Below are 124,961 nucleotides of genomic sequence, written 5' to 3' on the forward strand. Positions count from 1 at the left end.
GGGGGGTACCGGTGCAGAGTCAATGTGCGGGGGCACCGGCTAGTTGAGGTAGTTGAAGTAATATGTACATGTGGGTAGAGTTAAAGTGACTATGCATAAATAATTAACAGAGTAGCAGCAGCGTAAAAAGATGGGGTGGGGGGGCAGTGCAAATAGTCCGGGTAGCCATGATTAGCTGTTCAGGAGTCTTATGGCTTGGGGGTAGAAGCTGTTGAGAAGTCTTTTGGACCTAGACTTGGCACTTCGGTACCGCTTGCCGTGCGGTAGCAGAGAGAACAGTCTATGACTAGGGTGGCTGGAGTCTTTGACAATTTTGAGGGCCTTCCTCTGACACCGCCTGGTATAGAGGTCCTGGATGGCAAGAAGCTTGGCCCCAGTGATGTACTGGGCCGTACACACTACCCTCTGTAGTGCCTTGCGGTCGGAGGCCAAGCAGTTGCCATACCAGGCGGTGATGCAACCAGTCAGGATGCTCTCGATGGTGCAGCTGTAGAATTTTTTGAGGATCTGAGGACCCATGCCGAATCTTTTCAGTCTCCTGAGGGGGAATAGGCTTTGTCGTGCCCTCTTCACGACTGTCTTGGTGTGTTTGGACCATGATAGTTCGTTGGTGTAATGGACACCAAGGAGCTTGAAGCTCTCAACCTGTTCCACTACAGCCCCTTCGATGAGAATGGGGGCGTGCTCAGTCCTCTTTTTTTTCCTGTAGTCCACAATCATCTCCTTTGTCTTGGTCACGTTGAGGGAGAGGTTGTTATCCTGGCACCACACGGCCAGGTCTCTACCTCCCTATAGGCTGTCTCATCGTTGTCGGTGATCAGGCCTACCACTGTTGTGTCGTCAGCAAACTTAATGATGGTGTTGGAGTCGTGCCTGGCCATGCAGTCATGGGTGAACAGGGAGTACAGAAGGGGACTGTTGTCGTATGCTGAGGCAGTGAAGAAAGTTAAGGAAGATGGGTCAAGGGGTAGGGATCCTGAGGGGAGTGGCGTGAGTAGTTGATCTGTACCAGTACAGAGGGATAGGCCAATAAGTGATATATGTTTCCGTAAGATATGATTTTTACCATTTATAGCAATGGTTATCAACTGTACTGCAGGGATGGAACGTAAGCCGCAGAAAATTGAGGTTGTGGTGGCAGCTGCAGAGAGGTATTTGGGTGTGCGAGACTTGACATCAGAAGAGTTACAGGGTGTGTTAAGTGGTGGCATCCCATCTTTTCAGGTTGTTGGCCTGAGGTAGAAATAAATAGTTTTAAATAGTGGAGTAGGGTGGTGTTATTTTATTATGATAAAATTTTTTGTGAGTGTTAGATGTTTTTATTTGATTTGATTTGATTTCAAGCAAAGTATAAGTACTCCAGTCTAATAGGTGGCGGTAATGCACATTTATTGGATGCCAACCGCCGTTAATCTCATCGAAGAAGAATAGACCAGCGTTTTTGCAAGTGTCAAAGCATGCAATTCATTGTTCGTGTTGCATGAGACTTTATACATCTGTGAAAATGCCTAAATCAATCAAGAAGTCCTGCACTACCCAGACATCCATAAGTAGCTACTTCGGCGGGTTGAGCAGCAGTGTCCCTGACAGAAATGCTCAATCCGGGATTATCGGTAACAATGTTGAGCCTTTCGCAGGGCAGAAGCCAGGACGAAAGGTAAGGACACAGACAGTGCGAAGGCTTAATGGTGTAACGGTATACAAATAAAGCATTGAACTCAGACATAGCTCAATCAAAGTGCATGACAGAGTTGTGAGAAAGCAATGGCCATGGCTTTATACTTTACATATAACTTGTTGTCAGCTACTTTCTTGCCCGCTCTCTCACACACACACACACACCTATATCAGTGGTATTGTGTTGCACGCTATGAATTAAGTTATATTCTATTATATCTCCCTCTACTGAATTCTCTGTATTGTGCAGCAGAAGCATTCTCCGAATAATAATGGTGGGTCATTATGGAAACGAGCCAAACTGGCCCATAATGGACAGGAAAAGGAGGACATGAACTGTGAGGTCATATCCTGGCGTGTCGATGGTGAGCTTCCCTAGCCAAATGCCGTGTTCAAGACAACTCTGAAGGCGAAAAAGCTGAAACTTCAAATTATTTTTATTCAACATTCTGACTTGTAAAGGAACTGTTAAGTATTTTGGAAGCTTCAAATTAGAGAGTGGAGGCTTGTCCAGTCCACACTCAGAATTATAGTAGGCACCCCCCTGAAAATGTTCAACCCAAATCAGAAAATGATTTACCTTGAAGGGGAGTGTATAAATGTGTCCTTACTTTGAAAGAATTCAATTTGCCTACAATACACACCTTGGGTGTGTTTACACAGTCACTACCAGTTTTCATTTCATCTCTTATCCCTTTCTCCCATCAGAAATCAGGGTCCCCTCCTCTCGAGGGACAGGCAGCCTCTCCTCCTCCACCCTGGAGAGACTGAAGGGCTTCATCTGCCCTAGTGAGCCCCAAGGCAGAGGCCCTCCTGGGCCTGGGGATGCAGGTGGTAGGCCTGGTGATGTAGGTGATGGGTCTGCTCATGGAGGTAATGGGCCTGAGGATGTAGGAGGCAGGGAGGCTGTGGCCCACAAAGAAATGACTGGCGATAAAGAGAGACAGAAAAGCAAAAAAGAAGAGAAGGAGGAAGAGGAGCGGTGGAGTCCAGAGCCGTCAACCAAAAAACAGGTAGGAGATCGTCATCACCTTTCTTTGATTTTCTCTTGAGTTTTTGAGACTGTACGTTAAATATGCACTATGTAGAAATCGCTCCGGCATTAACTGGTTTCTGAAATGTAAAATTCTATTAGTTCGCTTAATTTCAGTTTGTGACAAAACAAGCAAGTATAGTGTAGAGAATCATTGTACCATCTTCAATGCTGTGAAATATATTCTCCATAGCCAAAAATATTGTATTTTCAGCTGTTTGAAGCTGGTGTACAAAGCCGAAAGTAAAAGATGCACAAATTAAACTTTAGAACAGGAATCATAGAAATAGTACACATAACAGATCTACCGCTTCTTACTTGCTTTATATGAGAATGACAGACCTATAACACACATTTCTATGTGAATTTAGTCGGGTCACCCAAAAAGTTACATATTGCAGCTTTAAATGGAAACGTTTTATTGTTGTGATCTTTCCCAGGCCCTCAGCCTCATTCAGTTTGCCGAAGGAGGAGGAGGAGGAGGAGGAGGAGGAGGAAGAGGAAGAAGAAGAAGAAGAAGAGGAGGAGGAGGAGGTGGGGGAGGTGTAATGAAGAGTCCTCCAGGTGTAGGGGGTGAAGTCTCTGAGACTAGTGCCCCCTGTAGGATCTCTAAGAGTGGGTACACTCCTCTGGAGCAGCAGTACTTGCAGATTAAAGAGCAACATAAAGACGCTCTATTGGCTGTGGAGTGTGGATACAAGTACAGGTTCTTTGGCGAGGACGCAGAGGTGAGAGGCGAAGAAGCTGAACATCTTCTGTCACCTGGACTATAACTTCCTGAACTGTGTTAATCAATGTGTGTATGTAGATAGCAGCGATGGAGCTAAACATCTCTGTCTTGTGTGTGTGTGTGTGTGTGTGTGTGTGTGTGTAGAAAGCGGCGAAGCAGCTGAACATCTTCTGTCACCTGGACCATAACTTCATGACATGTAGCATTCCCACACACCGCTTGTTCGTTCACGTACGACGCCTTGTCTCCCAGGGCTACAAGGTGTGGAACAGGACAGATTCAAGATTCTCCAGTTAGGCGCATCACTGTTGCAACTCATTATCGAAGTCAAAGGGCAGGCAGAGTGAAGTAATGCAATGTGTAATTCTTTAGGCGTACAACTGTTGAAATGTCACCATAGCTTTTGTTTATGTGTGATGTCAATGTCTGCAACAGATTAACAATCAAAATGCAGTTAATCTCAGACATTAATTTAGGAAGAAGAAAAATAATGATCTGTCAGTGATGACAGATGTTAGTCTGTCCGATTTTACGTTTGATTGACTGTGATTGGTTCTCTCCCCTCAGGTAGGCGTGGTGAAGCAGACAGAGACGTCGGCCATTAAGGCCTCCGGAGCCAATAAGAACACTCTGTTCACCCGCCAACTCAGCGCTCTCTACACAAAGTCTACACTGGTGGGGGAAGGTATCCTTACATATGCTGATGTTTGGGTGCTGTTTGTGTGCGTTATTCACCAGGTGATGTATGGACCGGGTATAAGAGGAGTCAACTGCTCACAGCTGCAGTAGAGTGTACTGTGTGTGATTGCTTCAGCCCTCCTATAGTGTGTTTATTAACCCTTGACACTGGGTGTCAGATGTCAACCCAGTTTATAGTCTGGTTGATGTGGAGGAGGGGGAATGTGATGTGGTGACAGATCCTCCAGAGAGCTACCTGCTCTGTTTCAGCGAGACCTGGGATAAACAGAGCAAACAACTAATCATTGGGCTGGTGGTGAGTACACGCTCAATTGTACGCACATGGGCTCATAGTGGGGTAATTCAGACCCGAGTTACGCGCACTTAAATGGAACTTAATTCCCCATTTTATGCAAGTTTCTCGCTAAGCTTATTCTTTACGCTCTAGGATCAATAAGGTCGAGCGAACCTGCTGGTTCCAAGTGGAAAAAGCGTTTACTTTATTTTTCCCGATTATAAATAACAGCATACTCCATACACTGCAATTTATAAATTGATAAGAGCTAGGTAAATGAGTAATCAGTTTGGATAAGGGGATTGTGTGTGTATATAGGCTAAATAACAATTGTTTTAGATCTATTTTACCTTATGATCACTGGATATTAATGTGAAACCAGTCATATGGCAGGAAATGGAAAAGCATTTCAACATGACAGGTATGCCCCTTTCCTGCAGTGAAGTATGAAATTCTGTGCCATTATGCAGAATTTTTATTGTATGGCCTTATTTCCATGACTGATCAAAACTTGTTTTCTCATGGCACACTCTTGTCCCTCTGCTCAGACATATGGTGAGCTATATGTTTGGAACATCGAATCGCAATAAAATCACAGTATCGAATCGCAATACATATCATATCGTGAGGTCCCTGTTAATTCCCAGCCCTAGTTTCCTTCAATTCGGAGGCTATATGTTAAATATTATTAGCTAAATATTATTAGCCACTATCGGTAGTGACTGTAAATAATAAATATTTAACTGACAATTTAGTGTTCGTTTCCCTTCCTTACATTCATATAATTCCTTTGTTTGACTTAGCCTAACTTTATTTGTTTCTTCAGTAAACGCTGTCATGTCCTTGTGATTTGTTACAGAGGGTCAAGTAATAGTGGATACTATTTAATGAAGGCCAAATACAAATTGTAGTAAAAATATATCGGGACATGTACAGTAAGCTTATTAAATCATTATGGAGCTCAAACCATTAATTTGAACTTGACCCACGGCGCAAGACTTGGTATTTGTCATCACACAGTTCCATGATCAGTGCTGGCAATTGGGGTATATTTTATCATACTATTGCATACTATTCTCCATATTATAATGATATTGTACACTACTTCCAGTGTTACATTGATGAACTGAATATGGAAGCTTTCAGAATGAATCAAACCACCTTTTTCGATTGTGCGTCAAGGCTCTATTTTTCCATTCCGTTTACCTTTCTTTCCTCTGTCTGTGTAGTTGTTCCTAAGGGTCGCTATCAATAGTGGATAATATTAGGCTAATGTTGTGCAATAATTTGGGACATGTATCCTATTTGAATCATTATGGAACTCAGACAACACTTAGCAGTTTAAACCTGGAGCCTGGTGCACGGTTCACAATGACTGGACCGTTGTCGTTACAGTTCCATGAGTAGGTTAGATTTATAGGACTATTATTCAACCCCTATTGTACACTTTTCTCACATTCCAATATTTCATGGCTTGAACCACTGTATTATTTATTCATCAATATATTTTGTACGTAAAGGCTTTCAAAACCAGTTTATTTTATTATCCTTAAATACTTTCCTAACCCTAAATTATCTACAAGGTCAGAGTATTTTGTAATCTACCAATTGGTGCTGAAATGGAGACTAATATATTTAGATCTTAACCCGTTCTCTCAATGTATTCTAGTTAGTCTGTCGACAAAATTCAAAATAAAGTTAAACCATATTTAAAGGGATGGCTTCAGATGAATGTACTGACAACCCGGTCAATGAAAACGCCATGAAAATCTGTTCGCCAGCAAGTGGGAAGATTTTCAGTGGTTTAATTAAATATATTCATTGTGCGCAAGAGAGCCACACCTGCAGAGCGCATTACGCGCCTGCATAAGATACTGTAAGTCTGAATGCCAACTACTGAGAAGTGTGTAGGAAAGGTGTGCATAGGAAATGTATACCTTTCCTAAGTCTGAATCGGGCCTATAGTGACTAGCAAAAATTGCTGTGTGTGTGTGTGTGTGTTAGGCGGTGCAGCCCAGTACAGGTGACGTACTGTTGGATAGTTTTGTGGACGACTCAACGCGTTGTGAGCTGGAGGGGCGAGTCTTAAAGGTCAACCCTGTAGAGATCCTGGTGCCCTCTGACCTCTCAGACTCCTCCCACAGACTGCTGCAGAGCATCGTCACCGCCAGGTAACCTCTCACCTCTAACCCTGACCTCTCATTCTCCTCAGACTGCTGAAGAGCACTAAAGCCTTTTAGTTTTCTACAAAAGAAAAGTTGATGCATCTCACAGAAAGACTGGGACATCAACAACAGCCTAGTTTCTAGTTGCTGTCCGGTTTGGAAAATGGGCATGAAGACATTTGACCTCTTACACAGCCTGATTCTGCCCTGACCTCTGCATATATTCAAGTATTTCCATTTTATAGCATGCAATGAGAGAGATGGCGATGGAGCTGGGATTCATACCCACAGTGGGGTGGTGCATGTGTGCTACAGGTGGTGGTGTTTCCCGCTAGACAAGCTTCGGGCACAACCTCTGCAGTTGTTCCATCTCTGACTGGGTGGCAGTGCTAGGTGCTGAACACTAGGGGGAAGTAAACGTCTGTCAGAGAGAGGGCGTGAGAGAGAGACGGTGCGCTCCCTATGATCTATGATCTACCATTTACCCCAGAGTGTGTATTGTTCAGTTCCCCTCATTGATTTAAAGTCATTGTATTGGTGTAAGTTTCCACTACATTTCTTACACCAGTCAATTCCATTTAAATCCATGAGGGCATGTGAACAAGCAAACAACATAGGGAGGACGGAAAATAATTTGACCACAGCCACGGAGTGTGTGTGAGTGTGTTGTTGTACTTTCACTAAGTGACTGTGAACACTGAGGAGAAGGTAATATCAGTCTCTCATCTCCACTAGTCCTAAAGCAGGGCTGCCCAACCCTGTTCCTGGGTTTTGCGCCAACCCTAATCTAGCACACCTGATTCTGATAATTAGCTGATTCATAAGCAAATTGGTTTACTTACAACTGGGGTGGGAGCGAGAACTTACCGGGAGGTAGCACTCCAGGGACAGGATCGGGCAGCCCTGGGGTAAAGATTTACTCCTCACTGCTGACGGTCACTGGGTGATGATGTCATTTATTAGTGAGTGGCTGGGGAGGTAGATAGGGGAGAAGGCAGGGATGTTTTCTGCGCTCGTTTAACTTTCCTTCTCCCATCCTTTTCCCTTTCTATTCACACTCTTCTGACAAACCAATTTCCCACCTGCTGTCATCTCTATTTGCTCTCTCTTTCTCGCACTCTGTCCCTTTCTTTCTCCCTTATCTTTCAATCGTTTTTATTCAAACTCCCTTTTCTTTTCTCATTTTCTTTCACAGCTTTCTCTATATCATTCCATTCTGCCATGTCTGTCTGACTCGTTCCCTCATCTCCTATTCTTTCTCTTCTGTTTAGGTTGTGTGTGTCAAAAAGCAGATGATCGCACATTCTCCTGACCTTGTGAATATCATGTGCATTGTGTGCAAGTTGTTTATGTGGTTAGCCTGATGTTGTGTATATTGTGTGTATCATCTTCTGTATGATGACAGGTGTTTTAGCATCTCCGGGTGCTGCTAACGTTAACTTTACTTGTCTCTGGGGTGGGCTAGCCAGAGAGGCCCCTTAGCAACAGTCTCCGTGTGGTTGTCGCACGGCTGTCGAGCGCCCAGTTAATGAGATCCCGGGAGGGTTCCAATGTAGGTGCTGTGTCAAGTCTTTCACTCTGCTAGAACGTAAGACCCTTAATATTTTCACCGTAACATTCACATGGCTAGGGTTGCAAAATTCCACCCGTGATTTCTGGAAAACTTTCCCCAAATTCCCAGGTTAGCGGAATTTTGCAACCATACTGACAGCACACTGCTGTCAGTGTTGGACATTAAACTGGGATATTGATCCTTTAGGTTTTATTAACCTCCTGTGTGTGTGTGTGTGTGTGTGTGTGTGCGCCTGTGCATTGATCCATCAGGTTTTATGTTTTCCTTACAAAGATACAGTACCTTCAGAAAGTATTCACACACCTTGACTTTTTCCACATTTTGTTGTGTTACAGCCTGAGTTTTTAAAATTGAGATTTTGTGTCACTGGCCTACACAATACCCCATAATGTCAATTTTTACATTAATTAAAAATGAAAAGCTGAAATGTATTGAATCAATAAGTATTCAACCCCCTTTGTAATGGCAAGCCTAAATAAGTTCAGGAGAAAATGTTTGCTTAACATGTCACAATTGTAGAATAGTGGAAATTAACTTTGTCTAAGGATGAATTAGGTTAGGGGTCTATGATCCTACTCTGATATACCATCTGACTCCATTATCATGTGAATGCTAAAGGCCCATAATCGTATCCAGTGGGTATAGCCAAGGTGCGAGCCTTGCGTCACCACTGGGGATACTATAAGATGCACGTGTTGCATTACGGTTTATTATTAAGAGGCTAAGGGACAAGGAGCTCATATTTTGTAATCAATGTCCTAGCGTTAAATGATTGAGTTAACCTTAGCTCAGAGATGCACAGTTGGAGACCAAGCATATATGCGCTGTATATTGTGAATAACATTTACCATTAGACATTTCACCAAATAATAACTCAAGGAATATTACTCAGAAATGTGAGAACTACAGTTCGTATCCATTTAAAAGTAATCCGATTTATTTCAGATCCGCAATAAGAATACAATTAGCAAATGGTATATACCAGAAATCTTCACGATAAAAATAATACAAAATATTCCAAGTCTTAACAGCATAGAAAATTCACCACTATGATATACAAACGTAAATCAGTTTACCAATGACTCCATGATCAACGTTTAAACTCAGCTTTTATTCTTCCAAGAGCACCAAATCCCAGTAACTCCCATCTAACGAACATCACTTTGCATGGCCCAAAACATTAAAACAAAAGGCATGAAAACAACAAACGCATTCTTGGATCTACTCATCACAACTCTTATCTAAATTATATTGGCGCATTCCTTTGTCGCTCGTCTTTGAACTATCTGCCGTCCGAACAGAATAACACAGTTTCTCTGTAACAATAAATCCATAGAACTTACAGTTCAATTAAACATATCAAAATTCATAGCTCTTCATGAACTCTTGAAACAATCCAAACATGACAATTTCATTCACACAGTAACACTAATTTTGTTGATTCAAGTTTCATCAGTCTTCACCCCTCTCCTGGTGAGTGACCCCAGGACTTCCGTGAAAATGTCGCCACGGCGAAGATGTGACCCTCTCCTATGAGATGTAAATATACAAACATCCGTCCGGACAATGCCATATTGAATCAACACGCCAGGCTGGCATCAGCAAGTCGCTAGACACGTCTTCATCACTGGCTTTCATCGTTCACATTTGTTCAATCTATCTTCGACTACATAATAAGTTGCGTGGACTCACTGTGTGCAATAATAGTGTTTAACATGATTTTGCAATGACTACCTCGGGTCGAGCAGTGAATTTCAAACACAGATTCACCCACAAAGACCAGTGGGGTTTTCCTATGCCTCGCAAACAGAAAACCTCCCTGGTCTTTGTGGTTGAATCTGTGTTTGAAATTCAGTGCTCGACTGAGGGACTTTACAGATAATTGGCTCGCAAAGAAGGGCACCTATTGGTAGATGGGTAAAAATAAGAAAAGCAGACATTGAATATCCCTTTGAGCATGGTGAAGTTACTAATTACGCTTCGGAGGGTTTATCAATACACCCAGTCTACCAATAGGAAACTGCTCTGGGATTTCAACATGAGGCCAATGGTGACTTTATAACAGTTACAGAGTTGAATGGCTGTGATAGGAGAAAACTCAGGATGGATAAACAACATTGTAGTTACTCCACAATACTAACGTAAATGACAGTGAAAAGAAGGAAGCCTGTACAGTATACAACTATTCCAAAACATGCATCCTGTTTGCAGTAGTACTTTAGTGCCTTATTGCAAAAAATATGGCAAAGCAATTAACTTTTTGTCCTCAATACGAAGTGTTCTGTTTGGTGCAAATCCAATACAACACATTACTGAGTAACACTCTTCATATTTTCAAGCATAGTGGTGGCTGCATCATGTTATGGGTATGCTTGTCATCGGCAAGGACTAGGACGTTTTTTAGGATGGAAAGAAAAGGAATAGCACAGGCAAAATCCTAGAGGAAAGCCTGGTTGTCTGCTTTCCAACAGACACTGGGAGATAAATTCACCTTTCAGCAGGACAATAACCTGAAACTCAAGGCCAAGTACACACTGGAGTTACTTACCAAGACGACGTTGACTGTTCCTTAGTGGCCTAGTTACAGTTTTGACTTAAATTGGCTTGAAAATCTATGGCAAGACTTGAAAATGGCTGTCAATGATAGCAATAATCAACAACGAACTTGACAGAGCTTAAAGAATACTAAAAAACTATGTGCAAATATTGTGCAATCCAGGTGTGCTCTTAGAGACTTACCCACAAAGTCTCACAGCTGTAATCACTGCAAAAGGTGATTCTAACATGTATTGACTCAGGAATGTGCATCTGCCACGTTGATCCTCAACATGGGGGCCCCTCAGGGGTGCGTGCCTAGTCCCCTCCTGTACTCCTTGTTCACCCACCACTGAGTGGCCAAGCACGACTCCAACACCACCATTAAGTTTGCTGAAGACACAACGGTGGTAGGCCTGATCACCGACAACGATTAGACAACTTATAGGGAGGAGGTCAGAGTCCTGGCAGTGTGGTGCCAGGACAACAACCTCTGCCAGGACAACAACCTCTCCCTCACCGTGAGCAAGACAAAGGAGCTGATCATGGACTACAGGAAAAGGAGGGCCGAACACGCCCCTATTCATATTGACCGGGCTGTAGTGGAGTGGGTCGAGAGTTTCAAGTTCCTTGGTGTCCACATCACCAACAAACTATCATGGTCCAAACACACCAAGACAGTCGTGAAGAGGGCATGACAACGCCTTTTCCCCCTCAGGAGACTGAAAAGATTTGGCATGGGTCCCCAGATCCTCAAAAAGTTATACAGCTGCACCATCGAGAGCATCCTGACCGGTTGCATCACCGCCTGGTATGGCAACTGCTCGGCATCCGACTGTAAGGCGCTACAGAGGGTAGTGCGTACGGCCCAGTACATCACTGGGGCCAAGCTTCCTGCCACCCAGGACCTATATACTAGGCGTTGTCCCAAAAAATTGTCAAAGACTCCAGTCACCCAAGTCATAGACTGTTCTCTCTGCTACCGCACGGCAAGCGGTACCGGAGCGCCAAGTCTAGGTCCAAAAGGCTCCTTAACAGCTTCTACCCCCAAGCCATAAGACTGCTGGACAATTAATCAAATGGTCACCCCTTTGTTTTTACACTGCTGCTACTCGCTGTTTATTATCTATACATAGTCACTTTACCCCTACCTACATGTACAAATTACCTTGACTAACCTGTACCCCCGCACATTGACTTGGTACCCCCTGTATATAGCGTCGTTATTTGTATTTTATTGTGATTATTTATTATTATAATTTTTTTCTTAACTCTATTTCTTGAACTGCATTGTTGGTTAAGTAAGCATTTCATGGTAAGGTCTACACCTTTTATATTCGGCGCATGTGACAAATAACATTTTATGTTATGTAAATTAGATTTCTGTATTTCATTTTCTATAAATATGCAAAAAATTCTAAAACATGTTTTCACTTTGTTATTATGGGGTATTGTGTGTAGATAGTTGAGAAAAAAGTCAATTTAATCAATTTTGAATTCAGGCTGTAACACAACAAATGTGGAACAAGTCAAGGGGTATGAGTACTTTTTGAAAGCACTGTAGATATTAATCAACTGCATCAAACTCCCTACAGCCCTGACCCTTCCGTATAATGGATTACAGCCATCAAATCAGTCTTAGTGTACAGCGAAGGCTGCAGCAGTAGCGAACTCCTTTGTCGGCAACTCTTTCGGCGCGCGATTGGCTGGCTCACGGAGAAACTCATGAAGGGTCTCATTTTTTTCATTAAGCCATGTTAATATTATTTCACACCTTTACCTCTTTTCAATAAAAAATTATCTCAGCTGCATGCGATTGAACAAGTCACTGGAAGCATGCGCTGCATTCATTCATATGGAGAGAGTGTTGTGTGTGTATGTATATACGACATTTGGTCGTTTTAATTCAAAAACACTCTTTGTAAAATGACTAGCTATAAAAATGTAAACATTGGGATTTTAGTGTGCGCAGGGGAACTAGTTTAAAGCCGCTTGTAGGCCTACTATATCTAGGCCTTTATGTCGTTTCTACAATGTTGACAGAATAAGTAAAACGGTTGGGTGGATTACTTAAAAAATTGAATCCGTAAACCTACTAGTAACAAAAACAAATTAACCTACGTGACAAATAAAGTTCAATGGAAGAAACAAAGATATCGAAATGAAGTCATTTCTGAATGACAGTCAACGGATTTTAAAAGTGACAAATGTTCTAGTAAGAAAGCATCAAGGTAATTTAATGTTTTCATATTTCTGTGCGTCGGATTGGATAACTAGTCCACTGTGCAATTGTGTAGGCTATTGCGCAACACCCAATGGTATATTCCTTTCCACTATTCAGAACATTTAGAATGACAACAAATGAGTCTTCCAGTGAGCGTATTAACAAAATGATCTGGTAATCATGTTATGAAATGTCATGGCAAAGAAATATTAAATTATAGTCCCAGATCTATTGTTGTTAGACCAAATGTGTGTCTCCTCACTGACGTCAATGAATGAATAGTGGGCGATCGAGTTGTGCATGTGACTTGATTGAATTTTAATTGTGTGAATAGCCTAATAATGATGATGATGGTGATGAGAGCCCAGTAACAGATTGACTGTAGTCTCCTTAATCATACGCTATTGTTACATTGTGTCTCTAAAATCGCATTGTTTTGATTTCTATAGTCATGTGACTAAATAAATAAATTGAAACGCCTTTTACCAGATTTTTTTTTTCTCACATTAACTGTTTTCTTTTCAGAACTGATAAAAACCTACAGTGGGGGAAAAAAGTATTTAGTCAGCCACCAATTGTGCAAGTTCTCCCACTTAAAAAGATGAGAGAGGCCTGTAATTTTCATCATAGGTACACATCAACTATGACAGACAAAATGAGAAAAAAAATTCCTGAAAATCACATTGTAGGATTTTTTATGAATTTATTATTAAATTATGTTGGAAAATAAGTATTTGGTCAATAACAAGTTTCTCAATACTTTGTTATATACCCTTTGTTGGCAATGACACAGGTCAAACGTTTTCTGTAAGTAGTGCACCAGTACCTCCTGCAGCAAAGCACCCCCACAGCATGATGCTGCCACCCCAGTGCTTCACTTTTGAGATGGTGTTATTCGGCTTGCAAACAACCCCCTTTTTCCTCCAAACATAACAATGGTCATTATGGCCAAACAGTTCTATTTTTGTTTAATCAGACCAGAGGACATTTCTCCAAAAAGTACAATCTTTGTCCCCTGTGCAGTTGCAAACCGTAGTCTGGCTTTTTTATGGCGGTTTTGGAGCAGTGGCTTCTTCCTTGCTGAGTGGCCTTTCAGGTTATGTCGATATAGGACTCGTTTTACTGTGGATATAGATACTTTTGTACCGGTTTCCTCCAGCATCTTCACAAGGTCCTTTGCTGTTGTTCTGGGATTGATTTGCACTTTTCGCACCAAAGTACGTTCATCTCTAGGAGACAGAACGCGTCTCCTTCCTGAGCGGTATGACGGCTGCGTGGTCCTGTGGTGTTTATACTTGCGTACTATTGTTTGTACAGATGAACGTGGTACCTTCAGGCGTTTGGAAATTGCTTTTGAGGATGATCCAGACTTGTGGAGGTCTACAATCTTTTTTCTGAGGTCTTGGCTGATTTCCTTTTGATTTTCCCATGATGTCAAGCAAAGAGGCACTGAGTTTGAAGGTAGGGCTTGAAATACATCCACAGGTACACCTCCAATTGACTCAAATGATGTCAATTAGCCTATCAGAAGCTTCAAAAGCCATGACATCATTTTCTGGAATTTTCCAAGCTGTTTAAAGTCACAGTCAACTTAGTGTATGTAAACTTCTGACCCACTGGAATTGTGATACAGTGAATTATAAGTGAAATAATCTGTCTGTAAACAATTGTTGGAAAAATTACTTGTCATGCACAAAGTATATGTACTAACCGACTTGCCAAAACTATAGTTTGTTAACAAGACATTTGTGGAGTGGTTGAAAAACGAGTTTTAATGACTGCAACCTAAGTGCATGTAAACTTCCGACTTCAACTGTACATGTAAACCACACAGCTAGAGGTGCCATCATATCTCAGAGGAAGACAGCATATGTGGAGGTCAATATCAGAAGCTGTTACAATAGTCTGTCAATGAAAACAGTGAAACGTTCTACATAAGGTTGATCAGAACGATTGGTGTGTGAAATTATTGATTATTTGGAATGGCTGAGTGTATTGCCTATTTATCATAGTGATCAGTTGTACTTCAGGTCTACCCAGGAGTGTGAGAGGGTGTTGAAGGGCCTGTCTATTGCTTGTATTTTATAACCATCTCTAGCTAGAATAGGAGTCAGCTGGAGGCATGTTGCTTTGTCTGTATTTTCAACAATTGAATCCTACAGACTAATATATGGTTCTTCGTCGCAATGGTTCAGTTCGTTGTGTCTGTTTGTGGAGTGTGTTGCTGTTAAAGTGAACCCTCCAACTCTCTCTCCCGGCAATGTGTTTGCTTTGGTTGCCTTGGAAACAGCGAGAGATGACAAAGCCACAGAGTCCTTGAAATCACAGCAGGCTGAAAGACTGAATGGAGGGATGGAGAGAGAGTTTGTGTGTGTGCTTCTTTCATAGAAATAAATACTTGTCAGACACAAGAAAAATATGGGTACTGTATGATGTTGACTGAAATTGAAGTTTCAGTAAAACACAACAGTTTATTTGAAGCATCATGTTTGTGTTATATTTCTTAAAACGGCACCTTATAGATGCTGTTATAGAGCATTATGACACTTTATAATGAAGCAATAAGGTCATTTCCATGAGCACCAACATGTCAAGTTCATAGGAGCTTGTCAAATTGGGTGTCAAATGAAAGCTAAAGGGCTCTACACCAGGGGTGTGAACTAACGTTTAAATGAAGTTCGGATCCTTAACATTAGGAAAAATTCCTTACAGAAAAACAAAGTTTTTGTTTTTGTTTTTTTCCCCCCACAGAATTGAAATCACATTGCAGTTATCACAAAACATATTATTTTCCGTGTTATAGGCTAGCTAAACGGTAGCCAATAAAGGCCTGGGGAAAGTTGTGTCATTTACGTAAAACCAGAGAGGAAGAGGCGAACTTTAGGCTACTTTGGTGAATTTGCGAGGCATACAAAACAAGACATTGAGAGATACAGATTACTAAGACATTCTTTCTGCCTGCCCCCTCCTCTCTTTCCCTCGCGCTGGCTCGCCTGCCCTTCGCTAATGATGCGAGTGGGTGTTCAGTCTTCGGTCTATTCATTGATGATAGGCGCTGCTGTACTGAAATTGCGAGACATTGCAAGCCGAGAAATTGCCAGATACAGCATTCCATTGCGAGATACAGCTTTTGATTACCGATAGATAGGCCTAGTGCACGGTTCTGACTCTGTCTGCCTGGTGGCCGACCTGCTTATAATGTGCTCCTCCCCTCTTTCTCAGTCCCTCGCTAGCTCGCTATGAAAGATGCAAGTGTTTGTGTTCTCGGAAGTATGGCAACTAATCAGTGTCTGCCATTTCAAAAATACTAAATCTTCCTTTGGCTCTTTGGGTAGACTGTGTTAGACCCTTTAAGAGTCTATATTATTGAGAAATTAAGGCATATGCAGTTGAAATCGGAAGTTTACATACACCTTAGCCAAATACATTTAAACTCAGTTTTTCACAATTCCTGACATTTAATCCTAGTAAAAATTCCCTGTCTTAGGTCAGTTAGGATCACCACTTTATTTTAAGAATGTGAAATGTCAGAATAATAGTAGAGAGAATGATTTGATTTATTTCATCACATTCCCAGTGGGTCAGGAGTTTACATACACTCATTTAGTATTTGGTAGCGTTGCATTTAAATTGTTTAACATGGTTCAAACGTTTCGGGTAGCCTTCCACAAGCTTCCCACAATAAGTTGGATGAATTTTGGCCCATTCCTCCTGACAGAGCTAGTGTAACTGAGTCAGGTTTGTAGGTCTCCTTGCTCGCACACGCTTTTTCAGTTCTGCCCACACATTTTCTATAGGATTGATGTCAGGGCTTTGTGATGGCCACTCCAATACCTTGACTTTGTTGTCCTTAAGCCATTTTGCCACAACTTTGGAAGTATGCTTGGGTCATTGTCCATTTGGAAGACCCATTTGCGACCAAGCTTTAACTTCCTGACTGATGTCTTGAGATGTTGCTTCAATATATCCACATAATTTTCCTTCCTCATGATGCCATCTATTTTGTGAAGTGCACCAGTCCCTCCTGCAGAAAAGCACCCCCACAGCATGATGCTGCCACCCCCGTGCTTCATGGTTGGGATGGTGTTCTTCGGCTTGCAAGCGTTCCCCTTTCTCCTCCAAACATAACGATGGTCATTATGGCCAAACAGTTCTATTTTTGTTTCATCAGACCAGAGGACATTTCTCCAAAAAGTATGATCTTTGTCCCCATGTGCAGTTGCAAACCGTAGTCTGGCTTTTTTATGGCGGTTTTGGAGCAGTGGCTTCTTCCTTGCTGAGCGGCCTTTCAGGTTATGTTGATATAGGACTCGTTTTACTGTGGATATAGATACTTTTGTACCTGCTTCCTCCAGCATCTTCACAAGGTCCTTTGCTGCTGTTCTGGGCTTGATTTAAACTTTTTGCACTAAAGTACGTTCATCTCTAGGAGACAGAACGCGTCTCCTTCCTGAGCGGTATGACGGCTGCGTGGTCCTGTTGTGTTTATACTTGCGTACTATTGTTTGTACAGATGAACGTGGTACCTTCAGGCGTTTGGAAATTGCTCCCAAGGATTAACCAGACTTGTGGAGGTCTACAAATTTTTTTCTGAAGTCTTGGCTGATTTCTTTTGATTTTCCCATGATATCAGTCAAGCAAAGAGGCACTGAGTTTGAAGGTAGGCCTTGAAATACATCCACAGGTACACCTCCAATTGACTCAAATTATGTCAATTAGCTTATCATAAGCTTCTAAAGCCATGACGTCATTTTCTGGAATTTTCCAAGCTGTTTAAAGGCACAGTCAAGTTAGTGTATGTAAACTTCTGACCCACTGGAATTGTGATACAGTGAATTGTAAATGAAATAATCTCTCTGTAAACAATTGTTGGAAAAATGACTTGTGTCATGCACAAAGTAGATGTCCTAACCATCTTGCCAAAACTATAGTTTGTTAACAAGAAATTTGTGGAGTGGTTGAAAGACGAGTTTTAATGACTCCAACCTAAGTGTATGTAAACTTCCGACTTCAACTGTATAGGGCTGCTATGATGACCGTATTTCCGCCACACCGGCGGTCACGGGTCATGACGGCACTCAAATTCTATGTGACCGATTAGTCACGGTAATTTGGCTTCTCCAAGCTCTGATGCTGCTGATGGTCATTAGTAGCCTACAAAACTTGCTAACGGTCTGGTTGATTACCAGTACTCTATTGTCCGTCTAATCACTCTGACATCAATGCAAATGTTTTCGAAAATCTAACCAAACACTTAATGAGAGCCCATGATCTCATGTTGCGCCACATTTCTATGGGCTATGCAATTGCTTGAGAAAAGTGTTTTGATGGCCTCTATTAAAAAGAGGAGGATCCCATCAGCTAGGTCTACTAAATTGTATTCATCAACTTTCCTAATATGAAGCACAATGCTTCACTTTAACACAGGAACATAGCCTACCTGGCTGGCATGAAAATGAACCATGGGAAAAGGAACATTTGCGCTTATAGCCTACTGCCGTGTGCGCATTGCTGCGCTTGTAATGTGAAAAATGGCCTAATAGTTTATAAATATTTTAAACTAAATCATCAGCCTCATTGCTTTTAAAATGTTTTTTGATGCGAGTGGTTGTATTAATTTGGGATCTATCTCATCCCACAACTGTCCCAGAGTTTGGAATATTTATTTATTGCACAGGAGGACAAGTTGACCAATCGAATAGGTCAACTTTTGGACTATGGGGGAGAGTAGATTGACATAGGCTAGTGCTTTTGCTGTTCGTTAGGCCTACTCATCTTGTTGGCTGACGAAAAGTAGGCTAAATGTGGACAGTTCCAACATTTTCAATATGCGCCTCGGAATTCGCAGTTGCGTCCCCGATGTGTCTGTCTTCATTCATTTGTAGCCTACTTCTTAGCTGAAATGCCTGTGCGAAGGTCCCGATCACGTGACAGGCATTGGCTACATCTGAGAGAGCCATGTGAGTGAGAGGTGCTTCGGAGCACGGCAGCCGGGAGAAGGGAATTATAATTAGCCTATTATATTCAGCCCAAGGGCACAACGGCCACTTTGGCCGCAAAAGGCATGGATTTTTTAGGGGATATTACGGCCACACAGGGGGGATGCCGCCGGGAAATTCGAGGCCTGGTGAGAATATGATCAAGTGCATGTCAAATTGTGAATGAGAGACTGATGATGTGTGTGCAGCTTGCAACTTTTTTCAAATCATCATTAGTGGCCCATCATGCAGCCTTAGAATGTATAAAAAATCTAGACATATAGCCCAACGTTTGTATCACAACTAAAGTTGCATAAATAACTCTAAATTAAGCATATAGGACCAGTTTCTTTGTTAACCACTCAACACAGAATAGCCACGTGTGCACTTCCTTTGAAATTGTTTGGAAAAAATATATATTTTCTATTTTATTAAGCTATGTTCAATTGTATTATTCATAGTATAAAATAATTTACAAATAATGCCAATGAATTCTAAGCAACTCTTGTCTGCCAAATGAACTAGTGTAGCCCACGGTCATATGGCATACCATATCAGGACTAACAGAAGGACAACTCAGAGTATGCTATTCTGTTCTTCTGAAATAGACTACATTTTCTTCATCATGTTTCTTTAGACCTGTCTAAAATAAATAATGGATTTATTGTGATGGTATAGGCTATATTAAATGGATTTATTAGATATTTTAAAATGTAGATGTTCCAAAGGTCTGCATCAGTGGTTTGTAGGCGTGTGGAAGCCAGGAGATGCTAAACGTGTTTATGCTAATTAACGGTCAATTATCCTGAGACCGGCAGTTATTTGCTTGACAATCACCGGCTGACACAATTTCATGACCGCCACAGCCCTAGGTATATACAGTGGGGAGAACAAGTATTTGATACACTGCCGATTTTGCAGGTTTTCCTACTTACAAAGCATGTAGAGGTCTGTAATTTTTATCATAGGTACACTTCAACTGTGAGAGACGGAATCTAAAACAAAAATCCAGGAAATCACATTGTATGATTTTTAAGTAATTAATTTGCATTTTATTGCATGACATGACATAATGTGGAATAAGCAGGCTTTGATTTCTTGTCAAACAGGTAGAAATGGGGTCTTAGAAAACATCTACCAAAAAAGTATTAGAAGTACATCAAAACACATTTACATTACATTTTAGTCATTTAGCAGACGCTCTTATCCAGAGCGACTTACAGTTAGTGAGTGCATACATTTTTCATAATAATGTTGAAGAGCCCTAACTAATATCAACACTTACATTGCCTTCAACAAGTATTCACACCCCTTGACTTTTCCCAAATTTTGTTGTGTTACAGACAGAATTTAAAATTGATAAAATTGAAGTAGAATTATGTTTTTTTTAGGTTTTTACAAATTAATTAAAAATGAAAAGCTGAAATGTCTTGAGTCAATAAATATTAAACCCCTTTGTTATGGCAAGCCTAAATTAGGTCAGGAGTAAAAATGTGCTTAACAAGTCACATAAGTTGCATGGACTCTGTGCGCAATAATAGTGTTTAACATGATTTATGAATGACTACCAAATGTTGGTACCCCACACAGACTGATCTGTAAGGTCAGAGCAGTCAATTTCAAACACAGATTCAACCACAAAGACCAGGGAGGTTTTCCAATGCCTCGCAAAGAAGGGCACCTATTGGTGGATGGGTAAAAATAAAAAATAATAAAAAAAATATATATATATATATATATATATCCATCCCTTTGAGCATGGTGAAGTTAGTAATTACACTTTGGATGGTGTATCAATACACCCAGTCACTACAAAGATACAGGCGTCCTTCCTAACTCAGTTGCCGGAGAGGATGGAAACAACTCAGGGATTTCACCATGAGGCCAATGGTGACTTTAAAACAGTTAGTTTAATGGCTGTGATAGGAGAAAACTGAGGATGGATCAACAACATTGTAGTTACTCCACAATACTAACATAATTGACAGAGGGAAAATAAGGAAGCCTAACATAATTCAATTATTCCAAAACATGCATCCTCTTTGCAGTATTACTTTAGTGCCTTATTGCAAAAACTGTGGCAAAGCAATTAACTTTTTGTCCTGAATACAAAGTGTTATGTTTAGGGCAAATCCAATACAACACATTACTAAGTACCACTCTCCATATTTTCAAGCATAGTGGTGGCTGCATCACTTTATAGGTATGCTTGTAATCGTTAAAGACTGAGGAGTCTTTCAGGATAAAAAAGAAACGGAATGGAGCTAAACACAGGCAAAATCCTAGAGGAAAACCTGGTTCAGTCTGCTTTCCACCAGACACTGGGAGATGAATTCACCTTTCAGCAGGACAATAACCTAAAACACAAAGCCAAATCTACACTGAAGTTTCTTACCAAGAAGACAGTGAAGGTTCCTTAGTGGCCGAGTTACAGTTTTGACTTAAATCTACTTGGAAATCTATGGCAAGTTCAGAAAATGGTTGTCTAGCAATGATCAACAACCATTTTGACAGAGCTGTAAGAATTTTGAAAATAATAATGGGCAAATGTTGCACAATCCAGGAGGGGAAAGATCTTAGTCTTACCCAGAAAGACTCACAGCTGTAATCGCTGCCAAAGGTGCTTCTACTAAGTATTGACTCGGGTGTGAATAGTAATGTAAACGAGATATTTCATTTTCAATAAATGTGCAAACATGTTTTCACTTTGTCATTATGGGGTGTTGTGTGTAGATGGGTGAGATTTTTATTAATTTAATCTATTTGGAATTCAGGCTGTAACACAAAGAAATTGTAATAAGTCAAGGGGTTTAAATGTTTTCTGAAGGCACTGTATATTTAGTTTAATATATTTTTCTGTAAGTTTAAGAAACATGGTCTTCTCTTACCAAAAACCCGCATATCTTTAAGATATATTAAAATGTGTATACCTCATGTGGAGGGAGGATAATGAAAGTTCACGGAAGTAACACATAAAGGTAGACTTATCAATTAGTTATAGTGTTTTTACTGATATTAATTTTGTTAATTTTTAAGTGATTAAAACTCAATTCTGTTACCAAATCAGTAACAGAATTTCCTAAAAATTGTTCACGGAAATTCTTCTATTGAATTGGCTACAATGAGAAATCATAGTAGTCACAAACCAGTCACACCTACTAATGTTCTCCCTTCCACTGGCATACTGTTATGTTCAGCTAATAACTGTTTTGTTTCTCTTTCTGTCATCTGGTGGTCAACCCCTCGCTCTTGCACTCTTCTCTCTCTTCTGTCTCTTTCCAATTAATGTCACTGCTCCCGGCTCCTACTGACACCTACTCATGAGGACCCTCTCTTTCCATTTACTGTAGTTTACATTTGGTCCATCCGCCCTGGCCTTGATTTCAATGTCCACAGACGTCTTTTTTTGGTTGGTCCGAGCCAGCCCTGATTTCAACGTCCACAGACGTCTGGACCGGCCTTCGTTTGGCCCAAACATACACTGAGTGTACAAAACATTAGGAACACCTTCCCAATATTGAGTTCCACTCCCTTTTGCCCTCAGAACAGCCTGAATTTGTTGGAGCATGGAAAGCGTTCCACAGGGATGCTGGCCCATGTTTACTCCATTGCTTCCCTCAGTTGTGTCAAGTTGGCTGAATGCCCTTTGGGTGGTGGACCATTCTTGATACACACGGGAAACTGTTGAGCGTGAAAAGCCCAGCAGCGTTGCAGTTCTTGACACACTGAAACCGGTGCGCCTGGCACCTACTACCATACCCCATTTAAAGGCGTTTGTCTTGCCCATTCACCCTTTGAATGGCACACATACACAATCCATGTCTCGAGGCTTAAAAATCCTTCTTTAACCTGTCTCCTCCTCATCATCTACACTGATTGAACAAGTGACATCAATAAGGGATCATAGCTTTCACCTGGATTGTGGTCCTCTGTAGCTCAATTGGTAGAGCACGGCGCTTGTAACGCCAAGGTAGTGGGTTCGATCCCCGGGACCACCCATACACAAAAATGTATGCACGCATGACTGTAAGTCGCTTTGGATAAAAGCGTCTGCTAAATGGCTTATTATTATTATTATTATTATTATTATTATTATTATTAACCTGGTCAGTCTATGCCATAGAAAGAGGTGTTCCTAATGTTTTTTTGTACACAAGTTTTGACAGCACAGTAGGGCACAGTAAAGAAAAGTAGAGCATAGTTCAGTACTGTACCGTAGAGTATAATAGAGTGGAGTAGAGTTCCGCACATTACATAGTAGAGCACACTAGCGTTGACTACACTATAATGTACTGAACTATACTGTAATGTACTGTACTGAACTATACTGTGCTGAACTCTACTGTTCTGTGCTGTGCTTTACTGTAGTCTGTACACACTAGAGTTGACTACACTATAATGTACTGAACTATACTCTACTGTGCTGTACTTGTCCAAACTTGTGAAACATAGGCGTCTGTGATTGGTTCAGATTTGGTCCGGACCAACCAAATGTGGTCTTGTTTGGTGGCAGAGCTCATTAATATAATAGCCAGTGTGTAGAATAATACCCAAATATGCCTTGTAAGATATTGCATATTTCTACCTTTGTGTACCTATTTAGGATACATCACCAGAAAGAGAATGACTTGCATATCCATAATTATGCATTTCTGTGTAGTACAGATCAGCGAGCCATGATGAAATTCTGTTACCGCAATTATTTTACCGGGTGTAAATTCACTTCAATTACTGTAGTTCAATATTTTTTTTTTACTCAAGGTGTCATGTCATAGCTGACACCCCATTCTTTCTGCAGACATCTTTTAATCTTAATTCGGAGCTAATAATTAACAGTATTTTGGGAAAATGTGTTCACACAAAAAAACTGAGGGAGATTTTACAGAAATTCTGCTACCAAACTTTGCATCTGCACAGTTCTTCCAGTAAATGTGATTTTGTACATGTGCAGTGTAAATTGTTAAATATAGTCCTTGTGAATAGAGTTGTATGGTTTGTTAAACTTTGAAATCGCTGTTATTTTTTTGGCATACATTTTAATTGAAAAATCTTAGTCTCAGCGCAATTCCATTACCGTATAATTACCCATAACTCAAGCATAATGTACGCAGATCGTCATATACGACGATCTTCAAGCAAAGTTAAATTACTTTTTTCTAAAATGTATTTCTTAGATATTTTACTTTATCTTAGATATTTGTGCCTGAGCTGTTCTGACTAACAGGTTAATTCTGAGAGGAGCTGGTGTAATAACCTCCTCTCTCTCCCTCTTCCCCCCAATCCTTCTCTCTCCTCCCTCTCTATTTGCCTCTCTCTTTCTCCAGTGTGCAGGCTGGTGATGGTGTACGTATAGAGAAGAGGGACAGTGCTCAGTTTGACTTTGCCTCCGCAATGAACACTGTCACTGAGTTCTTCTGTCACACACAGGACTCAGGTGTGTCTGAGTGTGTTTGTGTCTGTCTGTGTGTGAGAGCAAGAGATGGAGCAAATAGAGGCTTCATGTCCTGATTTACAGGTCCGTGCTTCCATCTGTCCTTTAAGTGAAAAATAATTTCAGTTGGGACAGCGTGTGGGTGGGTAAGGTGGGTGTGTGTGTATTTTGGGGACGGTGGCGGACGATCAACAAAACAAGTATTCTCGAACAAAATGAGGCACGAGGTTGTGACTCATGGCTGTGTGTGGGTGTTTGTGTGTCCATCCCCAGGTTCTAAACCTCTCTCCGGTATAGCCTCTTTGGAGAGCCCCGTGGTCTGCTGTCTGGGTCCTCTCATCCACTACCTCACAGAGTTTAACCTGCAGAGAGTACTACTGCACCACAGGTACACACACACGAACACACACACACACACACACACACACCGTCCTTGTGGTTGCCACAGACTGACTCCCTGTGACTCTTTTCATACTGTATGTGGTAATTCTCTGTGGATGTGTGACTTTAAGTTCGTTCAGGCGCCTCTCCTGTGAGTCAGACGGTATGGTCCTCAGTGCTACCACTCTCAGAAACCTGGAGGTACTCAACAACCAGGTACGTGTTAGTGAATGAGTGGGAACTGCTATGTTTTTCCTGCAATTTACTTGTGTACAACAAGGCCGTATTTCATATGTAACTTTATCTTATATAATGGTACTCAGGTCAGACCACGGGTTGGTGGCCTAAAATGTGCTATTTTGTGGCCTAAATTCTGTTTGGGCAATTGTTATTGTGAAGCATTGGAAAGGTATGAAAAATGTATGCACTCACTAACTGTAAGTCGCTCTGGATAAGAGCGTCTGCTAAATGACAAAAATGTAAATGTATGATATTACTAGGCCAAGTGCAGTACTCTTTTTCACAGACAGGTTTGTGTGTGTATGTTACAGACAGATGGAGGTGTGAAGGGCAGTCTGTTGTGGGTGTTAGACCACACCCACACCTCATTTGGTAGAAGACTGATGAGGAAGTGGGTAAGCCAGCCCCTCAAAGACACACAGTAAGTACACACTGAATCCCAAACCAGTCCCTCGCCCCTACTAACTCGCTTGGAGGGCCCTCCGTGTTGCTGACAAAACTCAGAGGGTGACTTCAAGAGTGGCGAGTGGATCAAACAATGGAAGCTGCTGAGGGGAGGACGGCTCATAATAATGGCTGGAACGGAGCAAATGGAATGGCATCAAACACCTGGAAACCAAGTGTTTGATGTATTTGATACCATTCCACTCCAGCCATTACCATAAGCCCGTCCTCCCCATTTAAGGTGCCACCAACCTCCTCTGGGATCAAATTAACCCATCAATTTCAGGACACACTTGTGACTTGAATGATGCAATTCATGTTCCACATTAAATAATAAAACGAGAATTATATTCAAATGAACAAATTTCCCCAGTCATTTTACAAGATATAAACCTCAGTTACAGTTAAACATTTAATTTGTGAGGTATTTCATTTGTTACATGTGTCAAGCCTAGAAATCTCACTGTCAACTGCATTTATTTTCAGCAAACTTAACCTGTGTAAATATTTGTATGAACATACAGTGAGGGAAAAAAGTTTTTGATCCCCTGCTGATTTTGTACGTTTGCCCACTGACAAAGAAATTATCAGTCTATAATTTTAATGGTAGGTTTATTTGAACAGTGAGAGACAGAATAACAACAAAAAAATCTAGAAAAACGCATGTCAAAAATGTTATAAATTGATTTGCATTTTAATGAGGGAAATAAGTATTTGACCCCCCTCTCAATCAGAAAGATTTCTGGCTCCCAGGTGTCTTTTATACAGGTAACGAGCTGAGATTAGGAGCACACTCTTAAAGGGAGTGCTCCTAATCTCAGTTTGTTACCTGTATAAAAGACACCTGTCCACAGAAGCAATCAATTAATCAGATTCCAAACTCTCCACCATGGCCAAGACCAAAGAGTTCTCCAAGGATGTCAGGGACAATATTGTAGACCTACACAAGGCTGGAATGGGCTACAAGACCATTGTCAAGCAGCTTGGTGAGAAGGTGACAACAGTTGGTGCGATTTATTCGCAAATGGAAGAAACACAAAATAACTGTCAATCTCCCTCGGCCTGGGGCTACATGCAAGATCTCACCTTGTGGAGTTGCAATGATCATGAGAACGGTGAGGAATCAGCCCAGAACTTCACGGGAGGATCTTGTCAATGATCTCAAGGCAGCTGGGACCATAGTCACCAATAATACAATTGGTAACACACTATGCCGTGAAGGACTGAAATCCTGCAGTGCCCCTGCTCAAGAAAGCACATATACAGGCCCGTCTGAAGTTTGCCAGTGAACATCTGAATGATTCAGAGGAGAACTGGGTGAAAGTGTTGTGGTCAGATGAGACCAAAATCGAGCTATTTGGCATCAACTCGCCGTGTTTGGAGGAGGAGGAATGCTGCCTATGACCCCAAGAACACCATCCCCACCGTCAAACATGGAGGAGGAAACATTATGCTTTGGGGGTGTTTTTCTGCTAAGGGGACAGGACAACTTCACTGCATCAAAGGTACGATGTACCGTCAAATCTTGGTGAGAACCTCCTTCCCACAGCCAGGGCATTGAAAATGGGTTGTGGATGGGTATTCCAGCATGACCATGACCCCAAAACACACGGCCAAGGCAACAAAGGTGTGGCTCAAGAAGAAGCACATTAAGGTCCTGGAGTGGCCTAGCCAGTCTCCAGACCTTAATCCCATAGAAAATCTGTGGAGGGAGCTGAAGGTTCGAGTTGTCAAACGTCAGCCTCGAAACCTTAATGACTTGGAGAAGATCTGCAAAGAGGAGTGGAACAAAATCCCTCCTGAGATGTGTGAAAACCTGGTGGCCAACTACAAGAAACGTCTGACCTCTGTGATTGCCAACAAGGGTTTTGCCACCAAGTACTAAGTCATATTTTGCAGAGGGGTCAAATACTTATTTCCCTCATTAAAATGCAAATCAATTTATAAAAATGTTGACATACGTTTCTCTGGATTTTTTTGTTGTTATTCTGTCTCTCACTGTTCAAATAAACCTACCATTTAAAATTATAGACTGATCATGTCTTTGTCAGTGGGCAAACATACAAAATCAGCAGGGGATCAAATACTTTTTTCCCTCACTGTAACAACATTCAACAACTGAGACATAAACAAGTTCCACAGACATGTGACTAACGGAAATTGATTAATGTGTCCCTGAACAAAGGGGGGGTCAAAATCAAAAGTAACAGTCAGTGTGGCCACCAGCTGCATTAAGTACTGCAGTGCATCTCCTCCTCATGGACTGCACCAGTTTTGCCAGTTCTTGCTGTGAGATGTTACCCCACTCTTCCACCAAGGCACCTGCAAGTTCCCGGACATTTCTGGGGGGAATGACCCTAGCCGTCACCCTCCGATCCAACAGGTCCCAGACGTGCTCAATGGGATTGAGATCCGGGCTCTTCGCTTGGCCATGGCAGAACACTGACATTCCTGTCTTGCAGGAAATCACGCACAGAACGAGCAGTATGGCTGGTGGCATTGTCATGCTGGAGGGTCATGTCAGGATGAGCCTGCAGGAAGGGTACCACATGAGGGAGGAGGATGTCTTCCCTGTAAAGCACAGCGTTGAGATTGCCTGCAATGACAACCAGCCCAGTCCGATGATGCTGTGACACACCGCCCCGGACCATGACGGACCCTCCACCTCCATATCGATCCCGCTCCAGAGTACAGGCCTCGGTGTACCGCTCATTCCTTCGGTGATAAATGTGAATCCTACCATTAGCCCTGGTGAGACAAAACTGTGACTTGTCAGTGAAGAGCACTTGCCAGTCCTGTCTGGTCCAGCGACGGTGGGTTTGTGCCCGTTGTTGCCGGTGATGCCTACAAGCCCCCAGTCCAGCCTCATTCAGCCTATTGCGGACAGTCTGAGCACTGATGGAGGGATTGTGCGTTCCTGGTGTAACTCGGGCAGTTGTTGTTGCCATCCTGTACCTGTCCCGCAGGTGTGATGTTCGGGTGTACTGATCCTGTGCAGGTGTTGTTACACGTGGTCTGCCACTGCGAGGACGATCAGCTGTCCGTCCTGTCTCCCTGTAGCGCTGTCTTAGGCGTCTCAGAGTACAGACATTGCAATTTATTGCCCTGGCCACATCTACAGTCCTCATGCCTCCTTGTAGCATGCCTAAGGCACATTCATGCAGATGAGCAGGGACCCTGGGCATCTTTTTTTTGTGTTTTTCAGAGTCAGTAGAAAGGCCTCTTTAGTGTCTTAAGTTTTCATAACTGTGACCTTAATTTTGTAACTGTGACCCCCCCCCCCCCCCCCCCCCCAGGTCTATATGTGAGAGACAGGGTGCTGTTTGTGAGATCCTGGAGTCTGATTCCGTCACCCTGCCCTCCGTTAGAGCCCTGCTCTTCCGACTGCCGGACCTGGAGAGAGGTGTCTGTAGCATTTACCACAAGAAGGTACACAAACATCAAACACTCACAAATCAAATACGCACACGCATGCACACACACACGCACACACAGGGTCTAGGAGCAGTGGCCTCACTCAACGATTAAACGAGTGACCACTCTAACAATGGAAATGCATGTCCTCGATGTTTGAAGGCAGGCGAGATCAGGTGGGACCATTCTAGCCAGTAAGAGGGCAGATACGCGTGTGAACAGGCACAAGTAGGTTGTTTATCTCAATGTTGCTGGAAGACTACGTGCATCTACTTAAATCAGTACATTTGTAACAGCCTAAACATTACAATTCAATGTCAATAGCATTCCAGTGTTAATACTATTGTAATTATTCTGCACTATAGCCTATTTATTGCCTTACCTCCATAACTTGCTACATTTGCACACACTGTATATATATTTTCTGTTGTATTTCTGACTTTATGTTTTTTTTTTTACCCCATATGTAACTCTGTGTTGTTTTTGTTGCACTACTTTGCTTTGTCTTGGCCAGGTCGCAGTTGTAAATGAGAACCTGTTCTCAACTGGCTTACCTGGTTAAATAAAGGTGGAAAAAAAAAAAAAAAAACAATACTTCTATTCGATCAAATAAGCCTCACGTAATTCGATACACTCTCATAGACCTCCATACAAAAAAGGGCTTATCAACTTATTTGTCACATGCGCCGAATACAACAGGTGTAGACCTTACAGTGAAATGCTTACTTACAAGCCTTTAACCAACAATGCAGTTTTAAGAAAGAATACACAAAAAAATACAATATAAAATAATACAAAATAAAAGTAACAAATAATTAAAGAGCAGCAGTAAAAATAACAATAGCGAGGCTATATACAGGGGGTACCGGTACCGAGTCAATGTGCGGGGGCACTGGTTAGTCGAGGTAATTGGGGTAATATGTACATGTAGGTAGAGTTATTAAAGTGACTATGCATAGATAATAAACAGAGTAGCAGCAGCGTAAAAGAGGGGTGGTACCGCTGGCCGTGCGGTAGCAGAGAGAACAGTCAATGACTAGGGTGGCTAGAGTCTTTGACAATTTTTAGGACCTTCCTCTGACACCGCCTGGAATAGAGGTCCTGGATGGCAGGAAGCTTGGCCCCAGTGATGTACTGGGCCGTACGCACTACCCTCTGTAGTGCCTTGCGGTCGGAGGCCGAGCAGTTGCCATACCAGGCAGTGATGCAACCAGTCAGGATGCTCTCGATGGTGCAGCTGTAGAACCTTTTGAGGATCTGAGGACCCATGCCAAATATTTTCAGTCTCTTTAGGGGGAATAGGTTTTGTCGTGCCCTCTTCACGACTGTCTTGGTGTGCTTGGACCATTTTAGTTTGTTGGTGATGTGGACACCAAGGAACTTGAAGCTCTCAACCTGCTCCACTACAGCCCCGTCGATGAGAAAGAGGGCGTGCTCGGTCCTCTTCTTTTTCCTGTAGTCCACAATCATCTCCTTTGTCTTGATCGCGTTGAGAGGTTGTTGTCCTGGCACCACACGTCCTGGTCTCTGACCTCCTCCCTATAGGTTGTCTCGTAGTTGTCAGTGATCAGGCCTACCACTGTTGTGTCATCGGCAAACTTAATGATGGTGTTGGAGTCGTACCTGGCCATGCAGTCATGAGTGAACAGGGAGTACAGGAGGGGACTGAGCACACACCCCTGAGGGGCCCCCGTGTTGAGAATCAGCGTGGCAGATGTGTTGTTACCTACCCTTACCACCTGGGGGCGGCCCGTCAGGAAGTACAGGATCCAGTTGCAGAGGGAGGTGTTTGGTCCCAGGGTCCTTAGCTTAGTGATGAACTTTGAGGGCACTTTGGTGTTGAACGCTGAGCTGTAGTCAATGAAAAGCATTCTCACATAGGTGTTCCTTTTGTCCAGGTGTGAAAGGGCAGTGCGGAGTGCAATTAAGATTGCAATCATCTGTGGATCTGTTGGGGCGATATGCAAATTGGAGTGGGTCTAGGGTTTCTGGGATAATGGGATAATGGTGTTGATGTGAGCCATGACCAGCCTTTCAAAGCACTTCATGGCTACAGACGTGAGTGCTACGGGTCGGTAGTAATTTAGGCAGGTTACCTTAGTGTTCTTGGGCACAGGGACTATGGTGGTCTGCTTGAAACATGTTGGTATTACAGACTCCGACAGGGAGAGGTTGAAAATGTCAGTGAAGACACTTTCCAGTTGGTCAGTGCATGCTCGGAGTACACGTCCTGGTAATCCGTCTGGCCCTGCGGCCTTGTGAATGTTGACATCCTTGGAGAGCTCTTTGGTCTTGGCCATTGAGGAGAGTCTGGAATCTGATTGATTGATTGCTTCTGTGGACAGGTGTCTTTTATACAGGTAACAAGCTGAGATTAGGAACACTCCCTTTAAGAGTGTGCGCCTAATCTCAGCTCGTTACCTGTATAAAAGACACCTGGGAGCCAGAAATCTTTCTGATTGAGAGGGTGTCAAATACTTATTTCCCTCATTATAATGCAAATCAATTTAGAACATTTTTTACATGCGTTTTTCTGGATTTTTTTGTTGTTATTCTGTCTCTCACTGTTCAACTAAACCTACCATTAAAATTATAGACTGATCATTTCTTTGTCAGTGGGCAAACGTACAAAATCAGCAGGGGATCAAATACTTTTTTTCCCTCACTGTACGTACTGTCACTGTGGGGACGACGTCATCGATGCACTTATTGATGAAGCCAGTGACTGATGTGGTGTACTCCTCAATGCCATTGGAAGAATCCCGGAACATATTCCAGTCTGTGCTAGCAAAACAGTCCAGTAGCTTAGCATCTGCTTCATCTGACCACTTTTTATATTGACCGAGTCAATGGTGCTTCCTGCTGTAGTTGCTGTTTGCAAGCAGGAATCATGAGGATAGAATTATGGTCATATTTTTCAAATGGAGGGCGAGGCAGAGCTTTGTACACGTCTCTGTGTGTAGAGTAAAGGTGGTCTAGAGTTTTTTTTCCCTCTGGTTGCACATTTAACATGCTGGTAGAAATTAGGTAAAACTGATTTAAATTTCCCTGCATTAAAGTCCCCGGCCACTAGGAGCGCCGCCTCTGGATGAGCGTTTTCCTGTTTGCTTATGGCCGTATACTGTTCATTGAGTGCGGTCTTAGTGCCAGCATCGGTTTGTGGTGGTAAATAGACAGCTACGAAAAATATAGCTGAAAACTCTCTTTGTAGATAGTGTGGTCTACAATTTATCATGAGATACTCTACCTCAGGCGAGCAAAACCTTGAGACTTCCTTACATATCGTGCACCAACTGTTGTTTACAAATATACATAGACCACCACCCCTTGTCTTACCAGAGGCTGCTGTTCTATCCTGCCGATACAGTGTATAACCCACCAGCTGTATGTTATTCATGTCATCGTTCAGCCACGACTCTGTGAAACATAAGATATTACAGTTTTTAATGTCCTGTTGGTAGGATATTCGTGCCTGTAAGTCGTCCATTTTATTATCAAGTGATTGTAGGTTTGCAAATAGTATCGATGGCAAAAGCAGATTAGCCACTCGTCGCCGGCTCCTTACCAGTCACCCCGATCTCCTTCCACGATATCTCCTTTTCTTTCTACTGCGAATGACGGGGATGAGGGCCCTGTTGGGTGTCTGGAGCAAATTCCTCTCGTCCGACTCAAAAAATAGTTTGTCCAGTTCAAGGTGAGTAATCGCTGTTCTGATGTCCAGAAGCTCTTTTCGGTCATAAGAGACGGTAGCAGCAACATTATGTACAAAATAAGTTAAACAATGCGAAAAAACACACAAAATAGCGCGGTTGGTTAAGAGTCCATAAAACGGCAGCTATCCCTTCCGGCGCCGTCACTAGTATCTCACGTGGACAGGTTTTTGGCAGAGCACATCCTCTCGCTTCACCTCTTCCTCTCTGCCTCACTATCATATCTCCCACCCTCCCAGTATGACATTGTCTCCTTTCTTCCTCAAGCTTCATTCAAATGTCAGGACAGAGAGTTTTCATCAGTGTGTGCTTATTTGATGTTGAACCTTGCTCTTGTCCACTGTCATTTTCTCAGCTTGCACACTTGCATCAAAATCTGCTGAAAGTTTCATCCTCACAGTGATTGGTTAGAAGTTTTCTGTAAACTATTCCCTCATCCCTACACACATTAATTGTCATATTTTGCGGTCTGTAGATGGATGAGTTGTGTAATGGTCTGCTTCTCTATTTGCATAATGGATAGAGGAAATGGAATGGTTATGGTAGCAGGCTCTCAACCATAAAAACCACGTCACACGACCCAATTCCGGAGAACCATTAAAACTGTGACACTCATTAACCCTGGATTTTTATTCATTTAGCAGACGCTCTTATCCAGAGCGACTTACAGGAGCCATTATAAAAGTCAATATTATCTATAACGCCACTTCCCTCCAATAACAGTAATACACCACTGACATACAGGTCACTGAATCAATAAAACTGTAGTATCTATAATGATAAAAGATAGGACATTTTGAAAACATACACTGCCTTCAGAAAGTATTCACACCCCTTGACTTTTTCCACATTTTGTTGTTACAGCCTGAATTTAAAATGGATTACATTTATACTTTTTGTTACTAGCCTACACACAATACCCCATAATGTCAAAGTGGAATTATATTTTTCAAATGTTTTACAAGTTAGTAAAGAATGAGAAAAGTATTCAACCTCTGTTATGGTAAGCCTAAATACGTTCAGGAACAAAAACGTGCTTAACAAGTCACATAATAAGTTGGCATGTGTGCAATAATTGTGTTTTAACATGATTTTTGAATGACTACCTCATCTCTGTACCCCACACATACAATTATCTGTAAGGTCCCTCAGTCAAGCAGTGAATTTCAAACACAGATTCAACCACAAAGACCGGAGAGGTTTTCCAATGCTTTGCAAAGAAGGGCACCTATTGGTAGATGGGTAAAAACACAAAAAGCAGACATAGAATATCCCTTTGAGCATGTTGAAGTTATTAAGTAGACTTTGGATGGTGTATCAATACACCCAGTCACTACCAAAGATACAGGCGTCCTTCCTAACTCAGTTGCCGGAGAGGAAGGAAACAGCTCAAGGATTTCACCATGAGGCCAATGGTGACTTTAAAACAGTTAAAGAGTTGAATGGCTGTGATAGGAGAAAACAACATTGTAGTTTATCCACAATACTAACCTAATTGACAGAGTGACAAGAAGGAAGCCTGTACAGAATAAAAATATTCCAAAATATGCATCTAAAGTAATACTGACTAATTGTTTTATGTAAAATTAGCAAATGTTGCAGAATCCAGGTGTGGAAAGCACTTAGAGACTTACCCAGAAAGAGTCTCAGCTGTAATTGCTGCCAAATGTGATTCTAACATGTATTAACTCAGGGGGTTGAATGCTTATCTAATCAAGATATAATTAGTGTTTTTATTTTTCATAAATGTTTTACAAATATTAGAATTTTACTTCCACATTACAGAGTATTTTGTGTAGATCGTTGACAAAAAAAATACAATTAAATCCATTTTAATCCCACTTTGTAACACAACAAAATGTGGAAAAAGTCAAGGGGTGTGAATACTTTCTAAAGGCACTGTATGTCAGATAATGGTGATTATAGATGTAGATGCTGCTGGTATTTGAGTGTTAATGAAGTAGTAGATTGGCTTTTAACGTCTGTGTGATTGAACTCCGGTTAGTGTGACCAACTCAGTGGCCTTGTGGTTAGAGTGGCCGCCCTGAGATTGGAAGTTTCGGAATTCGATCCCCGGCCAAATCATATCCCCGGTAATATCTGACATCCAAACGGGTACTATGTTGAAGTTTGAACAGATCAGATAAAACCTACCCAATTATGGTCTCCCCATCAAAGGACCGAGGCTGCCGTCTACCAAAAGCATCTCCAGTCTCCATCTGTAGAAGTAGCCAGAGTTGAGCCAGATTTCATCAGTGACACATGGAATGAAAAGGGTGTTGCTATTACTGGACATTTTGTGCTGTACTGTATTATTAGTAATCATCTCATTGTGGATGTGTTAAGTGCCAGGTCTCTCTGCATCTCATGCATCTGTGAATACATACACACAGTCACTGTTCTATTACCAATGGCAGTTAGGGATGGGTGATATCTGATATACAAACGGGTACTATGTTGAAGTTTGAACAGGTCAGACTTAACCTCCTAATTCTGTTCTCCCCATCGAAGACCATTGGTGAGCAGGCTAGAGGTGTGCTGGAGGTGAGGTCTTTGTCATAGCCCCATTGATGGGCATAGCAGTGTAGCTCAGCGCCTGGCCCCTCATCAAAGATACTGGTTGGACACACACACACACACACACACACACACACACACACACACACAAATATGTTATCAATGGTGGTTAGCATTAGCCTGGTGGAACCAACCTGATTGCTGCATTCACCTTTCTATTTCGCTTCAGATATCATCAAATGTGAAGTGAAATAGAATGGTGAACACCGTTATCAGGCTGGTTCCACCAGACTAGGTATGCCCTGGACATTATGCATCTAAGATGGCGCTTGTAACGCCAGGGTAGTGGGTTCGATCCCCGGGACCACCCATACGTAAAAATGTATGCGCACATGACTGTAAGTCGCTTTGGATAAAAGCGTCTGCTAAATGGCATATTATATTATTATTATTATTATTATAGTCAGCCACCAATTGTGCAAGTTCTCCCACTTAAAAAGACGAGAGAGGCCTGTAATTTTCATCATAGGTACCCGTCAACTATGACAGACAAATTGAGATTTTTTTTCTCCAGAAAATCACATTGTAGGATTTTTAATGAATTTACTTGCAAATTATGGTGGAAAATAAGTATTTGGTCAATAACAAAAGTTTCTCAATACTTTGTTATATACCCTTTGTTGGCAATGACACAGGTCAAACGTTTTCTGTAAGTCTTCACAAGGTTTTCACACACTGTTGCTGGTATTTTGGCCCATTCCTCCATGCAGATCTCCTCTAGAGCAGTGATGTTTTGGGGCTGTCACTGGGCAACACAGACTTTCAACTCCCTCCAAAGATTTTCTATGGGGTTGAGATCTGGAGACTGGCTAGGCCACTCCAGGACCTTGAAATGCTTCTTACGAAGCCACTCCTTCGTTGCCCGGGCGGTGTGTTTGGGATCATTGTCATGCTGAAAGACCCAGCCACGTTTCACCTTCAATGCCCTTGCTGATGGAAGGAGGTTTTCACTCAAAATCTCACGATACATGGCCCCATTCATTCTTTCCTTTACACGGATCAGTCGTCCTGGTCCCTTTGCAGAAAAACAGCCCCAAAGCATGATGTTTCCACCCCCATGCTTCACAGTAGGTATGGTGTTCTTTGGATGCAACTCAGCATTCTTTGTCCTCCAAACACGACGAGTTGAGTTTTTACCAAAAAGTTATATTTTGGCTTCATCTGACCATATGACATTCTCCCAATCCTCTTCTGGATCATCCAAATGCACTCTAGCAAACTTCAGACGGGCCTGGACATGTACTGGCTTAAGCAGGGGGACACGTCTGGCACTGCAGGATTTGAGTCCCTGGCGGCGTAGTGTGTTACTGATGGTAGGCTTTGTTACTTTGGTCCCAGCTCTCTGCAGGTCATTCACTAGGTCTCTCCGTGTGGTTCTGGGATTTTTGCTCACCGTTCTTGTGATCATTTTGACCCCACAGGGTGAGATCTTGCGTGGAGCCCCAGATCGAGGGAGATTATCAGTGGTCTTGTATGTCTTCCATTTCCTAATAATTGCTCCCACAGTTGATTTCTTCAAACCAAGCTGCTTACCTATTGCAGATTCAGTCTTCCCAGCCTGGTGCAGGTCTACAATTTTGTTTCTGGTGTCCTTTAACAGCTCTTTGGTCTTGGCCATAGTGGAGTTTGGAGTGTGACTGTTTGAGGATGTGGACAGGTGTCTTTTTTATACTGATAACAAGTTCAAACAGGTGCCATTAATACAGGTAACGAGTGGAGGACAGAGGAGCCTCTTAAAGAAGAAGTTACAGGTCTGTGAGAGTCAGAAATCTTGCTTGTTTGTAGGTGACCAAATACTTATTTTCCACCATAATTTGTAAATAAATTCATTAAAAATCCTACAATGTGACTTTCTTGACTTGCCAACATGTGGCTGCCTGTTCCATTCATTGGAATGCTCACATCGAGGGCATGTCTGCATGGTGCTGATGAGGGCCCCCTTGCTGGTCTTTTCTATTCTGTATGTTCGGCTGCAAACGGGACATCTCTCGAACAACGGCAGCAGGCAATCTTATGAGGTGGTGTTGACTGGGAGGGCCTGTGACAGGGTGATATAACAGACAGCCAAGTGGTAAATTGCATTTTGTTCTAAAGAAAAGACTAAGCTTTTTGAGAATGCACTTCACAACTGAAATGACTCTACTAGTTTTATCTACTTGGCTGGCGAATTAGCCTACTAGTTTATCAAGCAGGGTCTTTTTTAATAAAACTTTTCACATTTCACATAACACACATTACCTGTTGTTGTTGATGAAGCCATCTGTGTCATTAGGCCAGTAACTCTGGTCACTATCAGAGGCATCATGATGGCGTCTCTTTTCATAGGAGTCGAGGGAGACTCTGGCAACAACGGAGGAGGTGTCACAAGGGTACTTGTGTCTTATGACACACTTTTATTCTGAGGTCTTGCCTGGCGAGCTGTGAAAATAGCAAGTGAACAGTGAATGACATTATTTTTGGAGGTCGCTAAACCATTGCAATCACGTTGCTTGACATGTTATGATACCCACCTTTGCTCCTTCTGGTAGGTCCCGGTATCCATTCATGACCAGGGGATCAGTCTGGCACTCAACTGTGCACTTTGTCTAAAAGAAAAACAGGGTCAAAGATGGTCATCATCCCTCAATTATAAACCTAGCTAAAGAAATAACAATCTCTTTTGGAAGCTAATTCTATGCTTTACAGATGTAGACTGACTGGTTCCAGATTGGTTTAGATTTAGGCCGGTGACTCCGTAACACTATGTAAGCAACTATGGCCCTGGGTTGGTTTGAGTTTGTTGCTGATAGTTAGTATACTGTTGTAGTCAGACATGATTTAGCTAGTACCACCATAGCTGCATTCAATATTTATTTGTGCCCTAGACATGGGTTGTACCTCGGAAGCTAATGTGACTGTTTCGTCTAAATTACACTAACTTAGAGTGGCATGGAAATACGATGACATTGCTAAAGTAGGCAAATAATTAGTAGAAAACAACATTGCCATATGATGTCGTCCAATTTACTTTAGAGAGATGGCAATGTTGCTATTACGGTTACTAGCAAAGTTTATAAAAAATAACTAGCAATGCTAATGTTAGCTAGCTCAGTCTTAGCTGGCTAAAGTTATACTGCATGTAAAGTCAATCTGGCAACATCACAATCATGACAAAAGGATATCCTACTAATTATATGCCTTCATTTGAAATGTTATCGTGTTTCCAAGTCAAATCCAAGTTGTATTGAAGTAAGCTACATTCTAGCTAGCTAGTTAGGGCTGCTTGCTAGCTAATGTGTCGTCAGCCATGCTAGCGACGATAGTGATAATTATTATCAAAATATACATAACCAAATATGTTACATAACCAGCATTCCATGGTCTAGCTACCAGTATGCTCAACACCACTGGGGACCAACAAACTCCAACCGCTTATTCAGCATGATAGGGTCCTTCGGCAGGGAATGCAAACCTGTTGGCTGTGCATCCTGCTGGAAGCATGCATTGCATGGTCAATCCGTATAGGGCTTTCCAGTCTATAAGCCACTCCTCAGTAAATGGCATGTCAGCCCGCATGAAGTTAGTCAAAAGGCACCTAAAGGAAGCAATATTCTCTGGTCTGATGAAACCAAGATTGAACTCTTTGGCCTGAATGCCAAGCGTCACATCTGGAGGAAACCTGGCACCATCCCTACAGTGAAGCATGGTGGTGGCAGCATTATGCTGTACGGATGTTTTTCACTGGCAGTGATCGAGGGAAAGATGAAGGGGGCAAAGTACAGAGAGATCCTTGATGAAAACCTGCTCCAGAGCACTCAGGACATCAGACTGGGGCGACGGTTCACCTTCCAACAGGACAACGACCCTTAGCATACAGCCAAGACAACGCAGGAGTGGCTTCGGGACAAGTCTCTGAATGTCCTTGAGTGGCCCAGCCAGAGCCCGGACTTGAACCCGATCGAACATCTCTGGAGGGACCTGAAATTAGCTGTGCGGCGACGCTCCCCATCCAACCTGAAACTCCCCAAATACAGGTGTGCCAACCTTGTATCGTCATACTCAAGAAGACTCAAGGCTGTAATCAATGCCAAAGGTGCTTCAACAAAGTACTGAGTAAAGGGTCTGAATACTTATGTAAATGTGATATTTCAGATTATTATAATTTTTGCAGAAATTTCTAAATACCAGTTTTTTGCTTTGTCATTATGGGGTATTTAGTGTAGATTGAAGAGGAGAAAAAACAATTGAATCCATTTTAGAATAAGGCTGTAACATAACAAAATGTGGAAAAAGTCAAGGGGTCTGAATACTTTCCGAATGTACTGTAATTGTAATCCAAACCCAACCTTCATTTACTTGTTGTGATGCACTGAGGTTCCAATCTCCATTTTAGATGAGACTAACTTTATTACCAAAATTATCCTATTACACTTTTATAGTCAATTTTGACATTAGAGTAAATGTTTCTGACTTATATTGATGCCACATAGGCCGTTTTCAAAGGGAGGGTTACTTACTTACTTTACATATTGATGTCTGTGTCCGAAGACCTACTTTACACCTTCCGCTTCAATCAAACATCTGCTCCCGTCCGCACAGGGTTCTGCATCTGCACACCTCCTAGGAAAAGTGTTCTGCGGACATGTGTGGAGGGTAGCGGACACTCAATATTGCATCATTTCATTCGAGCCGACCTAACAGCGCGGAAGCGAAAGGTGTAAATTAGGCTTAAGAGCTGTCGTATCAGTACTAGATGAAAGTGAGGAATTTACATTTCACCCCCCCCCCCCCTCCCCCAAACACACACTCTTGTTTTAGTCCCTGATCTAATTTATACATTCTTAGTTATGTTAATGATATTACCTCACCACAGGGGAATATAGGAAAGAAGCTGAATTTAGTTTTAATATCAAATGCACACATTGCATTCTAATGACGCGTGTGTGTTCCAGTGTTCCACCCAGGAGTTCTACCTCATCAGCAGCAGTCTTTCTCGGCTGGGGGTGGAACTACAGGCTCTGCTCCTATCCATCCAATCACAGCTCAGCTCCTCTCTGCTCCGAGGGCTCCTATTGGACACACCTGAACTGCTGGCTCCTGCTCACAACTTCCTCAAAGTCCTCAACGAGAAAGCAGCCAAGTGAGTCACCACAGTGTGTTTGTGTGTGTGTGTGTGTTAGGCTTGGGCGGTATACTGTATACTGGGGTATTTGGAAATAGCCACGGGATGGTTTTTCAATACAGTTTAAACTATTTATTTGAAGTTTTTCAATACATTTTAATATTTGTAGCTACTTTTTAAGTAAATACCTGAAGTCAACTTGTGCAATATGTTAGGAAATAAAGCAGATCGCGTTGATCATTTCACCTCCCACATTATTTAACATTATTATGAAGCTTACCGTAGTTCCCCAGAACATTTGAACCAGTCATGTGTTTGTATGTAAATAGCACAACGGAAGAAAGCGGTAGCAGGTTTAAAGTCAAGTGTTTTTTTGCTTTAGTGGAGTGATCAGGGGCGTGCAACTGTAGATTTCCTTCACATAAAATACATTAGTGCAACACATTCAGCAGAAAATGACTGGCAACAGATGTGCAACGCTATTTGGCTGGCAGCCACACAAGTAAATGAGTTTAAAATTAAAAGTATTTTTTGCAAAAACGCTACATGGCCATCATATTTCTAATGTTTACCATAGAAAGAATGTAGCCAGCTGCATTTCCTAATGTATTGCTTAAAGTTAATCTTGCATTTTACCTGAGCAAAGTAGGCTACACCAAGAAAAGTACCAGAGAAAAGTAACCACACATCAGTCAAAGCCCTTACTGCTGATAGAATTGGGCGGCAGGTAGCTTAGTGGTTAAGAGCGTAGTGCCAGTAACCGAAAGGTCGCTGGTTCTAATCCCCGAGCCGACTAGGTGAAAAATCTGTCTGTGCCCTTGAGCAAGGCACTTAACCCTAATTGCTCCTGTAAGTCGCTCTGGATAAGAGCGTCTGCTAAATGACTAAAATGTAAATGTAATAGAATGTCTGTTTGATTTGATTCTCCACTCAGAGAATTCACAATCTTTATTTATACAGCACATTTCAGACATGAAATGCAACATAATGTGCTTTACAGGAAAAAACTAACAAAAACAATGAAAATATAAACGGAAATATTTACTACACAACAAACATAAGAGGATAAAAAACTAGATAAGAACAATGAAACTGAACGATTAAAAAGCACACTAAGGAAAGCAAAAGCTAAAAAGGTGTGTTTTAAAAATAGTGTGTTTTAAAAATGTCCACTGTTTTGGCCCCACTCAGGCAGGCTATTCCAGAGGCTGGGGGCATAGTAACTAAAGGCTGCCTCTCCATGCCTCTTGGTCCTAGGCTTTAGGATAGTTAAAAGGCCAGTGCCAGAGGACCTGAGGGACCTACTGGGTACATAACTTAAAAGCATGTCCTACATGAATTGGGGTGCACAATCGTGGATTGATTTAAAAACCAATGGAAGAATCTTAAAATGAATTCTAAAACTGACAAGCATCCAGTGCAGAGACCTTAAAACCGGTGTTGTGTGTGTGTGTGCTCTCCGTCTGGTATTGGTCAGTACACGTGCTGCAACATTCTGTATGTTTTGACCAATGGCTTTCTTGGGTAGACCAGACAGGAGAGCATTACAGTAGTCAAGCCTGTAATAAAAGCATGGATGATTCTCTCTGTATCAGCCTGAGAGAGAAACATCAGCACCTTGGCAATATTCCTCAGGTGGTAAAAAGCTATTCATAATGTGTGATTCGAAATTGAGTTCAGAATCTAAAATAACACTCTTACTGAATTTCCACGTGGGCAAGGATATTGGAAATGTAATCAAAGCCTATTGGATATTCATTTATTTTTAACTAGGACAAAGGAATTTATAATTGACTTTTTCCGACATAACATAGGTACAGCAAATCCCCTTATTGAATGGGACACCTTTAAATGTGCCTTTAGAGGGCATGCAATTCAGTGCTCATCTCGAAAACAAAAGCAATTTAGGTCAAAAGAGTTTATACTAACAAAGGAAATAGAAAGTCTAACAGAACAGATAGATGGCAATAAAAACTGTAACATAGAGGCTCAGAATAAATTAGAGGAAAAACAAAAATAAATAATAAACTTATTCAAGAAAGATCAAGTGTAATATATTAAACTGGATGGAATATGGGGAAAAATGCACCAAATTATTTTTTAATCTTCAACATAGGAATGCTACCAAAAATAATTTAATGAAACTGGTTACAATTGACGGAATAACCCATGATTCACCAAATTATATTTTGAAGGAGGAAACAAGGTACTTTAAGCATATGTTTTTGTTACAGTCGCCTCCATCTCCTTGAACTGAAGCTAATTGTAGAGATTGTTTTTCTATTGATAATGTCAAATTAACAGCCACACAGAAAGACTCATGTGAAGGTGAAATTACAGAGGAGGAAGTTCTGGATGCAATTAAATACTTTAAGTCTGGGAAAACTCCAGGTTTGGATGGCATACCAGTCGAAGTATACCAAACCTTTTTTGATATACTAAGAGGAATGTTATTAGCATGTTTTAACCACTCCTGTGTAAATGGTAGATTATCTGACACTCAAGCAGGTCTGATCTCATTATTACTGAAACAGGATACAAGTGGAAAATATAAAGATCCAGTCCATTTAAAAAATTGGAGGCCCCTTACACTTCAGTGTTGTGATACAAATAATTCTAGCAAAATGTATAGCACATAGAATTAAAAAGGTATTGTCGGATATTATTAATTCTAATCAGACAGGTTTTTTACATGGAAGATACATTGGAGATAATATAAGGCAAGTATTGGAAACAATAGAACATTATGGAAAATCTGAGAAACCAGGCCTGCTATTCATAGCATACTTCGAAAAGGCATTTGATAAAGTACGACTGGGGTTTATATATAAATTCCTGGAGCATTTCAATTTAGGAGAATCTGGCGTTTGCAACGCCAGGGTTGTGGGTTCGATTCCCACGGGGGGCCAGTATGATTTTTATTTTTATTATGCACTCACTAACTGTAAGTCGCTCTGTATAAGAGCGTCTGCTAAATTACTAAAATGTAATGTAGAAGGTGAACTTCCGTCCCAGTCTCAAATCTGTGGAAGCCTGAAACAGGTTTCCCACAAGAATTTAGCGGCATCTATCATTCCTTCAATTCTGACCAGTTTCCCAGTCCTTGCCGATGGAAAAACATCCCCACAGCATGATGCTGCCACCACCATGCTTCACTGTGGGGATGGTGTTCTCGGGGTGATGAGAGGTGTTGGGTTTGCGCCAGACATAGTGTTTTCCTTGATGGCCAGAAAGCTCAATTTTTGTCTCATCTGACCAGAGTACCGTCTTCCATATGTTTGGGGAGTCTCCCACATGCCTTTTGGAGAACACCACACGTGTTTGCTTATTTTTTTCTTTAAGCAATGTCTTTTTTCTGGCCACTCTTCCGTAAAGCCCAGCTCTGTGGAGTGTATGGCTTAAAGTGGTCCTATGGACAGATACTCCAATCTCCACTGTTGAGCTTTGCAGCTCCTTCATGGTTATCTTTGGTCTCTTTGTTGCCTCTCTGATTAATACCGTCCTTGCCTGGTCCGTTAGTTTTGGTGGGCGGCCCTCTCTTGGCAGGTTTGTTGTGGTGCCATATTCTTTCCATTTTTTTAAGAATGGATTTAATGGTGCTCCGTCGGATGTTTAAAGTTTCTGATATTTTTTTATAACCCAACCCTGATCTGTACTTCTCCACAACTTTGTCCCTGACCTGTTTGGAGAGCTCCTTGGTCTTCATGGTGCCGCTTGCTTGGTGGTGCCCCTTGCTTAGTGGTGTTGCAGACTCTGAGGCTTTTCAGAACAGGTGTGTACAGTGGGGGAAAAAAGTATTTAGTCAGCCACCAATTGTGCAAGTTCTCCCACTTAAAAATATGAGAGAGGCCTGTAATTTTCATCATAGGTACACGTCAACTATGACAAATTGAGAAAAATAAATCCAGAAAATCACATTGTTGGATTTTTTATGAATTTATTTGCAAATTATGTTGGAAAATAAGTATTTGGTCACCTACAAACAAGCAAGATTTCTGGCTCTCACAGACCTGTAACTTCTTCTTTAAGAGGCTCCTCTGTCCTCCACTCGTTACCTGTATTAATGGCACCTATTTGAACTTGTTATCAGTATAAAAGACACCTGTCCACAACCTCAAACAGTCACACTCCAAACTCCACTATGGCCAAGACCAAAGAGCTGTTAAAGGACACCAGAAACAAAATTGTAGACCTGCACCAGGCTGGGAAGACTGAATCTGCAATAGGTAAGCAGCTTGGTTTGAAGAAATCAACTGTGGGAGCAATTATTAGGAAATGGAAGACATACAATACCGCTGATAATCTCCCTCGATCTGGGGCTCCACTCAAGATCTCACCCCATGGGGTCAGAATGATCACAAGAACGGTGAGCAAAAATCCCAGAACTACACGGGGGGACCTAGTGAATGACCTGCAGAGACCTGGGACCAAAGTAACAAAGCCTACCATCAGTAACACACTACGCCGCCAGGGACTCAAATCCTGCAGTGCAAGACGTGTCCCCCTGCTTAAGCCAGTACATGTCCAGGCCCGTCTGAAGTTTGCTAGAGTGCATTTGGATGATCCAGAAGAGGATTGGGAGAATGTCATATGGTCAGATGAAACCAAAATATAACTTTTTGGTAAAAACTCAACTCGTCGTGTTTGGAGGACAAAGAATGCTGAGTTGCATCCAAAGAACACCATACCTACTGTGAAGCATGGGGGTGGAAACATCATGCTTTGGGGCTGTTTTTCTGCAAAGGGACCAGGACGACTGATCCATGTAAAGGAAAGAATGAATGGGGCCATGTATCGTGAGATTTTGAGTGAAAACCTCTCCATCAGCAAGGGCATTGAAGATGAAACGTGGCTGGGTCTTTCAGCATGACAATGATCCCAAACACACCGCCCGGGCTACGAAGGAGTGGCTTCGTAAGAAGCATTTCAAGGTCCTGGAGTGGCCTAGCCAGTCTCCAGATCTCAACCCCATAGAAAATCTTTGGAGGGAGTTGAAAGTCTGTGTTGCCCAGTGACAGCCCCAAAACATCACTGCTCTATAGGAGATCTGCATGGAGGAATGGGCCAAAATACCAGCAACAGTGTGTGAAAACCTTGTGAAGACTTACAGAAAACGTTTGACCTGTGTCATTGCCAACAAAGGGTATATAACAAAGTATTGAGAAACTTTTGTTATTGACCAAATACTTATTTTCCACCATAATTTGCAAATAAATTCATAAAAAATCCTACAATGTGATTTTCTGGATTTTTTTCCCCTCATTTTGTCTGTCATAGTTGGCGTGTACCTATGATGAAAATTACAGGCCTCTCTCATCTTAAGTGGGAGAACTTGCACAATTGGTGGCTGACTAAATACTTTTTTCCCCCACTGTATATATACTGAAATCATGTGACAGATCTTGTGACACTTAGATTGCACACAGTTGTACTTAATTTAACTAGTTATGTGACTTCTGAAGGTGATTGGTTGCACCAAGTCTTATTTAGTGGCTCCACTTTTCCATACATTTTTTTTTCCAGATTTTTTTTAAACAATTTTTTAAAATTATTTCACGTCACCAATTTGGACTATTTTGTGTATGTCCATTACATGATATCCAAATAAAAATAAATTTTAATTAGGTTTTAATGCAACAAAATAGGAAAAACGCCAAGGGGGGTGAATATTTTTGCAAGGCACTGTAACAATGGGTCTTCCAATCCTGTGGTGGTCGTCATAAGAGCCAGTTTCATCATAGCGCTTGATGGTTTTGCGACTGCACTTGAAGAAACTTTCAAAGTTCTTGAAATGTTCCGTATTGACTGACCTTCATGTCTTAAAGTAATGATGGACAGTCGTTTCTCTTTGCTTATTTAAAATAAAATAAAATAATTTGTCACATGTGCCGAATACAACAGTTTATAGTGAAATGCGTACTTACAAGCCCTTAACCAACAATGCAGTTTTAAGAAATAATTTATAAAAATCCAACAACAAAAACGCTATGTCTGGCGCAAACCCAACACCTCTCATCACCCCGAGAACACCATCCCTACAGTGAAGCATGGTGGTGGCAGCATCATGCTGTGGGGATGTTTTTCATCGGCAGGGACTGGGAAACTGGTCAGAATTAAAGGAATGATGGATGGTGCTAAATACAGGGAAATTCTTTAGGGAAACCTGTTTCAGTCTTCCAGAGATTTGAGACTGGGACGGAGGTTCACCTTCCAGCAGGACAATGACCCTAAGCATACTGCTAAAGCAACCCTCGAGTGGTTTAAGGGGGAACATTTAAATGTCTTGGAATGGCCTAGTCAAAGCCCAGACCTCAATCCAATAATAATTATGGAATAATTATGCACGCTCAAGTTTTCTGTTTTTTTTGTGTTATTTCTTGTTTGTTTTACAAGAAAAAATATTTTGCATCTTCAAAGTGGTAGGCATGTTGTGTAAATCAAATGATACAAACCCCCCCAAAATCCATTTTAATTCAGGTTGTAAGGCAACAAAATAGGAAAAATGCCAAGGGGGGTGAATACTTTCACAAGCCACTGTATATGGGGTCAAACACCTTCCTATGTTCCGTGTCTCTGTGTGTGTGTCTGTCTGTTTTTTTTATTTTATTTTTATTTAACCAAACATGAACACATCAATCAACAACAATTACACTATACATATCTATACACACATCAATTGCACAATACATGAAAAGCAAACACGAAACACGAAAAGTAAAACATAATAATATGAAACAAACACATTCTTCAGTAAAAAGGCCCTCTATCATCCGCCTGAATTCCCCTAGAGGCACCAATTCCACCAACTTTTGGAAATCATTCCACGTGAGTGTGCAAAAATAACTAAGAACAAATGTACCTAACTCGGTGGAGATTGACGGGATCTCTAGGGTTAGCCATCCCTGAGTCCGTGTCTGGTAACTTTTACATCTGAAGGTTAACAATGAGGTAAGGTATGGCGGAAGTTTATGCAAGAGGGCTTTATAGACAAAAAGTGCACAATGCGTCGATCTACGAGACTTCAAAGAGGGCCAACCTACTTTCTGATACAAAATGCAATTGATGTGTACTGAACATATCACCCGCAATAAAGCACAATGCGCTATAATAAACTATGTCCAATGGCTTCAATACAGTGGCAGCTGCATTCATATAGACGATATTGCCATAGTCAATAACCGGAATGAATGTTGACTGATTATTAGTGTTTTGCTATTTAACAAAAGACAGGACCTGTTCCTATAGAAGAGGCCTATTTTAATTCTTAATTTAACTAATTCATCAACCTTCTTTTTGGAAGATAACTTTTCATCAATCCAGATGCCCAGATATTAATAAGTGGGGACACTATCAATGAGGGCACCATTCAAAGTACTTATGCATAAATCATCAGATACATTTTTACGTAAATTGGAAAATAACATATACTTGGTTTTACCTGCATTAAGTACCAATTTCAGTTCAACAAAGACTTTCTGCAGTGAAATAAAGGCAGCTTAAAGCTCTGGCAGAGCTTGGTCAGCTGTGGGGGCAATGGCATACACCACAGTGTCATCTGCATACAGGTAAGAGTAAAAAATGTGTGTGTGTTTAGGTCAGGGGATAAGCGGGAGCTGTTCTGTGACCTATCGGGCTTCCCAGTGCTCCAGGGGAGGAGAGCGGAGATCCAATCGGTTCTGACTGAGATTCAAGACCACCGGAGAGAGGTCCGATACACACTCAGGACCCCCACACTGGACTACGTCAGCGTCAGTGGACAAGAGGTAACAGAGAGAGGGAGTGTGTTGTGTGTGACAGAAGCTGCAGGTGGACAGGGGAGTGTAGGTCTGTGTTTGTGTTAGGCGGAGACTGATATCATTTTAGCCCTATTCGCACTACGAGATATGTAGGAGAGTCTGAGGAGCGGGGGGGGCGAAAGATAATTCTACTTTTCAATTCACATTACAGCCTTGCCTGTCGTTGTGGCTGGCAACGTGACATACTTGTTCCGCAGCTCAAATTGAGAATTATACAATTAAAAACTAAGAACTATGTTTTAAGCGAGAAACAGGCATTGGTCTGAATCCGAAAAAGAAAGGAAATACACGTTAGCACCACAATGCCTACTCCACCCATGCTCAACCAAGGTTTTCCGGCACACAACTTTGACCTACTACAGTAGCTACAGTGGGGAAAAAAAGTATTTAGTCAGCCACCAATTGTGCAAGTTCTCCCACTTAAAAAGATGAGGCCTGTAATTTTCATCATAGGTACACGTCAACTATGAAAGACAAATTGAGATTTTATTTCTCCAGAAAATCACATTGTAGGATTTTTTTATGAATTTATTTGCAAATTATGGTGGAAAATAAGTATTTGGTCAATAACAAAAGTTTCTCAATACTTTGGTATATACCCTTTATTGGCAATGACACAGGTCAAACCTTTTCTGTAAGTCTTCACAAGGTTTTCACACACTGTTGCTGGTATTTTGGCCCATTCCTCCATGCAGATCTCCTCTAGAGCAGTGACGTTTTGGGGCTGTCGCTGGGCAACACGGACTTTCAACTCCCTCCAAAGATTTTCTATGGGGTTGAGATCTGGAGACTGGCTAGGCCACTCCAGGACCTTGAAATGCTTCTTACGAAGCCACTCCTTCGTTGCCCGGGCGGTGTGTTTGGGATCATTGTCATGCTGAAAGACCCAGCCACATTTCATCTTCAGCGCCCTTGCTGATGCAAGGAGGTTTTCACTCAAAATCTCACGATACATGGCCCCATTCATTCTTTCCTTTACATGGATCAGTCGTCTTGGTCCCTTTGCAGAAAAACAGCCCCAAAGCATGATGTTTCCACCCCCATGCTTCACAGTAGGTATGGTGTTCTTTGGATGCAACTCAGCATTCTTTGTCCTCCAAACACGACGAGTTGAGTTTTTACCAAAAAGTTCTATTTTGGTTTCATCTGACCATATGACATTCTCCCAATCCTCTTCTGGATCATCCAAATGCACTCTAGCAAACTTCAGTGGTCCTCTGTAGCTCAGCTGGTAGAGCACGGCGCTTGTAACGCCAAGGTAGTGGGTTCGATCCCCGGGACCACCCATACACAAAAAAATTAAAAAATGTATGCACGCATGACTGTAAGTCGCTTTGGATAAAAGCGTCTGCTAAATGGCATATTATTATTATTATTATTCAGACGGGCCTGGACATGTACTGGCTTAAGCAGGGGGACACGTCTGCCACTGCAGGATTTGAGTCCCTGGCGGCATAGTGTGTTACTGATGGTAGGCTTTGTTACTTTGGTCCCAGGTCTCTGCAGGTCATTCACTAGGTCCCCCCGTGTGGTTCTGGGATTTTTGCTCACCGTTCTTGTGATCATTTTGACCCCACGGGGTGAGATCTTGCGTGGAGCCCCAGATCGAGGGAGATTATCAGTGGTCTTGTATGTCTTCCATTTCCTAATAATTGCTCCCACAGTTGATTTCTTCAAACCAAGCTGCTTACCTATTGCAGATTCAGTCTTCCCAGCCTGGTGCAGGTCTACAATTTTGTTTCTGGTGTCCTTTGACAGCTCTTTGGTCTTGGCCATAGTGGAGTTTGGAGTGTGACTGTTTGAGGTTGTGGACAGGTGTCTTTTATACTGATAAGAAGTTCAAACAGGTGCCATTAATACAGGTAACGAGTGGAGGGCAGAGGAGCCTCTTAAAGAAGAAGTTACAGGTGTGTGAGAGCCAGAAATCTTGCTTGTTTGTAGGTGACCAAATACTTATTTTCCACCATAATTTGCAAATATATTCATTAAAAATCCTACAATGTGATTTTCTGGATTTTCTTTCTCAATTTGTCTGTCATAGTTGACGTGTACCTATGATGAAAATTACAGGCCTCTCTCATCTTTTTAAGTGGGAGAACTTGCACAATTGGTGGCTGACTAAATACTTTTTTCCCCCACTGTATGTTGGTCTGTTGTAGACAAATGTTGCTTTAACAGCATATCTTCATCAAGTAGCGTTAGCCTATCAAAAATGAACGAGTAACCCTCTCATACGAATATAAAAGTACAGTAGGCCTACATTACAACAAACCAGGCTTGTCTGTGCTTCAGTCTGATCAACTGTAGCCTACTGATAACAACCACAACTGCAGGTAGCCTAGAGAAGCCCATCCGCTCTGATCCCATCTGGGACAGGGGAAACGTAACATAATGTTTTTATGTGTTTATAGCCAAAAATAGGCCACTTTTATTTGTGTTCTGAGAAAATGTGAATGTGATCAAATTTGGTTTATATTCACACTTTGGATGGCCAGGCTACCTAGGCCTTTTGAATCCAAAATTATTGACTGGAATTAATCAATCACCACAATAGTGATGACCTACTGGATGAGAATTGTTTTAATTACAGCTGCAAAGGCCTACACAATTACTACTGTGTCATGCGCTACAGCTAGGTTCAGAGTTGGTTAGGTTAGTATACTACGAGATCAGGGAAAAACTCTGGGCCCCAGGAAAACAATTTCCCCACCACCACTCTGGGACCTGAAATCACACAATGTTACAAATTAAAAAACATATCCAATTTGTATGATCTACATTTTACATGTTTGTGGTGGTGGGGATGGCCTTCCATAGTTTTACGAGGCTCAGTGCAGCCGTCGGCTACTGCGACAATTTCAGAATGTAACAGGCACTTACTGCAATTTTAGGTAATAAATCAATAAAACAAGTCTCAAATATTAAGAAAATGTCTATACATTTCAACTGTTTTAAAAAACATTGCACTGCTATTACCATTTATTCTGTACGATTGTTGACTCAACAAGACAGTTCTGTTTACACTGCCCTGCTTCAAGTGGGGCAACTGTCGGGCGAGTGTCGAGACGTAGCAAGGACGCAAGTTTGCATTTGATTAATATATGTAGCCTATGGTATTTTTACGGAAAGTGTACAAAGAGGTCCTTTGTGTCACAGTGGTGATCAAATTTAGGCATGTGTGTTTGTGAGACAACCCGCGGGTGGATAGGGGAGTGTTTGTGTTAGGCGGACACTGATGGCCTCATTTTGTGTAGGTGGCTAGATCACAGTGGGGATCTGACTTAGGTGTGTATGTGTGTGTCTGACTTATTAACTGCTTAAATGTAACTAAATGTAATCCACAAAAGTAATTATTAAGCATGAGAGTGCCATAAACCAGGGCTTCCCAAACTCGGTCCTGGGGCCCCCCCTGGATGCATGTTTAGTTTTTTGCCCTAGCACTACACAGCTGATTCAAATAATCAAAGCTTGATGATGAGTTGTTTATTTGAATCAGCTGTGTAGTGCTAGGGCAAAAATCAAAACATGCACCCAGGTTGGGCCCCAGGACCGAGTTTGGGAAGCCCTGTCATAAACAATAACTAGTAATGCTGCATACTCCAAGAAAGTTTATAATCTCACCTTACTGATAAAAATAGTTATAAATTGCTGAGGGGCGTAGTCACTTTTGAAGACACAAGCTCAAGTACACAGTACAAATATGATACAAATATGAAAATAGGGTTCAGCCAGGATTTGATGGACAGTCGGCGGAGCTAATGAAATGGTAGAAGGGACATTCCAGCTTCAAATGGTGTCAGATTTCATATCCTGTGTTACACAGGCAGAAGAGACATACTCCTGTCCGTGAGAATCAGGGCTACCTCTCAATGCATGCCATTTCAATCTATGGTGTCCACATATCGATTTATAAGCGACAATGTCTGTCGTAACTGGTACCAGAACCACAGACTTTACATCTTTAAGGCTTGTTTGTGTGTTTGAATCAAAGTGACATCGTCTCTGTCTGCGGGAAGTTATTTATCTCCCCTCCTGTTCTACCTCCTAACCTCTCTCCATCCCTCACTCTCGCCCCCTAAATCTCTCTCTCTTCCTGCTTCCCTCTTCGCCTCCCCCATCCCAGTTCTTGATAGAGGTGAAGAACTCTATGGCATCTGTGGTTCCGTCCGACTGGGTTAAGATCAGCAGGTGAGAACAGAGAGAGAGAGGACAGAGACGGGAGTGTTACACATTTTGTCACATTTTATTTATCTGTTCTAATCAGTGTTGTTTCTTCCTGTCATGTCTCCCTCTCCCCTCAGCCTCATTTATCTAACCACCGTCTTGTAGGATAGAGGGCCTGGCAGGAAATTGTGGTATTTGTTGAGCCGGTAAATGAAATCAAAGGCCATGATCTATGACTGAGGATGAATCGCTCTCTCTCCCCCTCCCTCCTTCCCCTACTCTCTTCCTCCAAGTACTAAGGCAGTGAGTAGGTACCAGTCTCCGTACCTGATAGAGAGATGTAGGAGTCTGTCCCAGCTCAGAGAACAGCTGCTCATCGACAGCCAGAAAGAATGGACCAACTTCCTACAGTATGTATCCCTTAATCATCACCTACAGTAAATCTATTTAATGTTGTTTACATCCATCCAAAGTGGGGAGGGGGTTGATGTGTAAAACAGCAGAAATTCTAATGGGAGGTTTAAGACGTAGTTTAAAGGAGCTTTTTATTTTATTTAACCTTTATTTAACTAGGCAAGTCAGTTAAGAACAAATTCTTATTTACAATGATGGCCTACACCGTCCAAACCCGGACGACGCTGTACCAATTGTGCGCCGCCCTATGGGACTCCCAATCACGGCCGGTTGTGATACAGCCTGGAATCGAACCAGGGGGTCTGTAGTGACGCCTCATGCACTGCGATGCAGTGCCTTAGACCGGTGCGCCACTCGGGAGCTACATGTAACATTTCCACCGGCAACTAACACCAAATGTCAATTACATATCAGTAGTAGCAAAGTGCTAGAAATCCACGAGAGTAAAACATCCTTTTTAGAACACCGCGCAACGCTGCTAATTAGCATGTTTACTGCTAAGTAGTATTTGAGTAATTTTAGTACTAATTAGCATTTTTACTTGGACTACAAGCCGGTCCGGCTGATAAGATAAGAAGCAGTAATAAGCCATTTTAGGTGTTTTTAAACGGTGTCCTTAAAAAATACAAAAACATGAAGAAATCCAATTTATGGCTAGAAAAGTACGTTTAAGACATCCTTCCCTCCAACACGCCACATCAGGTCTCCTGGCACCTCAACTCCTATGAGGGACAACTCCCCAAATCCCAGTCAAAGCTCTTCTCTGTCCTGGCACCCCAATGGAGGAATAAGCTCCGTCCTGAAATTCAGACAGCAGAGTCCCTGCCCACCTTGTAAAAATGTATCTTCAAAATCTCTCCAAAGAGCCCCTTGGTTTAACCCCCTAGCACCCCCTTGCACTAACACTTGCACTTTACTTTCTTACTATCACTGATTGTGCTAATAGCTATACTTGGAGGAAAGTTGTACTTGCAATGACTATGATATGCGCTTGTCTTACCTACCTTAATGTAACAGTATTTATTCCGTCACTCTCCTCGCCCCAGCCTGGGATTGAACACGGGACCCTCTGCACACATCAACAACAGTCACCCTCGAAGCATTGTTACCTATCGCTTGACAAAAGCTGCGGCCCTTGCAGAGCAAAGGAAACAACTACTTCAAGGTCTCAAAGCGAGTGACTAGGGCTGTTATGGTGACCGTATTACCGCCACACCGGCAGTCATGAGTCATGACCGCAGTAAAATTCCACGTGACCGTTGAGTCACGGTAATCTCCTCTTATGCACTCTGGACATGCTTTGGTAGTACCCAACTTGCTAACGACCATCAGGTTCTAACGGCCTGGTACTCAGGGCTCTATTGTCCCTCTAACCACTCTGACATCAATGCAAATGCAATCGAAAATCACATCAAACACTTATCATCAAAACAGTATCATGCTTTTAAAACTCACCTCAATGTGCTGATCAGTTTGAAGAACGTTCAACAGCAGGTTGAAACTGAGTGTAAAAAATGGTTGTTGTGGATGTTGTTTCAAAGCCTAAAATAATTAAATGGGCAGCGCTTTCTAAGGCGATAATTAATTCAAAACACATATACGTATATTAGAGCTTATGCATACGCTTATGAGCCTAAGCCACCCCCCAACTAACACCACCAAATGTCAATTACATATCAGTAGTATCAAAGTGCTAGAAATCCACGAGAGTAAAACATACTTTTTAGAAGACCGCGCAACACTGCTCATTTGCATTTTTACTGGGACTACAAGCCGGTCCGGCTGATAAGATAAGAAGCAGTAATAAGCCATTTTAGGTGTTTTTAAACAGTGTCCTTAAAAAAACATGAAATCCAATTTATGGCTAGAAAATTACGTTGAAGACATCCTTCCCTCCAACACGCCACTATGCATAGGCTTATGAGCATAAGCCCCCTCCCCCCAAAAAAGTATGATTGTGCCGTTATATAATACATAGCCTACCGCATATTACCCATTACAGAAAAAACAAAACTGATTTAAGATGTCTTTGGTACATAATAGGTCTAGCCTATTCTCCAAAATTATACAAATTCGAGTAATCACCTTTGATTGTGGATTTTTATGCATACTGGATGGACTGGTTACCTTATGCTCCAAAATGTATATCCAGCAATCTGGGAGAGAACGTATAGCCCTAGGCGATGCTATTGGTTCATTGATTGTGCAGGGCAGCATACAGAGTTAGCCTACGATTATAGTGAATTTATATTTGATTTTGAATTTTTTTATTTTCATAATTAATTAGGTGACACATTACCTTTTAGCTATACAGAATATCTCACCACAGTGCATTTATATATCCTCATTTCTCTCCTTTATTCCTTTCTAGAGCGCTCAGAGTGGCTGTCAACAGTTTAGTGAAATATGTTTCGTTGCGAAAACATGTTACTATGGATGTTCCCGAACAGATTTCACTTGGTTTCCCAAATTAAGCAGTGGGTAGCAGCAGAAACAGGGTTGGAGAGCCTATTTCATACAGAGTTTGAGCGGAATCACTTGTCGCACAGCGAGAGCATGCTCCTCAAACAGTGGTTGATGCGTGGAGCGAATTAAATGTTCTTATATTTATTTCTCAGCTACTCATATTAAGCTCATGCTCTGTTGTAAAATCGAAGAAGCCTACTCTGCATCATTGACAATCCCTCAGAAGATCCCGCAGGTATAGAAGCCGGATGTGGAGGTCCTGGGCTGGCGTGGTTACACATGGTGCCACACCTGTCAGGTGGATGGCAAATATGAAACACTCACTGACAGGGATGTGAACAAATTTGAGTGAAATAAGTTTTTTGTACATATGGAACATTTCTGGGATCTTTTATTTCAGCTCATGAAACATGGGACCCACACTTTACATTTTGCGTTTATCTTTTTGTTCAGTATAAATCTAAATCAATTTTACATATTGGTAAAGACAAGATTAAATTGAGTATAGTCTGATGGGTGAAAATAGGATCACTTGATGAGAGAACAGATGTGCAGCCTGAGGCAAGGAACAGAGCGCAAGCATTTTTGCAACTTTCTCAAATCATCAATAGTCGCATCATGCAGCCCATATATGTTTTGATTTCTTAGACATTTTAAGGTTTGTATCATTCACAACTAAAGTTGCCAAATAAATATAAATCAAGCATCTAGGACCTGTTTCAAATGATCACTTTTACGCTCATATGCGCACTCGCTCCGGAATGGGAAAAATATAAGTTAAATTATATTCTTACTATAAAATAATATTGAATAAAATAATGGCACTGGACTTCTAAGCATATCTTGTCAGCTAAATGAACAAGCCTACAGCCTATGACCTGGAGCAGAGCCAGATAACATACAGTAGGCCAACTCATATTCTGTTCTTCTGAAATACATTTTCTTCATATCATGTTTCTTTAGACTTGACTAAAATAAATAATGTATTTATTGTGATGGTGTATATTAAATAGATGTATTACTTTTTATAATGTACAGTTGAAGTCGGAAGTTTACATACACCTTAACCAAATACTTTTAAACTCAGTTTTTCACAATTCCTGACATTTAATCCTAGTACAAATTCCCTGTATTAGGTCAGTTAGGATCACCATTTTATTTTAAGAATGTGAAATGTCAGAATTATAGTAGATAGAATGATTTATTTCAGCTTTTATTTATTTCATCACATTCCCAGTGGGTCAGAAGTTTACATACACTCAATTAGTATTTGGTAGCATTGCCTTTAAATTGTTTAACTTGGGTCAAACGTTTTGGTAGCCTTCCACAAGCTTCCCACAATAAGTTGGGTGAATTTTGGCCAATTCCTCCTGACAGAGATGGTGTAACTGAGTCAGGTTTGTAGGCCTCCTTGCTCGCACACACTTTTTCTGTTCTGCCCACAAATGTTCTATATAGTTGAGGTCAGGGCTTTGTGATGGCCACTCCAATATCTTGACTTTGTTGTCCTTAAGCCATTTTGCCACAACTTTGGAAGTATGCTTGGGATCATTGTCCATTTGGAAGACCCATTTGCGACCAAGCTTTATCTTCCTGACTGATGTCTTGAGATGTTGCTTCAATATATCCACATACTTTTACTTCCTCATGATGCCATCGATTTTGTGAAGTGCACCAGTCCCTCCTGCAGCAAAGTACCCCCACAGCATGATGCTGCCACCCCTGTGCTTCATGGTTGGGATGGTGTTCTTCGGTTTGCAAAATTGTCCCTTTTCCTCCAAACATAACAATGGTCATTATGGCCAAACAGTTCTATTTTTGTTTCATCAGACCAGAGGACATTTCTTCAAAAAGTACATCCCCATGTGCAGTTGCAAACTGTAGTCTGGCTTTTTTATGGCGGTTTTGGAGCAGTGGCTGCTTCCTTGCTGAGCGGCATTTCAGGTTATGTCGATGTACGACTCGTTTTACTGTGGCTATACAGTGAGGGAAAAAAAGTATTTGATCCCCTGCTGATTTTGTACGTTTGCCCACTGACAAAGAAATGATCAGTCTAATTTTAATGGTAGTTTTATTTGAACAGTGAGAGACAGAATAACAACAAAAAAATCCACAAAAACTAAATAAATATATAAAAATAAATTGATTTGCATTTTAATGAGGGAAATAAGTATTTGACCCCCTCTCAATCAGAAAGATTTCTGGCTCCCAGGTGTCTTTTATACAGGTAATGAGCTGAGATTAGGAGCACACTCTTAAAGGGAGTGCTCCTAATCTCAGTTTGTTACCTGTATAAAAGACACCTGTCCACAGAAGCAATCAATCAATCAGATTCCAAACTCTCCACCATGGCCAAGACCAAAGAGCTCTCCAGGGATGTCAGGGACAAGATTGTAGACCTACACAAGGCTGGAATGGACTACAAGACCATCGCCAAGTAGCTTGGTGAGAAGGTGACAACAGTTGGTGCGATTATTCGCAAATGGAAGAAACACAAAAGAACTGTCAATCTCCCTCGGCCTGGGGCTCCATGCAAGATCTCACCTTGTGGAGTTGCAATGATCATGAGAACGGTGAGGAATCAGCCAAGAACTACACAGGAGGATCTTGTCAATGATCTCAAGGCAGCTGGGACCATTGTCACCAAGAAAACAATTGGTAACACACTACGCCATGAAGGACTGAAATCCTGCAGCGCCCGGAAGGTCCCCCTGCTCAAGAAAGCACATATACAGGCCCGTCTGAAGTTTGCCAATGAACATCTGAATGATTCAGAGGAGAACTGGGTGAATGTGTTGTGGTCAGATGAGACCAAAATCGAGCTCTTTGGCATCAACTCAACTCGCCGGTTTTGGAGGAGGAGGAATGCTGCCTATGACCCCAAGAACACCATCCACACCGTCAAACATGGAGGTTTAAACATTATGCTTTGGGGGTGTTTTTCTGCTAAGGGGACAGGACAACTTCACCGCATCAAAGCGACGATGGGCCATGTACCATCAAATCTTGGGTGAGAACCTCCTTCCCTCAGCCAGGGCATTGAAAATGGGTTGTGGATGGGTATTCCATTATTACAATGATCCAAAACACACGGCCAAGGCAACAAAGGAGTGGCTCAAGAAGAAGCACATTAAGGTCCTGGAGTGGCCTACCCAGTCTCCAGACCTTAATCCCATAGAAAATGTGTGGAGGGAGCTGAAGGTTCGAGTTGTCAAACGTCAGCCTCAAAACCTTAATGACTTGGGGAAGATCTGCAAAGAGGACTGGGACAAAATCCCTCCTGAGATGCGTGCAAACCTGGTGGCCAACTACAAGAAACGTCTGACCTCTGTGATTGCCAACAAGGGTTTTGCCACCAAGTACTAAGTCATGTTTTGCAGAGGGGTCAAATACTTATTTCCCTCATTAAAATGCAAATCAATTCATAAAAATGTTGACATGCGTTTTTCTGGATTTTTGTTGTTGTTATTCTGTCTCTCACTGTTCAAATAAACCTACCTTTAAAATTATAGACTGATCATTTCTTTGTCAGTGGGCAAACGTACAAAATCATCAGGGGATCAAATACTTTTTTCCCTCACTGTAGATACTTTTGTACCTGTTTCCTCCAGCATCTTCACAAGGTCCTTTGCTGTTGTTCTGGGATTGATTTGCACTTTTCGCACCAAAGTACGTTCATCTCTAGGAGACAGAACGCGTCTCCTTCCTGAGCGGTATGACGGCTGCGTGGTCCCATGGTGTTTATACTTGCGTACCATTGTTTGTACAGATGAATGTGGTACCTTCAGGCATTTGGAAATTGCTCCCAAGGATGAACCAGACTTGTGGAGGTCTACAATAATTTTTCTGAGGTCTTGGCTGAATTCTTTTGATTTTCCCATGATGTCAAGCAAAGAGGCACTGAGTTTGAAGGTAGGCCTTGAAATACATCCACAGGTACACCTCCAATTGACTCAAATTATGTCAATTAGCCTATCGGGTGCTTCTAAAGCCATGACATCATTTTCTGGATTTTTCCAAGCTGTTTCAATTTACTGTATGTAAATTCTGACCCACTGTAATTGTGATACAGTGAATTATAAGTGAAATAATCTGTCTGTAAACAATTGTTGGAGAAATTACTTGTATCATGCACAAAGTAGATATCCTAACCGACTTGCCAAAACTATAGTTTGTTAAAAAGACATTTGTGGAGAGGTTGAAAAATGAGTTTTAATGACTCCAACCTAAGTGTATGTAAAATTCCGACTTCAACTGTATATAGTTGTTCCAAAGGCACGCATAAGGGGCTTGTATTCCGCTTGTATGCGTGGAGACCTGGAGATGCTAAACATGTTTGTGTTAATTAACGGTCAATTACCGTGAGAACGGCAGTCTTTTGCATGACAATAACGGCTGGCAAAATTTCATGAACAACACAGCCCTTGAGTGACATCACCGATTGAAATGCTACTAGCACGCACCGCTAATTAGCTAGCCATTTCGCACTGGTTACTCTCACCACCCTTTGACCGCCTCCTTCTCCGAGGCAACCAGTGATCCCGGTCAACAGCATCAATGTAACAGTATTGCTTCCGTCCCTCTCTTCGCCCCAAGCATCGTTACTTATAGCTCCACAAAAGCCGCGACCCTTGCAGAGCAAGGGAAACAACTACTTCATGGTCTCATGCGAGTGAAGTCACCGATTGAAACGTTACTAGCGCGCACCGCTAACTAGCTAGCAATTTCACACTGATTACATTAAGACAACTGCATATCACTTGCTGCTAACTTTTGGTGGTTTTGCATGTTCCCCTTCTACACTCAAACTCTCTCCTTCTCTCTCCCGCTCTCAGTCAGTTTGGGGAGTACTACCACACTATGAAGAAGGCTGTTGGTAACTTAGCAACCATGGACTGCCTGTTCTCATTGGCTGACGTGGCTAAGCAGAGGAACTACTGCAGGTAGTCACTCTGATGACCTTTACCTTAGGTGTGTGTGTGTGTGTGTGTGTTAGTTACAGTCTTAAACAGCCTGTGAGGAGGATTGGACTGGGCCCAGAAGGCTTAGCTCTACCGCCAACTACACCCCTACACCTCCCTCTCTCTATCCCTCTATCCATCTCTGTGTCCCTCTCTCACCAACTACACCCCCTACTTCTCACCTCAGATTATATAACTGTGTGTGTGTGTTCTCTCCCAGGCCGGTGTTGTGTGAGGGAGACCGTCAGATCGTGATCAGGGACGGCAGACACCCTGTGATAGACCTGCTGATGGGAGAGCACACACAATACGTCCCCAACAACACAGATCTACAGGTACACACACAAACACACACACAGGCTGTTGTAGGTCCTTCTCTCTGTGAAATGCAAAAGGCGCCAATAGGAATCCGAGCCAAGCTCTCATACTGCCCACCTACTCACTGTACAGATCAGCAATGCAATATCGACCTCTCCCTCTCTTTCACTCTCTCTCTCTCCATATGTCGTTCTCTCCTTCCTTCTCTCTCTCTCAAATTGTATTAGTCACATGCTTCTTAAAGAACAGGTGAAATGCTTACACTGGAAGTGAAATGCTTACTTATGGGTCCTTTTCCTGCCAGGTCTCTGACCTTCTACCTATAGCCTGCCTCATCGTCGTCTGTGATCAGTCCTTCCACCGTTGCATCGTCAGCAAACTTGATGATGGTTTTGGAGTTGTGCGCAGCCACGCAGTCGTGGGTGAACAGGGAGTGCAGGAGGGGACTACGCATACACCGCTGAGGGGTGCCCGTGTTGTTGGTCAGCGTGGCGGATGTGTTGTTGCCTACCCCCACCGCTTAGGGGAGGCTCGCCAGGAAGTCCAGGATCCAGTTGCAGAGGGAGGTGTTCAGTCCCAGGGTTCTGAGCTTGGTGATGAGCTTGGAGGGGACTGTGGTGTTGAATGCTGAGCTGTAGTCTGTGAACAGCATTCTTACATAGGTATTCCTTTTGTCAAGGTGGGTGAGGGCAGTGTGGAGAACAATAGAGATTGCGTCATCTGTGGATCTGTTGGGGCGGTATGCGGATTGGAGTGGGTCCAGGGTGTCTGGGATGACGGTGTTGATGTCAGCCATGACCAGCCTTTCAAAGCTTTTCATTGCCATACTGTACATGTGAGTGCTACGCGGCAATAGTCATTTAGGCAGGTTACCTTGGCGGATGTTGCCTGTAATCCATGGCTTCTGGTTGGGGTATGTACAGTCACTGTGGGGACGACGTCACCGATGCACTTTTTAATGAAGCCAATGACTGATGTGGGTGAATTCCGGAACATATTCCAGTCTGTGCCAGCGAAACAGTCCTATTCTAAAATGGATTAAATAGATTTTTTACACACACTACCCCATAATGACAAAGGAAATGTCACATTTACATAAGTATTCAGAACCTTTACTCAGTACTTTGTTGAAGCACCTTTGGCAGCGATTACAGCCTTGAGTCTTCTTGGGGACGACGCGAAAAGCTTGACACACCTGTATTTGGGGAGTTTCTCCCATTCTTCTCTGCTGATCCTCTCAAGCTCTGTCAGGTTGGATGGGGAGTGTCGCTGCACAGCTATTTTCAGGTCCATCCAGAAATGTGCGATCGGGTTCAAGTCCGGGCTCTGGCTGGGCCACTCAAGGACATTCAGAGACTTGTCCCGAAGCCACTCCTGCATTGTCTTGGCTGTGTGCTTAGGGTTGTTGTCCTGTTGGAAGGTGAACCTTCGCCCCAGTCTGAGGTCCTGAGCTACTTTAATATACATAAGTGAATTTGTCCCAAAAGTGCAGTAATTCCTAAACTGTTCCACCCGATATGGATTGAAATACCCTCAAATGAAAGCTGACAGTCTGCACTTTAACCTCATAGGCATTGTATAATTTAATATCTAAAGTGCTGAAGTACAGAGCCAAAACAAAAACAAAATATTTCACTGTCCCAATACTTTTGGAACTCACTATAGGTGTATGTATGCTGTTGTTCAAATGCCCAGATCGCTTTATATATATTCTCAAGCAAACTACTGGTAGTTCAAATACTTGCCATCATATTTCTGTCATGCTGCTTTGTTGACAACTTCAACCACCTCGTGCCCCTGGTATTCAGTCAATCAGCGGCTGCCACTGATGGAGTTGTTGTAGACATTGGATAGGGATTGCAGCAAAATAGCCTCAATTAGCCTACTTTAGCTAGCTTCTTTACAACGATTTAATGCAGTCAAGATAGGCACTACCAGATGGTATGATAGATAACCTATGGCAGCAACAAGTTTGTCTAACTAGCTTGAGTCGGTTTGGCTACTTTCTCGCTCTCTCCCTCCGTGCCACACAGACTGTCAAAGCGCAACGCACTGGCTCTCTCGCAAGTTACGTGAGCAAGTCTCCATTTAACAAACAAAAAAAACTATCCGGATATCCGAATTTTTATTTTATTATTTGAATGCTGAAATGATTTAAATTGCCCATCCCTAGACTGTATGTAATTTAGTTGTTAAGTGCATTTAACCAAATATCACGATTCACAAGCATTTTGAATCTATTCAGTTTTGCAAAAATAAGTATCATTATTGTCACAATATTTTTCCCTCCGCCTTCAAAATAATATCAGAGATCGAGAGCGAGAGAGAGGGTGGTGCTGTAAAATGACAAACCGTTTTGTCGAAAGAAAATGAAAATAAAGTGTTAGAGTTGTTTTCTCAGCTGCTATGTGTCGGAAGTGGTGGCTTTCAGCTTAGGGGTGTCAAACTAATTTTGCCCGATGTGCCCCCAAATAAATAAATGAACACCACTTAGCTATTTACACTTTGTACCCCCCTCTCTGTTTTTGCAGGGTGACGGAAGGAGGACTATGATAATAACAGGCCCTAACATGGGGGGTAAGAGCTCCTACATCCGCCAGGTGGCGCTAGTCAGCATCATGGCCCAGGTGGGATCATATGTACCAGCTACAGAGGCAAGACTGGGCATCCTGGATGGCATATACACCAGGTACACACACACATACATACACACACACTTACTGATTGACACATTGTCAGCCCCTTGTTGCCCATTATCAACTCATTATCAACTTAGTTCTGGTGGCCTTTTTAGCTCCTCAGTAGTTTCCAGGTAATGTGAGGGAGACCAGAGACTACTCTCCCTCTCACACACGTACGCACACTCACACACACACACGTACGCAAGTTTCTGTTCAACGCTTATGTGAGCATAGAGAGACTAAAGGAGGTGGAAAGACTGTTTCTCCTTTTCTGTCTGTTGTTGGGCAAAAGCAGAAAGAATAGTGGCCATGACAACACTAGAGGCACAGCAGATTTTAGATTTTTCTCCATCGCGCTCTCTTTTTCTTTGTCTTTCTTTCTCTAGTGAAATTAGACTTACAACAAAATTGAGTAGTGCATGGCCACCGCTGCCCCTACCGGAAAGGTACATATTAAAATCGTGTTGGATATAATTAATATTAATTAATTAATTAATATTAATATGCCATTTAGCAGACGCTTTTATCCAAAGCGACTTACAGTCATGCGTGCATACATTTTTTTTTGTGTATGGGTGGTCCCGGGGATCGAACCCACTACCTTGGCGTTTCAAGCGCCGTGCTCTACCAGCAGAGCTACAGAGGACCACAATATACATACAAATGACACAATAACACACCTCTATGGCTAATATTGGCCACATAAATGATTACTTTTGTTTTTATATTGTTAACTTGAGTGTGTGGCAGCCAAACAACATCAGCGTTAGAAGAAGACATTCCCAAATTCATACCATACGCAATGAACATAATAAGCTACGCAAAATGACAATCTTGCGTACTTGCGTCAAGTTACAAATTGCGGGGTGCACACATCTACATGTTTTTGTTACGCCTAGAGTATAAATTAGGCTTTATGTGGTCTCTCTGTTTACATGTAATTTGAGTGCACAACATCAACACATTTAGCCGTGTGTACAGCCCCGATGACTGCCCACTGTTTTGTGTGTGTTTTTGCATGGCGTACAGGCGTGTGTGTGTGGTCGTAAAGATGTGACGTTATTTTTAGTGTGACAGCCACATTAATCTCCCATAATCCTTTTGTGTTCCTCTGCAAGCCCGAATATGTGTTGGTGTCTACCACAGGTAATTTGTGTTTATCCCGACTTTTTGTTTCAATGTTGTATTTCACACAGAAAGTGTATTTTCCTCTTGCTGACTACATGTTAGTGTGGTATCTAGGCCAGTAAATAGGCCAGTATAACGGTGTGATCACTACGGTATAGGGAAATACCCCTAATCACCTGCAGATGTTTATTGTGCGTTTTGAGTGTTTAAGCATGTTTCTGTGTGTTAACACACAGAGGGGGCAGTGCCAGTCAGCATACCACGGTAAACGACAGGGTGTGTGTGTGTCTGTGTGTGTGTGTGTTTGTTGGTGTGGGTGGACGTTTGGGCGTGTGTGTATCTGGGGTGTTTGTAGGTTTGGCTGGGCATGTGTCGATTCCTGTGTGTGTGTGTGTGTGTGTGTGTGAGAGATGACTGAAAGCGAAAAGGTTGATTCCTACATCCTCCTCTGCCAGTCTCATCCCTCTCTTTATCTCACACTTGATCTATCACTTCCTCCATTCGCAAGGCCAGTGATATGTGTGTGTTTGTCTGTGAGTTTGGGGCTAAAGTTGAACTAGTTCAAGTTTTTATTAGTAGCGTGTACGGGATACACATGTATACATCGTCCAACGAAATGCTTACTGGCAGGTTCCTTCTCAACAATCCAAACAACAATAATAAAAGATAAGAATACGAACATGAAGTAAATGGAAGTAGAATGGAATAAACATTTTAGCATCAGTATAAAACAGGAAGGCACAATTTATAGACCAATATTTATATGTATATTGGGGATGGGGGGGGACGTGTAAGAGCAGTGTAATAAGTGTCTGGTTGCAGCAGTTGTGATTGTGTGTGTGTGTAACGTGTGTGGGTGTGTGCATGTGTGCTAAGTTGCGGAGAATCAGAGTAGGTGGTCAGTCCAGTTCAAGTGTTCAGCAGTCTGATGGCTTGTGGATAGACTCTGTCTCTGAGCCTGTTCGTATCAGACATCATGCAGCTCTTGGCTGGGGTGTGTGGGGTCCTTGGTGATGCTACGTGCCTTCCTCAGGCATTGTTTCAAGTAGATGATGGACCTGGATGGGTGGGAGCACAGTCCCAGTGATGTACTGGGCCGTCTTCAACACCTGCTGGAGGGCCTTGCGGTTGTAGACGGAGCAATACCCGTACCAGGCCATGATGCAACCGCTCAGAACGCTCTCGATGGTGCAGCGGTAGTATTTGGAGAGGACCCGGGGCAGCATGCCGAATTTCTTCAGCCGCCTTAGGAAGTAGAGACGCTGTTGCACCCTCTTGACAAGAGTGGTGGTGTTGTTGGTCCATGACAAGTCCTCGGTGATGTGGATGCTGAGGAACTTAAAATTTGTGACTCACTCTACTGCAGTCCCGTTGATATGGATCGCTCCTATGAGCGCCAACGTTCGCTAATTGACAGGCAGAGAGCGTGTGTATATACACACTAAGGCTGTAGATCAGAGCTCTGCCAATATTTAAAGCACAGCACTGCTTTAAGTAGGAGTATCTAAAATACTTAAATACTTAAGTATCTCTCTGCCGCTTTTCTCTTCTCACTCCCTTTTTCTCCCCATTTCTCTCCCCCTCTGTTCTGAAGTACTGCCCTGTAGAAGTGTCTGATGTTCCCTCTAGTCCCAACACTCACATGTCCACTTTTCTCATTCTCTATCTTCTCTCTCATAGACTATAAATAAGATATGCTGTATGGCCATTTACAATTAAGTGTTTTTGAGAGAGGGACAAAGATTAAGCTTTATCTGAATAATAAACTCACTATGAATATACACTCCTCTGAGATGACTGAAAGCGAAAAGATAGATTCCTCCCTCCTCCTCTGCCAGTCTCATCCCTCTCTTTATCTTACACTTTGTGTGGTCGTGTGTGTGTGTGTGTGTGTTATAAAGGACAGAGAGAATGCTATTTTAGTTTGGGAGATGAGATGACATCATCTGTTTCCTCCTCAGCAAAGTTCATCAGAGTGTTCCCTCGGTTGGAGAGTGTGTCTCGTTTTTTGTGCGTTCATGGCTGATGGTATTTGAGTGCTGATGGACGAGTGCGTGTGTGTTGTCTGTGTGTTTCTGATGGTATTTTAGCTCTGATGGACTAATTGAATCTGAAGGTTATGGAGCACATTTTCTCTTTTCCTCACTGTTGTTATGGAAACTGCAGAGGAAATGGAATGTAGAAAGCTGTTTGAAAGAACCTTACATCGACCGTACATTCAAACCAGCCATTACTATTTGTTCTCTGATGTCTCCTATCTCTTCTCTGTTTTCATGTCATATATTGTATCAAAATGGTTTCCATGTCTTGATTCTGCAGTCTGTATTGTAGTATCTATCTGATGCAGTGCTTTAGACGCAACCTGCATGGACTTTGCGCTTCAGAAGATCCACTCGTAGTCAATCCCTTGGCAGCGGAAACGCGATAGACCAGTCTCCAGGATTTTGTGATCAATAAAATAAATCAACAATTTCCCGCATTTTGTGCAGATTTGAAAAATCACAACACTAGTACCGGTTGACAGGTAGCCTAGCGGTTAGTGAGGTGAGCCATCAACCCTCAAACATCATTAAAAAACGCAGTGAAATCCTGGAGGGACAGATAGACCTCTGGTTCTAAAGACAATTTGGTAGTAGGGATGATTGAACCCTGAGTGAGGATAAGCTTACTCCAGAAGTAACAGACCCTTTCAATCTATGTAGACTTTAAGGGGCTGTTTCCCTGACACAGATGTAGCCTAATCCTGGACTAAAAAGCATTTTCAACTGAGATTCTACATTGAGCCTGCTTTTAATCTGTGTCTGGGAAACCACCCTTCAATGTAGACTCTCTATTGAAAGTGTTTTTAGTCCAGGAGTAGGCTCATCATGGTTCATTCACCCAGCCCTGAATGTTTCATAGCTGGATTGCAGGGGATGTTTTGTGTAAAGGGCATGGTTGTTGTGTAAAGGAAAAGTCTTCCAATGCTCCACTGGCGTCTGTTCTGTTCAGAGGGAGTGTGGACAGAGGTGGCATGGAATGGCTTTCTGGTGGGTGGCACAGCACGGCATGGAGGGTCCTACAACCCATCTGCCTTCGCTTAGACTCTGAGTGTTCCCTGGCAAACTTCCGCTAGTCTGGAGGCCTAATCAAGAGAATAAATAATTAAATAATGGAGGAAGTGAAACAGAATAAATGAAGGACTGAAAGCGTACAGCGAATAGGCAGAAAATCCCTCCCTAAACGAGAGGAAACTCTAAGACAGCCATGATGTCCCCAGATGCTTATGGTCTGGTGAAATGGAGATAACAGCTCCTTATTTTGTGAGTGGGTGCCAGTCCGTACAGCCACAGAATATTAAAGTATGGAAAATGGAACACACTCCAAACTAATAGTTTCATTGTTTTATTTAGAAATAAAAGACCACACAGTTTGCTCTGGCAGGTTATCTACATGGCATCACTGAGCCAGCTGAATAGCCTCATGATCTTATACTCTACGTCGGTCCACTGCTAGGCTACATTATATATTTTACTGATTTAATTTCCCTGGAGTGTGACACACACATGCACGCAACGTGCACACCCTAATTGGTTGATGAGATGCAGAGGCATGCTGGCTACACCCCTCTCCTCTCTGGCATGTGCCGTAACCATGGTTACATACGTTAGTGGTTTATCTGATTGGTCAAATGACAAGAAGCATGTTCAGAGGTGCGGAAACCATATTGAAAATGAAATTAATGTTGCTTGTAGAGTCTAGAAATGTTTATTATTAGTCAATGGTTGTCGGTGAGAGTCCAGAGCTGGCTAGGGAGAGACAAATCTAGTTCATGTGAGTCGCGGATTCTCGCTCTTTCTCTTTCTCCTTTCTTCTTTATCTCTCTCTTCTCTGTGTGTGTGTGTGTGTGTGTGTGTCTCGTTTTATTAATCTCTTATCCTGTGATTTGCTGCATGTTTATCTGACAGCATTTCAACAGAATTCTCATCTGCATCCTAATCTAAGGCTCTGCTCACACACACGCATGGACACACACCAGGATTTCTGTTAACCGCTAATAGCCTGCTTTTGTCAGATTTTTTTCCAAAGCCAATTGTCCAGGAGAATTAGGGAAAAAATCCCATTAGGAATAATGATTTTTTGCCTATTTAAATTATGGAAATACCAGTCGATGGAAATACATTTGACTGGTCATGCTTATCGGTCTATAGGTTAATTAGCATAAGTTAGTGGAATTAAATTGCCGCGTGTGTACAGTTTTTTTCATTACCTATCTTGTCACACAGAGCCTTTGAGTGGAACATCTGTCAGGTGCTTTCAAGACAACTGGAAACTCTGAAATATACGAGGTCAAATCATGACGTCAGTGATCTTCAGGTCGGAAAGTCGGAACTCTAGAAAGAGGCCCGAGTTCGAATTCCGAGTTGGATGACCGTTCAAAAATATTTTTCCCAGTCGAAGCTAGTTTTTTTCCCTGTTGTCTTGAAGTCTGAGATTTCCGAGTAACCAGTTGTTTTGAATGCGGCATTAAACGGCAACGGAAGGCAGGCTTCATCAGCGCGTCACACAACACAGCAATGAGATGGAGGCAGTATGCATTTTGAAAACATACTTCATTGTTTGAAACCGGAATGTTTTAATATACACTGAACAAAAATATAAACCCAACATGTAAAGTGTTTGAGGTCCCATGTTTCATGAGCTGAAATAAAATATTCCAGAAATGTTCCATACGCACAAAAAGCTTATTTCTCTCAAGGTTTGTGCACAAATTTGTTTACTTCCCTGTTAGTGAGCATTTCTCCTTTGCCAAGATAATCCATCCATCTGACAGGTGTGGCATATCAAGAAGCTGATTAAACAGCATGATCATAACACAGGTGCACCTTGTGCTGGGGAAAATAAAAGGCCACTCTAAAATGTACAGTTTTGTCACATAACACAATGCCACAGGTGTCTCAAGTTTTGAGGGAGCGTGCAATTGGCATGCTGACTGCAGGAATGTCTACATTGGCAGTAGAATGGCCCGTACTGAAGAGCTCAGTGACACAACGTGGTACCATCATAGGATGCCACTGTTCCAACAAGTCAGTTCGTCAACAGTTCTGCCCTGCTAGAGCTGCCCTGGTCAACTGTAAGTCCTGTTATTGTGAAGCGGACATGTCTAGGAACAACAACGGCTCAGCCGCGAATGGGGTAGGCCTCACAAGCTCACAGAACGGGACCGCCAAGTGCTGAAGCGTGTAGCGCTTAAAAATGGTCTCTCCTCGTTTGCAACACTCACTACAGAGTTCCAAACTGCCTCTGGAAACAACATCAGCACAAGAACTGTTGGTCTGGAGCTTCATGAAATGGGTTTCAATGGCCGAGCAGCCGCACACAAGCCTAAGATCACCATGTGCAGTGCTAAGCGTCAGCTGGAGTGGGGCGGCAGGTAGCTTAGTGGTTAAGAGCGTTGTGCCAGTAACCGAAAGGTCGCTAGTTCTAATCCCCGAGCTGACTAGGTGAAAAATCTGTCGATGTGCCCTTGAGCAAGGCACTTAACCCTAATTGCTCATGTAAGTCGCTCTGGATAAGAGCGTCTGCTAAATGACTAAAAAAAAAAAAAAAAAAAAGTTAAGCTTGTCACCATTGGACTCTGGAGCAATGGAAACTCGTTCTCTGGAGTGATGAATCACGCTTCACCATCTGGCAGTCCGACGGAGAATCTGGGTTTGGCGGATGCCAGGAGAACACTACCTGCCCGAATGCATAGTGCTAACTGTAAAGTTTGGTGGAGGAGGAATAATGGTCTGGGGCTGTTTTCCATTGATCGGCTAGGCCCCTTTGTTCCAATGAGGGGAAAGCTTAACGGTACAGCATACAATGACATTCTAGACGATTTTGTGCTTCCAACTTTGTGGCAAAAGTTTGGGAAAGGCCCTTTCCTGTTTCAGCATGACAATGCCCCCGTGCACAAAGCGAGGTCCATAAAGAAATGGTTTGTCGAGATCAGTGTGGAAGAACTTGACTGGCCTGCACAGAGCCATGACCTCAACCCCATCGAACACCTTCGGGATGAATAGAACGCTGACTGCGAGCCAGGCCTATTCGCCCAACATCAGTGCTCGACCTCACTAATGCTCTTGAGGCTGAATGGAAGCAAGTCCCCACAGCAATGTTCCAAGATCTAGTGGAAAGCCTTCCCAGAAGAGTGGAGGCTGTTATAGCAGCAAAGGGGGGACCAATTCCATATTAATGAGATGGTCGACGAGCAGGTGTCCACATACTTTTGGTGATGTAGTGTACCTTTGTGTGTGTGTGTGTGTGTGTCCCTCTCAATCCCTCTCTTTTCTCTCTCCTCTGTTCTGTTTTTGTGCTGTGAGTTGAGTTGAGTCGGAGTCTGTAGGAGGGGGTTCAAGGTTGTGTAAGGAGATTGTGTGTTGTTATTAATGGACAGTAGGCTATTGGCGTCACACAGGTCCAACAAGTGTAGGTGTTAGTACACATACAAGCTGTTCTGTCTTTTCACTGCCTTGTGGAACACACACACACCCTAAAGCTGTGTTCCTCCTCTCTTCCTGTAAAATGTAGAAATAAAATGAGTAGAATTAAGTGGACGCATTTCATTGTAAAATTCTTCTCTCCTGTGTGTTATTGGTCTGTAGGATGGGAACGTCTGAAAGCATAATTAACGTGTGTGTGTGTGTGTGTGTGTGTGTGTGTGTTGGTAGAATGGGGGCGTCTGACAGCATCTATAAAGGCCGGAGCACATTCATGGAGGAGCTGACGGAAGCCTCGGAAATCGTTGCCCGGGCAACTGAGAGGTCATTGGTCATCCTGGACGAGTTGGGGCGGGGCACCAGCACCCACGACGGGATAGCTATCGCCTATGCTACTCTGGAGTACTTCATCAGAGATGTGAGTGTGTGTGCATGCATGCATCTGTATGTCAGCCTATTATCCTATCCTAGTCATTGAACAAACTTACTTTCACAACAAGACACATTTTTTCTTAGAAAATAAGTAGAAATTGAATTTATGTTATTGGATTTTCAACATTGCAGAACCAATTGTTTTTGGAAATTTACATTTACAATTTGAATGTAGAAAATAAAACAAATGGCATTGACAAAATTATTGGCACCCCTGAGCTAGTACTTGGTTGCATAGCCTTTTGCCAAGAACTGCCAACACATGCTTGTAGCCATCAATGAGCTTGCTGCTCCTTTCTACTGGCTCTTCAACTTTAAACTGTTTCAATTCTTCAACGTTTGTGGGTTGCCTTCGACCAACTGCTGTTTTCAGATATCGACATAGGTTTTTGGTGGGATTCAGATCTGGACTCATCACTGGCCATTCCAGAGCAGTTTGAAGCAATCCTGGGTGCTTTTTATGTGTGTTTGGGGTTGTTGTCCTGCTGGAAGACCCACGAAATTCAAAGGAGACCCAGTTTTTGGACAATGGGTTGAACATTGCAATCCAAAGCACCTTGATAATCTGCTAATTTCATGTCTTGCACACGTTCAAGTCCCCCAGTAGCAGAGGCAGCAAACTAACCCCACAGCATTATCGAACCTCCCCAATGTTTGATTGTAAGGAGGGTGTTATATTCTTCACTATAGTTACTTCACTTGACTGTAAGTGTAAAGGCCAAAACACACTGTGCTGATGAATGGTAAAAAACAGCGGGTGGCCGTCCTATCTTCTCTGACCAGAAAGTCGGACGTCATTTTCTGTTCAATCTGTACAAATCTACATGTTAAATCGCCACACACGGTGATCACGAACACTCCAGACACCCACTGCTTTTAGACGTTCGTCGTTTGGCCTTCCTGACTTATGTCTCCCTGGCTTCACTGGTAACATTGTGCTTTAAGTGCTATATACACTTTTCAATACACACACACACACACACACACACACACACACACACACACACACACACACACTCACACCCCTGTACCCCATAGAGCTGAGTCAACACCTCCAGTGGGGTTTTATGTCAGACGCCCTCCAAATCACTAAGTTATGGCCTCCAATAAAGCTTTTTGGAGCTGTGTGTGGGTGTTTTGTGTGTGTGTGTGTGTGTGTGTGAGAGCGCTGTGATAGTTTGTTTTTCATACGTGGAGTAGGCCCTAGAGAGATACTGGGAGCCGAACAGAGCTAGAAGAGGGAGTATAATTGAGGGAGGTAGAATTGATCTATAATGCTAATATAATGGAGCTGCTTGTCGTGGGTGTGTGTGTGTCTTTTGTGTGTGTGGGAGAGGATCTCACATCACCTCTGCTTCAGGACCTGCAATTTTTTTATTTGTATTAAAAGGAGGAGGGGAGCATTGATCCAGATAGGAGGTAGAGAGAGGAGGAAGGCAGATGCATAGAGAGGAAGAGAGGTGACATGAAGAGGCAGCAATAGAGGTGTGGGGAGTAAGACAGACAGAGTAGAGAAGTCACCTGATGTCCCTCAGGACTCCTCTGGATGTTGTTGCAAATTGTTGCTGGTTTGACTCTTAAGTGACAGAACAGTGGCCTGGTCCCTGATGCGTGTGTGCGCTCATGAGTGGGTGTGCTCGTTCGTGGGTGCGTGTGTCTGCATGTTACTGGTCTCTCTGCCTCTCAGGTCTCATTTAGTTCCACCTGGACTCCACCGCTCCAGGGGGAATATATTTATCAGCGCACATTCAGGTCCTGTGGGAATGAGCTTATTGGTGCACATGGGGGATCTTGTTTAGCAGAATCTACAGTGGTGAGGAATCACCCACCATATGTCTACTAGCTGGGGAGCTGATGGAGCTGGAGAGAAATGGGCCCCTGTGTGCAGCTCCATGATGAGGCTCACACTGGTTGTAAAGCTGTGTTGTTGTCGACCTCTGCACACATCCAATCAAGGTTTTACTATGTGGTTGTTGTTTCAGCCTCCTCAATTGAATGTGCTTATTGTCCCTCTGGATTGGATCGTCTGCTAAATGACTCAAATATATTCATCTAAATGCAATCAAGCTAAGTTAGTAAATTAGCTTTTATGTTTATTTCTATTTCATCTCATTCAAATCACAGCAAACACTGGCCTCATTTTAGATTTGGTTAATTAATTAATGCCTGCGGCCAAGACTGAATTCAAACGTGAGTTGGTTTCTGGGTGTGGTTTTATGTGGGTGTGTGTTTTCACAGGTGGGAAGAGTTAGACACATTGTTGTCAATTAGCTTCATCCGACTGGTGTGCAACCGAGGCAAAATTGGTTTGACTTTGGATAGCCTATCTCCGGGGCTAGTTAGGGACCGTCAATAAATTACACAATGTAAATTAGACAATATTTTAATGTTCAAATAAAAGTTTATTGCTCGCGTACACAGATTAGCAGATATTATACCAGGTGCCGTGAAATGCTTATGTTACTAGCTCCTAACAATGCAGTAAAATGTCAAACAAGTACACAAAAAATCAAAACGTAAAATAAAATAAATCAAGAAATGTTGGAACGAATCCAATTGACAACAAAAAAAGTACTATAACAGTCATCCAAATGCAATCTATTCGTATATACACCGGATAAATGTATGCAAGATGTACTAAGAATGATACAGTATGTACAGCAGTAAATATATTAGTGAACTATCTATGTCAAGCATCCAGTATATAAATAAATCTGCGGTGTGTGTATAAACAGTGTAATTAAAATGTAATGTACAGTAGTAGAAATATTAGAATGAGCTGAGAATTGGCCCCCCGTGGGATGTTGAGAATTCAGTATTTAAATATACAGTATAAAACCCCATGGTACAGTATATTATAGACGCAACAATAGTTTTCTTGCTGGAAGGATGGATAGACATTTTGCGTTCTCCCATAGGGACATTTCGGTAAGTTTAAAACAGTGACACTTCAATGACCGAGAAAGATTGCATATCAGAGTGCCTTCCGGTTGAATATCCTAATATTTTCTCTGCTGTGGGCTAACTGGCTGTGGGCTAACTGGCTAATATTTCATTTTTGTTAAAGTAGAAACCGAAAAAGACAGAATTAGGTTTACAGATCATAAGCTGTGTTCGAATACCTGTACTAACATTCTATATACAATTAGTTAATTTTAGTATACTGTAAACGAGCGGTATCCTTTCAGGTGAGAGTACTAGCGCTTCGGCGGTCTACCGGAAGTTGATGCTGTTGCTATGCAACTTCTTGCTAGCTTGTTAGCATAACTAATTACTAGCTAGACATCATTAACAATGTCCATTAAGAACGCACAACGATTATACCACTTAGCTAAGCTAAGAATGACTTGAATAATCAAGTCAATAGGTTGTGTTCGTAAATTCACTCTGGCTATCTACTCCGATTTCAGAGCACTCCTGTCTGAGTGTGCCAGAATGCATGAATAACGCTCAAAACCTGTTGAATATGGCCGGTGTCAGTAAACGTCTGCAAAATAGCGTAATTAAATTGTTTCCAGCAGCACAGTTACGGTCACCAATGCTCTGGATAACATGAAAACAGCCTAACCAGCTCTGCTAGGGTGAGTAAAATGGTCAGGGTGAGGTGTTCTCTCATTTGTGTCTGGAAGTACAGTTGAAGTCAGAAGTTTACATACACCTTTGCCAAATACATTTAAACTCAGTTTTTCACAATTCCTGACATTTAATCCTAGTAACAATTCCTTGTCTTAGGTCAGTTAGAATCAACACTTTATTTTAAGAATGAGAAATGTCAGAATAATAGTAGAGAGTGATTTATTTCAGCTTTTATTTCTTTCATCACATTCCCAGTGGGTCAGAAGTTTACATACACTCAATTAGTATTTGGTAGCATTGCTACGGCTGCGTGGTCCCATGGTGTTTATACTTGCGGACTATTGTTGGTACAGATGAACGTGGTACCTTCAGGTGTTTGGAAATTGTTCCCAAGGATGAACCAGACTTGTGGAGGTCTACAATATTTTTTCTGAGGTCTTGGCTGATTTCTTTTGATTTTCCCATGATGTCAAGCATAGAGGCACTGAGTTTGAAGGTAGGCCTTGAAATACATCCACAGGTACCCCTCCAATTGACTCAAACTGATGTCAATTAGCCTATCAGAAGCTTCTAAAGCCATGACATCATTTTCTGGAATTTTCCAAGCTGTTTAAAGGCACTGTCAACTTACTGTATGTAAATTCTGACCCACTGGAATTGTGATACAGTGAATTATAAGTGAAATAATCTGTCTGTAAACAATTGTTGGAAAGATTACTTGTGTCATGCACAAAGTAGATGTCCTAACCGACTTGCCAAAACCTATAGTTTGTTAACAAGAAATGTGTGGAGTGGTTGAAAAACGGGTTTTAATGACTCCAACCTAAGTGTATGTTAACTTCCGACTTCAACTGTAGCTAGCATGCTAGCCAACGTTAGTTAGTTTGGGTGCTTGACTGCCGTTGTGAGGTCAGAACGCCCGGATCAACCCTACTCCTCGGCCAGAGCAGAGCGTCAAGTGCGGAGTGCGCTCTGAACGCTCCGTGAGAGTTAGGTACAGTGCCTTGCAAAAGTATTCAACCCCCTTGGCGTTTTTCCTATTTTTTGCATTACAACCTGTAATTTAAATGGATTTTTATTTGGATTTCATGTAATGGGCATACACAAAATAGTCCAAAATGGTGAAGTGAAATTAAAAAAATAACTTGTTAAAAGAAATTCTAAAAAATAAATAATGGAAAAGTGGTGCGTGCATATGTATTCACCCCCTTTGCTATGAAGCCCCTAAATAAGATATGGTGCAACCAATTACCTCCAGAAGTGACATAATTAGTTAAATAAAGTCCACCTGTGTGCAATCTAAGTGTCACATGATCTCAGTATATATACACCTGTTCTGAAAGGCCCCAGAGTCTGCAATACCACTAAGCAAGGGGCACCACCAAGCAAGCGGCACCATGAAGACCAAGGAGATCTCCAAACAGGTCAGGGACAAAGTTGTGGAGAAGTACAGATCAGGGTTGGGTTATAAAAAAAAGATCAGAAACTTTGAACATCCCACAGAGCACCATTAAATCCATTATTAAAAAATGGAAAGAATATGGCACCTGCCAAGAGAGGGCCGCCCACCAAAACTCACAGACCAGGGAAGGAGGGCATTAATCAGAGCGGCAACAAAGAGACCAAAGATAACCCTGAAGGTCACCCGAGTGGCGCAGTGGTCTAAGGCTGTGCCACTAGAGATCCTGAAAATGGCTGTCTAGCGGTAATGAACAACCATCTTGACAGAGCTTGAAGAATTGTTTTTAATAATAATGTGCAGATATGTATCTCCCGAGTGGCACAGTGGTCTAAGGCACTGCATCGCAGTGCTAGCTGTGCCACTAGAGATCCTGGTTCGAATCCAGGCTCTGTCGTAGCTGGCCGTGACCGGGAGACCCATGGCGTGGCACACAATTGGCCCAGCGTCGTCCAGGGTAGGGGAGGGAATGGCCAGCAGGGAGGTAGCTCAGTTGGTAGAGCATGGCGTTTGCAACGCCAGGGTTGTGGATTCGATTCCCACGGGGGGCCAGTATGAAAAAATAAATAAAATGTATGCACTCACTTAACTGTAATTGTGGACTACAGGAAAAAAAAGAGGACTGAGCACGCCCCCATTCTCATCGACGGGGCTGTAGTCGAACAGGTTGAGAGCTTCAAGTTCCTTGGTGTCCACATCACCAACGAACTATCATGGTCCAAACACACCAAGACAGTTGTGAAGAGGGCACGACAAAGCCTATTCCCCCTCAGGAGACTAAAAAGATTTGGCATGGGTCCTCAGATCCTCAAAAAATTCTACAGCTGCACCATCGAGAGCATCCTGACTGGTTGCATCACCGCCTGGTATGGCAACTGCTTGGCCTCCGACCGCAAGGCTCTACAGAGGGTAGTGCGTACGGCCCAGTACATCACTGGGGCAAAGCTTCCTGCCATCCAGGACCTCTATACCAGGCGGTGTCAGAGGAAGGCCCTCAAAATTGTCAAAGACTCCAGCCACCCTAGTCATAGACTGTTCTCTCTGCTACCGCACGGCAAGCGGTACCGGAGTGCCAAGTCTAGGTCCAAAAGACTTCTCAACAGCTTCTACCCCCAAGCCATAAGACTCCTGAACAGCTAATCATGGCTACCCGGACTATTTGCACTGCCCCCCCACCCCATCCTTTTTACGCTGCTGCTACTCTGTTAAGTATTTATGCATAGTCACTTTAACTCTACCCACATGTACATATTACCTCAACTACCTCAACTAGCCGGTGCCCCCGCACATTGACTTTGCAACGGTACCCCCCTGTATATATAGCCTCCCTACTGTCACTTTATTTTACTTCTGCTCTTTTTTTTCTCAACACTTTTTTTGTTGTTGTTGTTTTATTTTTACTTTTTTTGTTTAAAATAAATGCACTGTTGGTTAAGGGCTGTAAGTAAGCATTTCACTGTAATGTCTGCACCTGTTGTATTCGGCGCATGTGACCAATAAAATTTGATTTGATTTGATTTGAAGTCGCTCTGGATAAGAGCGTCTGCTAAATGACTAAAATGTAAATGTGATATGGTACAATCCAACCCAGAAAGACTCACAGCTGTAAAACGCTGCCAAAGGTGATTCTAACAAATATTGACTCAGGGATGTGAATACTTATGTAAATGAGAGATTTCTATGTATTTTTTTAAATATATTTGCTAAAATTTCTAAAAACATGTTTTCACTGTTATCATTATGGGGTAGTGTGTAGATAGATGGTGAATCTATTTAATCCATTTTGAATTCAGGCTGTAACACAACCAAATGTGGAATAAGTCAAGGGGTATGAATACTTTCTGAAGGCACTGTAAGTGTCCAGGCAATGTTGTTCTGCACTGAGATGGCTCCACCATCTTAGCCTTATTTATCCTCACTTTCTGACAATTATGTAATTCGTAAACAACTTAGCTATTTAAATGCAAGCAGCAGGTGATGAGACCATTTAAGAAAATATTACAATACCAAAACATAATGTTAGGTTCTGAGTTCTGGTACAATGATCCAGACGGACTCCATTTAAAAGTTATTGCTCGATTTATTAAACTACGCTGGGTCATACAGCCGCAAAGACAATTTACAGAATCTCAGTACTAGATAATTATCCTTCTCATACACAAAAAGCTATTTCTGAATATATTCATACTCAAGTGAATATATGGATGCAAAACATATTGAGAGAATATAATGATAGTAAAGCTATAAGACAGTGTTGTAGGGCAGTAGTTTACAATCTATTAGCTCTTAACATATGGCTCCTATCTCACCCTTATGGAAATATTCTGTTTCAGAGACAGGCCCCCTTTGTACTTTGCCTCAGGCCAAATACAATTGCACATAGATCATTCCATTTAACCCATAATGCATTAATCACTATTGCTAGGCTACTTATATGCTTATAAACATACACAAACTTGCTCAAGTCAATTAGTCAGTTTCCAACAATAAAAATCAAGGTCTCAAGTCAACCTTACCAACATGATTGTAATACAGTCATCAGTACTATTCATATTAACCTACTGGTCCTCCTTAGCACAGACAAACAATATGAAAGAAAGATTGTTCAATTTATTGTAAATGATGATGTAATGGTGAATGAATCACACATTGTTGAATGTGGTAGCTGCAAGCCGTCTCTGTTTACATCCCTCTCAGTCCAATCACCAAAGATGGCTATAGTAGAAGGAGAGAGGTTACAATAGAAAAGGATGGGGGGACTAGGTGGAGGTTCAGATTTCCTGGAGGGTTACCCTCCGGTAGCTTATCAACCAGCTACTTATTAGAATCAGGTGCACTAGATTCGTTTTTTTTAGTTTTTTTTGTCATTTAGCAGACGCTCTTATCCAGAGCAACTTACAGGAGCAATTAGGGTTAAGTGCCTTGCTCAAGGGCACATCAACAGATTTTTCACCTAGTCGGCTCGGGGATTAGAACCAGCGACCTTTCGGTTACTGGCACAATGCTCTTAACCACTAAGCTACCTGCCGCCCTGTATCAGATCATGCTGGATCTTGCGTTAAGTCTGTTGATTCCATCTCGATCTGGTCATCACCATTGGGTTACTCCAGCCCTCAGGGGCCTGATTGGTGTCACACTATTTCCCCAGCCCCAGCTAACACCTGATTTTAAACTAATTGCATTCCAATGACCAGAGTTGCCCATCTCTGATAGACTGTTACCACAATCACCTGAAAAACATAAATAGTGTCATAATTACTTTGATTGCAAACTGTAGCAACACTGAAACTTTTTTTTTAAACAACCAATGCTCTCATGTCTAAGCTACATGCTTGTGGTTGGCAAATAAAGCATAAAAGATACATGGAACAAACATTCATTGAAGTATAGTCAGTGTGTTCAGAGTTGGATCATGTCTACATTCTGTAACCAGGGAGACATGAGGTGGGGAATGTGTTTAGTCTAGATAGAACAGCATTTCTTAATCCTAGTCCCGGGGACCCAAAGGGGTGCACATTTTTGTTTTTACCCTAGCACTACACAGTTGATTCAAATGATCAACTTATCATCAAGTGTTGGTGATTTGAATCAGGTGTGTAGTGCTAATGCAAAAACTGTACATCTTCCTCCTCTGTCCCTGTCGCACACTGGGCTTGAACCAGTGATCCTCTGCCAATTGGGTGGCTCCATCCGCAACATTTCAAGCTAGCTGTGGAGTGTGCTTACAGCACGTTCTTAACTCTGTTACACTAATACATGATCACATACAAACGTGTATGTCTTTGATTCGTCTCGTGACCCACCTGCCCTCGGTACTACTCATTCATATTGCCTGTCTCTCTTAGTACTTGTACTCCTCAGTCTTGCCTTCATCGTTCTTCAGTGAGACAAGGTTGTGGTATTGGGGGGGTTGCCCTCGGCCTCATTCATCCGAGGCAGGCCTCTCTAGAGGAACACTGAGGGGGGAGAGAGGGATAGATGGGAAGGAGAGAGAATTGACATGGACTTATCAGTAATATATACCAGTATAAATACAGGTATTTCGGTTGGAAATGGGGTCCTTGTCGAGGCAAATAATGCATAACTAAACCTTCTAAAAAGACATTGAGGAGCCATTGAGGGGCCACATTTACATTTACATTTTAGTCATTTAGCAGACGCTCTTATCCAGAGCGACTTACAGTTAGTGAGTGCATACATTATTATTTAAATTTTTTCATACTGGCCATACATGGAGAGGAAGCCATAGGTGGAGTTGACTCTGTACGTCTCCTACTTGAACATTTCACTGGCAAGCCAGCCATTAGACTAACAGAGATTAAAAGGGAATGGTGGTTAGTGTGTGTGTCACAGTGTGTGTGTCACTGTCTGTCACCAGTGGTATACTATAAAGCAAGCTAGATCTACTCAGGCTTTTATAAAGCTAGCCAGTTTCAGTTAGCTTCACATTCCAGGTCAGGCTTCATCCGTACTACGACCGTGGATATTGCTCGCCCGCCTGCCACTAAATAATCTGATTTCATAGATCCTCAACTCATGGCTCAGACACTTCATTTAGGATAAATGGAGTTAGCCCTTAGTTAGCCTGCCCTGGAGCAGGTTAGTTCTGAAGGTTAGTTCTGAAGGATTCGATGCCATAGAAATGTACCTGGCTAAAAGGTGAGCCACTGTCTCGGTTGTCCCAAGTTGACCAAAGTTACCTCGCTAACTCCTCAAACCTGATTCGTAGTATAGGGCTCAGGACGAAGCCCCCCTCTGTTGCCGTCTCCTCTGTCCCACTGCTACAGCACTGTGCACAGCGTGTCTGTGAATCGCTGTGTCTGTGTTACTTTCGGTACTTCTGTCAAATATGTGTGTCAGATCAAGCCTGTCTATCAGCGACGCCGACCCTTTATTATAGCGCTCACCTTGCCTGCTCCACTTACTCATTGCTAGCCTGCACTTGGAGTCTGGGCTACATCATGTTAGCTCCCCACTCAAGATGCACAGAAGTTAACACACTTGAATGTAGCGACACGGCATGTAGAAATGTATGAAACTGTTCATTACTGTTCACAAAACAATGTCCATACAGACTAGAACACTTTACCATGGAAGATGATACTGGTAGCTTCCAGCTTTGTAGGCTAACTTTCCTTGCTAGCTGACAGCTAAAGCTAACATCAATTCACTACCTTAGTACTTTGTTTGTAAACCATAATGCAAAATATGCTGATTTCAAAGCTGATTGACACCAAAAACTTTATTCATTCACTTATTCGGTCTCTCCCGAAGATGATCTATTGCCTCAGCGAATTGACCACTTCGTGAATTACGTCATTATTGGTTAAAGAGAGAGTGGACACATTTTTATAAAAGACGTTACATCTATGCAAATGTTGTTGATCAGTACAATAAAATAAGTCCCAAATGGAAGGGAAACAGATCGCTTGTGATCTGTGGCCACATGAAATAAGCTCAATAACTCAATGCATGCACACACTCCTATTGAATATGCATTCACCTGTATTGTGGATAGGTCTAGGCTACATCTTGATTTACCCAGTTTATCAATATAGATTTACCATTCAAATAAATGATTACCATTATGTAGTTAGATTGGTAAAAACAAAGTCAAATTGATTGTATGATTGTATAATTTATTCATTAATGCATACATGGCTGTCACAGAAAAATGCTAATGTCAAAAAATGCTAATGTAATGATATTGAACTCAAAAGATGCCTAATGATTGAACAGAGCAGTAGCTGAGTTTATCTGTCTCGATCAAGTACCATTCTGTGACTTTGGCTAATATGCCTTTTTTTGTTGCTTTGGTATCGTTTTGGTATTGTGGATCGTGATGGTGGCGCGTATTGTGATACTAAACCTGGTATCTGTATCGAAGTCAAAATTCTGGTATCGTGACAACACTAACACACAGACACACACACACACACAGACAGATGAGACATAACTGTAAATCAACCACACACTAACACTATCTACAAAAAATAAACAAACCAATCAGTAATTAGGAATTGATGATTCATCATGAGATGGTGAGTACTGAATGACTCCAACTACTTAACATAATTGAGATGGCATTGTACTGTAGCATGAGGTCATAAAGACAGATGGAGACATGCTCACATCTGTGTGTTGCTGTGCCTCTACCTCTTTCTTCCCTTATTTGCTTTTATTTTCTGGTGCCCACTCCTGAAAGAGAGGTTTCATTAGACTCCATTGAACGACAAGGCAGATCGTTCCAATATATAACCCTCCAGCAGTCTCCAATAATGGTCACATTGTTGGACCATACACTACTATCTACAAGCCATCAGACTGCTGAACACTTGAACACTGGACTGACCACCTGCTCTGATTCTCTGCAACTTAGCAAACATGCACTCACGTACACACCCACACAGACATACACACATCCACACACACATCACAGCTGCTGCTACCAGACTCTTATTATGAGTGCTAAATACTGCACAATTTTAAAATGTACCCCCAATCCCCTCTTCCCCAAAACACGTGTAAATATTTGACTATAAATTGTGCCTTCCTATATTATACTTATGCTAAAATCTTTTATATTCTACTGGGCCATTTACTTTATGTTCATATTCTTAACTTTTATTTCTTATTGTTGTTGCATTGTCGAGAAGGAACCTACAAGTATGTGTATCCCGTACATATGACTAATAAAACTTGAAACTACTGTTATACAGTCTGCTACATTAGCTTGTAACACTGTTCACTACATTAGACTCTCTGACAATAACAAAGGGGCTGAAGTCTACATCATCCTATATTACAGTACACTCCATTAGGCCCCAGTAACTTCCATTAGCCTGCTGTGTGTTGTGTCGCACCTTGAACTGAGGCCAGTCATTGGGCATGCCCGGTCTGTGGGTGTTATTCCACCAGTGCAGTTTGTCCTGCTCATTGATGGCCATGAGAGTGTTGTGGAGCTCATTAAACACAGCCTTCACACTGGGAGATAGAGAATTAAAGGGGGAGAGAGAAAGATGGAAAGGGTAGGGAGAGAGAGAGGGGGAAGGAGGGATCATTGCATGACAGAAATTATCAGTGAGAAATTAGATAAAGACCACCCACATCCACACACACCCTCCTATTAACAGTCTGACTGCAGGTGTATCCTACTTCTCATTGTTGGTGACATCCATTGCGGGTAATTGCTGATCCTCTTCCTCTCCTTCTCCTGTGAATGCAGGGTTCTCCCCAAAGAATGTAAGCGGGGCGCTGCGCTATCTTGTGGACTGGCTGCACCACTATGTAAAATATTTTTTTTTTTTTTTTTTTTTTTTTTTTTTTTTGTTATTTACTTTCTTTTTTATCATTTAAGGCCACCCTAATTGAGTATTTTTTGCTATAAATTTCAGGAATTGGCAGTTACAGGTGTTAAAAAATCTCCCCCACTAAATAGCTAGCACACAGTGTTCTTTGTAGCTCAGCTGGTAGAGCACGGCGCTTGTAACGCCAAGGTAGTGGGTTCGATCCCCGGGACCACCCATACACAAAAATGTATGCACGCACGACTGTAAGTCGCTTTGGATAAAAGCGTCTGCTAAATGGCATATTATTATTATTATTATTTTATTATTATTCTTCACTCCTGCCCTCGCTGTCGTTAACAGAACTGTGGGAAAACAGTGCCTGATAGGCGAAGGACACTGTCTACTGGTGTCTTAGCTATCGTTAGCTAGCCAGCTACATATCCCTCCTGCTCTGAACCTATCTAGCTAGCTACCGGCGTTGTCACTCCCGCCTCTTCTTCTGCGGGGTTTATCGGCAGTTGGCATCCAATGTTATGGTGCATGACCGCCACTATTACCGCCACCTACTGGAGCTTCCTAGGTTAAAAATGAACCAATAGAAGTATAAAGAGGGGTTCCTGCAGATGCAGGAATGCCCACATGCAGGATCGCCCCGAATTGCGGCCCGCAATTGCAATTACTGCCCAGCGACAGTTTCAACAAACAAAGCAACAACTTTTTACCTTAGATAATTCTAACCTCAACATAATGGCTAGTTGGCTATTTCAGTTAGGATTATTGTACCTGTATTGAATGTCCAATCTCCTTACGACGATGTCCTATCGTTACAATATGGTAACTCACCTATGCATAAAATGATCCCGGCCTTCTTCTTCTATGGTATTATGGCGGTCCGCAAACAAACGTTAGAGGTGCATGCCGCCACCTACTGTACTGGAGTGTGTAGTCAATCACAGCTTACCGACTAAATGAATAAAGAAACAAATATTAAGAAAAACTAAACTCTCCTACCTAATCCTGTACTACTAAGAAAATATTTTAAAAAAGAGCTCTACTAACTCCTAGCAAACCGTCACCCATCCCCCAAATCCCTTCTAATCTTACATTTGGACTCAACTACCTCTCCCAGTCATACTGTCTGAACTAACTTGACTGTGTATCAGGATTCCCCAACTGGCGCCATAAAAGACTGTTAAGGCATATGTGATCGTATCAAGTAATCAAGATAAGAAATTATTATGTTTTTGTGAAATACTATCAGTTGGGGGTCTTTGCGGTCAATTTGCAGTGTACAAATTATAATTGTAAAATGGATTGTTTGGATCCTGGATGCTGATTGGACGAGCAGTGTTCCAAGCTGTGCTGTATTGGTCGTCACTGCGTCTTCATAAGAAACCTGGTTGAGACCAACCGGTGCTGGCACTTTGCTCTGGTTAGCACTGACATGTCGGACCTGGTTAAGATCAGCCACCAGCTGGACGGCCCTTGGCATTTTCTAGAAAGATCAAAGGGCCCCCGAACCCAATAACTAAAACATATTTACGTACAGTGCCTTCAGAAAGTATTCCCACTCCTTGACTTTTTCCACATTTTGTTTTTACAGCCTGAATGTATTATTTTTTGGGTGTCACTGGCCTAAACACAATACATCATAATGTCAAAGTGGAATTATGTTTTTAGAAATGTTTACAAATTAAGTAAAAATGTTAAGCGGAAATGAGTGAATAAGTATTCAATCCCTTTGTTATGGCAAGCCTAAATAAGTTCTGAGTAAAAATTTGCTTAACAAGTCACAAAATAAGTTGCATGGACTCACTCTGTGTGCAATAATAGTATTTGAAATGACTACCTCATCTCTATACCCCACATATACAATTATCTGTAAGGTCCCTCAGTCGAGCAGTGAATTTCAAACACAGATTCAACCACAAAGACCAGGGAGTTTTTCCAATGCCTTGCAAAGAAGGGCACCTATTGGTAGATACAAAAGCAATAAAAATACAAAAGCAGACATTGAATATCCCTTTGAGCATGGTGAAGTTATTCATTACACTTTGGATGGTGTATCAATACACCCAGTCACTACAAAGATACAGGTGTCCATCCTAATTCAGTTGCCAGAGAGGAAGGAAACCACCCAGGGATTTCACCATGAGGCCAATGGTGACATTAAAACAGTTACAGAGTTGAATGGCTGTAATAGAAAACTGAGGATGGATCAACAACATTGTAGTTACTCCACAATACTAACCTAATTGACAGTGAAAAGAAGGAAGCCTGTACATAATAAAAAATATTCCAAAACATGCATTCTGTTTGCAATAAGGCACTAAAATAAAACTGCAAAAAATGTGGCAAAGCAATTAACTTTGTCCTGAATACAAAGTGTTATGTTTGGGGCAAATCCAACACAAAGCATCACTGAGTACCACTCTTCATATTTTCAAGCATGGTAGTGGCTGCATCATGTTATGGTATGCTTGTCGTCGGCAAGGACTAAGGATTTTTTTTGTTGGATAAAAATTAATGGACTAGAGCTAAGCACAGGCAAAATCCTAGAGAAAAACCTGGTTCAGTCTGCTTTCCAACAGACACTGGGAGAATTCACCTTTCAGCAGGATAATAACATTAAACACAAGGCCAAATCTACACTGGAGTTGCTTACCAAGACGACATTGAATGTTCCTGCGTGGCCTAATTACGTTTTGACTCAAATCAGCTTGAAAATCTATGGGAAGACTTGAAAATGGCTGTATGGCAAGGATCAACAACCAACTTGACAGAGCTTGAAAAGAAATGTGGGGGTACAATCCAGGTATAAAAAGCTCTTAGAGACTTACCCAGAAAGACTCATAGCTATAATCACTGCCAAAGGTGATTCTAACATGTATTGACTCAGGGGTGTGAAGAATACTTATGTAAATTAGATATTTCTGTATTTCATTTTCAATACATTTGCTAAAATTTCAAAAAAACATGTTTTCACTTTGTCATTATGGGGTATTGTGTGTAGATGGGTGAGGGGGGAAAAAAATATTTAATCAATTTTGAATTGGTGGACCATTCTTGGGAAATTGTTGAGCATGAAAAAAACAGCGTTGTAGTTCTTGACACACTCAAACTGGTGTGCCTAGCACCTACTTCCATACCCCATTCAAAGGAACTTGCATCTTTTGTCTTGCCCATTCCCCCACTGAATGGCACACAAACACAATCCATGTCTCAAGTCTTAAAAATCCTTCTTTAACCTGTCTCCTCCCAATAATCGTCACTGATTGAAGTGATTTTAACAGGTGACATCAATAAGGGTATGTATTAGGCTGTTTGAGAGAAGGTTTGAATCCTAATCAACCCATTCAATGTGATTACATCTGTTGTTGAAGTACAGTAGATCATTAAAGCTACAGTACTCTAGCACAATAGTCAAGCTGCTTAGCTGAAAAGCCTTGTTAGTGCATAGGTCAAATTTAGCTTTTGACAGAAGCTAATATTTCACTTAAAACTGTTTTTTATATTAATAAATATACAGTATATGTATGTGAATGGTGCGTGTAGACAGTATGTTAATAGAAAAGGTGTGTACACCAGTAATTATATAGGATGAACCATGACTAGAATACTGTATATACACGGAGTGTACAAAACATTAGGAACACCTTCCTAATATTTTGCCCTCAGAACAGCCTCAATTCGTCGGGGCATGGACTCTAAAAGGTGTCAAAAGCATTGTGTCAAGTTGGCTGGAGGTCCTTTGGGTGGTGGACCATTCTTGATACACACGGGAAACTGTTGAGTGTGAAAAACCCAGCAGTGTTGTAGTTCTTGACACACTCAAACCGGTACGCCTGGCACCTACTGCCATACCCCGTTCAAAGGCACTTAAATCTTTTGTCTTGCCCATTCACCCTCTGAATGGCACACATACACAATCCATGTCTCAATTTTCTCAAGGCTTAAAAATCCTTCTTTAACCTGTCTCCTCCCCTTCATCTACACTGACTGAATGGATTTAACAAGTGACATCAGTAAGGGATCATAGCTTTCACCTGGATTCACCTGGTGAGTCTATGTCATGGAAAGAGCAGGTGTTCCTAATGTTTTGTACACTCATGTACATATAGAGTGGGTAAAACAGTATGTAAACATTATTAAAGTCCTTGACCAGTGGGCAGCAGTCTCTGAGATGTAGGATAGAGTGCTGGGTGGTAGCCGGCTAGTGACAGTCTCTACGGTTCAGGGCAGGTTACTGGGCTGAAGCCGGCTAGTGATGAATGTTTAACAGTCTGATGGCCTGTAGATCGAAGCTGTTTATCAGTCTCTCGGTCCCAACATTGATGCACCTATACTGTCTCCGCCTTCTAGATGGTAGAGGGTTGAACAGGCTGTGGCTCAGGTGGCTGAGGTCCTTGATGATCTTCTTGGCCTGGCTGTGACACCGGGTGCTATAGATGTCCTGGAGGGTGTGTGTGTTGCACACCTTTTAGTTTTCTCATTAAATACTTTCAATATTTGTATATGAATTTCTACAATTTATAGTTGGATTGAGGTTTTTAAGTCTTTGAAATTTGGAGCTATTGGAATTTTAACATATTGTCCCATTTACATTGTGTAATTTACTGACGGTCCCTAACTAGCCCCAAAGGGATATCCAAAGTCAAACCATATTCACCACAGGTATTACGATTGGGTCACGTGCAGCTGCACTCCGAATTGATAATTACTTGTGTGCTGCCAGCTGTGGGCATGTGGGCAGCATTGGAATGAACCCAACATTTCTGTTGTGACATACTCGGGTACAAAACTTTGTTTTGGACGAGACTGACTTCATGACCAAAATTATCCTATTTACACTCTGTAGTCAATTTTAACAGAATAAATGTTTGACTCATATCGATGCTACATAGGCTGTTTTCTAAATTAGAGGTTTAGGGGCATTTGCTCTTTAACACTATCCACATTTGTAAAACAAAAACAGTTTTCCATGAGAGAGCTCTCAAGGTTTCATGTTTTACAAAATAAATAGTTGGAACTGAATGTTCATGTTATATAAATTGGGGGGGAATTGTAAATGTTTAAGTTGCAGCTAATGCCTTTCTAAGCTGTTTTTGGCGGTGGTTTGGCTAGAAAAGCACAGGCTAACGACCTGTTGTGTAATAGCATTGATTTGTTTGAACAACTTCAAAGGAGGGAGTTTATAAAAAGACAGAAACATGGCATTGTTTCAGGGCTTTTACTTCTCCTTCATTTAGTAAGAAATGCTAGGTAGCTACATTATTTCTGTGATTTCCAGTCCATACACACACTACCATCACCACCACCCCCTCTTCCTGCTCCTTCTTTTCCTCACCATTATCATCACCCTCATCACCATCCGACATGAGTCTGCATCAGAACAGGAGTCCTGGTTGTCATAGTAACCAGTCTGTCCCGATCTCCTATGCTCACCTGTGAGGTAGATTGTAGTTATGTATCTGTCTTGTTACCTAACACTCTGAATGGAGCATTGTGGACAGACAGCCTTGAAGCTCAACGTTCTCTCTCTTTCTCTGGGGACTTGGAGAGGGAGTGAGGAGAGAGAGAGAAAGAGAGAGACACTGTGGTTGCCATAGCAAAGCTCTCCCAGAGACTCAGAGAAAGAGAGAGCTCAGAGGAGTTATGTTGGCAGTCAGAACCAGCACTGAAGTGTTCTTTCTCCCACCTGGTCCTGGTGAGATACATGGTGTGCAGGCTTTAGTTCCAGCCTAGCACTAATCTCCTTTGACAGCCTGTTAACATAATAATGTTACATAGCTAGCACAAGTGAGAACTGGTTCTGGAATTTGGCTCTGGAAATGGCTTGCTGTTATTACAATTAATACCACAATACCAACCCGTTAGACTACAGTGAGTTCTATTAGATGAGTGGCCCCACCCTGTACCCTGACCTCTAACCTCTGAGTGTCATCAGGAGGGCAGGTGTGGTTGTCCTGGCAATCTGTTGTTGACCTTAGGATACACCACTGGGTGTTATAGGGCCGGTTTCCCGGACACAGATTGAGCCTAGTTCTGGACTGAAATAACTGCTCAATGGAGATTCTCAGTTTAAATAGATTTTTACTCCAGGACTAGGCATAACCTGTGTCTGGGAAACCAGCCCATAGTGCTATAGTGGCCTTTTACCTTAAACATCAGACAGCAGGTTAACCAAGGTACACAAATTGGCACACATACACACGTATTTATAGTGCTGGCTATGATACAGGTAGTAAGCTCCCCAGTACAAAGCTCCTCTCTTCAGGTCAAGAAAAGTTGACTCCTCCCTGTCGCTCCTCCCTCTGTGTCTCAGAGCTCAGTCAGAGCCTCTAACCAGGTTTCACAATAAGTGTAAAGCAATAGCATGAAGAAAAATGATTACCTGGGTTGATTGAATGACTGAAAAGGGCCGTGCACTTTTCTTTTTATTTATACAGATGATCTCAATGAAATTGAAAATATGATTGTTCACTTACTGTTGAATGGTTGACCTCTCTCTCTTGCTCTCCCTTTGTCTCTATCTCTCTTTCTCCCTCCCTCTCTCTATCTTCATCCCTTTCTCCTCCCCCTTACCTCTCTCAGGTGAAGTCTCTAACTCTGTTTGTGACCCACTACCCTCCTCTGTGTGAGCTGGAGCGGGTGTATCCTCAGCATGTAGGCAACTTCCACATGGCCTTCCTACTCAATGAACCAGACATCGCCACAGACGGTACGCTGGTGGTGTGTATGTATATGTGTGTACATGCTTGTGGGTCTTTCTGTAAACAAGGGCACCAGTGAGGATTTCCTACACTTGACAACTTGTTACAGCTGTTGATAAATCATTGATAATAATATTTTTGTCATTACATTAAGATTCAAGGGGGGAACATGGCTATATTCAATTCACGAGTTGATTTAAAACCTATGTTTAACCCTTTCTCATGGTTGGTGTCTTGATGGATTTGTCCAGAATCGAGTGACATAAAACACAACTTTTCTGTCCTTGCATTTATGGCAGTGTAAATTGTCGTTATATCGTATATTAAGCATGAATCTGTTAAATTAGACATTGAACTTGAACCCTGTAAGAATCCAGGATCTAGCTGTCGGATTGTTTTTGTATAGAGATCTCGGAAATGCAGTGTGTGTAACTGCATAACATTTCGTGTCTACTTATGTAAAGGCGTTAAAACAGTTTTCATGGGTATACAAATCCAAAATATTGTATGCGATTTGCAAAATCGAATGCTTCTAACCGAGTCACCTTACCTTGATACTTACAACTTAAATCGCTACTGTCATTAACGTGGTTCTTCAATAATTATGCATAAAACTTGTTGGATGAGCATTTGGTGTCGAGCTGTGTAATTACAGTGTGATAATTTCACACATCATCAAATACATTTTGGTTTCCTGCCATTTTAAACAATACAAAGGGCTTGAAGTAGCCTACTTGAATTTGGGGCTCAGAAATTCAAGTACAGGAATAGGCCTACTTTTAAAATCAGAGATTTCCTCAATTTGGTGCTTGAAAAGTCTTTGTAATTATTGTAGCCAATTTATAGGTTATCCTGCTCCCTTATAATTATCTGTGATTCATTTCATTATGTTTTGTGAGCGCCAACAGGGCACAGACGTCAATGCAATGTCTATTCCACCTTGGTTCAACGTAATTTCATTGAAATTACGTGGAAACAACGTTGATTCAGCCAGTGGGAGATGTGGCCACTTTAGTTGGTTTCCCGCCGCTTCAATTGAAGGGTGTTGCTCTACTCTGTTGCGGTAAAACCATGTTTGGTTATTATGAGGACGACAACATCTAATGTTGGCTTCAACTTGGCTTTCCATACAAATCCTTCCATTACAAAAGGAACCTGTTTTTCGGTTTCTTTCTCATTATAAAAACGGCGATGATGAGATTAATGCTACTGCTATTCATGAACATAGGCTTTATTATGTGTGCCTGCGTCTGCCACATTGGATACATGCATGGCGATTTTTCTGTAGCCTATCTATTTAGCTAGGCAATGTCCACATTATTCTCACGTATTTTAGAATGTAATAATAATTTGAATATCAATGCATTAGCAAGGGATTTTAAAAATGCATTATTCTTAAAATGGTAATGGCCTCATTATTTGACACTTTTTGCATGCTTTTTGGGGTGTGTGTGGGGGGGGGGTTCTAAACTGAACAAAAATATAAACGCAACATTTTCAAAGATTTTACTGAGTTACAGTTCAGAATAGGAAATCAGTCATTTGAAATTAATTCATTGGGCCCTAATCTATGGATTTCACATGACTGTGAATACAGATATGCATCTGTTGGTCACAGGTGCCTTTAAAAAATGGTTGGGGCGTGGATCAGAAAACCAGTCAGTATCTGGTGTGACCACCATTTAACTCATGCAGCACGACACATCTCCTTCACATTGTGTTGATTAGGCTGTTGACTGTGACCTGTGGAATGTTGTCACACTCCTCTTCAATGGCTGTGCGAAGTTGCTGGATATTTGCGGGAACTGGAACACGCTGTAGTACACGTCGATCCAGAGCATATTAAACATGCTTCATGGGTGACATGTCTGGTGAGTATACAGGCCATGGAAGAACTAGGACATTTTCAACTTCCAGGAATTGTGTACAGATACTTGCGACATGGGGCCGTACAATATCATGCTGAAACATGAGGTGATGGCGGCGGATGAATGGCACGACAATGGGCCTCAGAATCTCGTCACATCTGTGCATTCAAATTTCCATCGATAAACTGCCCAGTACAGTTGAAACCGGGATTCATCCATGAACAACACACTTCTCAAGCGTGCCAGTGGCCATCGAAAGTGAGCATTTGCCCACTGAAGTCGGTTACGAAGCCGCACTGCAGTCAGGTCAAGACCCTGGTGAGGACGATGAACATGCAGATGAGCTTCCCTGAGACGGCTTCTGACAGGTTGTGCAGAAATTCTTTGGTTGAGCAAATCCACAGTTTCATCAGCTGTCCGGGAGACTGGTCTCAGACGATCCTGCAGGTGAAGAAGCCAGATGTGGAGGTCATGGGCTGACATGGTAACACGTTGTCTGCGGTTGTGAGGCCGGTTGGACGTACTGACAAATTCTCTAAAATGACGTTGGAGGTGGCTTATGGTAGAGAAATTAACATTCAATTCTCTGGCAACAGCTCTGGTGGACATTCCTGCAGTCAGCGTCACAATTACATGCTTCCTCAAAACCTGAGACATCTGTGACATTCTGTTGTGTGACAAAACTGCACATTTTTAAATGGCCTTTTGTTGTCCCCAGCACAAGGTGCACCTCTGTAATGATCATGCTGTTTAATCAGCTTCTTGATATGCCACACCTGTCAGGTGGATGGGTTATCTTGGCAAAGGAGAAATGCTCACTAACAGGGATGTAAACAAATTTGTGCACAAAAGTTCAGAGAAATAAGCTTTTTCTGGGGTCTTTTATTTCATTTCATGAAACATGAGACCAACACTTTACATGTTGCGTTTATATTTGTGTTCATTATATATTAGGCCCTATAGACTTAGTATACCGAACATTAAGAACAACTTCCTAATATTGAGTTGCACTCTGCAGGGATGCTGGCCCATGTAGACTCCAATGCTTCCTTTAGTTGTGTCAAGTTGGCTGGATGTCCTGCAACCAGCGTTGCAGTTGTTGACACAAACCGGTGCACCGAGCACTTACTACCATACCTTGTTCAAAGGCAGTTAAATATTTTGTCTTGCTCTGAATGGCACACAAACACAATCATTTTCTCAATTGTCTCAAGGCTTAAAAATCCTTTAACCTGTCTCCTCCCCTTCATCTACACTGATTGAAGCGGATTTAACAAGTAACATCAATAAGGGCTCATAGCTTTCACCTGGTCAGTCAGTCATGGAAAGAGCAGGTGTTCTTAATGTTTTGTATACTCGGTGTATGTACAATTATATAAAGTTTACAATTGTATAACATTGAGGTCCTTGAACATTAAAATTAAGTACTTGAAAAAGTCCCTGAAAGTCCTTGAATTTGACTTGCCAATGTCTGTATGAACCCTGCTTGAAGGATGTGTAGTCCTAGGCCTATGTTGTTGTAGAGGTGGATTTGCATATATTCACTATTATTCCTCTAACTACACATGGGGAACTGCATAAAACTCCTTTTTATTTTGGTTTCAAAACAATGAAACAATGTCACACATTGGCCCCATTATTTATAGAAATAACCTTGTGTCTAGTTCAACCCATGCTGTGGGCTAGTTAAGGGTTAGTTAGGACGGTTGACTTAAGTCCAGTAAGGCTAACCATAGGGCAGATGTGTTTATACCTTTTGGGTGTGCGTGTGTGTAGATGGTGAGGTGCAGCCCGAGTTCATCACCTTCCTATACCAGCTGACTGAGGGGGCGGCTGGGCAGAGCTATGGGCTGAACGTTGCCCGATTGGCTGAGATTCCAGAAGCTGTACTCCGCGTCGCCGCACGCAAAGCACAGGAACTAGAGAACACCATCGATGCCCGGAGGTACGCATACAAAGACACACACTGTCCCACACGGTGGGACACTCTTTCGGATGAGTAGTCCGATGACTGAGGATGAGAACACTTCTGTGAAACTTTTTTAAATTAAGCTAAAATATCAGGTTTCCCTTTTCTCTAACCATAACACTCTTCCAATTACTTGTATAGTATAGTGCTAGAGTACTCTCTTCCAGTGGTATAGTACAGATGTGTATGTACGACGCTCTTAGTCACCTGTGTGTGAATGAATCACACAGTCTGTGTGCAGACCAATAATGTATTTGTATACATTCTATTTAGAAGAGGTGTATATTTGATGTCAGCAAACTAACAATGTGCAGGTTTTCGCCTTCTAATCGTATGCCTTTCTGAGTGAAAAGCAATGGTGTAAGAACTAGATTTTTTTTTTTTGTAACAAATATTTCTACAATACAAAACATACACATACAAACAACAATATACAGGTGCACACAAATATCCACAACATCACCCCTGCCCAGACCCACCTGCTCACACCACCATCTCCAGCACCCGTATCACTCTCCACCACATGGCCTCAAACTGCACCCTTTTGTTTCTTCCTCGTCGCCCTTTCAACATTTAGATAATAAAGCATTTGACCTTTCCATTGTATTAACCGTGTAGGATTGGTTGATTTCCAGTTAAGTATACTTTTTTTCAAGATGATTAATGTGAAAAGTATCGTCCAACCCATCGGGCATCTCACTGCACCCTCATATGCCATGTCTTGAAATATACAGACAGACGGATTAAATGTAAATTTACATTGTAATACTTCTGACAGCCAACTTTTTAAACTCTGCTTATAACATTTGGACTTTAGCATTCCAAGACAGCATGAATTATTGAGTCATAGTTTTTTGGGGGGTGGGGGTAGATCAGCTTTAATATTACAGATAGATTGTGGCTTCTATCAATTTCATTGTCTGCATCATTTCCAATCCCCCATATATTTTGGGGGGTAAATATATTATTTTAAATGTTATTGTTTTTAAATATATTTTCCTTTATTATTATTTTCCCCTAACCCCTCCCCTAATTGGAGTAAACTAATAGACAACAATACTTAGGCTTCTACTTCCAGCTTATACATACTATATACATTCTTACGGAAACAGTATATTTTACATGAGTTATCTTTTGTTTGTTTTTAGTCCCAGCCTTCAGCTACCCCAACCCCTACTATCTATCTCTGAAGACCATCCAGTTTTGATTCCTAGCTGCCATATATTTTTCCGTTGTGATGTTTCATAAAAGTTCTGAACCTTTCTATTCTCATAGTTTCTACAGATTGTAAATTAAAGATACATTTTTTTGATAAGAGTATTATTATATTATTGATCGATTGACTATGACTTTTCAAATCACCCAGCAGTGCTATTTGCAGAGTTAGCTCCAGGTAAATGTTGCAATTCTTCAGCCATTCCTGAACCTGCGACCAAAAACAAGCTATATGTGACCGACCGGCTCGATTCGGTCTTAAGAAAGAGTGTTTTTTACATTGGATAAAAGTAGAGACTCAGAGCTAGAAAATGGTATATCACACACTACAGTTGAGTAATTCTGCTTTGAAAGTTGATAAACTTGTAACCCCACTTTTGAGAAAATGGCCCTTGAATGTTTAGGTACACCTACTGGAGAGCTCTTCTTTGTCTACACCCATTAAGCATCGTTCACACTCTCTTAAGCCTTAGCCCCACCCATCTCTTTAAGGATTCACAAGTGAGGCCATGTGCTAAACAGTGAGTAGGTGTGTACTAAACAACAAAAGATTTAAAGACTAAAGGCTGGTTTATTCTACGTCTATCGACATGTCTGTATACAGTTGACATTCATTATTACAGGAAAATAAACTCACAACAAGATCATTACTTACAAGACTTACAAGTTAATGGCCAGGTAATTATGTTTTCATTGGCAAGATTAGCAAACTTAGGCATGACATGCCAGCAACAACACCGACACTACACATCCAAGTATAGCAGACCAAATTATGAAAGAAGAGCATTGTATTTTTGAATTCCATAAAGTAAGTGTGGAAGAAGTGAAAAAAGTATTGGTGTCTATCAACAATGACAAGCCACCAGAGTCTGACAACTTGGATGGAAAATTACTGAGAGTAATAGCAGACGATATTGCCACTTTTATTGCCATATCAGCCTACTAGAAAGTGTGTGCCCTCAGGCCTGGAGGGAAGCAAAAGTAATTCCGCTACCCATGAATAGTAAAGCCCCCTTCACTGGCTCAAATAGCCGACCAATCAGCCTGTTACCAACCCTTAGTAAAGTTTGGGGGAAAATGGTGTTTGACCAGATACAATGCTATTTTACAGTAAACAAATTGACAACAGACTTTCAGCACACTTATAGGGAAAGACATTCAACAAGCACAGCACTTACACAAATGACGCATTGGCTGAGAGAAATTGACAATAAAAAGATTGCGCGGGCTGTTTTGTTAGACTTCAGTGCGGCTTTTGACATTATCGATCACAGTCTGCTGCTGGAAAAACGTATGTGTTATGGCTTTACACCCCCTGCTATATTGTAGATAAAGAGTTACCTGTCTAACAGAACACAGAGGGTGTTGTTTAATGGAAGCCTATCTACCATAATCCAGGTAGAATCAGGAATTCCCCAGGGCAGCTGTCTAGGCCCCTTACTTTTTTCAATCTTTACTAACGACATAACACTGGCTTTGAAAAAAGCCAGTTTGTCTATGTATGTGGATGACTCAACACTATACGCGTCAGCTACTACAGCGACTGAAATGACTGCAACACTTAACAAAGAGCTGCAGTTAGTTTCAGAATGGGTGGCAAGGAATAAGGTAGTCCTAAATATTTAAAAAACTAAATGCATTGTATTTGGGACAAATCATTCACTGAACCCTTAACCTCAACTAAATCTTGTAATAAATTTTGTGGAAATTGAGCAAGTTGAGGTAACTAAACTGCTTTGAGTAACCCTGGATTTTAAACTGTCATGGTCAAAACAAATTGATACAACAGCAGCTAATGGGGAGAAGTCTGTCCAAAATAAAGCACTGCTCTGCCTTCTTAACAGCAATATCAACAAGGCATGTCCTACAGGCCCTAGTTTTGTCACACCTGGACTACTGTTCAGTCGTGTGGTCAGGTGCCACAAAGAGGGATTTAGGAATTTTGCAATTTTCTCAGAACAGGGCAGCACGGCTGGCCCTTGGATGTACACAGAGAGCTAACATTAATACTATGCATTTCAATCTCTCCTGGCTCACAGTGGAGGAGAGATTGACTTCATCACTACTTGTATTTGTGAGAGGTATTGACATGTTGAATGCACCGAAATCTGTTTGAGCTACTGGCACACAGCTCGGACACCCATGCATACCCCACAAGACATGCCACCAGAGGTTTCTTCACAGACCCCAAGTCCAGAACAGACTATGGGAGGCACACAGTACTACATAGAGCCATGACTACATGGAACTCTATTCCACTTCAAATAACTGATGCAAGCAGTATAATCAGATAAAAACAGATACAAATACACCTTATGGAACAGCAGGGACCGTGAAGAGACACAAACACAGGCACAGACACATGCATACGATAACATACGCACACATGGATTTTGTGTTGTAGATATGTGGTAGTAGAGTAGTGGCCTGAGGGCACACACTTAATGTGTTGTGAAATCTGTTGTGAATGTATTGTTTTTAAAATTGAATGAACTCCCTTAATTTTGCTGGACCCCAGGAAGAGGTCTTGCCAGCAGCTGATGGGGATCCATAATAAATACAAATACAATACACAGGCCTAAGACCACCATGCGCAATGCCAAAGCGTCGGCTGGAGTGGTGTAAAGCTTGCCGCCATTGGACTCTGGAGCAGTAGAAATGTGTTCTCTGGAGTGATTAATCACGCTTCACCATCTGGCAGTCCGACTGACGAATCTGGGTTTGGCGGATGCCAGGAGAATGCTACCTGCCCCAATGCATAGTGCCAACTGTAAAGTTTGGTGGAGGAGGAATAATGGTCTGGTGCTGTTTTTCATGGTTCGGGCTAGGGCCCTTAGTTCCATTGAAGGGAAATCTTAACGCTACAGCATACAATGACATTCTAGACGAATCTGTGCTTCCAACTTTGTGGCAACAGTTTGGGGAAGGCCCTTTCCTTTTTCAGCATGACAATGCCGCCGTGCACAAAGTGAGGTCCATACAGAAATGGTTTGTCGAGATCGTTGTGGAGAACTTGACTGGCCTGCCCAGAGCCCTGACCTCAACCCCATCGAACACCTTTGGGATGAATTGGAACGCCGACTGCGAGCCAGGCCTAATCGTCCAACATCAGTGCCCGACCTCACTAATGCTCTTGTGGCTGAATGGAAGCAAGTCCCAGCAGCAATGTTCCAACATCTAGTGGAAAGCCTTCCCAGAAGAGTGGAGGCTGTTATAGCAGCAAAGGGGGGACCAATTCCATATTAATGCCCATGATTTTGGAATGACATGTTCGACGAGCAGGTGTCCACATACTTAAAAAAAATAATAATCTGGTAAGACTAGGGTTGTTGCGGTGACCGTATTACCACCACACCGGCATTCATGAGTCATGACCGCAGTAAAATTCCATGTGACTGTTGAGTCAATGTAAACTCCTTTTATGCAATCTGGACATGCGTTGGTAGTACCCAACTAGCTAACGCTAATGGCCAGGTACTCAGGGCTCTATTGTCCTTCTTACCACTCAGACATCAATGCAAATGCAATTGAACATCACATCAAACACTTATCAACAAAACAGTATCTTGCTTTTAAAACTCACCTCACTGTGATTGATCAGTTTAAAGAAAGAATTTAAACAACAGGTTGAAATTGAGTGGAAAACATATGTTTCAATTTCTAAGACAGTCTTAGGTTTGTATAATTCACAACTAAAGTTCCCAAATAACTCTAAATGTAGCATATAGGACCTGTTTCAAATTATCACTTTTATGCACTTGTCTGGAATGGGAAAAATATCCTTTCTATTTTATTCAGCTAAGTTCAAATATATTCTTCTTGTTATAAAATCATATAATATAAAATAATGGCATGGGACTTCTAAGCATATCTTGTCAGCTAAATGAACAAGCTTACAGCCCATGGCATGGCGCACAGTCAGATAACATACAGTAGGCCAACTCGTATTCTGTTCTTCTGAAATATATTTTCTAATTAAAGCATTTGTATCTTTATCTTTTTAAATTATAACTGGTTTGGCGTGTATTCATTTTATGAGGGCGGCAAGATGTTTACCAGGTTTATTTGCCATTTAAGTAGGAGGCTTTATTTGAGATTAACCTGTATTTGTTGGCTCACTTCAAAAGTAAAAGATCATATTCCTGCTTATGTTCAGAAATTGTATTTTCTTTACCTTATAAATATTTTTATTGGCTATTTCTAAAATAGTGATTTATTTTTCTTTCATTTTAATTTCTAACTCCGATTGAACTATTGCGGAGGATGAAATTATAATTCCCCTAATGAAATTAACATATTATAATTGTGATGATGGTTGTTGCTCAGGGTGTACGTGTGCGTGCGTGTGCATGTGTCAGGTAACCAGCAGGCCATGGCATACAGAGCTAGTTTACTCCGTCTCCCTCTTTAATCATGTGGTCCTCTGTAGCTCAGCTGGTAGAGCACGGCGCTTGTAACGCCAAGGTAGTGGGTTCGATCCCCGGGACCACCCATACACAAAAATGTATGCACGCATGACTGTAAGTCGCTTTGGATAAAAGCGTCTGCTAAATGGCATATTATTATATTATTATTAATCCTCTCCATATGAATTACCTGTCAGCGGAGGCACACACACACATAATGTGATCCCCTCCATATGAAATGTGTGTCTCGTGTCAGACAGTCAGAGCCCATGGGTTGAAAAATAGTACTGGCTTGCCACTCATTCCTCTACCATCAAGGCACAGTTCACCGCTGGGGACCGGTGTCTTGATGTTAGTGAGAGAAGGCCAAATCTTTCTCAAAGAATCAGGCTGGTTTTTGCAGGTTCCACCATCCTGACACCAGCCCATTCCTTTAAAGGATCTAGTAACATATCCACCTGCAACTAGCGCCAAATGGCAATTGCATACCAGTACTAGCAAAGGAATAGAAATCCATGAGTGTAAAACATACTTTTCAGAACGTAGCATTTTTGATGTGACTCTCCGGTCCGGCTGTACTCTTGATTCTACCATATTGCGGACACTTATCAGTCCTTTCAGATCTACATAACTGGCGGAGGGCTTGATATTGGGCAAACTTTCAGAACACACTAAATGGATTTAGTTCAAGACTGAAATATTTGTACTAAAATAATTCCATATGATTCTCTGTTGGCCTCCAATTATATTGCATTGAATTAAAACAACTTTTTTATTCTGTTCCCCCTTCCTCTACCCCACTTCTATCACTCTCTCTCGTTCTCTCTCTTTCCCTCTCTCTCTCTCTCTCTCTAGAAAGGGCAAGAGGTTGTTGTCTGAACTGTGGCGCATCGACGACAGAAAGGCTCTTTTGGACTGGGTACAGCTAAACTCCTGATCACACGCATGCACGAATACGCACGCACACACAAATCCCTGGCCGTTGTGTGACTAAGCCTGGTTGGCCCTGTAATGTTCTCCATAAACTCTCTCTAGCCCTGACCCAGGAAGGACTAAAGCCCTGAGGGGACAGGAGGAACAGCATTCATCTCTGTGTCTATAGAAAATGGACACACACACCATTAAATGCCTGAGCACATGCAAGTGCGCAGCGGATTAGCGGGGCCAGTGATGCGAGACCTATCTGTAAACCCAGTCAGCAGAGAGATGGAACAGTGATCCTGGATTTTTCGGAAACAAAGATTGGCTGAAGGCCGCTAGGACCACAATGGCCATCTCCATCACTACAATGTTTGTGTGTCTGCTTCCTCTGACCAGCGTAGGTTATCTCTCAGGGTTTCTCAGTCTTTGGCCGGGATTCAATCCAAGGTGCGTTATAGAGCAGTGCATAAATAATAATGAATTAATAATATTGTTTTTCTTTGGTACCAGGTAGTTTTCAATTGTGTTGAAGTAAGTAAATACCTAAAAGTACCCAGTTACCACAGATTGTTGGTCAATACCAGCAGAAACAGGAAGTCTATCTATGGTTAAGGCAACTCATAGCGTTAATAGGCATGGCTTGCTGTGATTCCAGGGCCCATATTCATAAAGTGTGTCAGTGTAGGAGTGCTGATCTATGATCAGTTTATTCGATCATAATGAATAACATTACATGGACAAACCTAGATCAGCACTCTTACTCTGAAGTGCTTTATGAATACAGGCCCAGGTCTGAGGACAAACTGGCTGTGTGGATTAACGTAGACAGATGATCACAGAGGTTGTGTGTGTTTGTTAAAAACTCCAGTTTCATGACTACAGGAATGAATATGGTCAAATGCGTCCTATCTGTTTCCTACAGTTTGAGGAGCATGTTTTAGCATTTTAGCTCATTCTCTCACACACACACTCACTCTCTCTCTCTCTTCATGTATTGAACAAACAGACAGGAATATTTTCAGGCATTCTGTATCTCAGCTGATTCAGACTAGGGATTAATACGTTTCAATACCAGGAATAATTAATATTTATCCCATGAGACCCGGGAAATACAGTAAAAATCGGAAGTGCCCATTTAAACCGTTTAAAATCAAGATATGGTCATTATGCCAGGGTTCTTCCATTTACATTTTAGTCATTTAGCAGACGCTCTTATCCAGAGCGACTTACAGTTAGTGAGTGCATACATTTTCATACTGGCCCCCCGTGGGAAACGAACCCACAACCCTGGCGTTGCAAGCGCCTTGCTCTACCAACTGAGCTACAGGGGACTATTTCTTCCCAAATAAGAGGGGTGCTGCTCCACTATGTAAAGATTTCAGAGTAAATAAAACTGATATTTAGTAATGATAGAGTAACTATCTTTGATTGCCAAGGACATTGTTGAAAATTGCAAAATAGGCCGTTCATAAATTCTGAGCGTTATTATGTTCCTCAATCAATTCAGCGCATTGGTCCAGTGTAGCTCAGTGGGTAGAGCATGGCGCTTGCAACGCCAGGGTTGTTGGTTCGTTTCCCACGGGGGGCCAGTATGAAAAATGTATGCACTCACTAACTGTAAGTCACTCTGGATAAGAGCGTCTGTTAAATGACTAAAATGTAATTCCAGCAGTAGGCCATCTCGACACAAAGCGCGCTCAGGACGCACAGAGCGCAACCCGAGTATAGCGTTGTCGAATGCAGACTGTTACGGCAGTCAAACAAGAAGACAGTTTTCCCTCATGCCTCTCTGAATTGTAAGCAGACTTAATGTCTATGACAGAGACAATGTAGTGAATTGTGCATAGGCCTATCAAATTTGAGACTGTCTGAAGAGACACAATGACAGCTCAAAGAGGCACGTTCTTTTATAGGCTACTGTAGGGGTTTATTAACTGCATTCGGGTCGCGTGTGCAATCTGGCAGTGTCAATGATGCGTGTGCTTTGAATTAATGGCGACTGTGTGAAGTGGATACACTCGGCTAAAGGCTTCCATGCGTCAACCTGTTTGGATAATGTGATATTTTCTGTTAATCTGATGCTGCGCATGTTGTGTATTTTGTGGAAATGCATTAGTGCCGACATTGGGGAAAATTTTTGTATTTTCCCGGGTTTCGTCATTTAAATTTTTTCGGCAAATGTGAAGAGTGTTCCCGGGACAGTCCCGGGATCCCGGTTACCCATGTTAATCCCTAATTCAGATTTAGTTTGGGTACCAGTCTGTTTAGCTATCATTCCACTCCTTGCCACTCCTGTCATTTGGCAAATGACAGGAGTGCTAGGAGTGGAATGTTAGCTAAAAAGACTGTTACCCAGGCTCATTCAGACTGTGTGTAGAATGAATTCAGGCTTGTACAGTTCAATAAAAAAATTACTTTATTCAGACTGTTGAATCTTTGTGTTCATTTCTCCAGTGTGAAACTCAGTCTAATGAAAGACTTATCTTCCTTTTTTAATGTCTGATTTACTTTCAGTGATACCGTTTGGGTAACGCTTTACTTGACACCCAGTGTCATAACACCTTATGACACTGTCATAACCATGTCATAAATGTCATAACAGCTGACCTAATTTATCATCATCTGTTATAATATGGTCATAACATTGTCATGACCCATATTTACACCTGTTGTGACATATATTGCGTTATTCTATGGCTGGTTATGACACCTACATGTTTCAAAACCTACATTTATTCAAATGTTTTTTTTTCTCTGCCAAGAAGTTTCCTTGCGTATGAAAGTTTTTTTCTTAAATCCTTTGTTGTTGTAATGAATTCTTTACAGTCATGTTTTTTTCATCATATTTTAAATAACAAGAAGCATTATGACCATCGTGTCACTTTACTTGGACTAAGAAAATACACTTTATGACACTGTCAAGAAGCATTTTAACCATCATAATCATATAAGCCAGAAAGGCCTATCACGTACATGCCCTTATATCAGTAATCAGTCAAAAAGCGGGTGTCTTATCCTGTTCCTGAAATCTGCTCCTGCATTCATCCAAGTAATCAGAAACCGAGCATTGGGGTAGGTGCATGTCTGACATCAATGTGTGTGCAATTACAATGATAATTGAATATGGTCAATAAAAAAAAAAATATATATATATATATATAACATAAACATTCTGTTGACACGTAGGCTATGGTGTAATGGAATGTTTTTGCCTTGTATGGTAGGTTTTGACACTTATGTAGGTTTCATAAGTTATTTTATGTCTGGTTATGAGTCACTAACTGTATGTCGCTCTGGATAAGACCGTCTGCTAAATGACTAAAAATTTTTTTAAAAAATAACCAGCCATAGAAAGTCATTAAATAACTCAATATATGTCACAACAGGTCTAAATATGTCGTGACAGTATTATGACATGGCTATAACTGTCATGACGCTGGGCGTCAGGTAAAGTGTTACTAAAGTTTGCAGCAAATATGAAATGCAGCATGTACTGTATGTAGGCCTATGATATAGTGCGGGTGACCATTTTTTACTGAACTAGAGAATTTGTGTAAGCCATGCAACAGTAGGGTAGGCTACTCGGGAGAATGGTGATGAGCTGAAACCTTGGAGAGGCAGTGTGCCTACTACTACACGCACTCAGCCTTTCATTCCACTCGACTCGACTGCCTAAACTGTGCTGCACCTTCGCACACACAATCTAGCCTACTACATTCCAAAAAATGCTGGGTTGTTTGGATGACCCAAATGCTGGGTTTCAGGCATTGGGTCACTTGGGTTGTTTTCTTTAAACGGAGCAAGGTTGGGTTGTTGATGCTGGGTTATTGAGATATGGGGTCAGATCAGAAGACTGAAGGTGTGGTTTAGTAGGGGCAAGGCTTTTTGGACACCTGTGAGAGTAAATGTCATGCCGGTTCAGCTGTTCTGTTGTATTATCGCGTTAAGGTTGTACATTGACACATTTGTAGCTTTATGGGGCTTACACAAGTGTATGAGTTCCTTAAGAGCCTATGCATATCCCAATGTTGGGATAGTTTCCACTTTTTTTTTGTTGCAATATGTAAATAATAATATTAATTTTATTTTACAAATTGTAATGTGCAAAAAATATTCAAGGAAAATGTATGTGTACAAACTTAACACGATGACAATGAAATTACATTTACTCTCACAGTTGGCCAAAGTAACTATCTGAAAGCCACACCCCTAATAAGGCAAGCCTCCTGAAAGTGACCTATGGATGGGTTGGTTGTTTAGCCACTAAACCGACGAGTGCGCAACTATGGGGCAAAACAGAAGGGGTTGGCTTAGATTGTTGACAACATGTAAACTATGTTGAGCCTCCATTGTTTATTCAAAACAAAACATTTGCACAATGAGCACTTGTCTCTCAAATACATCGTTACAGTTGTTGGTTAGCTAACTAGCAAATGTATATTAGCATAGACGTAACATCAGTCAAAACACACACAAAAAAACATGGTATCAAGAACAAGACAAAAAAATATGTAGCTGCAAGCAGCAATGCCAGGGTTCAAGCTCTGGGTTCACTTTGCCAACATCAGGACAAATTTGAAATATTTCCCTAATTATGTTTTCTGTACTCCTTACCATGCTTGCCAAATATCAAAATTCAAAATCAAACAGATCGTGCATTATGCTTTTACTGTATTTTGGACTATTTTTATAATGTTGACTACTTCAAAACGTATGCTTCTCCAGAACCGCTGGACCGATAGGCACCAAATTTGGTACAGTATGTAGTATCTATGGACGAATGTCTTCAAACGCAACCTTTTCCAAGAGTCTAGCTAAAGCAATATGACCGCTATAAGCCAATGAGCTTGCATTCAAGTTTTGTCCTGTCAACAGCGCCACCATGTGGCCAAACTTTACAGGTTAGTGTTATCACTCACCTCCCTGAGCGTGTGCGCCATTACTCTGAGTCAAACAGATCAAGAGATATAAAATGGCCATTATATCGCATATGTTGTGTCTTGACAGTGTTTGGAACGTGTACCAAGTTTTTTTACAATACTAATATCCGTGTCTGATTTATATGCATTTGTGTGCCAGGTCACACCCATCTGAATGTTTATTGGTCAATAGCGGCCATGTTGTTTTAGGTACTACTCTGGAAAATGTTGCGTTGAGAAACATTGGTCCATGCTATATATCAAATTTTGTTCAGATTGGTCATTTGGTGCCAGAGGAGTAGCTTTTTGAGTTTTATTTCTCACTAAATTCAAAATGGTGGAAAATCCATCATGGGTTCTTGAGGCAAATTGGTTCCGTGTGAAGAGAGGGACCTATGTACCAATTGTTGAGACGCTAGCTAACACAGGGTGAGGGGCGTGCCCTTGGAAAGTTTGTATGTTAAAGTAGTCAACATCATTGAAAATGGTCCAAAATACATCAAAGCACATTATACTGCATGATCAGTTTGATTTTGAGTTCTGATATTTGGTGAGCATTGTAAACACTACAGAAGTAACTTGTCCTAGGGCAATGTGTACTTTTTTTTTTCTTCTGATGGTGGTACAGTGGGCCCATACCTGAACACAGGCATTGCTGCTTGCAGCTATATTTAGGGGTTCAAGCAGCAATGCTGGTGAAACCCTATTGTATTTCTTGGCGTTCATTATTATTAGGAGTTCAGCAGCTAAGCTTGTGAAACCCTATTATTTTTCTTCTGGTTCATTATTATTTTTTATTTATTATACCTATGCTGACAATTTTGTGGAAAAAAAATGCAAATGTTCGTTAGATAAGCCTAGGAGGATACAAATTTGCATGATGGTTGAGGGCCATGGGCCACACCCTCTCATGGAATGCCATGCCAATTGGCCACATGGTGGCGCTATAACAAAATATTGAAAATGCAAACTTTGAAAGTTCACGCTTTGCATGCCGTGTGACCTAGAGTCATGAAATTCGGTACGTAGGTCCCTCTCCTCACAAGGAACATATTTGCCTCAAGAATCCATAAGGTCCGCCATGATGGATTTTCCACCATTTTGAATTTTGTGAAAACACTTTAAATGCTACTCCTCTGGCACCGAATGACCGATCTCCACGAAACTTGACATATGGGATCTATGGACCCAGACCACTCAACACAATATTTTCCAGACTAGTCCCTAAAACAACACGCTATTGACCAATAAACATTCACATGGGTGTGGTCTTGCACATACATGCCTATAAATCAGTCACGGGTATTCGTATTGTAACCAAACTTGGTACACATGTTCCAAACACTGTATAGATTCAACATATGCAAGCATATTCTCATCGACCACACGGTGGCGCTATAATGGGCACATTTTTATCTCTTGATCTGTTTGACTCAGTGATTAAATTTGACACACAAGTTAAGGGAAATTAGTCTAGCTAATCTGTAACGTATGGTTCAGATTGGCCGCATGGGGGCACTGTTTTACAGGAAAAAAATCACACTGTTTTTTATGTATTATTTCTTACATTGTTAGACCAGACAATCTTAAGTGTTATTACATACAGCCAGGAATAACTATTGGATATCAGAGCGGAGTCAACTTACCAGCACTATGACCAGGAATATGACTTCCCCGAAGCGGATCCTTTGTTTCACCACCCAGGGCATTTGAACTGATTCCAGAGGCCGACCCAAAACAACTCCGCCGGAGGAGAGGGAGCCAGAGTGGTCTTCTAGTCAGACTTAGGAGGCGCGCACACCACCCATCGCTTCCGAGTATATCACTCGCTAATGTCCAGTCCCTAGACAACAAAGTCGATGGGATCAGGGCAAGGGTTGCTTTCCAGAGAGACATCAGGGATTGAACATAGTCTGTTTCATGGAAACATGGCTCTCTCAGGATATACTGTCCCCGTCCATACAGCCATCTGGGTTCTCAGTACATCGCGCCGACAGGAATAAACATGTCTGTGGGAAGAAGAAGGGTGGGGGGGTGTGTTTCATGACTAACGACTCATGGTGTAATTGTAACAACATACAGGAACTCAAGTCATTTTGTTCATTTTGTTCACCTGACCTAGAATTCCTCACAATCAAATGCCGTCCGTATTATCTCCCAAGAGAATTCTCTTCAGTTATTATTACAGCCATGTATATCCCCCCTCAAGCCGATACCATGACGGCCCTCAAGGAACTTCACTGGACTTTATGCTAACTGGAAACCATATATCCTGAGGCTGCATTTATTGTAGCTGGGGGCTTTAACAAAGCAAATTTGAGAAAAAGGCTACCTAAATTCTATCAGCATATTAACTGGTGGTCAATGTGGTCCTCTGTAGCTCAATTGGTAGAGCATGGCGCTTGTAACGCCAGGGTAGTGGGTTCGATCCCCGGGACCACCCATACATAAAAATGTATGCACACATGACTGTAAGTCGCTTTGGATAAAAGCGTCTGCTAAATGGCATATTATTATATTATTGACTGTAGCACTCGCGCTGGAAAAACACTAGACCATTGTTATACTAATTTCCGCGATGCATACAAGGCCCTCCCATGCCCTCCTTTCGGCAAATCTGACCACGACTCCATTTTGCTCCTCCCTTCCTATAGGCAGAAACTCAAACAGGAAGCACCCGTGCTTAGGACTATTCAACGCTGGTCTGACCAATCGGAATCTACGCTTCAAGATTGTTTTGATCACGTGGACTGGGATGTGTTCCGGGTAGCCTCTGAGAATAATATAGACGTATACGCTGATTCGGTGAGTGGGTTTATAAGGAAGTGTATAGGAGATGTCGTACACAGTGTGACTATTAAAACCTACCCTAACCAGAAACCATGGATAGATGGCAGCATTCGCGAAAAACTGAAAGCACAAACCACCGCATTTAACCATGGCAAGGTGACGGGAATATGGCAGAATACAAACAGAGTGGTCGTTCCCTCCGCAAGGCAATCAAACAGGCAAAACGTCAATATCGAGACAAAGTGGAGTCGCAATTCAACGGCTCAGACACAAGACGTATGTGAAAGGGTTTACAGACAATAACGGACTACAATAGGAAAACCAGCCACGTCGCGGACACCGATGTCTTGCTGCCAGACAAGCTAAACAAGTTCTTTGCCCGCTTTGAGGATAACACAGTGCCACCGACGCGGCCAGCTACCAACGACTGTGGGCTCTCCTTCTCCGTGGCCGACGTGAGTAAGACATTTAAATGTGTTAACCCTCGCAAGGCTGCCGGCCCAGACGGCATTCCTAGCCACGTCCTCAGAGCATGCGCAGATCAGCTGGCTGGTGTGTTTACGGACATATTCAATCTCTCCCTATCCCAGTCTGCTGTCCCCACATGCCTCAAAATGGCCACATTGTTCCTGTACCCAAGAATGCAAAGGAAACTGAACTAAATGACTATCGCCTCATAGCACTCACTTCTGTCATCATGAAGTGCTTTGAGAGACTAGTCAAGGATCATATCACCTCCACCTTACCTGTCACCCTAGACCACTTCAATTTGCTTACCGCCTCAATAGGTCCACAGACGATTCAATAGCCATCACACTGCACAATCCCATCTGGACAAGAGGAATACCTATGTAAGAATCCTGTTCATTGACTATAGCTCAGCATTCAACACCATACTACCCTCCAAGCTCATCATCAAGCTTGAGGCCCTGGGTCTCAACCCCGCCCTGTGCAATTGGGTCCTGGACTTCCTGACGGGCCACCCCAGGTGGTGAAGGTAGGAAACAACATCTCCACTTCGCTGATTCTCAACACTGGGGCCCCACAAGGGTGTGTGCGCAGCCCCCTCCTGTACTCCCTGTTCATCCATGACTGCGTAGCCATGCACGCCTCCAACTCAATCATCAAGTTTGCAGACGACACAATAGTAGTAGGCTTGATTACCAACAACGATGAGACAGCCTACAGGGAGGAGGTGAGGGAAAATAACCTCTCACTCAATGTCAAAAAAACAAAGGAGATGATTGTGGACCTCAGGAAACAGCAGAGGGAATATCCCCCTATCCACATCGACGGGACAGCAGTGGAGAAGGTGGAAAGTCTTATGTTCCTCTGCCTACATATCACTGACAAACTGAAATGGTCCACCCACACAGACAGTGTGGTGAAGAAGGCGTATCACCGCCTGGTACGGCAACTGCACCGCCCGCAACCGCGGGGCTCTCCAGAGGGTGGTGCGATCTGCACAACGCATCACCGGGGGCAAACTACCTGCCCTCCAGGACACCAACAGCACCCGATGTTACAGGAAGGCCAAAAACATAATCAAGGACAACTACCACCCTAGCCACTGCCTGTTCACCCTGCTATCATCCAGAAGGCGAGGTCAGTACAGGTGCATCAAAGTCGGGACAGAGAGACTGAAAAACCTCTTCTATCTCAGACTGTTAAACAGCCATCACTAGCACAGAGAGGCTGCTGCCTACATACAGACTTGAAAATCACTGGCCACTTTAATAAATACACCAAAAAATTTATGCACGCACGACTAAGTCGCTTTGGATAAAAGCGTCTGCTAAATGGCATATTATTATATTATATTATATTAATAAATGGAACGCTAATCACTTTAATAATTCCACTTTAATAATGTTTACATATCTTGCATTACCCATCTCATATGTACAGTGAGGGAAAAAAGTATTTGATCCCCTGCTGATTTTGTACGTTTGCCCACTGACAAAGACATGATCAGTCTATAATTTTAATGGTAGGTTTATTTGAACAGTGAGAGACAGAATAACAACAAAAAAATCCAGAAAAACGCATGTCAAAAATGTAATAAATTGATTTGCATTTTTATGAGGGAAATAAGTATTTGACCCCTCTGCAAAACATGACTTAGTACTTGGTGGCAAAACCCTTGTTGGCAATCACAGAGGTCAGACGTTTCTTGTAGTTGGCCATCAGGTTTGCACACATCTCAGGAGGGATTTTGTCCCACTCCTCTTTGAAGATCTTCTCCAAGTCATTAGGGTTTCGAGCCTGACGTTTGGCAACTCGAACCTTCAGCTCCCTCCACAGATGTTCTATGGGATTAAGGTCTGGAGACTGGCTAGGCCACTCCAGGACCTTAATGTGCATCTTCTTGAGCCACTCCTTTGTTGCCTTGGCCATGTGTTTTGGGTCATTGTCATGCTGGAATACCCATCCACGACCCATTTTCAATGCCCTGGCTGAGAGAAGGAGGTTCTCACCCAAGATTTGACGGTACATGGCCCCGTCCATCGTCCCTTTGATGCGGTGAAGTGGTCCTGTCCCCTTAGCAGAAAAACACCCCCAAAGCATAATGTTTCCACCTCCATGTTTGACGGTGGGGATGGTGTTCTTGGGGTCATAGGCAGCATTCCTCCTCCTCCAAACACGGCGAGTTGAGTTGATGCCAAAGAGCACGATTTTGGTCTCATCTGACCACAACACTTTCACCCAGTTCTCCTCTGAATCATTCAGATGTTCATTGGCAAACTTCAGACGGCCCTGTATATGTGCTTTCTTGAGCAGGGGGACCTTGTGGGCGCTGCAGGATTTCAGTCCTTCACGGCGTAGTGTGTTACCAATTTTTTTCTTGGTGACTATGGTCCCAGCTGCCTTGAGATCATTGACAAGATCCTCCCGTGTAGTTCTGGGCTGATTCCTCACCGTTCTCATGATCATTGCAACTCCACAAGGTGAGATCTTGCATGGAGCCCCAGGCCGAGGGAGATTGACAGATACTTTTTTACCTCACTGTATATACTGTATTCTATACTATCTATTGTATCTTAGCCTATGGCACTCTGATAATGACATTGCTCACTTAGATTGTGTGTATTAGGTTTTTGTTGTGGAACTGTTAGATATTACTTGCTAGATATTGCTGCACTGTCGGAACTAGAAGCACAAGCATTTTGCTACACTCGCAATAACATCTGCTAACCATGTGTATGTGACAAATACATTTCATTTCATTTGACATCATAAAAAAGAGTCCAAAATATGCATATTGCATGATCTGTTTAATTTTGAGTTGTGATATTTGGCAAGCATGGTAAAGAGTACAGAATTAGCTCCTCTTTGGGCAATGTGTCCAATTTGTCCTGATGTTGGCACACTGTCAAAACTGAACATATGCACTGTCAAAACACTGTCAAAACTGAACATATGCAAGCACATTCAGATCGATCACATGGTGGCGCTAAAATGGGCACATATTTATATCTCTTGATCTGTTTGACTCAGAGAGATGACATTTGGCACACGATCAGGGAGGTGAGTCTAGCTAACCTGTAGATTATGGTTGAGTTTGACCGCATTGTGGCGCTGTTGGACAGGAAAAAACATTCATGCAAGCTCATTGGCTCATGTTGTTTTAGCTAGAGTCTTCGAAAATGTTGCGTTTAAAGACGTGCATCCATAGATGATATATACCAAATTAGGGGCCGATCGGTCAAGCGGTCCAGGAGAAGAATGAGTCAATATCATATTTTTAAAATCCTAAATACATCAAAAGCATATTGCATGATCTGGTTGATTTGGAGTTCTGATATTTGCCAAGCGTGGTAAGGAGTACAGAATTAGCTCATCCTAGGGCAATGAGTCCAATTTGTCCTGGTGGTGGCACAGTGGGCCTCGGTAACAGCTTTAACACATTCTGACCGTTGTTATTTCAATTGTGTTAACATTCCATAATAAATAATACATTGCTAAATTAATGCCTGTGTTCTGTTAAAATAGGTAATAAGAAACCTCAGGACACCAAATGTAAATTGTAACAGTCAGAAAATGTATTGACTGATCCAGAAGCGCATAGACTGTAAATGCTATAAGACGATAGTTGCTTGCCCAGCTGGCCCGTCCAAACTACACCTAAACTATATTGAAATGAATTTATTTCACACATATAATAATAATAGATGTGGCCTAAAGACAAGATTAAATTGACAATAGTCTGATGGGTGACAATATTATAAATTGTCAAATAGAGAATGAAGAGACTGACAATGCAGCATGCATTGACAAAGAAGGAAACGGAGCTTACCAAATAGCACTTCTTCCATATCATCCTACAGAGGCCAGACATTTTGATTGCTATACCCTATCAGAAAGAGCATATTCCAAGTTTTTTATTGAACCTACTTATTTTTGCAAACAACTCTACAAATTGCACGGAATGTCTGTTTCAAAATATACATTTTTCTTAGAATAACCGTGGCTCTGTATGTGTTCCTCATGCGAGTAGGCTACTGGTGACAATCAGCAATAGCCATTTGGGGAAATAACCTTTCTATTTTCTTCTGTTGTATTCCATTATATTCTTACTGTAAAATATACACTGCTCAAAAAAATAAAGGGAACACTAAAATAACACATCCTAGATCTAAATGAATGAAATAATCTTATTTTCTTTACATAGTTGAATGTGCTGACAACAAAATCACACACAAATTATCAATGGAAATCAAATTTATCAACCCATGGAGGTCTGGATTTGGAGTCACCCTCAAAATTAAAGTGGAAAACCACACTACAGGCTGATCCAACTTTGATGTAATGTCCTTAAAACAAGTCAAAATTAGGCTCAGTAGTGTGTGTGTCTTCCACGTGCCTGTATGACCTCCCTACAACGCCTGGGCATGCTCCTGATGAGGTGGCGGATGGTCTCCTGAGGGATCTCCTCCCAGACCTGGACTAAAGCATCCGCCAACTCCTGGACAGTCTGTGGTGCAACGTGGCGTTAGTGGATGGAGCGAGACATGATGTCCCAGATGTGCTCAATTGGATTCAGGTCTGGGGAACAGGCGGGCCAGTCCATAGCATCAATGCCTTCCTCTTGCAGGAACTGCTGACACACTCCAGCCACATGAGGTCTAGCATTGTCTTGCATTAGGAGGAACCCAGGGCCAACCGCACCAGCATATGGTCTCACAAGGGGTCTGAGGATCTCATCTCGGTACCTAATGGCAGTCAGGCTACCTCTGGCGAGCACATGGAGGGCTGTGCGGCCCCCCAAAGAAATGCCACCCCACACCATGACTGACCCACCGCCAAACCGGTCATGCTGGAGGATGTTGCAGGCAGCAGAACGTTCTCCTGTCACATGTGCTCAGTGTGAACCTGCTTTCATCTGTGAAGAGCACAGGGCACCAGTGGCGAATTTGCCAATCTTGGTGTTCTCTGGCAAATGCCAAACGTCCTGCACGGTGTTGGGCTGTAAGCACAACCCCCACCTGTGGACGTCGGGCCCTCATACCACCCTCATGGAGTCTGTTTCTGACCGTTTGAGCAGACACATGCACATTTGTGGCCTGCTGGAGGTCATTTTGCAGGGCTCTGGCAGTGCTCCTCCTGCTCCTCCTTACACAAAGGCGGAGGTAGCAGTCCTGCTACTGGGTTGTTGCCCTCCTACGGCTTCCTCCACGTCTCCTGATGTACTGGCCTGTCTCCTGGTAGCGCCTCCATGCTCTGGACACTACGCTGACAGACACAGCAAACCTTCTTGCCACAGCTTGCATTGATGTGCCATCCTGGATGAACTGCACTACCTGAGCCACTTGTGTGGGTTGTAGACTCCGTCTCATGCTACCACTAGAGTGAAAGCACCGCCAGCATTCAAAAGTGACCAAAACATCAGCCAGGAAGCATAGGAACTGAGAAGTGGTCTGTGGTCACCACCTGCAAAACCAGTCCTTTATTGGGGGTGTCTTGCTAATTGCCTATAATTTCCACCTGTTGTCTATTCCATTTGCACAACAGTATGTGAAATTTATTGTCAATCAGTGTTGCTTCCTAAGTGTACAGTTTGATTTCACAGAAGTGTGATTGACTTGGAGTTACATTGTGTTGTTTAAGTGTTCCCTTTATTTTTTTGAGCAGTGTATGTGTTGACTGTGGTAGGGCAGGGCCTTGATGTCTGCTAAATGAAGACGTTTATTTCATTGGCATGGCACAGCCATAGCCTTGGCTACTAAGCACAGATAAATACAACTTAAAACATGCTATTCTATTATTTTGAAATAAATTGTCTGGTATCATGTTTTTTATGACCTTCCTAAACAAAATATTAATGGATTTCTTTGTGATTGTCTATATTAACACTAGAAAGGCAGAGAGCATCATAATGACTCAAAAAGAATTTAAATATTTAATTACTCCGGCATTTTTAAAGTAATGTCCTCGTCTTTGACTTTTCCTAAATAAGTCTATATAACACACTTAATATCAAAAACAGAACTAACCAGTTTTAGGAGGGCATTACATTTTTTGAATGGTTTTCCCGTTACCCCTCCTCCCAACAGTAGGGCCTGCTCCACTCCTTCACCGAATAGTTGAAGGTACCGTGCCCAGTTGATAATCACCTTGATAATTGCCTTGAAACTGAACCTAAACTATACTGAAACTAATTTCACACATATAACAACATATTAAATAAATGAAGCATAGTATGGTGGGGGATAATGGGTGAATTGATGAGTGAGGGGAAGCGAACAATGCATAATTAACATGGCGGGCCTATTGTATTAATTAATTATAATTATAATCATAAAATGGTGTACCCTTTATCAGTCCACGATAATCCAAGCAGTCTTATTAGTCTACTCTATGCCTACTTGCAGTAGGCTACACAGTGAGAGCATGCGTAATTTACAATGGCAAGACCAAGAGGAATGGATGCAGCTCAATTGGTAGAGCATGGCGCTTGTAACGCCAGGGTAGTGGGTTCGATCCCCAGGACCACCCATACGTAAAAATGTATGCACACATGACTGTAAGACACTTTGGATAAAAGCGTCTGCTAAATGGCATATTATTATTATTACATGCTGCGTTAGTGTTGCTACAAGATCTGAATGAAAACGACTTAGATGGCGGGGGAGAAATTGATCATGACATCTCTGATGATTCTGATTTATGCTGTACAGCTTTCCATGTCTGGGAAAGGATCCATATCGGGCAGCAGGTGAGGAGGAACTCGCCACTGGCCTGTTGGTGTGTTCTACAACATGCTTGACTTGGCTCCTATCAACGCACACGTGTTGTTCAAGCAGTGCATGAACCACACCATCAGCAGGAGAGACTTCATCATGAGTCTGGCACACAGGCAATGTGAGAGACATGTGAGGGCCAAGGCAGCAGCAAAGATTCCACGGGAGCCATTGCACAAGCCAAATTGCACACAGTTTCCGGTGAGGAGAAACTGCAAGGTGGGCAGATGCACTAGGAACAGAACCCACAACACTTGTTTCACCTGCAAGTGACTTGTTTGTGGGAAGTGTTGCAATCAAGTGAAAGTAAAGATTTGTGACGAATGTTAGGACAAGGGATAACAGCTAAATGAGATCCAACTATTGCGTGAAGATGAGTGAGGCCACAAATAATGTGTCCAATAACTAACAATAATATACTATTTTTGACTGCTGTCATATGACACTTGCTTACATTATAATGCCATTGTTGCTTTTGTGCTGATTTTCACTACTCACAAACAAGCTTGGCGCTTATGATTATGCAACTGATATATTCAGATATTTTCTTAATTGACCTGGCGTCTTGTTGACCGTGCATCTTGGAGGTTTTGGTATTTGTATTTGTTTTGCATTAATAAAAATCAGCTTTTACTGTGTTCCAACGCACATTAGTTTTGTTTCATAGTTGTAACAAAGGCACTCAACGAATAAAATTTATTTTACACTTGAAATTCTGTTCGGGCTTTTTATATTTTACATACATTGCATTTGGAAAGTATTCAGACACCTTAACTTTTTCCACATTTTGTTACGTTACAGCCTGATTCTAAAATTGATTTAAAAAAACAAATCCTAATCAATCTACACACAATACCCCATAATGACAAAGCGAAAACAGGTTTTTAGAAATGTTAGCAAATTCATTAAAAATAAAAAACAGAAATACCTTATTTACATAAGTATTCAGACCCTTTGCTATGAGACTAAAAATTGAGCTCAGGTGCATCCTGTTTCCATTGATCATCCTTGAGATGTTTCTACAACTTGATTGGAGTCCACCTGTGGCAAATTCAATTGATTGGACATGATTTGGAAAGGCACACACCTGTCTATATAAGGTCCCACAGTTGACAGAGCATGTCAGAGCAAAAACCAAGCTATGAGGTTGAAGGAATTGTCCATAGAGCTCCGAGAGAGGATTGTGTCGAGGCACAAATCTGGGGAAGGGTCCCCAAGAACACAGTGGCCTCCTTCAATATTCAATAGAAGAAGTTTGGAACCACCAAGACTCTTCCTAGAGCTGGCCGCCCGGCCAAACTGAGCAATTGGGACAGAAGAGTCTTGGTCAGGAAGGTGACCAATAACCTGATGGTTACTCTGACAGAGCTCCAGAGTTCTTCTGGGGAGATGGGAGAACCTTCCAGAAGGACAACCATCTCTGCAGCACTCCACCAATCAGGCCTTTATGGTAGAGTGGCCAAACGGAAGCCACTCCTCAGTAAAAGGCACATGACAGCCCACTTGGAGTTTGGCAAAAACCACCTAAAGGACTCTCTGGTCTGATGAAACCAAGATTGAACTCTTTGGCCTGAATGCCAAGTTTCATCTGGAGGAAACCAGGCACATTCCCTACAGCGAAGCATGGTGGTGGCATCATCATGCTGTGGGGATGTTTTTCAGCGGCAGGAACTGGGAGACTAGTCAGGATCGAGGGAAAGATGAACGTAGCAAAGAACAAAAAGATTATTGATGAAAACCTGCTCCAAAATGCTCAGGACCTCAGACTGAGGCAAAGGTTCACCTTCCAACAGGACAGTGACCCTAAGGGCACAGCCAAGACAACGCAGGAGTGACTTCGGGACAAGTCTTGAGTGGGCCAGCCAGAACCCTGACTTGAACCCGATCGAACATACAAATACTTCCCAAAAACAGGTGTGCCAAGCTTGTAGCGTCATACCCAAGACGAACCAAGGCTGTAATCGGTGCCAAAGGTGCTTCAACAAATTACTGAGTAAAGGATCTGAATACTTACAGTGGGGAAAAAAAGTATTTAGTCAGCCACCAATTGTACAAGTTCTCCCACTTAAAAAGATGAGAGAGGCCTGTAATTTTCATCATAGGTACACACAAAATGAGAAAAAGAATCCAGAAAATCACATTGTAGGATTTTTAATGAATTTATTTGCAAATTATGGTGGAAAATAAGTATTTGGTCAATAACAAAAGTTTCTCAATACTTTGTTATATACCCTTTGTTGGCAATGACACAGGTCAAACGTTTTCTGTAAGTCTTCACAAGGTTTTCACACACTGTTGCTGGTATTTTGGCCCATTCCTCCATGCAGATCTCCTCTAGAGCAGTGATGTTTTGGGGCTGTCGCTGGGAAACACGGACTTTCAACTCCCTCCAAAGATTTTCTATGGGGTTGAGATCTGGAGACTGGCTAGGCCACTCTGGGACCTTGAAATGCTTCTTACGAAGCCACTCCTTCGTTGCCCGGGCGGTGTGTTTGGGATCATTGTCATGCTGAAAGACCCAGCCACGTTTCATCTTCAATGCCCTTGCTGATGGAAGGAGGTTTTCACTCAAAATCTCACGATACATGGCCCCATTCATTCTTTCCTTTACACGGATCAGTCGTCCTGGTCCCTTTGCAGAAAAACAGCCCCAAAGCATGATGTTTCCACCCCCATGCTTCACAGTAGGTATGGTGTTCTTTGGATGCAACTCAGCATTCTTTGTCCTCCAAACACAACGAGTTGAGTTTTTACCAAAAAGTTATATTTTGGTTTCATCTGACCATATGACATTCTCCCAATCCTCTTCTGGATCATCCAAATGCACTCTAGCAAACTTCAGACAGGCCTGGACATGTACTGGCTTAAGCAGGGGGACATATCTGGCACTGCAGGATTTGAGTCCCTGGCGGCGTAGTGTGTTACTGATGGTAGGCTTTGTTACTTTGGTCCCAGCTCTCTGCAGGTCATTCACTAGGTCCCCCCGTGTGGTTCTGGGATTTTTGCTCACCGTTCTTGTATTCATTTTGACCCCACAGGGTGAGATCTTGCGTGGAGCCCCAGATCGAGGGAGATTATCAGTGGTCTTGTATGTCTTCCATTTCCTAATAATTGCTCCCACAGTTGATTTCTTCAAACCAAGCTGCTTACCTATTGCAGATTCAGTCTTCCCAGCCTGGTGCAGGTCTACAATTTTCTTTCTGGTGTCCTTTGACAGCTCTTTGGTCTTGGCCATAGTGGAGTTTGGAGTGTGACTGTTTGAGGTTGTGGACAGGTGTCTTTTATACTGATAACAAGTTCAAACAGGTGCCATTAATACAGGTAACGAGTGGAGGACAGAGGAGCCTCTTAAAGAAGAAGTTACAGGTCTGTGAGAGCCAGAAATCTTGCTTGTTTGTAGGTGACCAAATACTTATTTTCCACCATAATTAGCAAATAAATTCATTAAAAATCCTACAATGTGATTTTCTGGATTTTATTTCACGTGTACCTATGATGAAAATTACAGGCCTCTCTCATCTTTTTAAGTGGGAGAACTTTTGGTGGCTGACTAAATACTTTTTTCCCTCACTGTATATAAATGTGATATTTCCTTCTTTTTTTTTAATACATTTGCAAAGAAATCTAAAAACGCTTTGTCATTATGGGGTATTGTGGAAGGGAAAAAACAATTTTAGCAATTTTAGAATAAGGCTGTAACGAAAAAATGAAGGGGTCTGAATACTTTCCGAATGCACTGCATAGCCTACAGTAACAAACTAATGAAAATGTTATTGTTTTTTGAAATATTTACATTTTGTATTCACATTTTACCTAAGACCCTCATAAACACAATGACATTGGCACGAAGAGGGGTCCAATAAGGCCAGGCTTTACTAGTTAAAATGATTTATTAAACTGGTGGTTATTGGTACTTATTGGCCCGGCTATTCTACCGTTAAATATGCATACGGTCATTTTGACCGTCATGGCGCTTTGAGGATGAAATGCTCCAAAAGATTTTGTATTTTATTATATTTATCTCAAAGTACTGCTGGAGTGTAAAATACACATATTTATGAAAAGTCAGGGACAGGTGGGTTCAAGGTTTTTATTCAAATTAAGTCATTGAAATTACAAAATTAAAAACTGTCAGATTGACCGTCTTTCCGGTTCTAGTGTTAATTATAATTATTATATATATTCTGGCAATTTTCTGAAAATATACAAATTCCTGTGAGATAATAAGGCCTAGGAGGATGCAAATGTGCATGATGGTAAAGGTCCATGGGCCACACCCTCTCATAAAATACCATGCCAATTGGCCATTTTGTGGGCTATAACAAATTATTTAAAATGCAAACTTTGAAAGCTCACGCTCCGCACACCGGTCATGAAGTCATGAAATTCGGTACATACATTGCCTTGCAAAAGTATTCATCCCCCTTGACGTTTTTCCTATTTTGTTGCATTACAACCTGTAATTTAAATGGATTTTTATTTTAAGAATGTGAAATGTCAGAATAATAGTAGAGAGAATGATTTATTTCAGCTTTTATTTATTTAATTTTTCCCAGTGGGTCAGAAGTTTACATACACTCAATTAGTATTTGGTAACATTGCCTTCCACAAGCTTCCCACAATAAGTTGGGTGAATTTTGTCCCATTCCTCCTGACAGAGCTGGTGTAACTGAGTCAGGTTTGTAGGCCTCCTTGCTCGCACACACTTTTTCAGTTCTGCCCACACATTTTCTATAGGATTGATGTCAGGGCTTTGTGATGGCCACTCCAATACCTTGACTTTGTTGTCCTTAAGCCATTTTGCCACAACTTTGGAAGTATGCTTGGGGTCATTGTCCATTTGGAAGACCCATTTGCGACCAAGCTTTAACTTCCTGACTGATGTCTTGAGATGTTGCTTTAATATATCCACATAATTTTCCTTCCTCATGATGCCATCTATTTTGTGAAGTGCACCAGTCCCTCCTGCAGCAAAGCACTCCCACCCCTGTGCTCCACGGTTGGGATGGTGTTCTTCGGCTTGCAAGCGTTCCCCTTTTTCCTCCAAACATAACGTTGGTCATTATGGCCAAACAGTTCTATTTTTGTTTCATCAGACCAGAGGACATTTCTCAAAAAAATACGATCTTTGTCCCCATCTGCAGTTGCAAACCGCAATCAGTTTTTTTTAATGGCGGTTTTGGAGCAGTGGCTTCTTCCTTGCTGATCGGCCTTTCAGGTTATGTCGTAATAGGACTCGTATTACTGTGGATATAGATACTTTTGTACTTGTTACCTCCAGCATCTTCACAAGGTCCTTTGCTGTTGTTCTGGGATTGATTTGCACTCTTCGCACCAAAGTACGTTCATCTCTAGGAGACAGAACGTGTCTCCTTCCTGAGCGGAATTGACGGCTGCGCGGTCCCATGGTGTTTATACTTTCTCCCAAGGATGAACCAGACTTGTGGAGGTCTACAATTTTTTTTCTGAGGTCTTGGCTGATTTATTTTGATTTTCCCATGAGGTCAAGCAAAGAGGCACTGAGTTTGAAGGTAGGCCTTGAAATACATCCACAGGTACACCTCCAATTGACTCAAATGATGTCAATTAGCCTATCAGAAGCTTCTAAAGCCATGACGTCATTTTCTGGAATTTTCCAAGCTGTTTAAAGGCACAGTCAACATAGTGTGTGTAAACTTCTGACCCACTGAAATTGTGATACAGTGAATTATAAGTGAATTAAACTGTCTGTAAACAATTGTTGGAAAAATTATTTGTGTCATGCACAAAGTAGATGTCCTAACCGACTTGCCAAAACTATAGTTTGTTCACAAGAAATGTGTGGAGTGGTTGAAAAACGAGTTTTAATGACTCCAACCTAAGTGTATGTAAACTTCTGAGTTCAACTGTAATGGACATACACAAAATAGTCCAAATTGGTAAAGTGAAATGAAAAAAATAACTTGTTTCAAAAAATGAATAACGGAAAAGTGGTGCGTGCATATGTGTTCACCCCCTTTGCTACGAAGCCCCTAAATAAGATCTGGTGCAACCAATTACCTTCAGAAGTCACAGAATTAGTTAAATAAAGTCCACCTGTGTGTAATCTAAGTGTCACATGATCTCAGTATATATACCCCTGTTCTGAAAGGCCCCAGAGTCTGCAACACCACTAAGCAAGGGCACCACCAAGCAAGCGGCACCATGAAGACCAAGGAGCTCTCCAAACAGGTCAGGGACAAAGTTGTGGAGAAGTACAGATCAGGATTGGGTTATAAAAAAATATCAGAAACTTTGAACATCCCACGGAGCACCACTAAATCAATTATTTAAAAAATGGAAAGAATATGGCACCACAACAAACCTGCCAAGAGAGGGCCGCACACCAAAACTCACGGACCAGGCAAGGAGGGCATTAATCAGAGAGGCAACAAAGAGACCAAAGATAGCCCTGAAGGAGCACCAAAGCTCCACAGTGGAGATTGGAGTATCTGTCCATAGGACCACTTTAAGCTGTACACTCCACAGAGCTGGGCTTTATGGAAGAGTGGTCAGAAAAAAAGCCATTGCTTTTAAAAAACAAGCAAACACATTTGGTGTTCGCTAAAAGACATGTTGGAGACTCCCCAAACATATGGAAGAAGGTACTCTGGTCAGATGAGACTACAATTGAGCTTGTTGGCCATCAAAGAAAACGCTATGTCTGGCGGAAATCCAACACCTCTCATTACCCCGAGAACACAATCCCCACAGTGAACCATGGTGGTGGCAGCATCATGCTGTGGGGATGTTTTTCATCGGCAGGGACTGGGAAACTGGTCAGAATTGAAGGAATGATGGATGGTGCTAAATACAGGGAAATTCTTGAGGGAAACCTGTTTCAGTCTTCCAGAGATTTTAGACTGGGACGGAGGTTCACCTTCCAGCAGGACAATGACCCTAAGCATACTGCTAAAGCAACACTCAAGTGGTTTAAGGGGAAACATTTACATGTCTTGGAATGGCCTAGTCAAAGCCCAGACCTCAATCCAATTAAGAATCAGTGGTATGACTTAAAGATTGCTGTAAACCAGAGGAACCCATCCAACTTGATGTAGCTGGAGCAGTTTTGCCTTGAAGAATGGGAAAAAATCCCAGTGGCTAGATCTTCCAAGCTTATAGAGACATTCCCAAAGAGACTTGGCAGCTGTAATTGCTGCAAAAGTGGCTCTACAAAGTATTGACTTTGAGGGGGTGAATAGTTATGCACACTCAAGTTTTCTGTTTTTTTGTCTTATTTCTTGTTTCTGTCTCAAATATAATATCCGTTCAAAGGCTCACTCCCTCTGTTCGTCATGTGACCTTGTACTGAAGCCTTAGCTTCTTCAAATTACTAAGATAGTGTCCTCATGACATATCTCCTCTGATTGTGAGCAAACCAACAAATCGTCAACATTATTAACAAGGTCAAAAACCCTCTATTCTTCCACAATGTTCTAAAATCATGCACTACACCAAACGCATATCTACTGTCAGTGTAAATGTTAACAGAGCTGTCCTTTGCCAAAATACAAGCTCTAGTCAAGCCAAATAGTTCAAGCCAATAAGTGTGAGTGGAGTCGAGCAGTTTCCAAAACAGTCACAACAGCCCTTTTTAATTACCCATCTAAAAATAACTTAAAGTCCGGATTGTCTAACAGGGTGTCTCTCAAGTCCAACCTAGGGCTACAGTCAACTTCAATAGCTAAATCACAGTCAGGGTCTTCACCGGCATCTGCTGTAGGGAGAAGAGTTGAAGGGTTAAGAATTGTACATAATTTCAGAGTAACATGGGACATTGTCAACAGAATGTTCTGATAGTCTAGCAGACTCGCAGGCGTCAAATGAGCCATTCTCGCCTGTTTAATAATTGCGTGCCCAGCATGGGGCACATGTACGGTTAGAGGAGACATTGCCACAATATCAGAACGACTCATCTGTCCAGACCACAACTTCACTCGCCTCCATCTTTCCCCCATAAACACAATCTTGCAGTGGTTGAACTAATTAATTGCCTCTAATCGATCTTTGGAGATGGCGCAACCCTCAAAAGTAATGTCATGACCCAAATATTTAACGGAGCTCCGGCATAATTGCATCTTACTGGGGGAAAATGTATGACCATTTTCTGCCCAAGAAATCAACAATGCCCAAGTGTCCTCGGGACATATCTCCTCTGATTGTGAGCAAACCAACAAGTCGTCAACATACTGAACCAAAATACTCCCTCCAGGAGCATCAAAAGAAGAGAAGAGAAAAGAACGTCAATTACTGAAAAACAACTACCTGGAGGCACCTGGGATAAAATGGTAACAGTGTTAGGCACCAGGCGTGCTCTAGCATGTACAGCATCGTTTACTATTCTAAGGTCTTGCACAAAACGATAATCACCAGATGGTTTCCTAACAGGTAAAATTGGTGTGTTACAGGGCGAATTTGGGCAGGGAACCAGAGCGCCTCTTTCATCTAATGCACTATGAATGGGAATGATACCCTTTTCGGCTTCTTTGCTAAGAGGGTAATGTGCTTTGTACGGTCTGTGGATGGTTTTTGGAATGACCACAACCGCCGCAGCTCCTTTAATGTGTACAATGTCTGTCTTTGATTTAGCCCACTGTTCTTCAGGTATATATTTTAGCCAATCAATGTGTGAATTATCTTGTAATACCACAGGCAGTAGCCCAGTATGGGGAATAGAAAGTTGCTGTTGAAGCTGACCACTTTCCCTCTGTTTCCCAGGCCACCCAGTTGGTTCATCACTTTTGTCATCCAAATACCCACATCTTTCCATTGTTTTCCAGGAGCTTTTGATAAGCTACAATGGGGAACAGAGCCAGGGACTTCATACAGACTCATCTTAGTAGCCGTCAGTAACACTCCAGCTGCTACAAAGTCTTCTCCTCTGTATATGAATGTATGAAGAAAAATATATTATGAAAATGTATGCACTCACTACTGTAAGTCGCTCTGGATAAGAGCGTCTGCTAAATGACGAAAATGTAAATGTAAAATGTATATCCCATTCATGGTCATCTCAACTTTCTCTTTTTGATTTGACAATCTCTGTTGGTATTCAGTGTCTTCTTCGCATGAGGGAACAGCGGCAGTACAATGTAGGTGTTCAGACACTTCCCATGCAACGGGGAAGAGAGGGATTGCTCTCTCAGCTCTCCCTCAACATGTTGATCATTCAGGTGCCAGGCATAGTAACAGTTCATCAGGCACGGGAAGATTCCATTTTCTCTCGAGCCCAATGAAAATCCTTCTTCAGTACAGGCAACAGATACATTCATTTTACACATCAAATCTCTTCCTAATAAATGTACTGGGCAGGCAGAGGAGTATAGGAATTTGCCCTCTCCCAACTCTGCATCCAGGGGAAAAGTCAAACATTCTTCAGAGGGAATTCCAGATGCTCCAACTGTGTGCAATGTTTTATTTGAGGGGGGGACAGACAGAGCAGATATTTTCAACACTGAAACCGCGGCCCCAGTGTCCACCAACATTTGTATTATATGTTTATTAACTACAATGTCAATAAGGGGGTTTTGGTTTGATAAGTGGTCAATTTTAGAATTTTACAGGTTTCTT

General features: G+C 42.0%; 1 protein-coding gene across 1 annotated transcript; it reads left to right on the forward strand.

Annotated features, from left to right (window-relative positions):
• The first annotated feature begins 1,445 nt into the window (after window positions 1-1,445).
• Window positions 1,446-101,610, forward strand: msh3 (mutS homolog 3 (E. coli)). The gene is made up of 24 exons (XM_084177168.1): window positions 1,446-1,657; window positions 1,928-2,042; window positions 2,386-2,690; window positions 3,151-3,438; window positions 3,585-3,701; window positions 4,008-4,125; window positions 4,298-4,434; window positions 6,418-6,584; window positions 24,213-24,322; window positions 24,593-24,707; window positions 24,832-24,916; window positions 25,252-25,361; window positions 28,681-28,813; window positions 40,017-40,204; window positions 47,781-47,949; window positions 52,106-52,170; window positions 52,440-52,556; window positions 59,862-59,969; window positions 60,208-60,322; window positions 62,837-62,994; window positions 70,807-70,993; window positions 89,926-90,052; window positions 93,689-93,857; window positions 100,358-101,610. The coding sequence occupies exons 1-24, from the start codon at window positions 1,481-1,483 to the stop codon at window positions 100,437-100,439; spliced, it is 3,462 nt and encodes a 1,153-aa protein (XP_084033294.1). The 5' UTR covers window positions 1,446-1,480; the 3' UTR covers window positions 100,440-101,610.
• Window positions 101,611-124,961: the final 23,351 nt, after the last annotated feature.

Source organism: Coregonus lavaretus (assembly GCF_964263955.1).
Source record: "Coregonus lavaretus genome assembly, chromosome: 14".
Taxonomy (NCBI): Eukaryota; Metazoa; Chordata; class Actinopteri; order Salmoniformes; family Salmonidae; genus Coregonus; species Coregonus lavaretus.

What these genes read in the sequence shown, in the direction of transcription:
- msh3 (XM_084177168.1), top strand. Translation starts at nt 1,481, where the DNA reads ATGAGACTTTATACATCTGTGAAAATGCCTAAATCAATCAAGAAGTCC. An exon ending in AGAGTACTACTGCACCACAG is followed by an intron (nt 24,708 to 24,831) that starts GTACACACACAC and finishes TGTGACTTTAAG; the next exon opens with TTCGTTCAGGCGCCTCTCCT. An exon ending in AAGCAGAGGAACTACTGCAG is followed by an intron (nt 59,970 to 60,207) that starts GTAGTCACTCTG and finishes GTTCTCTCCCAG; the next exon opens with GCCGGTGTTGTGTGAGGGAG.